The sequence below is a fragment of the Doryrhamphus excisus genome, linkage group LG7, assembly GCF_037039965.1.
Source record: "Doryrhamphus excisus strain RoL-2023G ecotype Guam linkage group LG7, RoL_Dexc_Guam_v1.1, whole genome shotgun sequence".
In the NCBI taxonomy this organism is placed as follows: Eukaryota; Metazoa; Chordata; class Actinopteri; order Syngnathiformes; family Syngnathidae; genus Doryrhamphus; species Doryrhamphus excisus.
Genome location: NC_136363.1, coordinates 9573378 through 9677260, shown reverse-complemented (window position 1 = coordinate 9677260; position 103883 = coordinate 9573378). Strand labels below are relative to the sequence as shown.

Here is a 103883-nt window from a genome sequence, read left to right as displayed (position 1 = left end):
AAAGCATGCAGCAAAATTTCATTGATACTTGATATTTTGATTTTTTTATAAATGTAGCTTTGTTTTTGTTCATTCATTCATTTTCTACCGTTTTTTCCTCACGAGGGTCGCGGGGGTGCTAGAGCCTATCCCAGCTGTCTTTGGGTGAGAGGCGGGGTACACCCTGGACTGGTGGCCAGCCAATCACAGGGCACATATAGACAAACAACCATTCACACTCATATTCATACCTATGGACAAGTTGGAGTCGCCAATTAACCTAGCATGTTTTTGGAATGTGGGAGGAAACCGGAGAAAACCCACACATGCACGGGGAGAACATGCAAACTCCACACAGAGATGGCCCAGGGTGGAATCGAACTCTGGTCCTCCTGGCTGTGAGGTCTATGCACTAACCACTTGACCGCCGTGCCGCTTTGTTTTTGTTTTCCAATGTAAAAACTAGTAGGGTTATATGACTACTGGCCTCAAGGTTTAAAAATCTTCCAAAATTAAAATAATGGCTGGGATAGTTTTTGTGAGAAAATGTGGGGGAAAGTGGATAAAACTAAGAATACAGTCTATAATATTTTAGGGACGCTGACCCAATGGCTCACTGACTCATCTCATGGTAAGAAAATACTCAAGAAATGTATTGTTTTTGTTAAACATGCCGGCATTTAAAGGGTTTGGAGTTCAAAAAAACAAGAAAATGTCATTCATATTGCAAATGTATATTTCAGGCTAAAGCAGTTTGAAAAGTCTGATTGTTTGCATCGATACAGAACTGCTGTGAGCTGTTGCTAATATTTTGCTCCTCTCACTGAGCCAAATGTCACTGAAATATTAGAAACAGCTCTCGGTATGAGGCAGTGCCACTGCAAACCACAATAATAAACATGTCGTTAACCCGGCTTGTGAATCGAAAACACAAGTTCCTCTTTCTCTTGCAGTTTTGTCCGTATCTGCTGACTGCTGCTTTCCTATCACTCAGCTTCATCTCCGCTCGTTTGGACCGTAGCATTCACGCCGACTAGAACGTCTGTGCTGTGAGTCTTTAGAACAGAAGGAAAGAAGTTGAGCACCGGACCAGATGTTGTCATTAAAGCTTGGTGGTGACTGAGAAAGGGGGGGTTGCCAGTTGAAAGGTTTTTGTTGTGTGTGAGCAAACACCATCTATCTTGACCCCCGGCCCTTACACTGAACCCATCTGACCAACAGATCCATAGCTCACGTCTCACCACGCCGTGAAATCCCTTTGAATGACACATGATGGTCACCTGACTGACACAAGGTGATCCTTCAGAAACTCGGTTGAAGTTAAAATATGAATTATTTTGCTTTATTTCCAAGAGAAACTTTGCATTATTCATAGAGTTTCTGCTTGTTTTTTATTTTTAGGTCACTTCCTGTTTGCTGTTGCATGAGTGGCACAACCTACAAAAGTGAGTACACCCCTCACGTCTTTATAGTAGTCAGTGTATAGTTAAAGCGTCAGAAATTGACACCATTTTTTTTGCCTCGGTTAGCGTGCATCTTGTTTGACTCACAAAAATGTTAACACAAAACAAGTTTTTATAGTTTTACATGCGGGGAATAAAAGGAATAAATGAACATCAAAGGTTACTTTTGCCTTCAGTGAAGACATGGCTGTTCCCAAAGACACAATGTCGGAGTGAGATCAACAGGCGTTTCTCACCTTTTTTATCACAGTGGACCAAACTGTCTCAAATTTGGTACGAGCAGCATTGTTACCGAGCACTGCCCTAATAAATTGACAATAAAAGCACAAATACTGCGGATTTCAGAAAACAACAGATGAAATGATACAGCACTCTACAAGAAGCAATGAAGTCTATAAAATTAAATAATTTTTTTTTAATCCAAAAATTGTTACAACTATAATGATGAAAATGGTAATATTAATGATGATTATAATCATGGTGATGATAACAATAATAATAGTAATAATGACAAGTATTATGACAATAATGATAATAACAATAATAATATTGGTCAAGTGGCGGTTGAGTGGTTAACGCGCAGACCTCGCAGCTAGGAGACGAGGGTTCAATTCCACCCTCGGCCATCTCTGTGTGGAGTATGCATGTTCTCCCCGTGCATGCGTGGGTTTTCTCCGGGTACTCCGGTTTCCTCCCACATTCCAAAAACATGCTAGGTTAATTGGCCACTCCAAATTGTCCATAGGTATGAATGTGAGTGTGAATGGTTGTTTGTCTATAGTATGTGCCACCAGTCCAGGGTGTACCCCGCCTCTCGCCCAAAGACAGCTGGGATAGGCTCCAGCACCCCCGCGACCCTCGTGAGGATAAGTGGTAGAAAATGAATGAATCAATAAATGCTATTGAGCATGGAACTCACCAGACTGCACAGGATTTTACTGGAATCTTCTCCCACACCTCCAGCTCCCTCCCTTCATTCCGCTTGGGAATGTCCCACAGGTCTATGCACTTTTCATCTTGGACGTTTGTTTGAGATCATGATTATTGCGGCCCAGATTCTGCTTCTGAATGCCACAGTGCATGTTGGAATTCATATTTCCCTCAATGAACCATGACACTACCACCACCACGTTTGGCTGGAGGCAAGACACAAATATCTGCCAGCTATTAGTGTTGAGCCTGTGGATTATACATCTATACTGTTATACATGCTGTGCATTGACTAGTGTCCAAATGGACTTAGGTCTTATGGTGTAGTGCTAACCTATGGCGGTGTCAGGGTTAGCTAGTCAAAGGGCATCCAAGGACACGGCATCCGTAGGCGAGGGAGATCAGCCCACTCTCCCTCCCCATGACCCTCACTGTGGCTAAATGTTAGCCTCCATGCATCAAACGTGCGGGGGCTGCTTCGCCCAACCTTAGCAACCGTGTATTTTTAGTGCAGGTACATGCAGCTTTATAACATTTGCTTCACCTGTCACATAAAGCATCACATTCACCTGCCTCCCTCCCTCATGCCTGTCCTCCTCCTCCTCCACCTCCTCCTCTTGTGTCTATTTCCGTCCTCCTATTTGGAGTCATTGACAGAAGTGAGCCAGCTCAATCTCTCCTCCATCCATTCGTTTATCCTCCTCCCATCCCGGTGGGTCGTCACTCGGTCTCCATGGTCTCACAACACCCCCGCGGAGCTCACGCACTTAGTACGCTCTGCCTGTGCTCTCGCCTTATAAGGGCAAAATGCATTGACAGAGGCAGAGAGAGGAGGGGTCGTACCAGCGTGGGCAGGCAGGCAGGTAGGGAGGACAGGAATGGTTCTCGAGGTAGAGGAGGCAGGATGAAGATGGCCAGAGATACAGTAGCCTGATGGCCTTCTAACTGTCGTATAAATATTAGCAACGGGGTATATTCTTATTTTAAATATTTTATATGTTCTCGAACTGCAGGCTGATAGAATTATTGTTTTTGGTAACCTATTGGACTTGAATGCATCACATTGCCAGCTGTTTGGAATATAGCGACATAAGAGGGGTAACTACAGCTACAATACTAAACATATTGTTCAATGTGTGGTGGGTAAATTCCCACAATGCTCAGTGAAGTTCTACTGAGCATGTGTACCTAATGAAGTGTCTATGAGTCATCCTAGATCAGGGGTCTCAAACACGCGGCCCGCGGGCCAACTGTGGCCCGCAGGACACTAGTTTGAGGCCCACGCCTTGATATGAAAGTTTAATGTTAGTGCGGCCCGCGCAAGTTTGATATGGATGCTGTATGGTATCATGTGCCCAGAAAAAAATATTACATTTGATTAATGTTCATGTTAAAGGTTAAATAATAGTGTAATAGTGTTAATAGTTATCCTCCCTATCCGTGTGGAAGTGGTAAGTTTTTGGCTATTTAAGTTTAAAGGAAATAACTTGAAGGCTACCGTTTAGGTCGCTAGCTCTCTAGTTTGCGAGTTAGCATGTGTCTCAAGACCCTGCAGTTGCGCAATATGTTGTAAATAAAAAGAGTATAAATGTGACTATAGTCGTGTTTTGTCATGTCTACAGGGCTCTAATAATGCTTTGTTCATTTTAATCTGAAAAAAAATAATTTGTCTACCCACCAACTATGTATATGTGGTTTCTTAAGTTTTTCATCTTATTTTGCGCAGAAAAATAAAAAATTAAGATATTTGAGAACAGTGGAATGTTTTATCAAAGCTTTTATTGTAGAAAATCGGAACCAAAGCACTGAAAAAGTTTGTATATTTTTCTGTTTTTAATAAATGCGTTGTTTTTTGGGGGGGGGACCAAGCCCAGCCTTGCCCAGACCCTAGCTCCAGTGGCCCCCAGGTAAATTGAGTTTGAGACCCCTGGCCTAGATGGAGAAAAGTATTTTGGAAACTTCTAGTAGCGCCTGTGATTGTGATTTCATGCACCAGTGCTTGAAATGGGACAAAATGGAGTATGTCCCCAATTTGTGTGTGCGCGCGGGTGTTTGTGTGCTGGTTGTGTTGGTTCAGCTGCAGCACTTGTCAGTATCGCACCTCCCTGTGCAGCAGGAGGCCTGGCCTGCCTGGGAGAACCGAGCAGGTGCTAATTGGGCTCCAATTGCACACGAAGACGCCTGGCGTTTACTCAGTGTGTGTGTTTGTAAATCACAGCAGCCTCTCTACCTCACTTTAAGTTAAACTGACTTCTCGTGGCGTTGCAAGATGGGAGCATGACGCCCCTTTGGGACTGATGCGGCAAGAGAGAGATGCAAATCCGTTTAGTCACAGGACCCGGAGAGGAGTGAAAGGCAGGCGAGAGGCGTATTAAACTAACATAACAGTTGGCTAAGTGTGTCATGAACAAAGAATGGAAAGAATGATGTTTATTTGCACGCTGTATCGGCTTCAAACATCTGCCTTTCAACCTGCAGGCAACACTTGATGCCCCCACCGGGGACCGGAAGCCCACACAATCTCTAATTAATGAATCAGATCTTCATTCAACCACACTTTTTGGCGATAAGCCTCATCTTTCAAGAACTTTTTCCTTTGAAGGAATTATCGGGATAATAAGCATGTCAAGATATGGGGCTCGAGTGTCGTACATTAAATGCCATTTGTGGCGCCCCCTATGGGTCGTGCACAAAATGCTTTGTAAGATGTGCTAGCATGCATGTAATACACATATCCTCAAAGTTGTATAATAATCAGACAAATGTTCACTGACTTATGGCCAGTTAGTTGTTAAGTAAGTACAACATTTTGTTTGATGGCGGCCATGTTTTTCTACAATCTTGCTCAAGTTTTACACACGTGTGCTTGTCAGTCCCCTGGAAGGGTGCGTGCCAGATATTGTGGCGATTCGGATAAACACCTTAAAGTTACAGTGGTTGTTTTGTGGAAGCTGTGTGAGAAATTTCAAGTCAGTTTGACCATGTCGGAAAACTAATAGCGCAAGCAACACAGTAGTCTACTCTGTAAATACTTGTTGCTAGGCAGAATTGTCACTATTATCTTCGGAAAGGACAGGGAGAGTCGGCAGCAACACAGAAAAACACTAAGTTAATGTAAAAAGATAGCATATTGTAATAGAATCATAAAGTTTTGCATTCCTTCTCATGGCCACTAGGGGCGCTCCAGTTTATTTTTAATTTTTGTATTATTAGTGTAGTTAAGACATTGTAAACATTTCTATGTTATGAATTATCGAAGAGAACATGGAGAGGGCATTTATATGTGTCTCTTTACGGTTGGGGGTGGTGGTGTCCCAGAATTTGGCAACTGTCCTGTCTCCCCTCCCCCACCGCGTCGGGTATAGTGTCAGACTATATAGCTAGAGGGATGCCAACATGTCTCCACCCTCTGGGCGCCCCGTGTGATCGTCACAGTTTGATGACACCCCCTTTGTAGTGATGTGATATCTGCGGAAAACAGATCGTGGATGATGACCGCTTTCGGGTTTGGCTTCTGTAGTCCACACGAGGACTCTCGTCCACACAGTTAATAGATAACACTTTGCCTCTTGCCTGCCCCCCTCCACCCATTAACAGGGAACAACAATGCATGTTAATATGAATTAGAAAAGGACCAACGGACAAAAGACACAATGACAGTACATGGACGGGCCCTGCAGGCACAGACGAATGTATGCCAAGCTTGTAGGTTCATGTAAGTGGAAAGGACAGGAGGGGCCCGCAGGGCGGGAAAATAGGGATGCATCTGTAGAGTTAATTTCCGGACATGTTTCAAACAAAAACCAATGTGGAGCGTGGTTTGCAAAAAAAAAACCACACTAACTCTGCTAATTCACCCTCATTTCATTGCTACATGTTTGTATATTCTGATTCATAAATATACAGTATATGTATAATTTTAAAGTAAATGAATTTTACAAGTGGTTAGCGTGTGTGTTTCTCCGGGTACTCCGGTTTCTTCCCATATTCCAAAAACATGCTAGGTTAATTGGCAACTCCAAATTGTCCATAGGTATGAATGTGAGTGTGAATGGTTGTTTGTTTATATGTGCCCTGTGATTGGCTGGTGACCAGTCCAGGGTGTACCCCGCCTCTCCCCCCAAGACAGCTGGGATAGGCTCCAGCACACCCTGCGACCCTCGTGAGGACAAGCGGTAGAAAATGAATGAATGAATATAACATATATAACATTCTTTATATAATTGTATCAATAATGTAACCAATTTGTTTGCACATCCTTACTTGCTTTACAGTACCAGTTAAAAGTATAGAGACACTACTTCCTGTTATTAAATTAAACTTTTGACTGATAGTTATGTCTCAACGCCTGTTTGGCAGCAATGACCGTATTTAACCACTATTTGGCACCATCTAGTGGATCTTCAAGGGAATTGCATGTAGTGCTTCAATGAATACCACCGTAATGCATGAAAGTTGTTTAAATGCAACATAAAATATGAAATAAAATATCAACATCGTTTGAAAATACATAATTAAAAATCTTAAAATGCGTGAATACGTAGTCTTGTTTAGTAAAAGTATGACAAATTCTCAAAAATGGACCTCAACACACAAGAAAACAAGATGGTCGTCCCTCATTCATTGCAGTTAATTGGCTCCATACCTGAGTGCGTCAAATGAATTTCCGTGATATGATTCATCGTAATTACAGCATAGAAAATCTGTTCAGGATTTTCTAAATACGTGTTTTAACATTAGAGCCCTGTAGACATGAAATAACACAGCTATAGTCACCTTTACACTTCTGTTATTGTTTCCACCTCATTGCAGGGACTACACGCGACCACAGGCTAGCAAGCTAACCAGTTAACCTCAAATGTATTTATTCTTAAGAAATTACCACTACCACACGTACTGGGAGAACTTTATTTCACTCTTTCATGTCAGACATGTCATGGCTGGTTTCATGACTTGGTGTAGTGTTAAGGTAATGTCTCAATTTTTGGTGTCATCACTGCCACCTAGTGACCAGAATACGACATATCATTACACAAACATTGATTAATTTATGTCTGAAAAACCATGCTATAGCGAAGGGGTGATAATGGAACCGATATTGGAGGGACGACTACATTTCTTTGTATGTATGTTTATTATGATACTTAAATGAGGTATTGTTTGTTCAGCACTGGGAAATGAGTCAAAGAGGAAGAAGTTGTCAAACTTTGAACTAAATTTAATTAAACAAAATACAACAGCGCAAACACTGACTCTTGTTAAAAGCAAATTAAAAGAAAAAAACTATAGTAACCCCTGTAACTTGTAGTCTATCACCATACAAAAAAAGTGTACAAATCAATATCTGTATTTTGTAGAGTAATCCTTCGGAGACACCACCAGACCTCGTCCTTTTCTTGCTCCTCGGTACACTGTCTCAACAATGTCTATCATCTCCTGCTTGTCCTCCATTGTCCAGTTGATCTTGTTGTTGTTACCGGTGCCTAAATCAATCATGATGTGCTTGTTCCTGGGGAGAAAAAAAACATCAGAGTGGCTGTGAGTGTGCACGGCATCAATAGCTTTATTTCAATAACTTGCCTCACCTGAAAAAGAACATGACAGTGCATGGGTCGTACAACTCGTACATCTTATTGAAGTCTGGCACTTCTGTGATGTCCACCAGATAGATGACTGCAAAGTTTTTCACCTGTGAATGAAATCAAGACACGCAAAATGTCCACAAGATCTCATAAGTGGTAATACTTAAAAGGTCCGCTAGTGGGTGCTGTTGAGCATTTTTTCCATATATACTGCACCGCGCTAGCTAGTGCTAAGAGTACAACTAAATAGTTGACGGTTTGATCAAAAGTACTAACCTTCTCAGCTATGCTGTACAAAACCTCGTCCATTTTCATACACGTTGGGTCCCAGTCGTGTCCGAAGCGAATGACGAGCACTCGGTCTTCTTCGGAAAGGATAGCTTGGTCGACCTGCCATCCATTATGGAGATGTGGTAGCATGTACGACATCTTGAGTGTTGGACGTCGACTACCACTCCTTAAAAACAAAACAAATTGTTGTAGTTTGATGGGCATTCATGATCGACAATATTGTAAAATTAATAATCATCCTAAAACGGGTAATTACTAGGGAAAGTGTGAGGCAAAAATTGCGTATTGTGGACGTTACCACCACCATGATTGCTAACAATCTGCCAAAACGTTTATCGAACGACTCTTCAAAAAAACATAAAAATTGCATACCTTCGTGAATAAGCTGTAAAGATCAGGTTATTTAGTGAAAATGATTAAAGGTAAAAAGAACGTTTTTCGTCGCAATTGTGGACGGTAGTTTTACGCCAATAGAACGTTGCTTTTTCCTGGCCAGTTACGTATGCTCTACGTCATCCGCATTCGCCGGAAGTGCACCGCAGTGACGTAAGTTGTTTTGGATGAACGCTTTGTCTAGAAATACAAAATAATTGTAAGTAAAAACAGGAGTTGGACATCAATGTAACATTTTAAATAGTCGTGTGAAGTGGCTTCATCAACGTTTTTACGTTTTTAAACTTACAAAGGTCTGCAAAGAAACAAATCAATTTAGAACAACTAGAGCTCAAATGGTGGCACTTTTATGGTTTATTTATACATCCATTTCTTAGAACAGGCCTTCTAAATGACTAAAAAATACTATATCCTATTAAATACTACATTCATTTGAGTAAAAAATCATTTGCATCAAGCAATGTCCAGTTGCCATCATAGCGTATAGTTAAATTAGTTTTTATGTTAAAACATGGTGTATGCTGTGCAGATTCACAATGACAGAAACATTTATTGTGCAATTCATTACAGTACAAATAGAAATGACACTGAACAAAGATCCAAAGGTTATAGAAACTTTCCAGTCTATGACATAGCAGCATATAATGGCGCTCCTTTGCGCACAAATCACCGTTAAGATATGTATGAGCCTAAGATATGTAAGAGCCTATCTTTTAATTCCACTTCTATGCTACACATTTGCATGGATGTGGATCAGAATAGTGGTGTGGCTATTTTGTGATAAGACTATTCGGTCTAGGACACATTTGTCTTTTTAATAGTGGAAAAAAAAACTGCCATCAACACTAATCATCCCTTAAAGCTGATATAGGCGTTTTGTATTCCGCGTGGCTGTTTTCACATTGTACAGCCGACAGTACAGGCAACAGCAACCAGAAATCTCTACTGAAAAGTCACATTACTGCCATCACGCCCGATACATACAAGTCCGTATAAATCATGCCCTGTTTGGCAAACAGTTCCAAAAGATCCCAGTTTGAGGAAAGGCTCGAGCCAGCAAAGAGGGCCCAAAGAACATTCACATGAACTGACTCCTCCAGTAGTTCTTCAGACAATCCATGACACAACAACCTCCATCCAATAAATCCATCGATGTCCCATGAGGCCACATAAATAATCCTCTAACAATCATGTTTCCCAATCCCTGATGAGCACTTAAAACATAATTACAACAACACTGGACCATACAGTGTTAAAATAAGCTCAGGTACAGTCGATTCATTGTTGTACCCTTTGCTAGTTGGAGGGATGTTCCGGACATGAGCGATTCACCTCAAACCACTCATCTATACATCTGGAAAAGAAAGGACAAGAGCATGAAAGCTTCCCAGTGACTCAAAAGAATTGTTTCCTGCAACATGTGCCACCACAATACTTTTATGGTAGTAAAGAATACTTGTTTGTTACCCTTTATGGTAGATACAGAGGCAGGGGAGCCTGGCGATGGTGTCTCCTTGCTCCAGCTCCTCTAAGCAGATGGCACATTCACCAGAATCTCTGGACAGGATGTCCTCTGAGGGGACAAAAAGCAGCAATGTGAGTATCAAATGTTCAGTTCTGTTACTGAATCCTACAGATTCATCTATTTAACCCATGATATCAGACGTCTAGCCTTCATGTGTGCATTCATAAACATCCTACAGAAATAGGCTGTTTTCTGGAAATATGTATATATAGGACAGAATGATATATACGTGAAGAATGACTGTATAAAAGGACAATATTCATAATGTATTATGTGCAGCATTCAGATGTACAAATAAGGGTATGTTTCTTACTGTTGTAGGTAAGGCGTGATTTGCTGAAACACATGAGCAGATGCTTCTCGATTTCATCAGACGCCATGAACTTGGAGCAGACAGGACAATGGAAACCTGGTGAGGAAGTAAGCCACAAAAGAGGTGAAGGATGAGGACCCAGAAGTGCTCGCATGTCCATGACAGGTACACAAGATCATGTTTTCAATTAACAAATTTCTTTGGCTTCATGTTTGCTGTCAAAAACTGTGGTATGAATCCCACTGGTGGTACACAGAAACACCAGGTTTTTGAGCATTTTTTTAATATAAAAGTTTCAGGAAATGACCCCAAATGCATCACATGTGCACCGTGTCCACGAGGACAGTGGGGTAAAAAAAAAGAGGAACAGCACAAGGACCCAACAGAAGACTATTAATAATTAGACTTCCTCACAGCACTGCATGAACCAATGAACAATAAGGAAATTGAGACATACACTAAACATTACTGTAAACACATATCTTTTTATTAAGGTCTGTTTTGTCTGCCTTTGGACACACCCCATAAGGAAGTGTGTGTGTGTATGTGTGCAAATGTGTAACCAGCAGGCAAGCTCTTATCTGCTGACCTACATTGCACTCACTCAGTGAAAGAAGGGGGAAAAAAACAGGCCGGTTTTGCAAGACCGTTGAAGGGGGAAGACTGTTAAAACAAAACGGCCACCTGTGGCTGCAATCAAAGTGAAGGCAAGAGCTATTAGACTGTTAAGTGCCCCATATGCCAGGGATTAAAGTAGTCAGTGGAAAAATACACATAAAAGTTGTGCGAGTAGGTGTTCAGGAACATATGGTAAGGTGAGGCCACATTAAATGTTGTCGGTAGAACAGCAGCGGACGTGCTAGAGATGGTGGACGTTTAGCAGGAAGTGACAGATGTTTGTGGCCAAGTCTATGAAGCTCATCTTACCTGTCAGCAGACGAGGGGACAGATGAGCAGGTAGGGACCCTATTAGCAACCTGTGGCCCTCAGGGGTCATCTGGCCCTCATCTTCACCATCTGTGCCATCCAGACTCTGATTGAGTGCGTGTGAACCGGACCTGCCCCCAGCTGGTATACTGAGACCGGAGCTGGTCGGTCCTCCACCCGTGTACCTGATCCTGGGGCCGTCTGGTCCATTGGTGTACCTGAATCCCGCAAACCTTTCCCCACCGTTGGAATTCCCGGACGGGAGGTCGGAGCTGGAATAAGCCCGGGTTCTGCCGTCATATGTGGGGCTGCTCTGTTTGGCCCCCATGGTGTTTTCAGGGCGACGCTGGAGTGGGCTTTTAGTGTCTTCAGCCGCAACACATGCTTACTGTCCTGACGACGTGACGCCAACAAAGGAAACGCAGGTCAAAGCGACAATGTCGCGTCGAGACAACATCTTAAAGTTGCATGGCGTGCGTAAAAGTGCGCACTCGCAAACAAATCAACTTTATATTTTTTTCCCGAATGGTCGTTTTTTTTGTTGATTTTTTTTTCTTCAGAGTCCTTCGCGTTCGTTTTCCTCAGTAAAACAAAAGGGAAAATAACATCGTATAATCGCTGCAGCGGAAAGGCTAAGGTAAGTCCTACTCGAGCGAGAGAATAAGATCGAGAGTTGACACGGCTCGTCTAGTTCAAGTTTGTTTTTGTTCTCGACCCTGGCTGTCTGCAAAGAAAAATAAAAGCAGGGATTGCCCTCCTCCCCTTGTAAAGCGCCTGTCAAGGAAGCCAGGACTGCGGAGGGAAGCATTGTTGCCTTCAAAGTAAAAGTAGTCAAGCAACTTCCGAGTCTCTTCCTTGCTTATAGTTTGGGGTTTTTTTTGTTTATTATTCCTGCAAAACCTTATGTAATTACTATCCAACATAGTTAGCATTCGTCTAGTTTGGTTTGCAACCCACGAACACAGACACCGAGTGCCTTTATTTCGAAGGCAACATCATAGTTTTCTGCATGGAGCAGGTTTCCGATTTGTGCTTTATACAACCTTGCACGTCAGGTGGCTTGTGACGTCAAACCCAGTTAGACCAGCGGCCTGTTGTTGGCCCAGCAGCAGCAGGTCACCAGTTTGCAAAGCCCTTAATGTTTATCTTTTTGTCTTCATTAAGAAAGGTGACAAAAAAATGGGTTCACACGCTTTATTGGAACAATTGCACACACGTCTGAGGACAAACAGAAGAAAAGGTACACTGCAATAAGGAACATTCAAAGAGGCCAAACATTTACAAGTAAACAGGCTAAAGATAAACCATCTGAAACAGTCTTGCATGTGTGAAGGCGGTGGGGGGGTTCGAAGCATTGCGGTGTGCAAGATGTGACTGGGACTAAAATAAAGATTTACGCAGGAGTACAGGCGGAGTCCATTTTCTGTGCAATGTAATGTACCCCTTAATGTTAGACTCCGAGCTCAATGGGTTTAACCTAAAATGTACATACTAGGGGTACTGGGGCTTGCATTTATTAAAATATGCTTGAGTAAGATAAGGTAAGGTATTGTGCTAGGAAAAGGCAAGGCAACAACTATAGGAAGACCACAGATAGACAAGATAATCAATAAGCGAGTCATGTGACACTCCGAACCAGGAAGAGCTTCACGCTGCAGCACTTTGTTGTGACAGTCACAAGATAGCAACATCGACGGAAAAAAACAGTCCTCTTAAGGTGACGTAACCCAAGAAAATTCTCAATGCCCTCCGCAGAGGCGCATCCAGTCATTTCCACGTGATAAGGAAACCGCTGCTCTAAACAGGAAGTTGAATCATTACAGTTGTGCTGTCCACCCCCCACACCCCCCCACACCCTAAACAAGAAAATCTCCACAGAGCGTCTCTCTAATCTAATCTGTGGGTCACAAAGCTGGCACTTTTCACCCATGCAGCCGTCCATCGCTCATGTGTCAACCAGGCTAGCATGGAAAGTAGGTTAACGGTCACATTTGTCTCCAAAGCCACAGGGGAAGTGTATTGCCGTAACATCTTACTGCATAAACCCATGTCATATTGCTGCTGCTGTGGAACTTTAACCAAATGGTGAATGATTATGATACTCTCATGGTGCGTGGTTACGGCTCACGTAGCCCTGTTTGTATCTCTATATACAAGATGTGTGTGTGTGCTGTGGTGGGGGTAGGAGGGGGCATTAACAAAGTGCAACACACACCTTAAAAAGCAAAGCCACTGAAAACATTCAATATTTTTTTTTTTTAGTAAATTGGCCCTGTGTTTGTGTTTGTGTCAGTAGTGAGTAAACTCATTGATAAATAACTCCTGGCGAACAGGCCTCCTCTCGGGGGAATCATCACTGCTGGCTGACCCCCATCTGCTGGTGGTCGGACCCTGGTTCCCCCTCCATGTCAGCGTGGTAATGCTCAAACGTTTCGTCCTCTATGTCAGGGAGTCCCAGCAGCTAGTATGAGATAGAATACAATGAGTGTGTGCTAGTGTAAGTGTATTAGTGCCCCAATAAGCCATTAAAAAAGACTAGTTACATAAGTACACTTGCAGAATAAGGTTATATCAGGGGAATCCAAACCTTTTCCACCCACTGAAAAATTGAAGCACAGGTGCCACTTTGATACATTTCATGCATAAAAGATGTTTTTTTTCATCCCAAAAAAAATGTTGGTAAATATCTACAGTAAAGATCCTTTCAAATGACCGTAACTGTATGTGACACTTTTACTATATGCGTTACATTAACGCCCAGTTTGGATTGTTAGGAAAAACAATCAGACTGCACTTCTGGAATAACAAACAAAAAACAGACTGTGTACATATATTTATACTGTTTATTTTGTATGTTTTGTATTTTCATGCTTTTTTAATAGATGTGTCTGCACCTACTATACCAAAACAAATTCCTAGTATGTGTTTGATCATACCTGGCAATAAACCCTTTTCTGATTCTGATTCTTGATTGAGGCAGAATTATAATGACACAAGCGTATGAGATCACTCAGTGTGTGTTCTTAAAAAAAAAAGTAACATCTTTTTTTTGTCTTACAGGCCTGAAGGACGTGAAGACCTTCTGCAGCACCTCCAGCAGAGTCTTCTTGCCGCAGGATGAGATGTAATCCTGAGCCAGCTGTAAGAAGGGTAGGCAGTCCTCGCTCTCGCTCCACACGTGCTGCACAGACAACATCAAAAACACATAGCATAAATGCAGCCGTCATATCCACCGTACTGAGATGTGACCAGTCTGTGTGACAGCGAGTGCAGCTGGGGTCAGGGTGCAGCAGAGGGAAGCTAGAACAAAAACGGTCTGACCAGATAAAGGGGCAAGAAACACGCTGCAGATGTAAAAGTATGTACTGTATAAGATGAACAACAATAACACTAATCAACCTGGTTGCTTTCTAGTGTGGGCTAACTACTGGTTTCCCGGCTCTTTGTTCTCAGGCATGTGCACATTTATGATGGCAAGTCATTAAATCCGCTTCCTCATTATAGGTGGCCGGCAAACATCAAAACACATACAGGAAAGATGAATTCTGTCTATGTACAGACAGGTCATTGAATGAACTCTTCCTGTACTTTTAGTATTGTTTAATTGCAGTCTAAAGGTAAGATATAGCCTACCCTACTGTGTGATCCAATACAAGAACTGTCAAACCTGCATGGCAATAGCTTTGTAAAGGCCTCATGTATTGTATCTAGCACAGTCAGTCACCCATGTGAATAGAGCAAATAGCTAGGAGGTGCAAAAACTAGACGATTTTAATATGGCGTCACATTGCTTATTATGTAGTGTTTGGTTAGCCTGCATGTCGACTTGTTATATAAACTCTCGTCTGAGTCCCACAAAAATGTAAACAGCGTTAATGACGAGGGTCTTCAATCATGGCGTGTTGATAAAGAATAGTTATCCAAGTCTAAAAGTCCAAATGTGCTTCAGGAAGTGCCCAAAAGCCCCATTATGTAAGTGGGCGTATCACTGCACTATATGACAAGTGAAACATCTACAAGGTTTCATGTTTAAGACCCTATTATGACTCCTCCCAATTGCCTGCAGGTTGAACTAGTTGAGTGTTTGATGAGTTGTGTTGCCAGAGTTGAACACACAGCATCCTCTAGTGGAGGTATGTGTTGGCTCGTGCTCCAGTGTTTAACCTCTTTCACTCAAGCGGTCCTGCAAAATTCCCGGGGTCATGATGGAGGAGACCACCCTGTGGATACCCCCACCACTTCCAGAGGACAGCTGTGTTTTTTTTTTTTTACAAAAAAGGCTTCGCTACAGGGCTGCACGGTGGTCAAGTGGTTAGCGCGCAGACCTCACAGCTAGGAGACCAGGGTTCAATTCCACCGTCGGTCATCTCTGCATGTTTCTCCGGGTACTCCGGTTTCCTCCCACATTCCAAAAACATGCTAGGTTAATTGGTGACTCCAAATTGTCCATAGGTATGAATGTGAGTGTGAATGGTTGTTTGTCTATATGTGCCCTGTGATTGGCCGGCGACCAGTCCAGGGTGTACCCCGCCTCTTGCCCGAAGACAGCTGGGATAGGCTCCAGCACCTCCGCAACCCTCGTGAGGAAAAGCGGTAGAAAATGAATGAATGAATGAAAAAAGGCTTCGCTACAGGGCTGCACGGTGATTGAGTGGTTAGCGCGCAGAGCTCACAGCAAGGAGACCAGTGTTCAATTCCACCCTCGGCCATCTCTGTGTGGAGTTTGCATGTTCTCCCCGTGCCTGCGTGGGTTTTCTCCGGGTACTCCGGTTTCCTCCCACATTCCAAAAACATGCTAGGTTAATTGGCGACTCCAAATTGTCATTCATAGGTATGAATGTGAGTGTGAATGGTTGTTTGTCTATATGTGCCCTGTGATTGGTTGGCCACCAGTCCAGGGTGTACCCCGCCTCTCCCCCAAAGACAGCTGGGATAGGCTCCAGCACCTCCCGCGACCCTCGGTAGAAAATGAATGAATGAATGAATGAATGAAAGGCTTCGCTACACATTTTATATTAAAGCCTAATCTAGTATGTTAAAATGGGAGTGTCATGTTAGCACTGCAGCTATGCTAGTGTCCTCCTGCCCCACTTGTGTGTGTGTGATATACGGCATCTATTACAATTGCAGTTCAAGTATACTGTATATGGAAAATGAGAATAAAGTGCACAGTGGGGCTTCTTGGAAAGGCAAAGGCGGATCAATGTCGCCTCTCCTGTTACCACGGCTCCGATGTGGCAATTTTGAGAGATCTCTGCGCTAACTTGCATTCATCCCGCCCCATTCCACGTGAATGCGGCTTTTTACAGAACAGTGAGTGACTGTTAGAAAAACAGTGGCTTTTAGATGCTGTTGGTTACCCTGAGTGAGAGTACTTGCTGCTAAAGAGTTCCGCAGAGAGACGGTTATTGTAGCTGACTTGATGGTGCACAACAAGCGTGTGTGTGTGTGTGTGTGTGTGTGAGTGTGTGTGTGTGTGTGTTGCGGGCCTGCAGCGATGGGCATGCATTAGATTTGAATGCGGCGACACACTGCTACTAAAACTAGAGCAGGAAATAAGAGAGCGGTGCAGACGGATCACAAAATGTGGATGTGATGTCACTTCGTGTATTGTACTTACCAGCCACTACATTAGGCATACTTGAAAGAGTGAGTCCCATCGTTTTGGGAGATGGCGGGAAATAGTGCATGATTGACTTGCAGCCACAGCTTTAGGTATGTACTGTATATCTGATTCTGTAGATGCTAATAGTTTAGCGCCATATTCGGGACAAAATATTATGACCGCTGTATGTCAGAAATGAGCATTGTATATATTCAGACACTGCTGTGTAAAGAGCCCCCCCTCCCCGTCCGTCCACAGGCAACCACTGTGTCATTACGTGTTATTGAGTGAAGAGGCCTGCTGGCTCCTGGGTCATCTCCATCTGCCCCTGTCACTAAATGGGGGCGGGAGGGGGTTGAGTGGGGAGAGCATGCAGGGCGGGTCTGGCCTCATGCTCGATCAGCATTGCACCACACTGATGATATGATGATATGTGGTCGGGGCTGCAAATATTCACAGCACCAAGGGAGAGGGGGGGGGCGGCTGTTTTTGGCTGGGTTTTCTGCTGCACATCTGCACAGCATCAACCTTGAGAATGTCGCAAAGGGATCTTCTTTCTCTTATCATGGTTGCGTAACTGCAGTGACTGTTTAGGTCATCCGAAACTGCTAATGTCTCATAATCCACCCAGGAGGCTTTTATTTTGACAGCGCAAGGGGAAAAATACCGTATGGGGTGGAGTGCAGTTGGGGATGGGGGCACCCAAACTGTAATGACATCATTCATTCCCTACCCCACAAGAACACACACATATGAGGCCCACTCACGAAAGTGTCGGTTCCGCCTGGACACAGCACGTAAAAGGAGACGCCGGGCTCCGCGTAGAAGTCCAACCGCCTCTCGTCGTCCTCCTCGGCGAAGATGAGGTCGAACGGGTTGCCGGAGCACCACTTCTCGGCCGCCTCCACCAGATGCTTGAACTCCATCCTCGGTTATCCCGTCAGGCGCGTCCCCCCCCTCCGTCCCGTCCTTCCGTCCTTCCCGGACCCCCGGTGGTCGATGTTCACGAAGAAGAAACAAAGAAGACGAGCAGCAGCATCAGCAGCGTCCTTTAGCGGCGCATCTCCTCCTCTTAAGGTTGCACAGACACAGCCCGGCTGAAGTCAGCGGACGAGCCCCATCCCTCTGCTGCTGTAGCCGCGTTATGAAACCAGCCTGTCGGGCGAGTGCATGAACACGCAAGGGGACGCTGGAAAAAACGCGATGACGAACGCTGAATCCAGGCAGGCGTCCATATTGGAGCGCTGAAGCCATCCAACTTTGTCACAGTGCTCACATTTCATCATATTTACGATATCACACACACTTCCACTGAAGCAGAGTATTGTTAAGAAATACACTAAATACACCTGCTTATTACTGCAAGAGCTGCTGTTTAACGCAACCAGGGGTGGGCTGGAAACTGGAAACTGGATTTGGCCCTGGACATTTTGATCCAAGCTGGCCCACTACAATCTAAACACTAGAATAAATGAACTTAGTGAAATCATTTAACGGAGGCTCACTGATGCTGGGGTGTCTGGTGAGATCACCACCAGAGAAGATCACTAATCTGGGCTGGAGTATTAATAGTTATTAGTCTGCACGTAATCACAACTTTGGCTTGTTAACTAAAGTGTGGAAAACAATATAACCATCTCAATTTTCTAACAAGCACCCTATGGTATAATGTGAAACTATTTAATAACTTGTGTGCCCTAGCTCTTATAACTTCAGATTCTATTCATCAATACAGCTACAATGTGCTAACATTTATTTGTTTGTTGTGTAGGAATAAGTGGTCAACATGTTTGCTGTAAATCATCGCCTTTGCCGTGTGTACTTATCACCACCAGGGGGCGTATGGAGTCACGTCTCCATCCAGTGATGATTGTTTAGGTCAAGGTACACGAGGACTAGCCAACAACACCGGAAGTTAGATGCGAACTTTTTTTTAAAAGGAAGCTTAGATCTCAAATTTGTATATATAAGTAGGCACAGTATTATCATAATTGTAATCATAGAAGGTTTCACATGCTAAATATTATATTTATGGATCTAATCAGTTATTACGCTATTATTCATAATTGCTAAACCACAGAAAACGTGTGCTCAACTAATAATGTTACGGTTTTTATTTTGAAGGCAAGCACCGGAAGTTGTGCTTTTGTGCATCACAAGCGGTATAACCATACTTTCTCTCATACTTCGGTTCTAGGGGTTGTGATCCTCGCCAGTCTTGAGGCTCCCCGCGGCCACACTGGCGTCCAGGACCCCCCCCCCCTTTTCCAGACCACCAGAGACCTTGAAAGCGTGCAGGAGGCTGAACGTGAAGCATGCTAAGTGGCTTTCATTTAGAGGTTAAAGAGGGTGCATCTTTGCTGGGCGCCCTCCCTCCCTCTGTCTAACCCGGAGTGTGAGCTGAGTTTTATTTGTATTTCTCCCCAAAAATCCTCCCTGGACAATGGACCCTTTACAAAATGGGGCAACTAATGAAGAAGACCCTCTGGGTGCTGAGGAAGAAGAAGAGGTGGATCCTAGAATCCAGGTGAGCTTCTTTGGAAAGGACACTGATATGAACATAAGAGTCCTGCATAAGTTGAGAGTGTTTTCATGCAGTACGGCCAGACTGAGGGCTCCACACTCATTGTGTGTGTGTGTGTATGTGTGTGTGTGCATGTTTACTGCAAACAGGGAGAACTGGAGAAGTTAAACCAGTCCACAGATGACATCAATCGCTGGGAGACTGAACTGGAGGTACAGCCAAAAATAAAAATACTTTCTGTCCGTCTCGGCAGTCAAGTCCTCAAAGTCCTAAAGTCATTTATAGAGGACCACAACAAGAGGGAGGGACATCATTTGTGTAGTTTTTTTAGGTGCCTAGCAACCAGATCTGTACCTTGAAGTAGTTCACAGTAAATGCTTTCTTCTGCAAAGATGGAACACTGGTAGACACATTTTGTTAAATGACCACTTCTGGCCAAAACAAAGCTTTTTTTTTTAAAAAAAAAGTACTGTATTGAAGTGTTGTATTTGGGACACTTGGAATCCCAAGTGCTCGCCTCGTTTCCCGTAAAAACCAACCAAAATATAATATAATACCAGGGAAGGATGGTTCCAAGATGGATGCCTGCCATTCTTTTTAGTTTGCAGCCCATTCTTGTTTTGAGGCTTGCTGGTAAAGCATTCCAGAGACTGTGGCTTTCCTCAATGTAGGCCTCGGTGCTTTTTTCCCAGCTGGTCCAAAAACGGCAACCATGGATTGGATTGAATGAAACCGCTAACAGTAGCATGAGGTTTAATTAAAGCGACGTTATTCCATGCTGTGTCACTGCAAGGAACAGGAAGAGTGGCTACACAATGATGTCAGAGGGAACCACGCTTCCTTTTTGTTTTTAGCTCTCATGCTAGACTTTAGGTCAGTTTTATGAACCGGATGCAGGTGCTGCCGTCAGTCCAATTAGGTTGGCAACTGAACACACACACACACACACAGCAGATGTCCTGTCACTGCATCCCTCCTATTGTAGATGAAGTGTTGTCATAGGCCTATTCTTCACACGATGCATCCATTGGATTCAAACACACACACACACACACACATTCATCCCAAACCCTCCACGTCTGCGTGTATTAGCGCACGTGCTAGACTTAAACGGTTTAGTGATGACTCGAATTAGACGATCTGCTTCGTCGGCTGAATTGTAAATGAAGTGGTGCTGAAATGCTGAACAGACAAGCTGTATACTCTGCATTCTTTTAATGGGGATTCCAAATACATTTTTAGGGCAAGTAAGTATTTGGACAAAGTGAAGAGAATGGAGATACGCAGCATGAAAACTGCTGTCATGAATGTAGAATGTCCAAATACTCCCAGACCATCGACCCCCTTCTCTTGTACTTCTACTCTTCTTCCAAGTGGCAACGGTTTAAGCCGCTGCTGCACCAAATTACATCTCAAATCTCTCCAACGGCCTCATGATAGTACTTAGATGGAATTAGGCCTCATCTTCTAAGAATTTGTGCCAATTTGATTTCTTTGAGATGCGAACAAAGTGATATGTGTGTGTGTGATTATTTGCAGGAATTTCGTCAGCGGTTCCGTGCGGTGCTCGTGGAAGCGACAGTCAAGCTGGACGAGCAGGTGACGAAAATTGGTCGTGCTGTGGATGACTCCAAACCGTACTGGGAAGCTCGCAAAATAGCCAGACAGGTACACACACACACACACACACAATGTGTTGAATGAATTAGACGCGGAAAGTGTGAGTGCAAGCTTACTGTGGATTAACAGGGAGACGCTTGACAGGGCTCAGCTTATATCTACTTAAAAGGAACGCGGGTCACGTGATGCCTATTTTTAAACCACCTCTGTATGCTAAACTGCTGTCGCACACTTCTGAAGACACACACACAGTAGTCAAAGTCAGCTGCAATCATAGCGATACCGGTAACGCTTGCAGTTACTGTGTTTTTTTAAATGCTCGCTACAGTGGTTCCTGTGAGCGTTCTTGTAACAGGACAACAAATCCCATGAACTGATGTGTTGTTTGTTAATATATCTGACATTTGTGTCATTGCCAAGCTGTCAAAAACATAAATAGACTGTATTTGTACACGCACGTGTGTGTGTCCTTGCTGTCTATTTTGGCTGCAATGTAACAAGGAGCTGTCATTTCTGTTGACAACACGTGAGAGGCAGATTGCTGGAGATTTGTGCCCTAAATGTGTGTGTGTGTGGACAGAGTTTAACTAGAGCAAAGCAGATTGAAGGCCTCGGGTTCAACTGGTTTGTTGTCTGCTCATGATTTATAAAACAACTTTTAATATTTAAAATATGACCCACTTTGGAAAAGGATTGAGATCAAACCCTCACCGGCCGACACCACTCATGAACAGGTTATTGTCCCCACCCCCCTACTGGGAAGCCAGCTGCACCCCACACCCCCTTCAGTCCCCTCCATGTTTTTTCCCCTTACATTCCAGAAAATGTAGCAAGGGGAGGGTCGTGATGTCGGAATTTGTCTAAACTGCCCTGTCTTTTGTCTGCCAAACAAACTGCCTGTCTGTTTGTGTGTTGCCCGGACCCCACCCTCTGTAAGCGTGTCACCTACTTCTGCAACAGATGAATATGAGTATATTACAGAGGTGTCTCACTGTCTGACAATATACGGTTTAATAAATAAGGCTGGCCTGTTTTAAAGGCATGCAGTGGCATATAGAACACAAGGAGCAGTCCCCACCCAGATCCGACCATCTCTGCTTTTTTATGGTCTTATTCAGTGTTTTGTATGTAATACTCAAGTGCTTCAATTGTAAAGTGAATGCAAATCATATGACTTGTACATACGTAGATGGCATACAGAAAATGGTTAGTAACTTATGTTATGTCATGTATGTAAATTCAAAGACACAAATGGACAAGCTAGACACATTTAACCTCCATTGCTAACCAAAACAGCAACACCGAGAGATGTCCATCTTTCACATGGTATGATGTGCGTGATAATTAAAGTTCCAGGAGTCTCCCACAATATTCTCTGCATTATATTTTATATCATTTCTAAATATATTTTCATATGAATTATTTGATAACTTTATAATAATATTAGTGGATTAGATTTGTGAAGCCACTTTACAATTTTAATTTTAATTTTATTTTTATTTTTATTTTTATTTTTATTTTTATTTTTATTTTTATTTTTATTTTTATTTTTATTTTTATTTTTATTTTTATTTTTATTTTTATTTTTATTTTTATTTTTATTTTTATTTTTATTTTTATTTTTATTTTTATTTTTATTTTTATTTTTATTTTTATTTTTATTTTTATTTTTATTTTTATTTTTATTTTTATTTTTATTTTTATTTTTATTTTTATTTTTATTTTTATTTTTATTTTTATTTTTATTTTTATTTTTATTTTTATTTTTATTTTTATTTTTATTTTTATTTTGTGTCCCATCCAGCCATTGGGGCAGATAGTATTGTTGATCTAAATGCCCTTACATGCTAAACAGATTTGCTCTGTCAGGAAAGGTGTAAGCTACAACTTCCCTGTACTATTAATTTTTATTTGGCATTATTTGATGTTTTTGTTATGAGAATTTGGAGCGGCCGGACCGGAGCAAGAAGAAACACAGAAAAGAAGAAGAGAAACTGGGGTTGTGGGGTGAGACGGTAGAGAGAGAGACAAAAACAGCAGCAACAACAATTCCCATGACAATAATAGTGACAAACAGTCACAATATTAATTCAGTCATCAGTCACACACACTGGTGGTGGTAAACTACCTCCGTAGGCACAGCTGCCCTGGGGTAGTCTGACGGAAACGTGGCTGCCATTTCTCGCCACAGCCTGAGCACCCCCAAACATTAATTCACATTCTTACACCAGTGTGGGCAGCACTGGAGGCAAGGTGGGTGAAGTGTCTCACCCAGGGACACGACGACAGGATCAGCCCGCCAACTTTCCAATAATTAGCAATTTTTCTGATCTGGTATCAACCAGACACAAAGCTCCTGACAGTAAAACCACGGTTGGCAACTCTGATGTACTTCACTGAGAGCCTTCTTATCCGGCCTCCAGAAATTCCCCTTTGGCAATAAACTCACCAAAATAAATGTACAATAGCACCTATAAAGCCACGTCCATAAATGACATTTCTACTGGCGGCTTATTGTTACGGTCACGTCAGCAGCAAACAATAATCCATTCAAGAAGGCAAAGATAAAGGTAGTGAACGGAAGCCTTATGTTTTTCTAATCAGTTAAATACACTTAGCTGCGTACACTGGTGACTTTATTTGGGCTACACAATGAAGCTATGTAACGGGATGGTGTCAAGCCCTTGTATTGGATCTCCATGATGCAGATGTTGGTCATATTGTGGTAGTGTATTTCAAGTGTAGGTCGTGTGGCATGATGGGAATAATAGTCCTATTGACTGGGACTGTGGGCAGGGGGAACACATTGACAATGTCTGAGTCACAAAGTTGCCATTTGTGTCTTTAACATGCGCAAATTCCCCCAAAGTGCGTTCATTAAAAATCCTCATCTGATCTTTGCAGGCCCAGGTTGAAGCCCAGCGAGCCACGCAGGAGTTCCAGCGTGCGGTGGAGATCCTGCGGGCTGCCAAGGAGACCATCGCCCTGGCAGAGGAGAGGCTGCTGGAGGAGGACAGCCGGCAGTTTGACTCGGCTTGGCAAGAAATGCTCAACCACGCCACACAGAGGGTGCGTGGCACATGATTCCCCCTTATTCCTCTCAAAGAATAGGCTGAAGTTTGACAGAAATGCTTTGAATTCTAATTTGATGTTGAGAAAAGATTTCCCAAACAGACAAAAATCCAATATTGGTAATGGTAATGGTAATGGTAATGGTAATGGTAATGGTAATGGTAATGGTAATGGTTTAATTTCATTTGAACATGCATCAGATTACAATTGAGTGCATCCCATAATCAGTTCACAGTTCCACATGTCCAAATGTCCTACCCCTCCATCTGGTACTTTTACAATCAGTTACATTTGTTCACTTCCTGCTTTCCATAATACAGTTTAAGGTTGTTTTTTAATTAATTAATAATTTTTAATAATATTTTAATAATATTTTTAATTAATAATGTTAATTAATGAATATTTTTTAATAATATTTAATATTTGGCGATAAATTGTTTTCATTTTGCCTGCAGGTCATGGAGGCCGAACAGACCAGAATGCACAGCGAGGCCGAACACAAGAAGACGGCGGCCAATTATAACTCCTGCATCAGCCACATGAAGCAACTAGAGAAGAAACTCAAACGCTCCATCAGCAAATCAAAGTTTGTGCCTCTCTTGATGCTTTAAAACTCCACAAGCTTAGCCTCGCCTTGACTGCATGAGCTGGTGTGCTAGTCAGAGAAAAAAAAAGGAGGGGGCTGATTAAGTCCAGATGTTTCTCCTCTTGCACTGGGGTGTAACTCCCCTTGTAAGACCCGAGGAATGTGACTCCCTCTCGGCGTGGAGTGTTTTTCCTCCGGTGACAAGTCATCCCACTCACTTTTGCTCTACTTTTCTCCCTCTGCAGGCCATATTTCGAACTGAAAGCAAAGTATTATCTCCAGCTTGAGGTACGTGCAGTAGTAGTACTTAAATGTTAAATATTCATCAGGCGTTACCTTAGAAAATGATTCTTTTGCTCTTGACCTGGTTCTATTTAATGTTTAACTTGCTCTTTTTTAGTACTACTGATGTTTTCCCTCAAATAGAAAAGGATAATCTGCTAGTTCTAGTAAGAACACATACATGAGCCCAAGTTTACACAGTAAATGATGTGTTGACAGAAGGAGCAACCATGATGCAGCCATCTGGTGCCAAGTTCTAGTAAGAACACGTACATTAGCTCAGGTTGCCAGATTGCCGCCCCATTTTGTACGCCTTGCTTAGTTATGTCTGCTGCCTATATGTTGTAAAATGAGCAAAGACTGCTGCAGTGTGTTGAGAGGAGTCACCATACCGTTATTTTGCATGCCCAGCCAAGTCTTAGGAGCTGCTGCTCTGCTGCCATCTGCTGCCTAGTTCCGGTAAATACATTAACTCAGGTTTCACAGTAAGTGTCTGAGTGAAATGCCTGGATAATAATTCAAATATATCAGTTAAACATTCATGATTCTTTCAAACATGCCTGGTAATGCGTTAACTTTTAATATAACTATAATAGCAGCAGTCATTCTGTATTTTTACGGTATTTTGCCTGCAGGCTTTTTACCATTTACTCATTGGTGCAAAGTATGTCAAAACAGACTTTTCACAGTGTTGTTTTAATATAAAACTCATTCATTTATTTTCGACCACTTAACCTCACGGGGGTCGCGGGAGTGCTGGAGCCTATCCCATCTGTCTTCGGGCGAAGATGACATTTTTTAGGTATTTATTGTATCTATAGGTGAAAAATCCCACAGAATGGAAGTTGGACTACCTAAAGTTCTCAGTTTTTGATACATCTGTTTGATATGATAGGTGTGCACATCCGTGCACCCAGCAGGCTTCGTTACACATCTTAAAATCCCGAAGCTATGCCAACTAGCCATTATTCAGCTATAGACATGGAAGCTGTAAGTTAGATCATTTTGTTTTCTAACTGGCTAACTAAGCATCACGCTGCTGATAAAATGTGAGTAGAATGTTAGCCCCATGGCTCACATATGCTATGCTAGAGGGTACACCCTGGACTGGTGGCCAGCCAATCACAGGGCACATATAGACAAACAACCATTCACACTCACATTCATACCTATGGACAATTTGATGGACAATTTGGAGTCGCTAATTAACCTAGCATGTTTTTGGAATGTGGGAGGAAACCGGAGTACCCGGAGAAAACCCACGCATGCATGGGGGGAACATGCAAACTCCACACAGAGATGGCCAAGGGTGGAATTGAACCCTGTTCTCCTAGCTGTGAGGTCTGCACACTAAACCTAATACAGTAAAGTCTTGTTATATCGATATTGTCGGCAGTCGGAAAAAATATCGATATAACCGGACTGTCGATATATTCGATCCTGCGCCGAACTGCATTAAAAGTGGGCAATAATGCACTCGACATTGTTCTATAGTATAGAACAGGGGTCAGCAACCTGCGGCTCCAGAGCCGCATGTGGCTCTTCAGCCTCTTTATTGTGGCTCCCTTTGCGATGCTTGAATATTTTTAACACCCGAGTGGGGAAAATGCACGTCTTTTGTAATGAGTTTTAAAAAATCCAACTTTGTCTGAGACCATGAATGCATCCTGAGTGAGTTCTGACTGCTATCCAGTTCAGTACATGAAGAAAAACAAGTAATACTTACCTACAAATCTAAAAAATAAATTCGAGATCATTTAAAAACAGCGGCATGGGAACTTGTTTTTACGTTTACAGTAGTTTACACATACATTTATGTAAGTTTATCTCCAAAACTAGCAAGAGTACTCCAACTCGTCTTTTCTTATCTGAACTACTTTGATACCCCCAAATTCCCTCCAATGTTGTTTTAAACATACTATATGTTTTGCGGCTCCAGGCTATTTTTCTTCAGTGGGCATTGGGTAAAATGGCTCTTTTCATAGTAAAGGTTGCCGACCCCTGGTATAGAACAATGTCGAGCAGCTTAAATCAATCTTTGCTTAAGGATTTCAATACCAAAAAAGAACACGAACGGCTGCCTCCAGTCAACTTTATTTTTCACACTTCCACCACCAGAGCACAGCACACACACCGATTCCCGCACTTCCTGGTTCACCGGTCATGCTCAACCCGCCCCACATAGCTGGCCAAACACATGCCTGCAACAGAAGAACCAACTGCGTTCGTGGTTTCTCTCGTGTGTATAGAATCTATACATACGAGAGAAACCACAAACACGAGCATGTACATATGAAAAACAGTGATTATTGCAAGCGATAAAAAGATATCTGAATACAACACAATTAAATACATGTACTTGTACGCTTGTGTCTTCGTTGGAATAGGTGTGTATGCTATGTCAGTTGGTTCTTCTGTTATATCATAAAAGACTAGAAATTTGCCGGGAAATGAAAATAGTACCGTAATAAGCAGTAATTCGTTATAACCGATATCGATATAACGAGACTTTACTGTATATATCTTTGGTTTTTTTTAGCAACTGAAGCGGCACGTGGACGAGCGTCAGGCCAAGCTGGTGGTGGCTAAGGCGGAGTACCGTGCGGCCCTACGCAACCTGGAGAGCATCTCCGAGGAGATCCACGCCCAGCGTCGCTCCATCACCATGGGCACCCGAGAGCGAGGCGTCGGCTCTGAGGGTGACGGCGAGGACATTGACAGCTTTAAGATGGACTCGGACGGCCTGTCAAGTAAGCCACCATAAGTCATCGTGCTGTTGTTGGTGTTTTGGTTTTTTTTTTATGTTCCTCATCCGCATGTTTCATGTGCATGCAGTGGTGTCAGTGTCTATGGACGACGAGGCCGCTCATAGTAGCGGCTCAGAGGAAGACGCCGCCTCCACGCCCCTCAACATGCCCTCCCCGTCGTACACCTCCTCCTTGCTCCACACCCCACCCTCCCTCTCGTCTTCCTCCTCTTCTTCATGCACCGGCGGCCTGGAGGAGTTAGCCAGCCCGTGCAGCTCTCATGGCCCAGACTCGGTGTGTGGTAGTGGGCATGGCTCGCCTCTTCTGGGCCCTCGGAGCCAGTGCAGTGGAGCATCCTCTCCAGACTGTGACCAGGAGAGAGGTGTGTGTGTGTGTGTTTGTGTGTGTCCATCACCTCACCATTGCTTTATGTTCAAAGCATCTTCTTTTAGTAGGTCAGACATTAAAGCAAGGGTGGGGAACCTACTGTATTGGCCATGCAATTCTAAAAATAAATCAGAGGAACTCACATTATTTAACATGTTCAGGCACATACATTCATTCATTTTCTACCGCTTTTTCCTCACGAGGGTCGCGGGGGTGCTGGAGCCTATCCCAGCTGTCTTCAGGCGAGAGGCGGGGTACACCCTGAACTGGTGGCCAGCCAATCACAGGGCACATATAGACAAACAACCATTCACACTCACATTTATACCTATGGACAATTTGGAGTCGCCAATTAACCTAGCATGTTTTTGGAATGTGGGAGGAAACCGGAGTACCCGGAGAAAACCCACGCATGCACGGGGAGAGCATGCAAACTCCACACAGAGATGGCTGAAGGTGGAATCAAACCCTCGGTCCTCCTAGCTGTGAGGTCTGCGTGATAACCACTCGACCGCCGTGCCGCCCAGGCACATACGTACATGTAAATCTAAAAATGCAAATCGAATTAGGTCAGGTCTTTGGATAGCAAGACTCAATATATAACTACTGCAAGATAATTATAAAAAATATGGCATCTTTACAAGCACGAGCAATTTACCATTGCCTGTCAGGTGTGTTGCAAAGTGGAGCACCGCACCTACTTCTATAATAATGTTCTCTATTCCTTTCCCTGCAGGCGACAGAGCAGAAGGAGCAGAGACGACGTTAGAAGACGGTCTGAGCAAGCTTAACTTGACTGTTGCACAAACCCAAGAAGATGCTGTGGATGAAACCAGCAATGAACTGTCCTCAGCCTGCTCCGCCCCCACCATTCTGCTGCTAAACAGTGTCTAGCCGGACAGAACTAAACCTTCAGGAAAGGAGCCATAAACTAAATCAGTGTTGCATTGTCAATCCATGTCGATGCATTGCGAAGACGTCAGTGTTAATATGCCAGGGTGGGTGACCTTTAAAGAACTTCATCTACTCTGCTTGTTTTTGTTTTGTACAGCAGTTAACAGTCTCCAAAGTGTCTCCAAGATACTCTCATAGTACTAAAATATTACAGTAACCAAAAAATCCATTGGGATTACATAACAAATGTTTGTAATGACAGTGAAGTGAGAGATTGAATGTTTTTTTAAATTGTGTGTCTTGGGTGTTTGTTTTTTTAATGCTAAAATATTATGCTATGTTTATGTACCTATTCTTACGTATGCACATTATTTTGTGTTCTTTAATGCAGAATAATCAATAAACATGTGCTTTATGTAATATTTTCACTCCACAGGTGTAAATAATTGCAATGATAATAATTTCATTCAAAAACTTTTCTCTGCAGTAGCATTTCATGCCGTAGCTATTGTTGTTGTGCACTTTCTCAAGCTGACTATTATATTTATACTGTATACATATTTTTACAAATTCTATAGTCTCAATAAAATGTCATGACTCCATGGTCCACAACAGGAACCGGAAAATCAAACTTTCTTTTTTTAAAGCAAACAATTACGTAAGGCATGTTAATGGCGTGGGCTACGGAAATACTGCAGGATGAATGAATTATTTCCTTCCAATGAAGAGTAAAAAAAAATAAAATGGGGAGGGGTGAGTAACTATATTACGCAACGACACCAATCTGTATTTTTACTTATAGCCGCAAGGGGGCAGTATGCTCATTGTGCATATTGCTTTGTTTACCTTCAAAAGTCAGGAAGCCGAGAGAAAAACAAAAGACCTGCTGTTAGTTGAATGCAACCAGCATTTTGACTGCTTTAACTGCCATTTACTACCACTCAGCAACCCTCCGACCATGGAAACCCTACACTGTTATCTTTTTGTGAATGGCATGCTCCCTGTAGTCCATATTAGTGGACTAGCCTTAATCTCGCAGAGCGTTAGCTCATCGACCAAACAGGTTCTACTTTAAACCCCACAAGAGCTTCTCGCCATTACGTAACAGGCTTGAACATTGTCCAGGTACTGAATGAAATTGGACATAGCCAATTCTCGCACCGCCGAAAGCACATAAAGCACAGATAAAGCCCTTTTGTACAACTTGATTCCATAATTACCGAGATTGTTTTTTAATTATACAGGCTTGTTAATTGCGTTGCACGTACTTAATCACTGGGAAGGAAATAAACAATTTTGTTGCATTATCACAAATCTCTGTGAATATTCTTCTCGTCTATTAACGTAATTGTGACGTCAGAGGCGAACGTCGCCGATGCGCATTGACAATGAAGTTGACTTTGGACAGACACATAACCGGAACACTGGTGAATTACACTTGAAAATAAAATAACTGGTAGCCAGAACGCGTTCATTTTGATGTTTGATTGTTTTTTTTCTATGGATTTTAAACTAACAGCCGAAATCAAGAGAATCATTTAGTTTAGAAAATCAAACGTAAGGGTTTTAAGTAGTCTAACGAGTTACAAGACCGTGCTTTTATTATTTTGAAGGCTACAACGCGAGGTAGCTTCCTGTCGAAGTGCTAACCACATCCGCTGCTTGACGAGACCGAAAGAAGGGACGAAGGCGAGAGAGAAACGTTGACAATTTCCACGGAGACTATTTGCTGTTCATCGCCGTCTGGTTCTACCTCAGTCGCTTCCAATTGTTACGCAAACGTTTATCAGGTCTCAACGTCGTCGAAACCCGCAGTTTGAGCGGCTCAAACCCGTGCGGCCTTGCAGTCTGGTTAAAGGGAAACCGAAGAAGACTAGCGGCCGCTTCCTTCTCTTCGTCTCTGGTTGGTAAGTCAGTGGTGCATGCAGGCAAGATTGCTTCCGTGGGGCTCTGTGGTCAGTTGTGGCAACTTAGCCTGAACCGGCTAGATTTAAAGCGTCGACGAGGTAATTTTGCGGCGCTTTTTTTTTATTCGGTTGTTGCTAAGCTATCGCTCAAAGGCTTGATCCATACTAGCTACCATTATCGCCGTGGACGGAGGCTGGAGATGGAGGCTGGGGGAGACCCATATGGCCACCGTTAGCAAGCAAATCCTAACAATGGTTTGTTTACGTCTTGCTATTATTGACGACGGAACTGTGTGGGAGCTATATACTTCATTTAAATGCACTATTTTAACTTAAAATAGTATAACATGAGCCAAGATAATATATTCCTGTCATAGTGATGTACTGTGTCTTTAAAGAAAAATATGTGTATTAGGGATGGTCAGTAAGCTAAAAGCATACATGTTTGTGTTTATTACAACCCAGGTAATAACACAATTGTTGGTAGTATTAGTTCTTCCTTGGTAGTTGAATAGAACCAGATCTGTAGCAATAATACTGATGACAGGTGTTCATATTGACAGTTGACAGCGCCTTGCAGCATGCTATGTCACAATAGAAATCATCTATTCATGTGACTTTTGGATTTGGCGCCGCCGCGCTTATTAACTGGAAGAGTCCATGGTGTCCTGGTACTTGAATATTCAGACGTGATTATGGGCAGTGGTGACAAGGTGCTGTGATTGAGAAAGTTAACATAATCATATCAATTCTACCTTAAACCCCCTCATTAAGTTTGATTATGTAACTGATTTATAGTACGGCATTATTGATTCGCTTATCTTGTGTGATGGGATATGATATAGTAGTTTCTGTCATTAATGCTGCTTCAAGTCCTTGACCTCGTGTGTGTGTGTGCGCGCGCTTGCCCACGCAGAACACACACCTTGAAAAATCAACATGCTCCTTAATGCCTTACACAACTTCACCTCCATGTGAGTTTTGTGCAAAAACATCAAACTGACAGCTGCTGTATTGATTTAAGTGGCCACTCACACACACACACACACACACACACACACACACACACACACACACACACACACCACCTCATTAGGTAATATGGACGTCAAGAGGAGATTTGGACGGGTTTACACCTATCGCATGCAACCTGCCGTGTGTCTTTATAGTAAATTACGCAAATAGGTACACACGCACAAAAGAAAGAGGGGTATTTATGCAGGAAATAATAGTCAGTTCCAATGTCAAACTGTTTCCTTTGTAACTATAAAGGCGCTTATTAGTAATGGATAACTTAAAGATATAAGTTTAAGTTTCTTTTTTGGTTAAGTTTATGTGTAGTTTGTGCACACTTGGAAGTAAGAACGACTCAAAAGATTTGACAAGCTGATTTGCTAACCAAGTATGGTGACATCACTACAATTAACAAGACAAAAATTAGCGGCAGCTCAGAGGAACAAACCTTGGCTCCAAGCGGTTTGCTAGCCAACCAAAGATGGTGTCTTCAACAATGATAAAAGGGCTAGTCGGCTAGCGTGATCATTTCCATGATGAAATCGCATATTGCTCATCTATGGTAAAATGTTTTTGCACTTTTCAAACGCCACGCTGATTGGAACAAGCCCCGGGCGTCGGAGCGATGCTGGTCATCACGGAATGTTTGCAGAGCATTCGGGCAAATGTCTTCCTCTGAAACAGACGTGCCACACGATCTACGCCATGTTTGTTTACAAGTACGACACAGAAAAGGAGCGACTCTCTTTATATGGCCAAGCTGCAGGTGGGCGTTTATCACGGCGATGTAGTTCAACAGAAAGGTGTGCTCCCTGGCAACGGTTATTTGGTGTCCTGTTGTACCTGTGACTTCAGGTGAGGGTGGGGGCACACCTAGGTGTGGATCAGCTTGCAGGAATGTTCCGGGCCTGTACCGTGCATGTCTGTCGTCTCCTATGTAGGCTTGGCATGCAGGTCGACTCGTGGAAGAGGAATGTCTCCTCCTCCTGCTGCCTCCAGGCGTTATTACGCTATCGAGGCCTATGAAGTTGGAAGTATGTTGTCAGACATGACGCCTTACCGGATGATTTAGCGCTGACATCCTTTTAGGGTAGTGTTTAAGTCATACTTTCAATGTAACGATTCTCATTCACTAAACACTACAGCAATGCGGATTCACAACTGCTTTATTGGTTAGAACATAACTTAGGTGATTTACTAATAATGACAACGTTAAGTCATGAAAAATGTGTTTTATTTGTATCATTTTGCCTCTAAGAAGTTATTGTTTGCATGCTATATGATTGTGCTCACATGCCTAATTCGATGTGCAGTACATTAGCATGTTAAATTGCCTTATTTTTGCATTTTGGCACATAGTCGTGAATGTTGACTGCAAAATCAGAGTGGCTTGAATGATCTGATCTGAAGGCCAATATAATATCGGGACATTAAAAGCTAGCATGCAAGCACCACAATGTTTAATTAAGGCCACACAAGAGGACACGGGATATCTATATAAAGCTTTATGCAATATCCAATAATATCGAGCAAGTCATTTGTAATAATTGTGCAGCAAAAGCTTTTTGCATGTTCCAAAAAAAACAGGAAATCTCTGTAAATGTGCCGAAAATGGATTGTGCCACCGCAGAACACGTCTGGATGTCAACTACAGCTCCCTAGACACCTACTAATCAGCTTTGATCGAGTGTTTTAGTGAAGGATTCTTACAGGAATGCTGTCCGCTGGTGATTAATGTATGGTTTTACCCTACAGAGCACGCCAAGATGGGACTAAAGTGAGGCTTTTTGCATCCACATCCTCTTGGAAGCAACCTCAGCCTCTCTCCGACACACCTCAGCTGACTTTGCGTACAAAGATGGACGTCTGACAGGGGGGGGGGAGACAAGAAGGTGACACAAGACAACTCCTCCACCCCCCGGCCAGCGCCCGCCAGCGGCCATGTCGGGCCTCAAACGTCACCATGACGGGAAGATCGCCGGGTTGTATGACCTGGACAAGACGCTGGGGCGTGGACACTTTGCCGTGGTCAAACTGGCCCGGCATGTCTTCACTGGAGAAAAGGTGAGCTATTTTTCTATTCATGGTTTGTTTTCTGTCTGCCGCCATTATCCTCTTGGATAACTGAAATAAACATTCCCCTCCATTGTTGTTGGTTGGTAGCATATCTTACCATAACGGATGCGTTCAATGTGGCCTGTTCCACCGCATGTTGCTCTATCCAGTAGCGTCCATTCCAATTACATACACGCATCATGGCCAGTACAGGAAACCCTCCATTGATACTGTATAAAGATGTACAGTTTGGGGCATCATTTTTTAGCATTGCTGTTGGCAGAAGTTGGAAGTGCCAAAAATACTGAGCCCTATCATACTTTATATTGCATTTGATAATATAGCTTAATTAGAAAAACAGTCACAATTTTACCAGAATAAACAAAAACTTTTTTTAAAGACGTAACATTATGAGAAATAAACAAAAGAAGAATTTTTAGGCAATTTTTAGGATTTTTTTTTAAAAGAAAGAGCTCTAGTTTGGGAATAAAGTCATAATTCATTCATTCATTTTCTACCGCTTTTTCCTCACGAGGGTTGCAGGGGATGCTGGAGCCTATCCCAGCTGTCTTTGGGCGAGAGGCGGGGTACACCCTGGACTGGTGGCCAGCCAATCACAGGGCACATATAGACAAACAACCATTCACACTCACATTCATACCTATGGACAATTTGGAGTCGCCAATTAACCTAGCATGTTTTTGGAATGTGAGAGGAAACCGGAGTACCCGGAGAAAACCCACGCATGCACGGGGAGAGCATGCAAACTCCACACAGAGATGGTCGAGGGTGGGATTGAACTCGGGTCTCCTAGCTGTGAGGTCTGCGCGCTAACCACTCAACCGCTGTGCCACCGTAAAGTCATAATTATGAGAAGAAATTTACAACAAAACAGTTTAGTTGGAAAATAAAATAAAATAAAATAAAAAAAGCAGAAATGGGGGCAAAAACAGCGGCCATTTTACAAAAATAAAGGCAAAATACTAAAATGAAAAAAGGCTGAATTGATTGAGGAAAAAGAGCAATGTATGAGAATAAATTGCTGGTGTATTATGGGAAAAAATAATGCAGTTTTGGTTGCATTTCATCTATATCACTACTAACTTCTTAACATCACACCGCTGCTCCACAGTATCGTACTCCAGAGTCCCCACTTTACTGAAGTAGTCCCTCAGAATCTTTTCCCTGTGGCCGTCAGCCCCATGCTGATGGGTAAAACGCAGGAGGTGCACACATCACTTCCTAATTTTTCCCGCCCCTCCCTCATCCCCAGGTGGCGGTGAAGGTGATCGATAAGACTAAGCTGGACCCGGTGGCGCGGGGCCACCTTTTCCAGGAGGTTCGTTGCATGAAGCTGGTGCAGCACCCCAACGTGGTGCGCCTTTACGAGGTCATCGACACGGCCACCAAGCTCTACCTCATCCTGGAACTGGGCGACGGCGGGGACATGTACGACTGCATCATGAAGCACGAAGGAGGCCTCAGTGAGGAGGTGAGTTGGACCGTGTGTTCACTCCTGAAGAATCCTGGATGCGTTCATATGGCAAGAGGGGGGGGGGCTTCGACATTGTTCATGTGACTATGACAACAAAGTTTGTTTGCCTGTGAGCAGTGTTGTGCAAAAATTGCATAACCGTTTACCACAAAATGATGTGGAGGGCTGGGCTACGGGCCAAGGAAGAACTCATTAGAGTTTGTAGTCCTGATGAAACACATCCTGCACCCTGAGTGGGTGTCTGATGGTTTTATCTCGCTATTTGATTGTTTTGTTGACTTAATTCGTTTCCATGTCTTGTGAGACGGTGGCACATGGACCAAGGAAATTGATTAATAAATCTCTTAAATCAATTAGTTTTATTTATTTTCTCGTTTTAGTATTAATCACTAAAGAAACATCTATGGTGTTCGGGTCAATTTTGACCCATATATATTAATGTCAAGAAAAAGTGATTGTTTTCAGCAACAGAACTTTAGTATAAACTGAAATCAAGAAGCAGAACAGGTCCAGATCTTGCTTCACTGTACGGAATGTCTGGACATTGTTTTTCTGCTGGTGTACTGGAAAAGTTGTCAAAATGAGAATCCCCTGAAGCTTACATGATGAGAAGAGGAGCTGGTTGTCATTGTGTTGGCTAATTGTACACTTTTGATTTCAGTTGTGGCTCAAAATATTGCTTTATAGTCATATTATTATTGGTCGGTGCCGACCCTAACACAAGAGGAGGGTTAAAAAAAAAATTGACCTGACTCTAAGACAACCCTTGTTTTTGGGAAAATATTTGAGAAAAGTTTTATTATCTAAAAAAAACTTTAATAATTGTAATTATGTGTGAAATAAGAAAAGAGAGAGTAGTTGCCATCGCACCTCTGCTGTTGGTAGCCAAGTCCTGCACTCCATTTGGCCCCAATGGCGTCCAGACACGATTAATCACCAACTTCCTGTGTCTCCTTCCAAGGTGTCCAAGTGTTACTTCGCCCAGATCGTGCACGCCATCTCCTACTGTCACCGCCTGCACGTGGTGCACAGGGACCTGAAGCCAGAGAATGTGGTGTTCTTTGAGAAGCAGGGCGTCGTCAAGCTCACCGACTTCGGCTTCAGCAACAGATTTCAGCCCGGGAAGAAACTCAACACATCTTGCGGCTCGCTGGCTTACTCCGCACCCGAGATCCTGCTCGGGGATGAATACGACGCGCCGGCTGTCGGTAAGATGGAATTAAATAAACCCTGTCAGCCTGTCAGTTAGGGCCCTGTGACATAAATAAACATTGTTTCTCACAATGACACCATTTCATTCACATTATCTCAATTTCGTTGGGCCGACAATAGGCATTTTATAGTGGCACACCCTGTACTGTGCCATATAGCAGCTGTATTACCTACACATTGATACCCCGCTCTGCTGATATGACCTCCTGATAGCTACACACACACACACACACACACACACACAATGTGGCCATCAAATAAGAGCTGCAGTGTGTCTGCAGGTCCCCACACTGGCACCTTTATCAGCGTGCTGATAAGGGGATGTGTTGCTCAAAGTTCATATTGCATGTCAGATGCCGGAGGACACCAGCACTATGTTTGTATATTTTCACTTAGTCATTTAACAATATGTCACACTCACTCAATTAAAGACGTGGACGTATGAAGGACCGTAATGCAATTGTTCCTCGACACTTATGCATGATAAACATCATATTTAATAAAATAAATCAATAAAAAGACACAGAAATAATCCACAAAGTCAGAACCCATGGCACACTCGCTCAATTCAAGATGTGGACGTATGAAGGACCGTAATGCAATTGTTCCTAGACACTTATGCATGATAAACATCATCTTGGAATGCGATTGCTCCTCGTCCTTTATACTTCTAGGCTGTTGCTATTGAAGAAAATGGACAAACAGAAAACCGTTATTTTGTGCAAATGGGCATCCCCCCTAAAAAATCTCCAGGGTGGAATAATGACATCCTGTTATTGGACCATGTCAGCTGGACATGAGGTCACATGACCCATTGTATCCGCTGTTATTTTGAGCACTCGCTTAGCGCTTCTTTTATTCTTGGGGGTGTTTTAACCCATGGGGGTCCTAAGTGTGGCCTGGGGGCCCGTTTTTTTTTATTTTTTATTATTGGCCCTCTTCACATCATAAAGATAGAATTGATACATTAGTAATGAGATACATTATTACATAATACAGCCATTTGCTTAGTTTAGTAAATATCGTACATCAAAGCGGCTCCCCGGCAACCTTCAGTTTTGGAAGAAGTTTGGACACCCCCGCTTTGAGGTAACCAGTCGCCAAGGTAGCCGTGGGGCGCCACATGGCCACACGCCTCTCTGTAACAAAGATAACAAGACTCTCCTGGCTTTTTGTTGGCCCTGTTTGGGGGTTTGATGCTCCTCTAAAGAGCCAAAAATACAACAAGGATTGAAAATTGAAGGACAATAAAACCGCATTATGGCTGCACGTCTTTAAGAATGTGAGGAGATGAGGATTAATGGGTAGCGTGAAAAGCGTCCGCCTCCTTCTGTTGATTTTATGCAGTATGTCAGCTTCCACCCCTTTTTTTTTTTTGCATCCTGCAAATGTGGAGTTAAATATAGACTTCTTTTTCCGCCCCGGCAAGCACAAGCGCACTGATACAAGAAGCATTAACATACCTAATCGACAGCATATTAACAGCACATGCATAATTCAGGAAATACGTGGGCCCGTATACCGACATTGGAGAGCCATATCATGTTACAATGCAATACCACAACTAACAATCTAAATAAGAGGGGCAACATTTTAGAAACATCTTTCAGCTACTGCTTGAACAATGCCTTCCGCCATCTGGTTTTGTAAATAAAGTTATTAAGGAAGGAAGTTGAACACACCGCTGACGCAAGCGGTGAGGGAGACGGTTGCTAGGAGACGTGGGCCGGAGGTAAGATGGCAATGGGGACTGCAGCTGCTTTGAGTGAGACGCTTGACAGGAAGCAACACAATGCATTTATCCCGTCTTCATGTTTGGATGACTATCACGGTGTGCTGACAGTACACTTTGCTCCTTTTAATCATGACCTTATCATGACCTTATCTGGAAAGTAGGAGCAGGATTACCACAACACTACTCAACTTACTGCTGGTACACTTTGTGGAGGCCTCCATTTGGGGCTTGTATTCCCCTTGAAGGGCTAATTCAGATTTTTTGGCTTTGAATATTTATTATTTATTTTATGTGGAAAAAATATGAGGTAGATATTCATTCATTCATTTTCTACCGCTTATCCTCACAAGGGTCGCGGGGGTGCTGGAGCCTATCCCAGCTGTCTTCAGGCGAGAGGCGGGGTACACCCTGGGCTGGTGACCAGCCAATCACAGGGCACATATAGACAAACAACCATTCACACTTATTTTGTATTAATTTTTTTTAATAAAAAAAATCTCTGACAAATTTCATTTAATAGGGCAAAAGCAGGCTAATAAGCATGATGACAGTAATAATAATATCATTTTAGGGGGCTGAATCCCCCTAAAATGTTCTTAAGTCTCCTAAATAATTTTATATTTATTTTGTATTCATTTTTTTTTACAAAAAAAAAATCTCAATAAGCAGGCTAGTACTAGCCTACTACTACTACTACTACTACTAGTAGTAGTAGTAGTAGTAATAATCAGAAGAAGAATGATGATGATAGTAATAATAATAGGCTAATTAATAATACATATAATAATGATTATTATATAATATATAACAACCATTCACACTCACATTCATACCTATGGACAATTTGGAGTGGCCAATTAACCTAGCATGTTTTTGGAATGTGGGAGGAAACCGGAGTACCCGGAGAAAACCCACGCATGCACGGGGAGAACATGCAAACTCCACACAGAGATGGCCGAGGGTGGAATTAAACTCGGGTCTCTTAGCTGTGAGGTCTGCGCACTAACCACTCAAACGCCGTTCAGCATATATATCGTATATTGATATTCAACCTAAAAATATTGGGATATGAGTTCTGGTCCATATCGCCCACCCCTTCTTATCACTGCGCGTCCATTGTTGTGTGCGCGTTCCCCAGCGGGTGAAGACGGCTGCAACTGTGATATAAAGTCATGTCTTATCGATGTTGTGTTGCCAGAATACCACATACAATTGGAATTTCAGTGTTCTGTGTATGCTCTTTTATTTACCTTGCATGCTTTTCCACTGTATGGTGATGAATTCAAGTCAGTCAGCAAAAAGGAGAGTGGATCCTAACACAAGCAAGTAGTTTTTCAGTATACTAGAACCTTAAGTGGACCTTAGAGGAGGAGGTGTGGACAGTATTTTAGATCTTTGTCTAAGTGCAGTGTAAATAAATCACACTGAAAAGCCCACAGTGGCAAAGATGCGTGAAGATACATAAAGAAGAGCCTGAAATAGCACATCTTCTAAAGCAGCGTTGATCAATATTTCATATTAACAAAAGTCATGGAGAATTGTTCCGCTTGCTCATCAGATTTCAGTTCCATCTATCCATAGCAATATGTAATACATGTCATTTTACTTCCACTAAACAGAAATATGAAGGACCCAGACCTGTATGGTGAGGTTATGGTTACATTGCACCTTTATCCAGATTCTCATCAAAATCGACTTGCTGTTTCTTTGTGGTACGTGTCACCCCTCTACAGAGTTTAATGATTTTGGCGTAATCACGGACGTCATTAGGTTCTGAGGACGGGGGGGGGGGGGGCTTAGCCCCCTGGAGATGCACAGGATATGAATGAATGTAGTAGACATTCAAAAAAAATCCAAAAAACAAATAAGGAACAAGAAGCGGGATATAACTTTCCTACTTTTGGACAGATTTAGTAAAGATACTCAATTGTTTTAGGCCATCATTAAATTTACACAAGTACACACATTCTAAAAACCGCTGCTCAAGCTCTGCAACCATTCTGTCCAGTGGACAGTGATCAATTATATAATAATCATTATTATATTATTAATTAGCCTATTAATATTACTATCATCATTATTCTTCTGATTATTACTACTAGTAGTAGTAGTAGTCGTAGTAGTAGTAGTAGTAGTAGTAGTAGTAGTAGGCTAGTACTAGCCTGCTTATTGGCTTGCTTATTAGCCTGCTTTTGCCCTATTATATGAAATTTCTCAGAGATTTTTTTTTGGTAAAAAAAAAATGAATACAAAATAAATATAAAATTATTTAGGGGGCTTAAAAACATTTTAGGGGGATTCAGCCCCCTAAAATGATATTATTATTACTATCATCATGCTTATTAGCCTGCTTTTGCTCTATTATATGAAATTTGTCAGAGATTTTTTTTTTGTAAAAAAAAAAAAATTAACACAAAATAAATTAAAAAATATAAAATTATTTACGGGGCTTAAGAACATTTTAGGGGGATTCAGACCCCTAAAAAAATATTAATTATTATGACTATCATCATGCTTATTAGCCTGCTTTTGCCCTATTATATGAAATTTGTCAGAGATTTTTTTTGTTAAAAAAATGAATACAAAATAAATTTTAAGAACATTTTAGTTGGATTCAGCCCCCTAAAATGATATTAGTTATTATTACTATCCTCATTATTCTTCTGATTATTAGTAGTAGGCTAGTATTAGAGAAAAACAACAACAACAAATTATTTAGGCTGATGCCCCCCCAAAATAGGCCTATTGACGCCACTGGACGTAATCCGTCTATGTAAAAAAAGCAATCCAACCTTTGAATGAGCCATCTTGGCCTTTCGTGTCCTGCATGTGTCAGGCAGCGTTAATCCAACCTGCAAGCGTCTTTTCCAATCACAGACACGTTGGGGGGGTAGAATGTGTGTCAGTGGACCGTCAGGCTGACAAAAGCCCTCACAGCAGAAGTTGCTCTTTTTTTTCTTAAGAGAAGCCTTGCATGAAATTAGCACTTGTATGACGCTCTGCTGAAATGCACTCGTTAACCCAGTTTCCAGTTATTGCACATATTGGGTAAGTGGGGGTTGCAGGGCCGGGAGCATCCTCAGTCAGCTTGCGTATTTTTATGACCTCCACTCTGGTAGAATATGGGTCATGCTACATTTGAACCGAAAAGGTTTGGTTTTTTGTATATCTAGGTCAGTAAGCAGAAACGGGGAATAAGACATGTTTGATGATGCGTATTTGATGGAAAAAATCACTTTCTCTGCTGGATATCATTGAAACTATTTTCCCCAGTGCATGTGAACTAGAACAGCCAATAAGTGAAAGGAGGTGCCTGTTTCCATACCTGTATTCCGACCCTCACCTGAATTTTGTAGATTTTTGCATTGCACCTGTGCCACTCCTGCACAAAATAGACTACAAATAATTTCAAAAGGAACAACTCTTGTTTGAGTCGGGCACTTGGCGGATAGAATAGTGGACAATGGAGTGCTTTGTGTCTATTACATATAGTCTCGGGCTGCACGGTGTATGAGTGGTTAGCACGCAGGCCTCACAGCTAGGAGACCCGAGTTCAATTCCACCCTCGGCTATCTCTGTGTGGAGTTTGCATGTTCTCCCCGTGCATGCGTGGGTTTTCTCCGGGTACTCCGGTTTCCTCCCACATTCCAAAACCATGCTAGGTTAATTGGCGACTCCAAATTGTCCATAGGTATGAATGTGAGTGTGAATGGTTGTTTGTCTATATGTACCCTGTGATTGGCTGGCCACCAGTCCAGGGTGTACCCCGATTCTCACCCCAAAGACAGCTGGGATAGGCTCTAGCACCCTCCGACCCTTGTGAGGATAAGCAGTAGAAAATGAATGAATATATAGTCTTGTTCTGTTTATGAGGTGACACACACAAAAATGTCACATTTCTAGCGCCACCCATTTTGGTCCCCAAGTGCTCTGTGTTATGCTTTCTGTTACGGGGAATTACACCTCCCTTGTCACCGCCTCTGCAGATATCTGGAGCCTGGGCGTCATCCTCTTCATGCTGGTGTGCGGTCAGCCGCCCTTCCAGGAGGCCAACGACAGTGAGACGCTCACTATGATCATGGACTGCAAATACACAGTGCCGCCACACATCTCCGGCGCATGCAGGGAGTAAGTGGCTGACACGCACACGCGCTCACGCAGATGGACGGGACGCTCGGCAGGTGCTGCATATTTCATGTTGGCGGATGTGTGAAGACGAGAGAGCTGCAAGGCTTCTTCTCTCTTCCCCCGCTCGCGTTCTCTCGGATGCACGGATGCGGTGTTAACTTCAACGTGGCGCCCTTTTTTTAACGTTATGAACAAGACTTTAAATATGTATTTAAATACTTTTGGCATTTTTCTAAACTGTAACAAAACTGTCACAAAAATTTTCTAAATAAGTAATTTAGCTGAACCACACTTCAATTTATAATACATAATTTTACTGCGTAGAATTAGTTTCCATTTGAAACCAAATGTTTAAAAATTGGATGACTAAATTGGATTTTCAATATATTTTTTAAAGAATTATGTTTATCATAATTATAATAAAAAAATACTAAATAATTGTTAAATAATGAATAACAAATATTTATAACAATTCTATATTTTTATGATTTAAAATAATTGTGATTATTCATTTTTTTCATTATTTTTGCACATAAGGAAAATAATTCTTACGACAAAATATGGCATCCATAATTGTCGTCAGCACTTTTGCTTAAATTGTGTTATAGTTAATTAATAAACATAATTATTAACATTAATAAACAAGTCTAAATTAATTATATTAGTGTTCTGCTTATGAATTTTGCTGCTCTACATTATAGATATTATACATACTTACAGTACATACATTATAGAACTTATAGAAGTCCATTTTAAGACCAAATATCATCCTGTCTTGTTTTCGTGTTGCCAATGAAGCTACTTCCTGTATATGTTAGGCATTCATCATCTCGTCACGCATCTTGTCGTGGCTAATCTTCCAATATAATAATTCCAACCCCCCCCCCCCCCATTAGTCTCATCGGCCACATGCTGCAGCGGGACCCCAAGAAGCGAGCGACTCTGGAGCAGATCGAGAGCCACGAGTGGCTTCAAGGCATCGACCCGTCCCCGGCCACCAAGCTGTCCACGCCGCTGGTCTCCCACCGCAGCTTGTTGGAAGAAGAGCACGGCTCTATCATCCAGCGTATGGTGCTGGGGGGCATCGCGGACAGGGATGCCATAACTGAGTATGTACCGTAAATCACATTTCCATCCCTTTCGCTTGGACAGGACTGATTAATGACTTTTTGGTATGTGTTGTCATCAGGGCTCTGGAGTCAAACCAGTACAACCACATCACGGCGACGTACTTCCTGCTGGCTGAGAGGATGCTGAGAGAGCGGCAGGAGAAGGAGCAACACAGCCAGACCCGATCGCCCAGCCCCAGCAAGGCTCAGTTCAGGTACTGGACCACTTGTGGCCCTGAAAGAACGCAATGTCAAAAACACTCCCCCCTTCAGTCTAGACGTTGTCTCCTCATCGCCAACAGATGAACTCGACAGCACAGGCACAGATGGCCACTTTTATTTTAAAAAAACAGCACAAAGTCTAAATTCGTCTACAAGATGGCGACATCTTGAATATAAAACACTAAAGTATAAAATGTAATAGTATGTCCTAGTTAGCGTCTACTAGCTGTTGCTAAACGGTTAGCTGAGGAATGCTTGTCTATTTTTGATTGTGTAGGAATCCACATTTTTATTTGTAGCTTGGCTTAACATGCCAACGCATGACCGCTGTTGCATTCCAACCTCTCACAGGCAGTCCTGGCCCACCAGAGTGGACGTCCACCAGGATGTCAGCGACGGCTTGGGCGGACCAGCTATCTCACACCCAGGGGGGCCTCAATCCCCCGCTCGCAGTGCTGAGAGCCTCCACAAAGGCCCCCGGCCCAAAACGGCCCTCCTGGATCTCAGTCAGAGGCAGGACAACCACACGGCAACGCCAAGCCAGCAGAACCAGGACAAGGGTCTCCGGCCTCTCTCCAAGCACCACTCCAACCCTCTCAGACTGGCCTCTCTGAACTCAGGTGGGACCCGCAGTCCCAGCCTTTTCAGCGTGGAGGAGGATGAGGAAGAAGAGGGGGAGGACAGATGTTTGTCCCCCTCTGGTCCTCCCGCGCAAGTGGTGCTTCGGTGCAAAGCCACCTCCTCGTCCCGTAACCGCTTAACTTCTCGGATGAGCGCTCCCGTTCTCAATCAGATCCATGAGGAGGAGAAAGGGGAGGATGATGAAGAGGAAGAAGAGGAGTTAAAAGGGCTTGGCCTGACCAAACCCAGCCTCAGCCTCAATCTGAACTCTCGAGTCCCATCGCCCTCGGCGCTCTCGCCTAAAACTGTCAACTCTGTGGCGCCCGTCGCCACCTTGACCCCGGGCTCGGAGACCAGTGACGACAACACGGAGAGTCAGCACTTATCGGACGCTGCGGTTCTACACGCGGACGGGGAGAGTAACGAGGATGGTGAGAAAAGGGGGGCAGGCCAGGATAGTCCCTCTAACTGCGCCAGTCCCGGCTCAGGTTCTGGCCAAGGGAAAGGCTCGGCGAAAAGTTCCACTGGTCTGGTGGAAAGTCTCAAGCTGATGAGTTTGTGCCTCAGCTCCCAGTTCCACAACCTGACAGGCAGTGCCGGGGGAGGGACGCCCGGAAACGGTGCGGGCGGCCTCGGCGGGGACCCTCAGGAACGCCCCGTGTGGAGGATGTGTGTGGGCGGCTCCACCGGCAGCCTGGATAAAGTCTCACTTCTGGGGGGGCCGTCGCCCCGGGGGAATCTCTACCAGCAGCCGCCCCCTTTAGGGGATGCGCTGGCGGACCCGCTGCTGGAGGGCTCCTGCTCGGGGACGCTGATGCTGGGGGAGCTGGATCTGGCCCGGGAGAACCACAGGAACATGAAGAACCGAGCCCTGCAGATGCCTCTGAGTGACAAGACTCTGTCGGTCAACATCCACCGCAGCCCAAAGGAGGGGCTGCTGTGTACCCCCACCCCTCACAGCTGCTGCCAGGTCATCTAAGGGGGCGCCGCTCACAACACTCCCCGTGCTCACCAGACATGAGGGCGCACAGGTTGACACTTTTTGTAAAGGTGGCGGACGGCAACCTTGCACATTTACAGATACTTGGGCCTGTTTAAGTGCTGTAACGGATACACACGTTCAAAATATATCTACACAACGTGCACATCGCTCACTGTAACAGCCCAACAGTTGTCATCTCTCGTTACATTTTGTTGCACTGTGCTGGTATTTAAGACTTTTAAATTATTTTTAACCGTTTTTCTATTATTTTTGACTGAATTACATTCATGACTTCATGCAACCCTTAAGAGATCCTGAAAAAAGATTGCATATTTGACCTGAATGACAAAAAAATGTCTGCTTCCCAAAAAAACTGCTCTAAAATCAGCTATTAATATTTGCTTACACTTGAAAAAATATGTCATTAAATATATAGTACAGGTCATATATGATATTATATTTTTGAAGTTTTTAAGAGTCTTATTCACATTACCACTTTTTTCAAGTGGTAATGTCCTCTCGCCCCCAAAAACTGATATATTAAAAGTTTTTTAGTCAATATTGTAAACAAAAAAAACGATTTCAGACCAAAAAATACATATATTTTGGGAGATTTGGAGGACAGGCATCTTTCTGCATGATTTGAATGGGGAAAGAATAGCACCATCTGGTGGATAAAAATGGAAAGGCAGAAATCTACATAACAGATTGCTTGTTGGGATTTTTCTTTCATTTGCATTTTCAATGAGACATTTTGTCGTGAGGATCAAATGTGTCACCTTTTGTGTTGCATTGAAATGTTTGAAAATGAATATCCTGTACCAAATTCCTCTTATATTTATTCAGCTCAAACAAAATGCCCCCCGGGATCTCTTAAGGGTGAAATGGGGAGGAATTGAAGAGAGGTGCACAGTATTTTGTAGTTCCATCTCTTTTATTTTTATATGTGTCCACCTTGGAAGGGGTAAAAAAAAAAAAAAAAAACTTAACGCACATGTTAACCAAACAAAGAAGTGTGCATACTTAATGTACATATGTGAATAAGACTCTTCATCTAGTGTTGACGTATCGCAGTAGAAAGCTGAAAAAAAACTAGATCCGTTCTTTTTCTGTTCATGCTGGATAAGGTTTTGTTGCACCCACAACTTGAAGTGACTCGACTGGAAGAAAAAAAAAACATGACACGTGTGCGCACGTGCACACACAGACATACACAAAATGGCAGCTCTTATGTTTAACATTGAAAAAGGGAAACTCCTGGGTGAACCTGCAGGTACGGGAATGACGGTAGCCGCTGTTGTAGCGTTATTCCATAAAGGAGGTCGTCTTCACCCCCCCCCCCATCGCCGCCTCCAGCCCGCGACTCCCGCCTTCCCCGTCAAGCATCGCTGTGTGTAAATTGGACGTGTGACTCACCCCTCGTGGAATATATACATATATATATAAATATATATCTCTAACAGTGCATGTGTTTTTTGCTGTAGCAACCTTATTCGCACCCACGGAGGTCAACCCACCCGCAGTCTACGATCTACTACCTGAGGAACAACCGGTCACTTTATACTGTAGCCACACAGCAATACCAGCGACTGCAAAATGTACTACAATAATGGATGTGCCATACGACCTGTCTTGAGCATATTGTACTGTATGTATATGATAGAGATATATTAGAATAAACTGATGTGAATGAAGCCTGAATTCATCGTTTAGATTTATTTTACATGATTTTCGCAGTGACTCTCAACTGGTGGGTCAATGCGTAGGGGGAAAAAATGACCCGATGTTCCGATTATAGCAGCATGCTAACAATAAGGAAGCTCAAATTGCTATTCAGTAATAATGCTAGTGCTAAAGCTAACAAAGAAATGCTAACAATAAGACAATGTAAAAATAATTATGCTTAGCCACAGTTACAAGGCTGTTACATAGTCAAAAACGGAATTAAAAAGCTTACTGCTTGGACATGATAGTGTTGTAAAGCAAAGCAGCAATATATAAATATATAAATAGTCACGCTAACTCGAGGGGGACTACGTTAGCATGATTTCGCCTGTAAAGCGCCTTCCTAGCAATGACTTGATAGTTGTGATGCTAGCTACGAATGGGTGCTAATGCGGCTACATGCTAACAAGAAGCTAGCAAGCTTTTATAACTAAAAAAAACATAATTTCAGTTAAAATGATCATTATGTCTAACATTATGAATGAACAAAGACTTATTTTGTTGCAGTGACTTTAATGTCTAAAATTATCTTAGCACGTGGGCCTCCTGGATAGTTTTTGCAATGAATACATTTCATTTAATTGCATTTTTGGGAATGTTAGACCCCCTTTTCCTCCCTTGTGTTGCATTGTTGAAAAAAGTGTGTTTGTGTTTTTCCTGAATGGTTTGGTTTGTAATCTGCCGCAACATCTGGCCTCGTGTTCCACATCATAGATGGGATCAGACCATGGGATCAGGAGCGCTCGAGGATGTGAACGTCATGATGCAACAACGCACAGACAAGCCGCATGTAATCCACACGGGCAAAAAAGAACAGGAGGTCACGGAGAGCCTTAAAATCGTGAATGAAGCACTAATCCACAGATGGGACGGCGTCACCTGCACACAAGGCGGAATTAGGTATCCCATCATGTCAAATGACTTTCAACTTGTATAGGCATGTTGGATGCTTTTGTGTTACATTTGGCGGCCAACACGTTGACAGCACGTGACAGATTATCTTCTAGTGGCGGGTCAGCCTGCACCAGCACTCTGCTACACTTAATCCTATTATGGAGAAGAAGTATTTTTAGATGTTCCATTTGGATACCATGTTGGTCGGCACATTTTACGAGGCCACTTGTCAACCTGACTACAAGTACACATTGGGAAATCATGACTAACCGTTGCTTTGTTCCTTCTTCTGTGTCCTTCAGGTCACATTCTGGGTCACTTGAGGTCACAAATGGGGATACAAAAAGGCAAGAAAAGCATGTAATGCTCCCGGCCAATCAGCAAAGAAAGGTAATGAGCATGACAAAAAGTTATAATGTCTGTAAATAAAAGTATATTGTACTGATATATCATTATTATATACAATAATATAAAATTATATAAATGAATATGTTAATTAAACTGGCTATTACTATATTTATTTTTAAATGTGATGCATTGAAGTGTGAAAGCTATTGTGTGGTATTGTATGAGTGGCAGTATTTGTGGTTCAGTCAGTCAACACCTGTCCCGCCTCATCCACCCCTAATCAGTCCCTCGGATGCCTCTTGCGTCTAACACCTGTGTCTCCCTTGCTCATTTGCTCCTCGGCCTTTGACCTGACAGCTGTCTTTTGTGGGGGAGGGTTGTTTTTTCTTAAAGGGGACCTATTATCCTTCTTGTTTGGCCCTTTGTATTGGGTTGTGGACTCAGAAAACTTTCTAGATCCTCTAGAAACTGCACCTATTCCAGCTGTATTTTCTTGGCTTTCCAAAACGGTCTGTTAGCTTGTACCCCGGAACATGCATATTAGGAGGTCCGGATCATTGTGACATCACAATGAGTCAGTTTTGGAAAAAGAGTCTCTGAACGCTTCCCAAGTTACTGTGTTATAGTATCTGTGTGTTGGTCTTCACTAGGCAAGCTTTTTTGAGTGGAAGATGCCACTCAAGAAGGTATTTAGGTTGTTTTAAGAGAATTACACAACTACAGAGAATTACACTGTCAAAACAACTTCCGTAATATTGCATGAAGATTGTTACTGTATTTGTGCATGGTGGTGTGATGCAACTCTCTAGCTTTGAAAGTGTTGCTTTTAAAGCGGTAGCGAATGCTGTTGATTGCTCAGCAAGAAGAAGCTGGTAAGGCCGTACCATCTGCGTGTATCTTAGACTGAGTTAATTGACGCTTTTATGAAAGCACAGGATGTGAGCCGCTGTCGGTTCATTCATTTGTGCTAATGAAATGATTGTGCTCCCGTGTGACTGAATAGTCATGCATGCATCGTCTATGTGTGCAAGCGTCCACGTGTACGAGAAAGACAAAACACACACACACACACAACAAGCCATAATTACTGTGTCCAAGTGCAGCGTTACTTCCTGGAGCTTGGCAATCCCAAAGACTTGGTCTCCGTGGCTACCCTGTTGCCAGGAGACGGTGCACACTTGATGTCTGTTGCAATGACAGGCATGGACACATGCACCAGAAGGGACTCATCAATGTATGGATTTTTATTTTTGGCTTCTTTTTTGGTCCATGCTACTTCCCTAGCATCCTAATGATGGTGGAGGGATAAACAATAGCAGAACAATCATGTTTGTTTACATATACACCGTCTATAATACATACACTATTATATAATACCGTATAAATACTATACATAGGGATTGATAATATAAAATAATTATGGTGGAGCCTATCCAAGCTGACTTTGGGTGAGAGGCGGGGTACACTTTGGACTGCTGTATTTATTTAACAAAAATTAGTCATGAAATATTTTACATTTAAGATTTAAAAAATGTAATAAAATAATTAGTTGTCAAACATATTTTCCTATTTTTAAAAATATTTTCTGGTGTTTTTAAAAATAAGAAAGTATGTTAGACAACTAAATTATTATTTTATTACACTTTTTTACATTGAAAAAATATATATTTTCTGGTGTTTTTTAAAAAGAATATATATTTGACAACTAAAGTTATTTTATTACATTTTTAAATCTTAAATGTAAAGTATTTAATGACTAGTTTTTGTTAAATAAATACAGCAATCCAGGGTGTACCCCGCCTCTCGCCCAAAGTCAGCTGGGATAGGCTCCAGCACCCCCGCGACCCTTTGTGAGGATAAGCTGTAGAAAATAAAAGAATGTTCTGGTGTTGGTTGAATTGAAACTTAGGTTGTAAAAAAGGTACTAAAATAAAAAAGTAACTTCCTGAAAAAATCCAATTACAATACAGTATTGCAAAATAGTACTTTAATATTGATGATGTGTTACTTTTTAATAATAAAAAAAAGTTTAGTTACTTCCTTGGTAAATGAGAGGAAAATTGCTGTCTACTCATAAAAAGGCACCAGGTTGTTAAAAGTATGCTGCACCTCCTTGGAACAGGAAGTTTATATTTAGTCACGTCTCTGACCCTATTCTGTCTCTTTCCGTGTGTGTGCGTCTGTAGAACCGAGACTAGCCAGGATCACTGGGGGTCGTCACTCAGCCCAAGGGAGAGGCTTGCTCTCTGGTCTAGATGCAAACTAGAGGCCACGGTGTGCTGTGCTGACCCCTGCCGGCAAAGGCTGGAATCTTCCTGGAACAAATCACATGAAGCTGTAAGTAGCCCTTTGTCCTATTTACTTTTTCCCTCCTATCAGCAAGAACATTCTGTATAGATCCAAACAAGACGCGAATTGTCTTTCCAGCTCCAGACTTGCCCAATTGCTTTTTTTTTTTTACTTCCTTAAAATTCCTGATCACATCACAGGCTGCATTTATTCACACTAACTATTTACACAGGTCTAGAAAGACTGACGAGCGTCCTTGGTTAGTAAAGTGCACGTTAGAGAAGCTTTAAACAGTTCCCTGTTGAGGATATGTTGTTGTGGGGTTTAGTTCATGTGTGTGTTGGCATTAAAAAAAACAAAAGTACAGTACGCGTGGTCACGGATTTGAGTGTGAGTCTGTGCTTTTCGTGTCTGTCCTGGCGAGGATGCGGAGGACGGTTTGGTTGAAGTCTTCTGGCTGGTCGGCGAAAACGTAATGGCCTGCTCCTCGAATTACCTTGTAAAAAAAAAAAAAATAGGGAAAAAATGAAAGTAATATTAAAGGTGTGCATACTACAATATAGCTATAGTTTCCTAACTTTAATAATGATTTGACGTGCATGAAAAAGTAGAAAACAAATTGCTCACTCAGCATTACCGTGGCTGATGCTTTCAATGCTTTCAACATTTTCAAGTGCATGCAGAGGTACATAAAGCTGAAATGGCCATCAGAAGGTTGCCTACAGCCACGGCTGTCAATGCTAACAATAGCTAATCACAGACTCCCTTTGTAGACACGCACGCACCCACTATAATAGACTAGCCAACTAATTGAATAGAGTTAACTGGAGCATGTTTACTGACGTATAGACAAAAGTATCTCCATGATTACACATACGGGAGGTCAATATGGCAAACGATCTTCCACACTAAACTCCTCCAAGCAGAAAATGAATGAAGAATGAAGGCTTTGGCTTCTTAATACTCTTAATGGTCCATTTAGTGGCCATCATAAACAACCTTTTTAACATACTGTATATCCATGCACGGCACCTACCGTGATTTCCACTTCCGGCCTGGTTCTCTTGAAGGCGTATCCAGACGCGCTGTCGAGGCTGGAACGGGAGCCGTAGATAAAAGAAATGGGGATGTCCGCCTGTACCTGGCCGATCCGTTCCAGCATGGGCCGCTTAGCCCAGCCGTAGGGAATGGTCATGTTCTTGAAAGCCGTTTCGCCGCTAAAAAAAAACAACAACACAGCTGAGGATGTATCATTTAAAAGGCTTTAATAACGGCTCACCTCGGAGTCTGGGCATTTAGATGGTAGATGTAGTTGGACACCGTGTTGTCGTCAAACACTGACAAGTACTTCTGCTTGAAGTCGGACCGGATAGTTTGGACCAGCGTCGGACCTGACACACAATAGTAATAATAAAATTCATCATATTAGCACGTTTATTTGTAACAAAATACACAAAACAGGTTATTGGAGAAAATATGACAGAAAAATAAATATGCAATAAAATAATACACACAAATGCATTTACTGTAAAAAAATCGATATAAAAAAGCTAAAAAGCAAAGGTGGGTGCGTGATCTACAAAAGCAAATAACCACAGGGGTCAGTAATAAGAGGCAGATAAAAAAAATTACCTAAACATCTGTGGCTGTAGGCAACATCCTCATGTAGTTTTCATTCACGCCACAGAATGGCAGTGGCTGCATTTTGAGTACTATTAGTGGTCAATATCCAGCAGCTTTATCTACCTCTGCATGCGCTTTAAAATGCTAAAAGTGTAATTACTGTACTGTGATTTACAATGAACTCGTCAGCTGTGTTAATGCTGCCGTGTTGTGCAATATATGTGACCATGTGGTCCAAGTGCTACTTTTTTCTTTCCACTTTCTCATGCACTCCAAATCATTATTAAAGTTAAAACGGTAACTTGTGCTTTGGTTTGCAGTTTAGGTGAATAAATTCCCCGCCGATAATTACAGCATTTATGCATGACTTTAAATGTGAATTTGGATATTTTACAGCTCAAGTTTGGATGATGATGTAAGAGTTATTTTGCTAAACTTTCACCACGTGTGCTCCTGAAACAGCTTGTGTTGTAATCGGGTCAATCTTTGGGAGGTGACTATCAAGGATGGTGTGTTTACGAACCTAAAGGCCCGGCCAGTCTGAGGCCAGCCAGCGGGTTGAAGGGACTCATGACGGCGCCCATGGCTCTGATCCACACCGGGATGGAGTTATGGTGGGGGTTCTCGGGGCGGGCAGGGAATCCCCACGGCTCGACCAGGAGCAGATGTTTTACCCTGCAGCAAAATAAAACCCAAGATACAGTCACGTCACACAAAGATCGTGCATCATGCGTCATCATTTGTGTGGTGCATACGGACAAATACAGTATATACAGGTAACACTTGTTGATTATTATATACATTTAATAGAGACTAAGTGGGGAAGACACACACCAAAGTACCTGTCAGGGTGTCTGAGTGTGTAGGCGGCAGATAAATATCCTCCAAGGTTGTGTCCCAGAAGCACCATTTCCTCAAGGCCCACTTTCTCCCTCCACTCTTCTAGTGCTCCCACAAACTGCTCCTCAGCCCCCTCGGGATCGGTGCTGAACATGGGGCGGCTGCTTTGACCAAAGCCCAGCAGGTCCAGAGCATAGACCGGACCGCTGCTGGAGAGACAGTCCAGATTTTGAGCCCAGAGGGCAACGCCGCCACCGAAGCCATGCAGCAAAACCAGAGGCGGGCTGGACCGGGCTTGGTGCTGTGGGATGGATTGATGCATATGTGTGGAAAATGAGATGGTCCACATGCAGTTCCCGTTGGAGATGTGGATGTGCTGTCTGGAAAAAGGCTGCTTTACACCTGCGGTATGAAGCAAAGAGACGCATGACACATTTCTGGCAAGACCTATGAGTGCTTTGCCATCTTCCTACTTTTGAGCATTTTCTCCTCTGCATCTTTAAGCTGAGAAGGGGAAGTAGGACACCAAGATGGAAGCCAACTTAGTAGCCAGGAGCTGCAAAGCACAGCACACAGAAACACATAAATAACATGCAATCGACATACATTGAACTTTGACCATGACATTTGTGTTATCAGTGCTGACAAGCAGTCTTCACTTCATCCCGTCAAAAAGAGCTTTCAAAAATAAACTTAAAACTTAATCTGTTTATTTGAAAGGGAACCCGTTTCGTGAGACTCAACATGTATTTCCCTCAACACTAACACATTCTATTCCGAGAAATGACAGGAAGGGGGCTTTAAAAGTAGCTTCTCACACAACAACGTCCACTGGAATGAGACTAACAAACTGACGAACGGGTCGTCAAAGTTGGACAACTTTGTACAAATCACACTTATAACATTTTGTTAGCTACATATTCGAAAGTAAACAAGTATTTTTTCATGGAAGTTCGGCGCATACGGGCGATGGGGGGGAGCTTTGCCAGTAGCTATCGGCTAAGCTGTCAACTAGCTCCGAGCGGTGTTGACACCGTGTTGTAAGCTAGAAATAACTGATAATAACGGCTAAATGTTTTTTTTAAAAACCACACACGAACCTCTGCTCCTTGGCAGGTGGAAGCCACTCCGCCGTTCTTCGCATGGTTTAACGGGGACAGTGCTCTCGCGTCCCACTAGCAAAACTGTCAGAAAAGTTTTGTGTTGCCTTCAAGCGCACTCTGTAAAAAATGGCTCAAACGGAGGTGGGGATTACGCCTACGCAACATTATCAGCACATTTATCAAGTCGAACCTTACCACGAGGCAAGTATATCTATATCTTAAAAATAGCATTTATTGCATGTCGTGGATTTTGTGATGATTTTGAAGATTCGTCAGGAACGATGGTCGTATTCTCCTAATGCAAGTAAACATATCGGTGTTTATGAAAACAAAGCTAATCTTGTAACAGGCTGTTTTTAGCTAGTTGTGGTCAGTGTGTTACTAATGTAAGATAAAAATGACATTTAAATGAAGGAAACCGCTTAAAGAAGTGCTCCCAGCTCACCCGTAACAGAGGTACGAGTCATTTGTAATAATTACAAAGAACCTATGACATCATTTCCACTTTCAACACAACGTAATAAGAGGTTCTTTTAGCGTTCAACTTAATGTTTACTCAAGTCACACCAAATATTTACAATAATTACAAGGTGAAACTGTCAATATAACATGTTGCACCTGTACACATACTAAAAAATAGAGACACATACTAAACAATAGGCACACAACACAGTAAAAAAAGGAAAAGTGTGTTAGAGGGTGAAACGCCTGCGTTTTAAGAACAGTGTCCACCTTGTGCAATGACACACTGAGAGAGATACTTGAAGACTGACAATGGACTGAAAACATAATTGCCCATCCAGAGATTAAACCTAAGCTTATCTGCATACACTTTTACAATTTAAGATAAAGTGGGCGAGATTAAATGAAAAGTTAATTTAATTCATTATCCTCCAGGACTTGAGTATACAGTATGATCCTAATGCTTTAGGAGGAGTGCTCTTTTGCTATCTTTTTTTATACGTTCCCTCTCGCTCCTGACTCTCATTAAATGTTAAAAAGGGGTTTTATCTTAAAGATTAAGAGAAGTGGTACCCTTGAAAACCTCTGAAGCATCCATCAGTCACTGTGACATTTAAGCAACGGAAATAATCCACATAATGTTGTATTAAAATACATAGACTGAGGATTATTTGTACTCTTCAACAGGAAAAGCCCAACTAGAAGAGACTCATGCCTCTCCTGCTCCACAAGGTGGCGTGCTTGTGTTCTATTTGTAAGTACACACACACACACATACATACACACACACACTGGCTACTTTGTCCTTTTTTTCCTCAAACCTCTCATACCACCTACTTGTGGTGGCACTTGGACTATGGGATGACTGAGTGGCTTGCAGAATGCACATCATTCCGATGTGTTAGTGTGTTTGTGCTGTGCATACCTCTCAAAATGACACTGGTGGAAGCTGTGGCTGAAACCCAAACTGTACATGAGCAAACGGTATAGAGAGATGCAAACAGACAGTATGTGTGGATGCACAACTCAGGCGGCCTACCAGAGGTTATGAAGAACCTGCCTGCATCCACTTGAATAGGTCAGTCAGTGTCATCAAATCACACAAGACGATACATGACACATGATGATAGCGGTATTTCTGCATAAGCACATGGCGGACAGTGGTGTCCAGAGTTTGACTGTATATGTTTAGCATATTAGATGTGCTTTATATGCACAAATGTCAATAATCAAGCATGTAATCATGTCAAGCATCCTTTAATTTGAATGAAGTTTGTACCCCCTTTGTTCCATTTATTAGCGCAAAACATGACAATCTCAGGTATCTTTAGGTATGAAATAGTATTGACAGTCATTGTTGCAAGTGTAGTGCAGCATCTACATACAGTATTCTTTGTTGTCAGCTCCTGTTAGCCGTAATCCGTGCTAGATGGATACAGGAGACGGGGGCAGCTATCGCCATAAGCACAACCCACGCTGTAAGTAGTTTTTGGGGCATGGCCCAGTGCAGTATGGGTAATAAGAGCAACCAGGCTGTTAGCAGCAGATAGACAGGGGGCGGAAGAGAGGCGGAGATTCTGTCTGGTTGCTAGGATACGTGGCTGGCGCCAAGAGTGGATATGATTTATAATGGCCGGGCCTCACTGTCGTCTTGCTTTCTCCATTAGTTCCCTCCCTCGTCTCCTCCCTCTCACTTTTCCATCCTGTTCCAGCGTCGCCATCTATCCATGTGGAAACTTACTTCGTGTCGGCAGTCAAATATTAACCCCGCTGACAGAGATTCTGAGCATCTATTTTGCAATCACCGTCAAAGAACATTTTATGTCCATCTACACATCCGCCCCCTCTCCAATCGAGTCGGTGGCGCTCGTTGAGATGCAATTATATCGATTCAGCAACTTTTTGTGCGTGCATGTGCTGAGAGAGTGCTCTTCTTCACATGACCATGCATGAGCTGCACCCACATGAATGGATGATATTGATTTGCAATGTGAGACTTGATCCATCTCTTCTTGTCCTCGGGGATATAATATAGTGTGAGGGAAAGGAGGAGGGCAGAAGGCAATGGGAGGCAAAGAGACAAAAGGCAACTGTGGAGAGTATGGATATTATCACAGGGAGGTGTCTGGTTAGAATGAGGCCTTTCAGGACCAATGCTAGAAGCTACTGTACAATAACAATGCAAGGAATATTACGGTGTCGTATACCCATGAAGGAAAATAGCCTTGGTTGCAAATTTGACTATTACACAGAGGCGCTTGATCACGTGACATTGCTTGGCCAATCAGTGCTTTAGTGCGCACGTGTGACTTCTTTCTTAATATTTTAATTAGGGATGTCCGATATTGGCTTTTTGGCAGAAATTTCCGATACCGATATGCGTAACATGACTTATCTCCTGTGGTGGACTGAACACATATGTGTTGTATACAGCATTTTGTTTATATCGGCTTTCAATATTATACCGATATCAATTGATATTGCCTTTTTATGCTGATATCAGGTGATAATTATCGGTACGATCATTTTATCTAATTTATTGGCATGATGTCATAATTTGATATTTATCAACTACAGTTCTGAAGCTTCTAAAGGTAAATATATGTATATATTTTTTTATATTGCGTGTTAAATATCCTATATCTGGTCCTTAGGCTTCAAGCTGTTGCTTCAGAAATTTCACTGAAACCTTCCTTGACACTGTTTCCATGATATCATGCATTATCAAACGGCATTAGCTTGCATTATTTGACTAAGGAAGACGTCTGCTTGTCTCTTAAGTTGCGCACCCACAAGTGATCCAGCTGGATGCTCACAAACACGAGTGCCCATATTTCTCTTCCCCCTCTCTCGGCCTGTCTTCCAGTAAATGGAGGATAATTTTAGAGCGATAAAGAGCCCAGAGGATATCGAGGGAACACACACACACATACACACGCGCGCACACACACAATAAGATGGTCCCTCATTCCCTATTGCACCTGCTGACCTCAGAGGATCCACTGAGATCGGCTACTGCTGAGTGTGCGGCTTCCACATCCACTCAGACACACACAAATGCATATACAGGAATGCGTACACTTTGACTAATAGGCCTAATGTTTCCTGAAGAGGGCCCAGCACTGCATTAGCTACGGATGTGGGATTGATTTAGAAACTGAAAGCCTTCCAGTATGTGTGTGTGTGTGTGTGTTAGTGTGCGTATGAATATGTTATGCATTTCCTGTTGTACGCCATTATCTGTTTACTCACAAATAATGCGCACGCTCACACATGCAAATGCATTTCCCATGTTTCTTTTTACCTCTCATCATCCACATACGATCACCACAGAAGATTGAAATTTTATTCTCATCAATATGTCTATGTATCTGAATGCTAAGCCACTAAAACCCTCATGCTGATTTCCTTTTAGCAGTCGGGCTAATTAAAGCAGTGTGACCCATCACTTCAATTAGTGGAACTACTTCCAAGTCATTCCAGTGGTCTGCAAATTCATTTAAGGTAGGTGAGAATTTGCTGAAATGATCCCCAAAATGACATTAACATTAGCCCGGAAAAAACGTCCCCAGTATTAAGTCCTTTTTTTAAATGAGATTAGATTAATGCAAATTAAATGTTAGGGCTTTTACACCTTTTAGACACCCTCAATATTACACAAATAATTACCACATAAAATGGTATTTTATCAATTGATTTTAGTTGCTATTGAAATTTTGGTGCTATTTCATATTTAATTTATTGTAGTAAAATAAAATCATTTAAAATGTATTTAAAATTGTTTAATTTATGTCAACCGCATTAGTTAAACCTGCACAATATTTTTGAGGGGTAATCTTTTATAGTAGAATAAAAATAATTATATTTAATATAATATACATTTTTTGAATATTTTACTCATGCCTCAAATATGCGTCTATATTGCTAATTTTTAATTGCCACTGTCGAAAGTGTATGATTCCATTTGTTTCTAATCTCTAGCATACAACGCATGTAGTGTTTATTACTGTGCTTTGCAGTATACACTTCCAATAGTCTTGGTTTCCTTATTTGACTGCATCGCACGGACTAAATATTATAAACTACTCTTTGACACCCCTTAGGTGAAGTCACAAATAAATAATAATGAACATGTTTTTGATACTTGTATTAGATGCCATTTGACATACGATGTGTACCTAATAAGCTATGTCCAAATGTATGTTGCATTTTTAAAATGGCTATATCTTAGTCTCATACATACAGAGTAATGTTATAGCGGCCTATAAAGATATGCCATAGTTGAATGTCATGTGATTACCGTGTCATGATATTCTCTTGGCCTTGTGATGATCTGAATGTGTAACTGCGTTTGTGATGTTTCCTTTGTCGACTTTGTGATGGAGTACGCCTGCTGACGTGCGTGGCAATAGAGCTAAGGCTCAGTAGCTTTCTTGTCTTTACTCCCACTAAATAATAGCTTTTTTCCCCATTGCAGGACTGAATCGCCCCTATAGAGGTGTCAATCTGGAGAATTCTGGGAACACTACGGAGTACTGTGATGAATATACGTGCTGGCTCTCCAATTTCGTGGGTAAGGTTCGTCTCCTCGCTGTCACCATCCAAACGAGATTGGCGTGAAAGCTGAAGTGAGAAACAAAGAGGTTAGAAGATAAGAGTGACCCGAGTGCTGGAGGATGCTGGTGGGGAAGATGCAGAAGAGGAACGGGTTAAAGAGTGTCGAGAGGCTGAGGTGGCCTGGGGGGGAGGAGAGGAGAAGCAGCCGTGGAGGAGGAGGTGGGGAATTGATGAAGCAGAAAGTGTGTGTGTGTGTGTGTGTGTGTATGAATGGCAGGCTTTGGCAGTAAATGAAACTGTTTATCAGATCAATATGGCCATCATCTCTCAGATGACTGTGGCCTCTGCGGAAGAACAATCATAAATCACAGCCAAATATGGAGGACGGCAATCCATAGGGCGGCTTGAGTGTCTCCTGTAGGTACAGGCTGTATATTTTGACAGAAAATACAGGAGTCTTTCTGGAAACATGAGCAAGTCCAGACCACAGCTGTGAGAAAATGATTGCAGCCATGTTGTAACGTATCCTCGTTCTTTCCTGTACTGAGCTTCGGCGGCCTCCTGTGCTCCCGCACTGAATAATATAGCCCACCGATATCAGCGAGAAGCGTCAGGAAACCAAAATAGCATCTTGAGCTCCGATAAATATAGAAGGTAATTAAATCGGCAGCGGGAGAGAGACGGAGGAACGCCAGGAAGGAGGGAAGGGTCTGTTTTCACGGGCGAGCGGCGCTGATACGGACGGGTGGATGTGGCGTCTGTTTTGTATAACGTTTCGGCGTTTAATTTTTTTTCTGCTCTTGTGTTCTGTTTTTTATATATCCGCATTGACTTCTATCGGTACGTTTTCACCTAAATACCAAAATTAGTGTTTAATTTAAACAATAACCATGTTGACCCTAATTATAGACGTCCGTGGCTATAAGAGGACCCCTGTTTTTCTCCGCATGTTTTTCAGTATCAGTGAAACAGCAATTGGTAGATTGAAATAAAAAAAGGAGCTGCTTGACTTTGTCGTCTTTAATTATGAACATAATGACACACAGGAAGTGACTCGGTTTCCTTCCACATTCCAAAAACATGCTAGGTTAATTGGCGACGCCAAATTTACCATAGGTATGAATGTGAGTGTGAATGGTTGTTTGTCTATATGTGCCCTGTGATTGGCTGGCCACCAGTCCAGGGTGTACACTACCTCTCGCCCAAAGACAGCTGGGATAGGCTCCAATACTCCCGCAGCCCTTGTGAGGATAAGCGGTAGAAAATGAATGAATGAATGAACACACAGGAAGTGGAAAAATGTAATTTGTTAATAAGCACATCCAAAACAAGCACTCCATACCATTTAAATTAGCACCATAACTCTATATCATAACTATATCATATCATACTATATATATACTATATCATAACTACGTTGGTTGCTAACATGCTATTAACCATTAAGACAATGGTGTGTGCGAGTGATGGGAAGAAAAGCTCTGGGTCACTTGGGTAGAAGTCGTTTGGCACCACATGTTGGTTTGCATGTTCTACTGCTTTACGATGGAATCTTGGTTATTTCCGGTTCCTGTAATTGGAAGCTAATAGGATGTTAACAAGGATGTTTTGGCATTAAAAATACATTAAGGACGCAGTTAGATACACAGTGTATTAACAACACGCTAATCAAAAAATGTACGCAAACTGAGGTAGTTAAAGAAAACACCCGCTGAGCAGGGTGGACGCTAACCGATGTTCCATTGTATTTGGATCAATACGAAATATCCCAATGACAATACAAGCGTATTCGCAGTAGACCTGTGGTATCGTTTTGTGCCATTGATTTGACATCGCTGTGTTTTCCTGACGTTGACTGTAAATGATAATAATCACATTGACTAAACGGCGTGTCTTTATACATACGCAAATGTACTCTCCAAGTGAGTGAGTGACCCGTGGATTATTTTGAGTACACTATTGTGAGTATGCCCTCGAGGCAAATGGTATCTGATTTGAAACTAAATTAGCTGTGTTTGCTGGGTCAGAACCTTACCTGACAAACCCAACTCTATTGGAAAATCCCATTTATTCCCTTATAATCTTTGCAGACGTGGTTTTAATTTGTTTTGTTGCCTCTGCCAAGTGTGGATGGAGGAAGGCGAGAGATTGTTCTCATCACCGTCTGTTGCTCAGTTGTCAGGGGATCGAAATGTTACACAAGATTTCTATGAAGGTTTGTGCAATTCCTTTGTTGGGCAAGGAATTGTTGTTACGTCAGGGGGGGCTCAGTAAGCCACTCGCTTGCTACCACCACCTACAGGACAGGAGTGGAACAACATAGCCTGGCACGTCATGCTTTGTCATGCTTGGAATTTAACCTTAGCAGAGGTCGACCTAGTTAGATTTTCTGCCATCGGATCTGGTTGGATGGCTACCAGTCCAGGGTGTATGCCGCCACTCACCTGAAGTCAGCTGGGATAGGCTCCAGCATAACCCCGCAATTCTAATGAGAATAAGCGGCATAGAAAATGGATGGATGGATCTGGTTGGTGCTTAACTTCCTGTTTACGCCTTGGTGGAGGTCTGTGCTCAGCAAATATCTTCTCCAGTCTTCTTAGGGCTGTATTGCAGTCACAGTGAGTCAGCATTATTTCATCAGTTCACTGTCATCCGCCCTCTGACGTGGTCCTTTTCTCACCCTTGTGTACCTACCCACCCGTTTAGTCTGCGGGGACCCCACGGATGGAGGAACCCGCGAGCAGCGGTGGGGTGGGTGAAAAGGTTGTCGCCGGAGAAGCCGATCACCATCTTGACATCGTCTCCTCGGGGAGCGTGTGTGTCCGTTCTATTTTGACATGTTGTGACAAAAAGTGACTGACTGCAGTCCAACACGAGCCGTTACACAAAGACTCAATGATGACAGTCGCACACATCGCCTTCCACATACATACACACTATGTCTTCCTATCTCTTGCATGCTTAGTCTCCTGTCTCCCTCGACTACCTCTTTCTCTCCCACACGCCCACACAGACAATGGCATCTTGTATATCCCTGAGACACAAAGGTGCCACAACACACATTTGCATGCACACACACTTCCTGCTCTACGTGCATTTGGCCGTACCAAGTGTGCATGACATGTCTTTCTCTAATGCACACAAAAGGCTCTCACAATTTTTTTCTCACTTGCATTGTCTGCCTTTCCCCCACGCACACACACACATACTACACACACATACACACAACGCAGCACTACTCTCTGTCTTGGAATTTTACATTTTGATGAAGGAGGAAGCGCGTCGTCCAATCAGAGCAGCGTGAGGAGGGAGAGACCATGTGAGCGCAGACAGCAGGATGGTTTAGAGGCGGCTGAACAAGCGCTGGTGTGCTCTGCCACCCCCCGCATCCCCTCTAGGCGGGTGGTACGACCCGACATGCTGAATAAGAACCCCTCCTCTCTGTCTTTCCCTCTCCTGTCAGCGCTAGGGTGTAGCTACTGATCCTATACACCACAGCAGAGGAAGGGAGAGGAGCCACGTCAGGTGTCAGCGCCGCCGCGACCCGACTTCACCCGACGCCGCTACCCTTCTAGGGCCAGGTGAGGCTCAACACACACTCCTACATTGCACTTTGACTGCTCAGCAAGTGTTAATAACCACATAGCATGACAATGATACACACGTATGTACATTATACAGGTATCCAAGTGTCAGTGGGTGGCCAAGATGTCACAGACACCAATAATGAGTGCGTGTTTGCGTGCGTGTGTGGTGTCAAAATAGTACATGTGCGCCATAGTGTGTACAGAATATGTGTGCGTACGCCATCCCTACCAGTGTGGTGGGAGACAAAGGGTCCCCTCAGTCTGATGGGTGGGAAAGTTCCCCTCCTGTCACCAACCGCCAGAACGGCGAGCAAGTCAAATTTATCGACATCACCATCCCTCCCCCCCCACCACCGCGCTCCACCTTAATTGCCTGACTCATGGTGATGGGAGGACACGGTCACAGGAGATGATGAACCCTTGGGTGTGTGTGTGTGTGGGGGGTGCACTCTGAGGACACGAGGGCAAAGACAGGACTACTGTCATGTTTGATAGACACGGACCACAGAGAGAAGGAGGTTATGGGTCCTAGCTGGAAGCGGGGGGGTTTGGAGTGAAGGGGTGGGGGGTGGTCATCTGCCATGCACATGACTGCGTGTGTGTGATGTGTATGTGTGCGAGTGCACGTGAGTGCGAGCAAGAAAGAATGGCAGCATGATGCGCTGACCCAGACAAAGGGCGGCGATCATATGTGCAGCCTCATGTCGTATGTCGGTGAGGGAGGTGTGTGTGTGTTTGTGTGTGTGTGTGATGGATAACCGCACAACATGTGATCATAATGTCTGAGGAAAATGTGCCATGTGCGCATTGCACCGCTAACTCCCCCCAACCCCCACCCCCCCTCTACTCACTCTGTCTTATCTCTTTACCCGACGCCCTTATTCAACCTGCGCCGTTCGACGCCACTTTACGGCGGACCCTCATGTCTTCGTCATGCGACACCTCATTGATCGTCCTCCCCTTACCTTACATTAGGTCATCCCTGTGTTATCCTTAAATGGCCTTCATGTGAGTGAGGATATTAGAGCATCTCTTCGAGTTGATAGGGGGTTGGTAGGGCTTTTTTCTCGGTCAATGTGGCTCAAATTGAAACAAAGACCTGTCAATCATATTTATCATACATGTACATAATTCCCTCTGTGCTGAACGTGTAGACTTTAGGGTCATTTGCGGTGTTAGTGCGCACGCACGCACAATGTAAAGTCTTTGTGTAAAAATGGTGGCCCTATGAGAACAAGCTGTACATTTCATTTCCTCTCTCCTCACACAACCTCCCTCCTCTTTCCTCCATATGTGAGTACTGTCAAGCTGTAGGGCGTGCCCCCTCCTCCTCCACCTCCCCTCCATGTTGCATATATACATATCTCGCCAAGTGGAGTTCATGCACGGTTGCACACCGGGTCGTACACGCGTGCACTCCTTTCAGAGCGGAGAAACGACTTTTTTTGTTTTTAACGTCATGTTTTTTCAAGTGGGGGGGGGGCACGAAATGTTACAGAAATTTTATTAAGTGAAACATTCCAGTGCCGTGCAAAATGGCTGCCAAGCCGGCACGCTGCCTGTGATGGCCGACGAGTAAGGTCTGAGGGTGGTGTGTGCATATGTGGCTGCAGTGTGTGTTTGTGTGTGTGTGTAAGCGTAATCCTGCTTTTTTGTGTGCGCCATTGGTAGTTGCCGCTAATCCATAATTATCAACCTCAACGCACAGACAGTAGGAGTCATTATGGCAGAACAATACATCTCCTACAAAGCACGAAAAGACATATTTAATAAAGAACATGTTACCCAGCGAGTTTTCCTTTTAGCTGACCTTGCCTTCTTTTTTACAGTTCTCCGCCTCGCCAACCCGGCCCATGCCGTTCGCCCCAACCAGGCCCTACTTGCCCGCCCTGCCCTGCCTTGCCGAGCAGCTGGCATGCGAGGAGTCATCAGGGTTAGTGCTCGGCTGGCACACCTTTTGCGTCCGAATCAGCAAGGTTGGAATGTGTAAATTTATCGACGTGCACCAAAACGCGAGGCCAAGCCATTCATCTTGCATAAGCCAAAGACGGGGTGCGGTGCATTAGCTTAAAAACACATCATTCACTGAAGGGGATGCTAAGCGATATGTTGGGTTTTTTTTTAATTTACAACCCACACACTCTCATTTTTATATACACACACACACACATTAGCCGGATTATTTCGAAGCTATTTGGCGACTAATTCAAATACGGCAACATTTTCCGCAGTTCATCCAGGGGGAATAAACATAGACAAAGCTCCAACTAAATGACTGTCGGTCTTATCAGGACCGTGTGGGTGTTTGTGCACGAGACGGAGAGCGAGAAAAGGCAAGGCGTGTGAGCGTACACGCACCACCAACAGGCTTGACAGGCGAGGCTCGCGCTTTTCCAAATCTCTGCCCTTGCCTGTAATGCATGTGTCAGTTAAAGCCAAAGTGTTGCAGCGGGGAGGGCGGGGACCAGCGCCGCTAAATGTGTGTTTTTACATTTAATGTATCTTTCCTTGAGCACAAATGGAAGAATGAAGAAGTGAAAGCTGTCGATAAGTTAACCTTATTTCCCGAGTCCTTTTAAAAGAAGACTCACCAAGTTAAAAATAACACCTGAAGGAGAAAGACATCTTGATTTTATTGATGTTCTCCCTTTTAGTCGAGGGAATTTGAGGACAACAATCGACAACGTGTGTGTCTGTGTTGATTTATGTGCGTCTTTGTGTACCTTTCTTTGAGCCCCCTGAGTTAATGAGGAAATGAATGCGTCCTTATCACAGCTGACTGCCACAGCTCTTAATAACGGACACAAAACACAGCAATTTATGCGCCCGCTGACACTTTACAGCCTCCCGGCATGTTACTGCGATTGAAGCAACAAAACAGGTCATAATCTGGATTTTTTGAAGCACTTCAATATGTTGCCGCACTTAAAAAAAAATCAAAAAGAAAATCTTTTTCCTGGTGATGTGCGGAGGTCTGCAGCATCCTCCCATCCCTGGCTCCCTCCATCCCAAGCACAGACAACATACGTCATTTTCCAACTCAATTTACAGATGCATTAGGAGATGCTGAGGCGCACCCATATCTCTCCAATGCAATCAGGCCTCCTTTGTGCTTTAAGAGGAAATTGAGGGTGCCGTCGTTATCGACTTTCTTCGCCACTTGGTTCTGGTGTAGGCCCTGCCTGTTGTCAGCCCACGCCTACCAGCTTTACCTCTACTTCTCTTTAATGACTGATCTGTTGTCTCCCTTTTAGGCCGCATTAAAGAGGCGAAGGACGTCAAGGCTCATCTTGCAACCATTTCTCTTATATATAGACCAAGGTAAGTTCTAGAAACAGTTGCACTGAAACCTAAAGGGGGCGGGATTTCTTGTTTTATAATGCTCCCCCAGGGCTATACCACGCCATTTATGACAAAACAGTCATGTGAGCTTGATATTTTCTATATCTTATAACCGATCCTCTGAGGCTTTATTTGTCCCTAGTATTGCATTGCGAGCTGGATAAAATGCTCTTGCTGGCCATATGCCGCAGGTTCCCAACCCCTGAGCTCAACAATATTGGCAATAATTAGCTTTTAAAGCCTAACCATTCATATTTGCTTCAAAGGAGGTAGAAGCACTTCTACAGTTTATTGCATAGTACATTTTATGCTATTCTGTAAATAGACTAGTATATGTAGTATATATTTTTTAAAACCTTGTGTAAATTACTGATTCAAAGCATGGTTTATGGAAGGTACCATGCAATAACAGGCTTTGTAAATAGATGCAAGATTTTAGCATCAAATTCATTTGTAACGCCATTAAAGACTAATAGCACAAAGTTTGCTTAACAGGTTCAATCACAGCAACGTGATTAAGTCCTGGTTGACCCTCTTGCTAAATGTACGATTAATTGAGCTTGGTAAGAGCGAGGATGAGACCAGAGGCAGGAAAACAGACAAAGGAATAGGATGGGGGCTGGGACTAGCAGAAATGAGAGAAAAAGGACGCGGAAGAAAGGAATTCTTCTTAAAGCGCTTTTTGAAATGACGGCACCTGTCTCTCCTGCGGGAGTCCTATCTCTATCTACCTTTTCTTTTGTCCTCTGGAAATTGTCACAGATCCCTGCTTTCATTTCTTCCTCCATCTGCAACACATTGATCTTTTCCCCTCAAGCGTCACATTTTCTTAAATATTCTCCACACATACATAAGTCAAATATTGACGCACATCCCTCACATGGTAAAGCGTCCACCGGGCTGCTCCTTTCCGTTTTCCCAATAGCATCCATAGCGTTCAGGTAGAGGAGCTGTCTCGCCGCATGTGGACGTTATCTGGAAACCAGGGGCTGGCTGCCATAGCAACCATATGATGAGGCAGGCAGGCAGGCAGGGAGGGATATTTAAGGGAATTCAGCTGCCGCTCGCCTTGCTGTCAGCTTCACACCAGCCCAGTGAAAGACAAAAGGAATGGAAACGCTGTTTTTACACTTTATGAATTCTCAAAGTTTCACTTGCTTCCGGGTGTAATTCTCCTATCAATAGGAATCATGATTATTTTCTTCTGTATTTCTACCCCCGTAGCGCCAATTAAATTAATCAGATTTATTTGCAGCATACTTAATCAACCCATCAGTGTTAGAGGGAGCTCACACATACACACACACACTGCTCCCATACGATGCATGCATATGTTTAAGTGTCTGAATGACAGTGAAGGCGCATACACACATTGTAGCAGCTCAAATTATTACCATATACTTCTTTTCAAGATGTCTTTTATCGCACGTTTTTTAAACTAGAGGTTCCCAATAGTAAGCTGTCGGTTAATATTGAGGTCTGCTTTGATTATAAACCCTTAATACAATAACAGCCACCGAGTGAAAAGACACTTTATGGGAATTTAAAGCTGATACAATAGGAGACATTAATGAACCCCTTTCAACCTATGCCAGATATGTGCCAGAACTATAATGTAAATGCTTACAACATCCACATTTCTGGACTACTATTTCAGCAAATTCCCTGCCTTTTATTCTTTTACTTGAACATTTAAATGAGATTGTAGGAACCACGGCCATGCAGGTCCAATGCCTGTGAGGATAAAAGTGCTTCACAGCATCAAAATGAACAGTGACCTCTCTGGTAACACTCTCCTGCTCTTCATCCCATTCTAATCCCTGCTCATTTCATATGCTAAGTAAAAGCTTATATCTCCACACTGTAACACACACACACCTCTCATTGCTGTGATTATAAAATTAGCATAGAGGATGTTTCCAAGTGCGTAGAGGTTTTTCAAGCGGCCTGTCAGGTGCAAAGAAGTTAGGCGCACTTTATGACAACTAAAAAAAAAAGTTCCTCTGTGTCCTCGGATTTTTAATTTGCATGTTTTTTTCTCACAGCTGTCACGCAAGACGAAGTGGAGACCAGAGGGGGAGTTAAGAGTAAGACTGTGGACCCCCAAGGAGAGGCAATGAGATGTAACCGCTCCTCTTCTCCCTAATGGAAAGAGCCTTTCCACCATTTGAGCACCATCTGCTGGCTCGGTGGGGCGGGACAGCTGGTGTTGTGAATCAGGCCGCCACATTCCAGGGACCCGGCTACTTCCCAACACCAGGGTCTCTTCCATCACCACTCACACTTCAACTCAAAAAGGATGACAGGCTTCTGCATTTGATTATCAAACGGTGGTGCGTGCACCGCTAATGGCACGCCCAAGCACCAGATTGTTTCATAAAATTAGAGACATGTACATATGAAATGACTGCAAATAGAGTTACAAGGTGATGGTAGAACAGAGGTAGCAACAGTGGTAGGAAATTTTATTTTTCAGGTGGAGAACCATTGGTCTGTATTGTGTTTGTGTTGCTGCAATTATTTAAAACACATGTCAACAGAGACAAACTGCAGGTTTTCTTTCCAACCAGTTTCTCCAGCAGGTGATTTAATTGATGAGCTCCTTCCCTCAAACCAAAGGAGGGTTAATCATTAAAATCACCTGCTTTAGTGACAGGCTGGAAAGAAACCCTATTGTGTCTGAGTGTTTTGAGTTGACACCCCTGAATTTTAAAACATCACGAATAAGGCTGATACATTGTATTAATTACATTAATACAAACATTTTTTGAGTAAAATGTTTGATTGTATTTTATTTTGAAATATGAGAATGTCTATTTGGTAATGTGGAATGTATATTTTTGATCTAATTATCGGAAATGTATTCTTTGTAATGAACAAAGTTTCGTAATGTGGGATAATGTAAATTTTAGATTTAATAATCGGAATTGCATTTTTTTGTAATGGCCAAAGCAAAACCACACGTTGCACCCAACTGTCCAATTGATGACGCTACAAACCATTGCGCATGCGCACTGCTGCCATCTAACCAACGCTCTTTCACGCAACCTATTGCGCATGCACACGGCTGCCACCACACCTTTGACCAGGCCAAAATGGCTGCTTGCCAAAACTAACATTTATTGCCTGTTAACATCTTTGTTTTGTCATCAAGTGGTAAGTCTATCAACCTGAGACTTGGCTCCGAGTTGAATTATGTTTACGCCCTCGAAGAGTGTCAAGCTCAACCGTACCAGGTTGAAAGACGTCGCATTAAAGTTTGTGCCAAGACGTAAATTGCCGAACCAAAATGTAGCAGAGGCCACAATTTTAGGGGAGATAGCGGATTCCACCGCTAACAGTAATGGTGACTTTCGCCAAGGAACTTCTGTGGACCCTCAACCGGGGTGGCGGCGTGTGAGAGGCAAGTATATACCAAGCACCAGCACATTGAGGCAAATGAGCAGGTTGGGCTCTTGGCTGCGCCATACTAAATGCAAGAGTACCATAGTAGAGTGAACGTTAACGGGGTTCACACTGCAATTAAGATGTAAAGTTTTGCATGTACAGTAAAGCTAATTACATGCAACAATCGATGCTAAGCTAACATGTTAAATGCATTCAATATTGTGACAAATACATCCAATCCAAACGACGTATTTCAGAAAGTACTAAGTACCTATGGTATCGCAGCAGAATTTTCTTCGGTGCTTGATGTCTAAAACAAGTCAATTTTCTGACACGGAAATGTTATGTTTAGACAAATGCGATGGAAGCTTGGACTTGATTGTTGACATGATCATGGCATTTTGTAAAATACGACGTAAAAATACAAAGGAGTGCCCACAGTACGGCCCACTGAGCCGTTTGTGGCTTACAGTATATTTTTTGTGGTCCATCCATCCACTTTCAATGCCAATAGGATTGTGGGGTATGATTATTTTTGGAATGTGGGAGAAAACCATGCAGGGAGAACATACAAACTCCCCTGGCCCTTGGTATGTTCTAAAAATAGAATAAGAAAACAGTAAAAATTGAAAGTGCTAATATGTATAGAAACTGTCATGCTTGTGAGAGCTGATTTGTGCCTAAGATGACTTATTTTTATTGACTATTGGGTAATACAAGTGTAAAGGAGACTATAGGGGTGCTATGTGTATATGGCTCTTATGTCATGTGTATATGGCTCTAATAATGGTGTAAACAATATTTAGAATGTCATAATGCATATATATTCAATTTATTAATATCAAATCCCACTTTGCTGAAATTCACTTATCACGGTCAGGTCTGGAACAGGTCTGCAATATAGGATGACAGTACTGCCATACAAGCTGTACATGGACTATTCTAATGTATATCCAAGTTTAATTTCTGTATTTAAGCGATAATGCAAAATGTGAGGCGTGTAGTCTTGTAAAAGAACATTTGCACCACCTTGACTAGTTTATATTTGCACTTGCAGGTGTTGCTAGAACTGTGAATCCCACGTCGACTTCCATTGTTTGTTCGGACGTCTCCTTAAAAAGACGTTCACAAGCATCCAGCTGCAAAATCTGTGGTGACTGTAAATACATTTCCCCTCAGAGGAGAACCACGGTCAGGCAAGTGGCAAAAAGCTTTGAACCCAGCCCAGAACAGACATCCAAGGAAACCTTTAGACTCGACCGCTACCCTAAAGTAACCCTTTGTGACGTAGTCCTAAACTCTAATGCAAGAAGGAACTGTTGTGGCTTTTTGCTACCAGATCTTCTGAAAACCGAGACTGTGCGTTGCTTCAAACAGGGCATGACAACTACTGGATTTCAGTTGAAGCCCTGTTGTGACGAGTGCGGAAATAAAAAAAGGAGAAATCTGGGAGAATGCACAAAGACAGAGACTTTCATCAATCAGGCTGCTTGTCATTTGTTCCCGACGGGAAACGCAACAGGGAATCACAACACAGGTGGGACCTTTGGAACGGAGCGACACAAGGGTAACATAAACTTGAACAGCCATATAAAAAAGGCACAAACATGCAGTCAGTCATGTCCAAAACCTACTGCAGGGACATGCAACCCTGAGGAACCTTGCCAAAAACGGACAGCACGAGAAAGACCGGTATTGTTCAGTGATGACCCGGCTTCATTCACCTGTCAGAGGGTGAGGGTCTATATTAGAAAACCACACTATTCGTGTGCACGCACAGACATGCCGTGGCCCTTATCTGACATTGGAGCCACCCTTTCAACACATGCCAAACTCTCAGAAGCAGCTACCAAGCGTTGGTTATCTACACTGCATCATGAATCTCTAGGATCATTAAGATGCCAAAGCAGTGACCTTCACCAAGAAGCCAGTCTTGCAGATGGTGCAGGACACAAGTCTTCATACGACATAGAAAACATATCTGATGTTAAGGAATCAACTGTAGGCGTTCCTTCAGTTTTCACTACCTTCTCCACAGCAACTCAGCAGTTGGATTCAGGTACTAACATACAGTCCGTGCCTCCATCCACATCTAGCAATTCGCTCACTCCTTCACCCGCTGAACTCTGCTTGAGTGACTGGCAAATGTCCACGCCCGTCTCTGCCCCGTCTCCCATCCCCAGCGGTGTTTGGAGTTGGGGTTCTTCACCGAGCATCCTTGCATGGACCCCCGATACCCAGAGTTCGCACCAGTCCTCCCTCCTCTTGTGTCAAGAGATAGGACCCAACGGCAGGAGCATGCCCTTAAACTGCGATACGTCTCCTGCAAGACACAAGTCGGATGAAGGATGCGAAGAAAGTATTTTAAGGGAGGATCTACTTCCACCTCTGCTCTCTCCGTTTGGTTCACCACAAACAAACTTCCCGAGACAAAGCCTTACACTTGACAAAGATGAGATGAATACACTCTTGCCACAAGTGGTCATGAATGGTTTGGTAAACCAGGATCTTGCACGGCTGGAAGTAGTCTCCTGTGACTTTGGATCTCTTCCTGATCATACGCCGAGAGAACCATCTCCCTGCCGTGTCAGAGATGTGGACAAGGGAAGTGATCCAGAAGCTAGTGAGTCACAAGGAACTCCTTCAGATCGGACACCAAACGAGGACCATTCCACGGAACCCAGCTCTTCTTCAAGCACACAGGGACAGCCGACTTCTGGGGATGCTTGGCCGTGCCTTTTGGATGAGCTCACAGCGTATCAACACGATATCCTGCTCGTTAATGTCAGCCAGGATGACACAGAGCTGTTTGAGAACCTACCAGAGGAGAGCCTGCTGAAACTGGGTCCCGCCAGGGTTCAAGTAAACCCAATGACGGCTTATGGTGTGCCGCAAACTGTGAAACAAAGGTACGAAATCATGGCTTACACATCTGCATAGTCACTACACCGTCTTGTCCGACGCCGACTTGATTCTTTGCTAGCTTTTTCTTTGGGTTGAGTGCGTGACTTGCAATTCTCCGCCAAAATGCTAGGGCTGTTGGCTTCCTTTGTCGCTAATGACTAATATCAATTAAAGAGAGATGAGGAGTGGGTGGAACTAAACAATATGTTAACTTATAACATTAAACAATATTAAACTAATATTAATATTAAACAATATGTTCACTTTCATTGGAAATGTTTATGTTCCCTGCCACCTTATTCACACTCCTTATGTGAAACACCCTTTTCTGTGTGAGATTAAAACAGTTAGAATGAGGCAGCTAACAATGCACATGATTGGACACACCTATTTTGACTATAAAAAAAAGTAAAAAAAAAAAATGCCAACAACTGACCTGCACATTAACCAACTCTCTGCGCAATATTGTCACGGATATATGAATTTAATTTTACCGACTTAGGGTGAATGGGATGGAAAAAGTGAGCTATTTTCAGAGGGAAACAAAAGTACAGTTTGGTACACAACAGTACTTGTTGTGACAAGGCAATATATTACTTGTGTTTCAGATCGACCCCTGTTAATATAAAGCTTCAATGTGGAAGTCCAGAAGTGAATGGTATGGCACTTGACACAATAAATTATAATGGTGTACCATAGGGCATTATCGTTTGTTTGTTTGGCCTCCTATTTTGACAAAATGAATACAGGACTGAAGAACGTTATTGAGCTATGTGTTATCCAGTGATAATCATGCAATTTCCAACTTGACAGAGGAACACATCAGCAGGCCCTGGAGACCTAGGAAGCGCAGTATTTCACCCAAAACCCACGACGACACATCTCTTCTCACACATAAACGAACCAAATCAATGGTAATGATGAAGGTTTATTACATAGAGATGAGTGCAGCGTTTCATGCTTTACTGCGTCCCTGAACAGGGCAAGTATGATGCCAGCAGAAATCGTACAAATGGAGGCCAAGAAAGGTGTGTTTGTACACATTTCAGCCCCTTCAAGTGTTGCAGGTTTTCACTATTCATTCTCTTAAAACAGACAACAGCCCATCGAAAACCGATCACACAATGTCATGCCTCCGGTTGGGACTTGGAGAAATGGTGAGTGACAAATGCAAACCACACACAATAATTAATAATATTTAATGGCTTTTCTGTCTCTAGCTCTTCATTCAGGCCCTTCGATGCCAAACCCTGCAAACAAGAGTCATCTTAGATGTCAGAAATTAGCTTCCGTAAGTATTCCACCACTAAGGAAAGGTCACCATCTTCCCTTCCTTTGGAAAAAATCTATTTAAATGTCAGTGGGCCTCTGTACAGATTGTATTTCTTTCCACTTACTTCAAATAACTGACCAAATTTAATAAAAGCCCTCCTATATTTTTGGACCATGTGGACGTTATCCTGCGAGAGGCTGGAGTTAATAAAAGCGAGCATGAAGTAAGGGTCAAGAAAACCCTTTCTAATTCATGTCGGGGCTAATGTAAATATACAGGCTGCTGCACTAAAGTGTACTTTGAGAGGTTAGTGCGCCACAGAAACATCAGGTAACTTTATAAATATTCATGCTGCGAACTTACTTTGTTTTGTTTCGCAATGTTTCCACTTTTAACGAGTCATTGGAGTAATGTGAGATCTCTTACCCCCATTAAACATTCAGTACTGCAGGCTGTTCTTCAGTGAATCACAGTCCTGTGGCTTCAAGATGTGCCGCTTCCTGCATGTGCCTCTGGAGGGTGACGAGAAGGTAAACTCTAGGGCCGTGCTATGAATCACCCTGTTGATAAACCAGAACTTCTGAATATACAGTGGAACCTCTGAGGTTAAAGGTCCCTGTTATGCCAGATTGACTTTTTAAGTTAGGTCATAGGAGTAATATGTGGCTCGAGAGCCTGTTTATGAGCGACAAACAGAAAAATCATCTTTTGTTTAGTGCGGTTAGTTGTTTCCAGACCTGACCGCAATATTTACACGAAGCAGGATTCAATAATCTGAATATTTTTGTAGTTTGAGCACAGACAACCATTTGAAGACTTTGTAAATATGGATTGTTACCATTATTAGAGCACTGTAGACACAAAGTAACACCCCTATAGTCACTTTTCCACTCTTGTTATTCTTCTTGTTATTCCACTCTTGTTAGACAACAGTGCACAACTCTTGTGCGCAAGCTACAAGATCACTGCAGAGACATAAGAGACTGCTGCTGCTTGAAGCATAGCATCTTACTGAAACAGTTTTTAGACAATACACTTTATTGGGACCTCTTGAGATCTCTAAAATGGTTGAAAAATAGTACAATATTAAGTCACAAATTGTACAAGTAGTTCAAGATGGTGACTGATAGGCGACATCACCCTCTGCTGCACGTTTGCTGTAAAGTGCCACTTCATCAGCGTTTCTTCTTCTTTTCAGTTCTGTGTCGACACTGTGGCACGGTTTACCAGAAATCCAAAGTGCCTCCATAAAGCAGGTACAAATGTATTTAAGTTCAAGTGTATCCTCACAACTCAGAAATAATCAATACAGACTCATTAGGTACACTTGCGCTGTTTAATTGTCTCATATTAATATGTACATCTTTCCATTCATTGCCGTATTGTTTTCAGGAGCTGTATTCACAGGCTACTACCAGAATAACCCCCCAGGCACGTTTTTCTCCAAGCCAGTGTTTCTGTCGCTCCTCTGGGGCCTGGTCAAAGCAGGCATGGTGTCTGATGTCTTGTCAGTTCTCAGCATCAGCTTGGCTCACAATATAGTGGTCAGTTGATTTCCACTCACTCTTGGGGTGCAATGCATGTTGCCGACCAGTAGGTGGCGGGATATGTCGCTTTTGTGAGAGCTGCTACATGGACCCTAAATACAAATACTGTAGTGTGTACCTATCTCTTTTTGTTAGCCCACCCACGAGTTCCTGCTTGCCCTTTTCAATTTGGTAAGAGTGAGCGGTCTCGCAAGCGTTTTGCCTCAACTTGTACAGCTCTCTTACAAGGTACCTGAACACCAAAGCGTCTCACTAAATCCTGATGTTTTTGTATGCATGTTAAAGTTTTTTGCTGGTCGACAGATGGCCAGTGAGAACTCAATGCTGAGTTTGGATTGCTTCGAATGTGTTAAAAACACTCCTGAGTTCCAGCAGATGACGACTCCAAATACACTTGAAAACCAAAGGTGTGTTGGTTTATACCACCATCAGTTTTTTTCTGTGCACACAATATTGCAATACTGTATTTTTCCCCTTGCTGTGTTGTCAAAGGTTATGTACTGTATCCAGTAGTGTGCCCATTTTGGAATACCTGAACCTGGCCGATGTCATCGAGATGGAGGTTAGGCTCATCCACTAGACTAAAGTGTGTTTTGAAAGCATGGCGTCACTTCGGCCAAATGTTGCCAACATTTTTGTGTATTTGTTTTGTACGGCAGCTTTGCGCCAAGCAAGAGGACTGGCACCAGATGGCAGAGGCTTTCCGCTCCTTTTGCACACCCTGCCGACATCCCAACCATCTGGAGCGCATCAGCGGTCACATCGCTGTCGCACTTCTGTCGGAGGGCAAAGACAAGATGTCTCTGCCCTTTGCCGCATTCTCTGAGACATGTAAGCACTTTTGTATTACTTTTGTGTCTTCTGGGACACTTTTTGGTCATTAATAAAAACATTATAGCATATAGGTGACTTTTGTTTGCAGTTTGTCAAAAAGAAGATCCAGGATCCCTTGTGATGAGTTTCTTTGGCAGAATTGGAGTCTCGCTCATGCTAAGATACTATAAAACACACCAGTGGGCCAAGGTAAATAACCTTAATAAACACACGCAAAAAAACTTTTGTAAATTTATAATTTACATTATATTATATTCTAATTTTTTGCATTACGTACCAACCAATTGACCAACCAATTGTAAACGTGCAGGGATCCACAATATTATATGATTTTACTTTAAATCAAATAAAAAACTGAATGGCACGATTATCAGCATGCTTGTTTAAAGTTTTACAATTTAACAAGCAGACCAGGGTTCAATTCCACCCTCGGCCATCTCTGTGTGGAGTTTGCATGTTCTCCCCGTGCACGTGTGGGTTTTCTCCGGGTACTCCGGTTTCCTCCCACATTCCAAAAACATGCTAGGTTAATTGGCCACTCCAAATTGTCCATAGGTATGAATGTGAGTGTGAATGGTTGTTTGTCTATCTGTGCCCTGTGATTGGCTGGCCACCAGTCCAGGGTGTACCCCGCCTCTCGCCCAAAGACAGCTGGGATAGGCTCCAGCACCCCCGTGACCCTTGTGAGGAAAAGCGGTAGAGAATGAATGAATGAATTTAACAAGCATGTTGCTAATCGGGATCACATGGTTTAATATGGCCTTTGTACCTCTGTTAGGGTCAAAGGGTTGTGGAGGTGCTGTCCCTTTCAAAAGTCAGCTACTCCATGCTGAAAGGTCTGTTTGGAAATGAGGATGGAGGATCACGCTGCGCCTTGGTCACCATGGCAGCAGAGCTCTTCCTTCTCAGCGGCAGCCTGGAAGGAGCTCTCAACACTCTCCGAGGTATCGAATGTGCAGTTTGAAGAGCTAGGATAATTCTACAATGTTGTGAGGATTTGTGTCTGTGAATGTAGAAAACAATTGGTTCGTGAGTTCAAGCGCGTGGCCGTGTCAGCCTGCTGATTTGGAGAGCAGAAGCCGCGTGCTCATCCATCTGTCTAAGAGCACCTCACACAGAGACACACTGGAGGTGCTTTGTCATCTCCCTGGAATCCAGGACCCCATCGGTGAGAGACTCATTCGAGCTGTCAGTCAGCCTGTTAGATGTTGTAATAAATAGAACATGCAAGATACTTAGTGTGCGTTTTTGTCCAGACCAGTTTGACGTCTTGAGATACACACCGCTCTTTAACTCTCACCTGCAAGTGTGCCTGGACAGACAGGTGCTTCCTGTAGCGTCCGACGCTGTGGACTTCATGCTGTCTAAAAAGCTCCTGGTAGAGCATGTGGTGTTGCAGAAGCTTTTACACAAACTGGGGAAGCAAAACCAATGGCTACGTGCACGTGAGGTCTTCAGACGTAAGTGGAACAATCAAAGTAGACTTTATTTCTTTAAAACCAAGCATTTGCTCACACCTGCTATCTGTGTGCTCATTAGACGCTCTCGCCGCTGGGTATTACCCTGCTGTATCTGCCCCCCCTGGCTTCATGTCACTGATTGTCCCGAGTCGATTGGTTGATGTGGAACTGGCACTCACACTGGAGATGTTAATCACCATCAACGCTCCAGCCATTGGCCGCCACTCATTGGCTGCACCCTCTACCCTCAGCATCACCCTGAAGAGGTTACATCTGTGCTGCATTGTCACATTTCAGCAGCCATTTCTCCTTAAAAGACAATACCACAGAAATTAACTTAGAGCTTACAGTCATCAACATACAGATTCTGTTGCAGTAAATTAATCCCTTGCCACTTTGCCATTCCAATTACATGGCTTCACACTATCACGGTTTTTCTCAAATATCCTGTCAGACTTGGTCGCCAGAACAACAGGCATTTATTGCAGGTTTGAATTGCAAGAGTCACATTAATCCCTAGAAAAACGGCCATTCTAGGAGTCGCCATGGCAATAATCAATTATATAAGCTGTACACTGACTACTCTCGGGTATAAATATTTTTACAGTATATAGTATATATAGTTTCATTTCTATATAGGCTGTGATAACTGGGTACTTGGGAGGGGTGTACTCACTTTTTTGAGATGTTTCATCTACCTTACGTGCCTGACGGTTTTTCTCCCTCCCCCACCAGGACTCAGGAGAGCGAGAGTGAGAGTGATTATCTTTTGGCTGGTAGCCGTCTGCTCTCTGCAGCGTGCATCCCTCAGCCCAAACTGATAATCCATTATGTGGCTGTGAACTCCTCACAGGAGCAACTCTTCACTCTGAGCATTGCCTCGGCCCAACGCTGGCTGCACCACAATCATTTGTGGGCAAACGAGGTGTGGATACATTAAATAATACTGTAGGTAATGGTTATGTACAGAAAGTTTAAAGCCAAAAAAAAAAGACGATGTAATTGTTATATTTTGATACCAGTGTAACTGACTGGATTATTGTATGAGGAACATGCAAATATTGTTGCTAGTTCAATAGCTGTGTGTGTATATTTTTGTTGATAGTGTTTTTATTCAGTGTTCTGCTTTAAAAGTTCCGGTACATAAAAACACAATGTTTCTCTCTGGTCTTATTTTCAACACATGTTTTTTTTAGAAAATTGAGTCAAAGGAACTAAAGAACTGATGATTGATGATGTTTTTCATCATTTGTTTTCAGGTAGAAAAAGAGCTCATTGTTGCATGCATGACACCCCTGTTTATACTTTTCGGGTGATCTATTGTTGCAAGAGGTTCACAGCTATACACACATATATATATATGAAACTATATGTGTCAATACTGTTCTATCATTGTTCGCGACCTTGGGCTCAGCGGTAAAAATGTGTTTCTCATGCATCATTTGGACCGATTCAGTTAGAGTATTTATAACCACAGCCTAAACAAAATACACAATTGTTTTTTTCTAATCTGTGAGAGTTGCCTGAGGGCAAGCCAACACAAACCTTCACATGGTCCGGATACTTGAGTGTGTCAAATATTTCATGTTAACATTGTCAAATGGCTGCTCAGTCAGATGATGCTCTGTAAATAATGACTACCGGGCAAACAGGCGCCACTTGTGTGTTTCATCCAAAGATGAAGATGCTTGCACAGAAGCGCTTGTGTGTGCGCTTTTTTTTTCTTGCCCCTCTTCACAGCAGTGCATTAAATCATGGCGGTCCTTTTTATGTCTCAAAGAAAAGGCATAGCCAATCAGATTGTACAGTGTTCAGTAGTCTGCAGAGGGTGTATAAAAGGTTTGTAAGAAACCCTCTGTGGCATATTCCATCAAGTGGTATGTTTTCTTACTTTGACATATGAGCATAACCTCTGGAGTGTACTGCAGTCACCCATGCCTTTACAAACTACTTTAATCATTAGGTGGGGTTACTGTAAATCTGTCATCCCTGCCTTTATTCACTGTTGTGAAGCTTCATTTAAACCTGAGATGTGACCAACATTTATGTGCAGTGTAGATCAAACCTGGGGATACTTTATGCTCGTTTTAGGTGGGAAAAAGTGTTAATATTTTTGACGATTGTGTCGTGAGTGAATCTGGAGAACTGAGATTATTCACGTTATTTTTTTACACGCTAAAACCTCTCCAACTCAAGACAGGCTGAGCTGTTGAATGTATTTAAAAATTATGTCTGTGTGATATCCTGTTCAAACATTTAATATTTCAACATGTTTCTATTTTGATGGTAGGTTATAATGGTCCTCCATAATGTTGAATTGTAAGTATATTCCCAGGGGGTCGATGAAAACAGGGCTGCGAGGGCTACAAATGGCCCCTGACACACTTTAGATACCTAAGGGGTCCTAATTCCCCGTATGTATGCTACAATGTGATTAACATCAATCATATTAGCTTGATGTGCTGTTGGGATATGACTACGTTAGGGGAGCTGTATATCAAATATAACACACCACCTTCGTTTATAATGTGTTGTTTTATTTTACATGATCAAATAATACATTTAACTGTGGCAAAAATGGACACAGCTTTTTGGTTTTCATTGAAAACAATTTAAGCTAGCGACTGTTGTACGCATGCGCTTAACTTCCCCTTCCCCTCCCAGCCTCTGCAGCGGAAGTGAGTCCATCTCCCCGTCCCCCCACTCAGTCGGACTGGAGCTGCTCTAGGAGCGGGAGTGAGGGCTACTCACGCCCGTGGGAGCTCTTATCGTCTTACCTGTGTTGACGGTTCTTTCCCGGAGAGGAAACAACCACGGGCACCACCGAGTAGGTGACGCAGGACGACACAGACCGAGTTGTTTCTCCGCGTCCCATGCCTTCGGAGGAGCAGCCTGCGTGAAATTCCTCCACGCCGAGAGCGACCCAGCCGAGTGGGGACGGAAGGGGCGCTGGGGGCGGCCTCTCGACAAGGTGGACCGACGGGGTGAATTGAACCACAAACGCTCATATATAAGAGATTGTATATTTGTTTTTCCACGCCATGCCCGCTCCTCGCTTGTGGCTTTTCATGAATTATTGACCACCGTTGGAGTCCGAGGTTCGCCCAGCTGAACCCTGGCACCGATGGTGAACCACTGGGGCGAAAACTAACCTGAAGGCATCGAGCAACATTCAGCTCTTTTCCTGCTCTGTGGTGATGGTGGGGGGAGGAGAAGAGACCGACCTCCCTCTACCTTGACGCCAGATTTGTATTTTTTATGAGCCATGATTGCCTCCTTTTTTGGTCCAATGGTGTCAGGGATTGATTGATTGATCGAGAACGCCTTACTGCCACCTGATAGTTACTACCTCATTGTTTTACATCCAATCAGGAGTTATGTAAGACGGACAAATATCTGTACTCTACCTCAAGTGTAGAGAGAGTCTACCTCAAGCAACAGCTTTCTCCCACTCTGCAAATCAGCTGGACGTGTCCTCAAATGTGTTACTCAACTGCAAACTGAGCCTTGTGACGCTGCAGATGGCCTCCTTCCCAGACTCGGACCTGCAGACGTGCCCCCTCTGCAAGGAGTTGTGCGGCTCCTCTGCTCCCATTTCCTCCAGCTCGTCCACCTCTTCATCCTCCTCGCACACCTCCTCCTCCTCCAGCCAGACCAGCAGGAGGCTTCACGTCCTGCCCTGCCTCCACACCTTCTGCAGGCAGTGCCTAGAGGGCCAGCGCTGCCCCGGGGACCCACTCAAGTTGCGGTGTCCCACTTGTGACCAGAAGGTGTCCATCTCGGAGGCCGGTGTGGACTCGCTGCCTTCCTCCAACTTCCTCTTCAGCAACCTGTTGGACGTGGTGGTGAGCACAGAGGAGCAGATCCAGAACAAGAATGGCCACCACAACCTCCACCGTGTCGGCTTGGGCTCCTCTGGCTTCCATCATACCCATGGAGGCCTCCTGCACCCACACCTCATGGGAGAGCCTCAGTGCAGCTCCTGCGATGAGGAGAACCTGGCTACCTCCCACTGCCTGGACTGCCAGGAGTACTTGTGTGACAACTGTGTACGTGCACATCAACGGGTGAGGCTGACCAAGGATCACTTCATCGAGAGGCTCGGGGAGAACCTGCACTTGAGTCGTGTCAACAGCAACCCCAGCCAGTCGGGCTTGCCGGTCTCCCTCGCTCAGTCCCTGCAGAACAACTTTGCACTGCTGTCCCTCTTCCAGGATCGCATGAGCTTCTGCCAACACCATGACAATGAGGTGAGCTAACACCCACACACGGTGTAGTAATATCATATAGCATACCCTGCACCATATGGCTGCAAGTTCAAAGGAAGCTGAGTGGTTCTTCACCTCGTTCCCCCGAGACAAAGTGGCTCTTAGCTGGACACACACACACACACACACATGCAGAGTTGGCCTAATCTGTAACACACCACCCATTCAGAGCAGAAGTTGGGCCCCTAGAAGTTACAGAACACATGCTTGCATGATTACTTGACTCATCCCAACCTCCAATTTCTCTGTTGGCAAGTTGAGAGTTGGGGGGGGGGGTTATTTGTTTGATCATGTGATCCATGCGTGGAGTTGGCTGCAATGGCAGGAAACCATCTTGGTTGAGCCATATGGTCTGAATGAATAACATTAGGCTGTGTGGTTCATATTGGGAGTCTCCAGTCTCCAAACACGGTGGACCACTGGTGGTACACAGGCGCCGTATAGTAGTACATAAAAATATAAATACAATTACAGTAGAATAGAAACATGCTCTTTTTTTTTTTTTACTGTAACATGAAATTTTTGGTGCTCCGTATGGGATGTGCTCAAAATACTTTGGGAGACATGCGAGCACTCGAGTAATATCCTCAAAGTTTTATAGTCATTAGACAAATAGTCAATGATTTATGGGCAGTTTGGGGGCCGTTTATGGCATGTTCGACCAAAAAAATTTTGACATATTGAAGACTAAGATATGTAATAGATTGCAAAGAATAAATTGCTCTTTGAGCAAAATTAGGTAGCGTAAAAACTATAATATATAACAAAGTCAAAAAAAAAAAGAAAGTCACGCCATTCAGGTAACCTGACAGCAATGGGGCGGTGACATTGTCGTTTTCAGAAAGCACAGCAACAACAAGATGCCGTTTTTAGATTGTCCCACTCTGGTTCCATGTGAATAAAATACTTAGCCATTTTGAACTGAAAATGTTTCCATGTGGACTGCCTCTTAGTATAAGAAAAGTCAAGTCAATCCGAACTGTGGGGTAAAATTTATGGACACAATGTTAGCTTTTTTTGCGCATGGGGGCACATTTTATTTTACATTTAATCATTGATTTTCTACCACTTAACCTCACGAGGGTCGAGGGGGTGCTGGGGCCTATTCCAGCTGACTGGTGGCCAGCCAATCACAGGGCACATATAGACAAACAACCATTCACACTCACATTCATACCTATGGACAATTTGGAGTCACCAATTAAACTAGCATGTTTTTGGAATGTGGGAGGAAACCGGAGTACCCGGAGAAAACCCACGCATGCACGGGGAGAACATGCAAACTCCACACAGAGATGGCCGAGCGTGGAATCGAACTCCAGTCTCCTAGCTGTGTGGCCTGCGCGCTAACCACTCAGCCTTTATTTTACATATGTGACATAATTGTACAAATATAAATGTATATAAATGCTCTGCTCACACCAGTGAGGACAAGCCACACATTTGAAGCCAAATGGGGATGGATGGTAAGCGGATGTAGCAAAAACAGTGGTACTCGCTAAGCTAAATATTTGCCAAGTGGTCTGAGGTGTAAAAAGCTTGTGAGCCATTATCCGAACTGTAAATTATTTAAATACACTTCAGCTAGGAGGCAGCCATTTTGCTTTTCTGACTGGCCAATAGCAACACATGGCGACATCGTTTCCATACTACAAATCCATTATTTGTTATTGATTCATCTGCAGTTTCCAATACACCGGTGAGACCAATTTAGCTTTGCAGCCACGCTCCCCTGCTTGCACCACCCTCCCCCCACCCTTAGTTGCAGATACTGGTAAATAGGTGGGCTTGGTTTTCCGGTAAGAGCTTCTTTTTCCCAGTCATGCCTCCCTCGCACACTGTGGTCCCTGGGGGAGGGAATGACACAAGAGAAGGTCAGTCTTTCTTCCTACCTGCGAGCAGCATTGTGTGTCCGTCACACAGCTCCACATCCATCATAGCATTCTGACGCTGTCTCTTTGCTATTTGGTGGTGACGGCAGTCATGCTGTGATATCACTGGTCTCCAGTTTGCGGGTGAAGTGCGAGTTTTGCAGCCATTCTTTCATTATCGTCTCTTGGCACGCTAGCCTCAATGCTCGCATTGTTTCACAAAGAGCTACAAACTACTATTTCCAACACTATTGTTCCGCCTGTCTTATGAATGCAAGGGCCTCTTTGGGGGGGTGGATGCCCCTCTTTGATGTGTGTACCAAAATGGGTCACTGCAAAATAGTTCTTTTTTTAACGGTTGCTTTGCACATTTTCCGGGCTATGAATGCCAAAATATATTTTTCCTATGTATTCGCTTATTCAAGGGACAATCAGTTATTTACATAGGGACCGGGCTTTGAAGTTGAGCTTTATTTGTGTGTTTGACCCCATCCCCCATACAAAAAACTATTAGCATTAAAGAAAAGAATCGAAGTAATGTTAACCATAGGCTTTAAAAGAATTTTCACAGAGTGCCACATATTTAATATATATGTACAGCATATTATATATATATAATTTCTATATATGTTTTTGTTGTTTATTTAAATTTCTAGACTGTGTTGTTGGCCAATAATAAAACAAGTGCATGGCCACAAAAGATCATAGTTTTTTTTAGTGTGTACAGAATGTAATAATAAAACATGTTTTTGTGGGTTACTTTTCTGATGATTATTAAAACCAATGTCAAAATAAGTCGTAAAAAGAGTGGCTGCACGGTTCAAATGTGCTGTTGCTCATTTGTGGTGACAGCAGGCCAAGCGAGTCCTTTGCTTACGTGTGTGTGTGTGTGTGTGTAAATTGAAATGGAAAATGGGATTACACCAAAGGAGTGCCCTGGGCTTGCTGCGATGTCGCCCTCCGACGCCCAAATCCACGCGGCGCTCCATCGGAGAAGCAGCTAATGATATGATAATCCCTCTGTCGCTCCTTTGCCATAGATTAAACGCTCGTCACCATGACAATGCGCCGGCTGTGCTTATTCATTACCTCCCACAAACACGCCAGATAGCCTCATTAGGCACAGGTGTGACAAGTATATCGAGTCTTAATTCTGTCAAACCAGAGTGGGTAAAGCCGTTGGCACTTTTGTGTAATTTTCCGTGCATATTCCGATCCAATGCAAGAGGAAGTTTTTGCCGCCTCTTTTGCTCTCTTTCATGTGGAGTATTTTGTCTGCTTTATTCCACCTTTTGTCTAGTTTAACCTTGTGTGCACAAATTCAACAATAATAATTAGAAATCGGGGATAATAGTGTGTTGTTCCTGAGCAGGAAGCGAGCGGGATGTAATTCTTCAGCTGTGTAATTGTTGCAGAGATGGCCGCAACGTAAGATATTAAGACGCTTTAGTTGAAAAATGTCTGCAGCTTGACTTGCCGCTTGTCATTGCCGCAGCCAAACCAGTTGAGAACCACTGGTATGATGAAAATTAAATTCAAAATTAAATTATCTGTTCCATGTTTTCCATGTGTTCCATGTGAAGGTGCCTCAAGTGACATGGATGCCCCATGGGGTGTGCAAATATTTTCACATGACTGCAAGAAAGTCTGAGAACTATTTAGCAAAAAGTGCACTTTTTTTTTGCTTCACACCAGCGATTTATTTTACTTTCAGGCTCTCAAAAACGCTGTTGTCCTGTAACTGAGCAGCCAAAACAAGACTGTTTTTTTATCCATTTTAACTTAAAAACAATCTTGTATAAACAGCCCCTTTGTCAGCTGCCGATATTTGGTTTCATCACGCCTGGATGTGCTGCTGTGAGTGTGTGGCGGCGGTGGCATTTTCTTTCCCAATAACCTCTGCCATCTGCAAGTAGTTACCCTGTGAATAGGACTTTTTTTTAATGTGTGAGTGCACAAAAAGCCCAGCAGAGTTGGAGATTATGAAGTTGTAACTTCCAGGGTTCTAATGCGGAACATGTGGTCAGTAATTAGGCGGCGTTGCCTTGTTTCCTGTGCGACCTGAGCGTGTTTCATGTAGCCGGGCGTGAGCGTGTGTGTCCTGGCTTTTGATGTGAGAGCTTTGGCCCTTATAAATTTAATAGACAGAATTTGAGGGTGTTTATCACGATTTCGGTGGACTCCCTCCAAATGCTGAACATCCAGCACTTAGCAGTTGGGGCATGAATGGGGTTTTTAATAAAGAGGCCATCGTTGGACTGAGACTGTGTTGTCAACACATTTGGCTTAAAAGTGTGGAACTGTCTTTGTGCCTGAAAATTAATGCACAGTGAATGAACGAGGAAAAAAGACGCACATGGTAATACATGGAGTTAATTCATTGTGTAATTAATTTATTACGTCTGAGATCTTTTTGAACTGTGAATTGGCAAGGGATGACTGTATAGCAATATCAGCATTGTAACAATATGAATACAATAAAACCAAAATTTATGGGAAATAAACTGAAAAATACTTCTTTACACTAGCATCCATCTGATACCGATACTAGTGCTTTAGTATTGACACTATCAATATTTGGATTGGCCTAACTGACAAAGTGTGAATGCACTTATGCACTCAAAATGTGCATATGTGTGGAAGTGCGCATACAGAGACACAGCCATGGTTACATACAGTGGATATTGAGGGCGAGAGCACTTCCTGTTGCGGTCACACACTTTACTATGACAAGCTAGCGGCGTGCACCTGCTGTGTGCATGTGTTTATGTTTATAACGTATCCACATCTGGATCCACAACCCCGTGCTCCTCCTCCATTGGCCTCCACAGTATACTCACACCGCATCCCCCCGCCCTCCTTTGCCCCACTGTATGTTGCACGCTGCAGTCAGTCGCGTGCTGGCAGGCTAAGGAGGCCAGCTGACGGAGGTTTGTTTTCCTTCTCCGCTCTGTGGCCCGTCCAATGGAAAGGCCGCCTTAGAGCCACCGCCCCCCTCCTCCAGCAACCTCGTATCTGGCAGGGTTTCAAAACATCGACAGGCATGTCTGAATGTGCCTTGTGTTGATGGCAACGGGCCAACAGGAGGTGGCCACGAGAGGGCGGCGGCCCCAGCTAGGGGGAGAGGGAAGCAGATAGGAATGAGGGCGAAGAAAGAGAAAGAGGGAATGGGACAACTGTGTGAGCATGTGATGGGGGGGGGGGTATGAGGCCGAATGAGTCCTGTCGCTTTTTGGCAGAATTAGGTACAGCTTATACAAGTACATGTAAAGTACCCCCAAAATGCAACAAAAGCCAAAGACTTGAGCCGCTTTCCTCTATTTTAGCAAAAAATTATTTTACAGTGAAGTCATAATCTGTATTCTTGTAAGCTTGTATTATTGTAATACTTAATTACTCCCCATTAATAGGGTAATAGAATAATAATAATGGTTGTATTGCTTCCCATTTATTACTAATGCTGAATATAAAATGCACATTTCATGATCGTAATGATTTCAGTATAACTATATAATTTTTTTTTTATTCAACCTGTGGACTAGTTAATTTTACCTCACCAGTTTCTGCCTGTGGGCAAATTTTTGGGGCGTTAAAACCAGACTGGGTGTCTACAGGTTTGCCTTCAGAACAGGAAGTTCTTAATTTTGTTTGTCTCCAGCTGCCAAAATACATTTGACATGAGCCTCTGGGAATGTTTCTTTTGTAATGTGTTGGTGTGCCTCTTTACCTCAACTCAATGTTCTAGTCTTCGTCTGTCTGTTTACACACGGAACAAAATGTTTAACAATTTAACCCAAAAAAGCCTAGGGCCCAGTTATGAGTATGGCAAAAGTACAACCGTTACACCCTCTAGTCAAAAGGACACGTTTTTATATTAAAATAATGTATTGAATCGTATAATAGAATTTCTGCTGATGGTTATTATGTTATGCATAAATGTAACAACATATATATTTGTTTTAGTTGCTACTATCTGATTGATTTTAGCTATGCAATATAATTAAACGGTTTTGAGAAAAGCTACCATGTATTGTTGTTTTGCAAGTTACAGTATAATTTACTACTTACTAAAAAAATATTTCCAATATTTTCCAATATTTCCTGCACCATTAATCAAAACAAAGTTAATAATTTTGCCGGCCTTCATAAATTACATTTTGCAGGTTAAAGATGGAATCTAACATAACATTAATGAAATGAAAATGGTCTCAATATTATGTTGATAATATTATCATTTATTGGCAATAATTTCTGGGACAATTATCGTCCAGCAAAATTTGTTATGGAAATAACAAATGGCCTAAGCATGTTATGGCCTAAGCATGACAAATACATTTTCCCGGCATACAACCCGGCAATGCACCAAAAGTAATTTTGGAAAACATTTGGAAAATAGCGTTTGCTCAAGATAAAACATCCCATCCCGCCGGGTAAAATAATGGTTTCGCTCTCTGAAAGTCCGGTTCTCCAAGCAGGCCCAGTTTTTCTGGCAGCGTGGTGTGACATTACTGCAGGGCCTGCACGCCCCTCCCCCTCGACTTGCCTGTGCTTGCTTGGAGAGATATTACTGGCTGGTTGGGTTCGTGCCCTCTTCCCCAGTTCCCAGTGCCTGCAGGGTGGGTGGGAGAGCGGAAAGCGAGGCAGCCAAGAGGCGTCGTTAAAGGCGCCGTGATTCACCATCGGGTCATACGTCATACGTTGGGTGGAAAATGTGTGTGTGTGTGTGTGTGTGTGTGTGTGTGTGTGTATATATATATATATATTTATTTATTTATTTTTGTTATGTGGTGCCACACACTTCCATGCTGATGACCATAATTAAGAATGTTTTAGTATGCATCATTTGTTGCCGCTAAAGATGCAAAATTTAGTTTTGAACCTAAAAATACTTCAGATTCGATTGATACAAATGTAAAATGTCAGAATGAGGAAAAAAAAATACGAATGTATTATTAAATTGTCCCCAACCCTTAGTGAGGTTTTAGTGTCCTTACATGTGGGTGTGTCTTAGTGTAAATTGGTAACGTGAGAGATTAATGGTCAGAGAGGGAACGAGAGCGTAACATCCGGCACACTAATGAAATCCAATAACTCACTAGCGACCCCAACCTCCCCCCATGTGGCTGAGGCCTTCTGCCGAGAGTGAAATAGCGTGTGGTGGTGGCGGCATGTTGGGGCCAGCCCCCCATCCTGTAGCAGAAAAACACCATGCAAATGTGATGTTATATGAGGCTGCTTTCCAGTCAGAGCCTACTGCTCCAAGTTATACCAGCATATGAATATTGTATGTTAAATTAAAGCAGGATAATTTGAGATAGCTAATGACTGTTTGGAGAGAGCAGCAGATAACGACAAAGACGCTCTTGAATACCTTGTGGGAATAGCCAGTGTATCCTGTGTGTGTCAATAGTATTGAGCAGAGTTCCAAGAGCCCTGCATATTATGTAATGTGGAAACTTGCGTGCATGATGGGGTTCTTTACCTGCAGGACCCTTGAACTGTTCACTTCTTGCAGAAGAAATCCGGTTTGTCTTTCATCTAATCAAATAATGTGAAATTGTAATGGTTTACTTCATTTCAAACATGCAGACTAAATGTTTATGGTTTGTTCATTCATTGTTTAACTTAACCATTTTCTATTAGGGGAAAAAATAATAAGGAATCCGTAATTGCACATTTACAGATTGAAAAGATCAAATAAAGTAAGTAAATGCAGAGTTCTAAGAATAAATCAATGCAAGAGTAAAACCTGTCAATAAATAAATGCTCAGTATATAATACATAAAACATCAGTCAAAGCTGATGTGTGTGAATATCTTGTTTTGCCTCAAACACAAAGATAATAGGTCTGCTTTCATGAAATCATATTTCAGAGGCTGAAATCAGAGAATATTTACATTGTCAAAGCAAAAAAACATTAATGGAATTCCAAAATAGTTTGAATTAATTTTAATAAATTTGATCATCCGTGTGTTCAACTCGCCACCATTGAGCTTGCTCCTGCGTCCGCTTTCCACACCCACCTCCTGCATTCCTTTCTTTTGTGTGTGGTGACCCTTTGGAATTTTGGAGATGTAGGGGAGGAGGGTGGGTTGGGAAAAGTAGAGACTTTTTGAGTGATGGAGCTGGGGCACAAACTGCAGCAGAAAGAAAAGCACAACAAAAAAGGTAGCAAGAAGGAGGAAGTAGATAAAAGTGTGTGTCTCATTAGATTATGCAGCTCCCGGGGGGCGGGGGGGGCTGTTATTGATGGATTGATTGCAGGCCCCTCCCCATCCACTCAGAGCTTCTGCTATTGGAGCACATTGATTTTGCGTCTCTTTGGGATATGATGGTCAACGCATGCTTAATTAGCCTTTCATTACAACCAATCAGCATTCAGACATGAGCTTCGAAGCATAACGTAGGATTTGGCAAGAAAAGGTTAAATGGCATTTTCTCAAGGGACATGACCACTTTTTTAATGAAATGTACTGCTTTGGCATTTTTAAGTCAAACAATATGGGCATATTCACCTGAGAAAAAGTATGACGTTTGCTATGATTATTGATTAAGTTTGGATTACCTTTCATCCATCTGCTGTTGAGTTTTTTTTTATGAGCCCCCCAGGTCAGTCCTGCATATGGATGACTTCAGATTTGTCATTCACGGCCCTTTCTCATTGATTAGGCGTATATTGAGGTGATGACTACTACGCTCAAGCTGATGCACATATAGATCTGTTGATATTGCGTGACATTTGTCATGCCACCAACAACATGGGTTGCTCAAGCGCTTTGGAAAAGATATGAAGGGTTATAGAAGGTTTATAATCGGGCCGCACAGTGGACAACACACACGCATGCACGTGGCAGTATATTATTCATTCATTCATTCATTGTGTCATTAATTAATTCATTATCCTCCCAGGCCTCGGACCCACAAGAAATCTTGTGTTTTAATCTGGCAAGATCTTGTCGCACACCCTTTTAATCGTGTGTGTGTGGAGAAGCTAGTCATTACCCTGTTTAGTAGCTAGCTGGTGTAGTGTGGCAAGGTGTCACACCAGTTAAGTAGTTCTTCAGCATAACAATGTCTTTTTAGCTGTTTTTATATCTTTAGGAAAGAGAAACACATGTGTTCATGTCTCACATAAGGATTGTAAATGAAGTGCAGTTTTCCTTTTTAAGAAATTGTGATTTAAAACTCCCCTTCACCCCACCTCACCAGGTTTTTCTGTTCTTCTGCGAGAGCTGCTCCGTGCCCATCTGCAGGGAGTGCAGCATGGGTCGTCACATGGGCCATACCTTCGTTTACCTCCAGGATGCCGTACAGGACTGCAGGTCCGTCACCATCCAGCTGCTGGCAGACGCACAGAAAGGACGACAGGCCGTGCAGGTGAGATGGACAAGCAGGAAAGTTGCATGTGGTGCGAATAGTGACGTGTCCAGGGAGTCATTTCATGGTGCATGATGTATGAAATAGCACTGGACAGGGCATGAAAAGTGAATCGTCTTGTAACAAACGGGTTTAACAAACTGATTTAAGTGCTGCAAAGCAATTAAACAATCCCACATGAAGGTCAAACCCCCTCCAATTCCTCAATCAGCCTCGCAAAGACACTGCTGTTAATACATCAACATGAATCTGTGCACAAGTGACCAGTCCCAGGCTTCTTTTTTTTTTTACTGCGTAAAAGTTGTGCAGCTGGTCTTAAAAGAGGGTGGGGTCGCACAGGGTGAGGTCCGGCGGGGGTAGGGATGAAGGTCAAAGGGGAGTGTGCGTGGAGAGGCGAATGGGGGAGGGTAGATGAGGTATTTAAAGGATTTCAAGAGAAGGAAGAAAAAAATCCCCTGCTCTTTTGAAAGAAGTGGAATACTTTGCCCACCCCTCGTTCACATGTACCCCCACCCCTTTTACTCACGCTCGCGCTTCACCGACACTTACTGCTTCTCTTCATTAGGTAATTGTAGCGTAGACAGGGGGCCGCATAATACAGAGAGAAACATACCGGCGTAAAGAAAGTACTTAAATGCTGCAAAAGAGCAGATTACTAAAATTTTATTGTCAGTCCAACCTTTTTTGAGCCACGGCACGTTTTTTATTATTATTTTTTATTATTTTATTATGTTATTATTTTTGGAAAAATTTTGTTGCACACCAATAACCAACATTATTTGCTTCTTTCAGCTTTTTCCTGATTACGGACTCGCCACAGCAAATCCTTTTGATCCGCATACTAATTTAACCAACAATGTTTCAAAATGTCACCACTACATCTCACGAGCATCGCTAAGTCTATTAGAGGAACGAGGCAATCAGCTACGTGTTGCCACACGGACGAATATTACATTGCTCTGCCAGTCTTTACACCAATGACACGCGACAATGACATAATATTTGCAGAAAATTATTAATACATGTTAATGAAAAAAGTGATATTGAATAATTCCTCACGGCACACCTGACGATTTCTCACGGCACACTTGTGTGCCGCGGCACAGTTGTTGAAAATCACAGATGTAGAGTGGAATTATAAAAACCTTTCAACATTTATGTCTGAAACAACCCACAGCACAGGAAGGATAAATAGCCTTTAGCCCAATGTGACTCAGAAATGTATCAATTTCGGCCATTTTGAAAAATCCTGCTATTAAGTGGTCCTACAGGACATGGCCTCCTTGGCGGAGGTTATAAAATCAAATGTGCGGCTGTTTTGATGGGCGGGCACTTAATTTGAAAGTAAGCAGTCATTGGCAACGTTTTCCATTCGGTGGCACTGTGATATTTAAAGCTAGCTTCCTTATCAGCTCAACCTGTTACTACACGCACTCGCACACTTCTGACCTTGCTAGGACATTGGTGTACAAACATGAAACACTATCTCAGGTCACATGACAGGCAAGCACGTACTATTTCCTGAGCAAATCTCATGCCTCACCTCTCCCTATCTAAGCGTGCCCTTCGTGTGACACCCTTCACTTGCATGTACCAGTAGGACTTCATTCCAAATTCTGAAACTGCATCGCCACCGGGGTCCCCTCTCCGTTCCATGTCAGAGCACTCGCCACGTGCAGCAAACTTTGAAACCGAAACCAGGTCCCGCAGAGACCAACCACGCTCGGCCAGCATGGAAGGGGGTGGGGGCAGTGGGGGGCATTGTGGAAAAGCCCCAAGGAGCCAAACTAGCAGCTGAGCTCTAAGAAAGCCAGCCGGCCATCTGGCAATATGTTGCTCCACTGCTGCTTAGTATTTGCTTGTCCATTTTGTCGGAGGTCACTGCAGGAGTAAATGCTGACGCCAGATATGTAAACACCCAACACACGCTCCTCTCCCCTGAGGTAGGAAATTTCCGCCGACTCCACCCCCATTATCTCTCCTGACCCCTCACCCTGGTCTTGTGAACTCCCCCCGGTTGGGCAGAGCGCTGACCCTCTGCAGCCTGATTGGTCAGTTTGACCCTCTTTGTGCAGCAATCTGTGCTCTGCTGGGAATAAGGACTGAAAGGCGGACTACATGAAGTCACATAAAAGTAGACAAAATAGTGTGTGCAATTGCGGGGCATATTCCAATTGGGAATTCAGTCCATACAACCAGCGGTGACCATCATTGGATACCCTTCCCTCAGGAAGCCTAATTTAGTTGTCCCTGTAGATGTCCACCTCAATAAAGAGAAAAATACCCCACTGCTGGGCTTTGTTCTGGCAGTGGGGAGGGGTGGCTGATATGCGTCCTAAGACAGAGGTTGCAGATCGCGACCTGTAAGGTTTAGCTGACCTTTGAGCCCTGCGGCCGATATCACAAAAGGAGCCTTATCCCACCTCCTCTTTTGTCCCTGTGAGGTCTGGCTCACCCCTCTGACCTCCCACCAAACACCAAAAGGAGCAGCCAGATAAATATTGGCCCAAATATCAGGTTTAGAAGTTGAAAGAAAGCAATAAATTCTTCAGTCGTCATCACCTTGCACCGCAACATTTAACAAAAAGATTGTTCAGGTGGCTTATATTTCTAATCATTCATAATCAGGGAAGTTGGCATTGGTGCTAACTTGATCCTTTTGTCTTCCAAATAGTTAAAAATAAAAACGATGAGAGGTATTTCAGCAGATGCCTGGGCGTTCACCACCTTTTTTTTAATGCTTCCTTGAATAATTCCCTGCATCCTGTTTGCGAGGGTCATCCTTACCCTGGTGAGCAGTAACAGAGGCCAGGCTGCTCTCCTGCTGTGGAGACAGAGCTTACAATGTGTCATTCTGTTCCAGCTCATCCCGACACAAATGAGAATTCAGGATTGGCTTCCTGTTTATTTTTTAAATACAAGTAAGGTCACATCAGTGTTTCTCCCTCCTCCAGCTGAGCATGGAGAAGGTCCAAGCCATGGCAGAGCAGGTGGAGATCAAGGCTAAGGTTGTGCAAACCGAGGTGAAGGCCCTCGTCCTCAGACACAAGAAAGCGCTAGAAGAGAGAGAGTGTGAACTACTGTGGAAGGTAAACCTCTTCACATTTCTTCTGATTTTAATTGCTTGTTTCTATCAGCAGCAGTGTTTTTCTCCTTGAGAAAGGCGGAGGTAAAGTTGTCTCATAAATGTGTTTGATGAAATGGCTTTGATGTGGGCATGGAAATTGGGGTGAAAAATCTATATTAATGTGGACATATTGAGTAATATTATACAAGTGACCTGTGTCTCACCTGCCCACAGCTGCGTTGTGTTTGTAGGTCAACACAAAAAGGTTTCCCCTTCCCCGCAGTCCCACTTCAATCTTTGCCACTCTGCTACACACATCTGAACACACATCTCACAGCCTGCCTGACAAAATCATTAGTCAACAATAGCACTTTCTCTTACTTTCCTTTGTTTTCCCGCTGTTAATGAATCAACTCTTTGACGGACTGTTACACATGTTGAAGTGAATTGTAGATTTTTTTTCTATCTCTCGTCACTTTTATATTTACGGTCAGCTGTCAGTAAGATTTGCAATGCTCTGCGCTTTCGTCTGTCTGCTTACTAAACTTTGAGGAATGTCAGTGAGAGCGTCAGGAATTCCAGTCGGGCCAATGAAAACTGCATGAAAGGTGTTTACATGGACAACAATAACACAACTCTATTCTAGATTACATCATGTCTCGATGGTGTTATTGACAAGCCCGGTCATAATCCAGTTGATTTGTGATAACGCCACACCACATTGTCATTTTTAATTCTCTCTCCATCCATCCGCACCCATTAAGGTCGTGGGCAACGGCGGGGATTAGGGTCCTCGCTTAGAGCACATGGATGTATTGATGGTTTTTGCTGTGGCTGTAAATGTCACTTTTAATTCAATTTTATCTTTTAGCCATGAAAAAGATGTCAGGCTGAGCTCTGCTGTCGTAAATCCTCAGATTTTCTCACAAGAAGTCTGGGCTAAGAGGAATGCCATGAACCATGTTGTGTGCGTACGTGTGTGTGTGTGTGTGTGTGTGAAACCTGAGAAGTCTGCAGGAGAACTGTGCTGATGTGTTCAAGATGAGAGCCTACTGCTTTCTATTATTGAATGTTAATTCTGGAAAAAAAACGAGCGTGTGATGTTTCTGTTTGGACTTCAGACTAGGAACAAGGGTCCTCCATAGACCAACAGAAGCCTCCTTGTTTAGATTTACAACCTTGTGAGGAAAAATGAGCACACCCACGGTCACTCCAAATGACGTGTGGCGCCCCCTATGTGTTGTGGTCAAAACATGGTTTTGAGAAAACATGGTAGCATACACAAATATCCTCAATGTACAGATTTGGCAATAGCCTATGGACAGTTAGCGGCTCCGTAAGGCGTTTTGCTTAATGGCGGCCATGTTTTGCAACCAATTTTGCTCAAATTTTACACACATGCATGTCAGGACCCTAATGGTGCGTACCTTGTGTGTAAGAAATATCACCTAATGGGGTTTAACAATAGCGCCACCGTGTGGTGTACATGTCAGTAAAAATAATAGCACATGCAACACAGTACGGGTGCATATTTTAACACATTTTTGCCTTTTTGAGTGCAGCGGTTCAGGAGAGTTGGTTTACACAGACACATACAACTATGTGAATTAATGATATGGGGCATCCGAATACTAAGAAATCAGTGATAGTGCTGCTTAAACATGCAGTAATCTAACGGATGCTGAACACTTCTTGGATTCATCAGCATGATTGGCTTCTTTCTGCTCCCCCACCATGGCAGCGCGATGGCTCAGAGACCGAGCATGAATCATTCGAGATGAGCGAGTCGGCTCAGCGGGGGCTTCCTGCCAGCCAGTGTGTTGATGAGCCGCGCTGTCAGGAAAAACAAACCCGGGATGACGCTACAGTCACTCGTCATTGTGTTTCCTCGCTGCAGAGCTGTTAGACTCGACTGAGTCACTGCTGTGACGGTGACGAATATCAATGTTTTCTTTTATCAGAGTGGATGCTCCTCATCAGGGTATCTGTCACAAACAACAGGCTTTGTCTTCACTTGATTATAAAATGTAACTCTACTCTTACATGTGCAAATTGTAGGCTAATGTATAACAAAGGCCCCCGCTTTTGGACTTTGAGTAGGGGGGGACTTAGTGGCGGTCAGCCTATTGTGTGCACCTCTTTTTCTTGGGTGACGGTAAGTAAGAAGCTCTCAGGTTCTCCAGTATCATTGAGTTTGTCACAGAGACGCTTGAATGAAAGTCGGCCTGATAGGATATACGATGTACAGTAAAGTCTCGTTATATCGATATCGGTTATAACGAATTACTACTTATTACGATACTATTTTCATTTCCCGGCAAATTTCTAGTCTTTTATGATATAATTAGTTCCGTTAGTACGATACCCGGTTATTATGATAATCCGGTTACTACGATGCCCTTTTCATCTCCCGCCAGCCAATTTGGTCTGCTTATATCGATACAAAAGCAGCTTAAATCAATCTTTGCTTAAGGATTTCAATACCAAAAAAAGAACACGGCGAACGGCTGCTTCCAGTCAACTTTATTTTTCACACTTCCACCACCAGAGCGCAGCACACACACCGACTCCCGCACTTCCCGGTTCACAGGTCATGCTCAACCCGCCCCACATAGCTGGCCAAACACATGCCTGCAACAGAAGAACTAACTGACATAGCATACACACCTATTCCAACGAAGACACTAGCGTACAAGTACATGTATTTAATTGTGTTGTATTCAGATATCTTTTTATCGTTCGTGGTTTCTCTCGTATGTATAGATTCTATACACACGAGAGAAACCACGAACGCAGTTGGTTCTTCTGTTGCAGGCATGTGTTTGGCCAGCTATGTGGGGCGGGTTGAGCATGACCTGTGAACCAGGAAGTGCGGGAATCGGTGTGTGTGCTGTGCTCTGGTGGTGGAAGTGTGAAAAATAAAGTTGACTGGAAGCAGCCGTTCGCCGTGTTCTTTTTTGGTATTGAAAACCTTAAGCAAAGATTGATTTAAGCTGCTCGACATTGTTCTATACTATAGAACAATGTCGAGTGCATTATTGCCCACTTTTAATGCAGTTCGGTGCAGGATCGGCTATATGGATAGCCCGGGTATATCGGTATTTTTTCCGACTCCCGAGAATATCGATATAACGAGACTTTACTGTACATTGCTGACATCCTGTGGGTGAACAATTAAAAAATAAAGTCCTTTTTTGGCACCTTGTTAGTGTCCACCCCGGTTAGGGTGTTTTTCAGTTAACATCGAAAATTTACAGCAAAATTTTGCCTCTAAATACAGTTTCCGGTTGGCAATAAGGCGCACTTGTTGTTATTAATACACTGCATGAGTCCAACTGTGTTTTTAATGTATTTTTGATCACAAAACACTCAAGCTTTAAGGTGTTCTCCCCCTACAGTTGGAGAAGATCCGTCAGGTGAAGGCCAAATCGCTGTACCTGCAGGTGGAGAAACTGCACCAAAGTCTGACCAAGTTGGACAGCACCATCGCCGCCGTCAGCCAGGTGCTGGACGAGGGACGCCACATCGACGTGCTGCTGGCGAGGGAGCGAATGCTCACCCAGATCCATGAGCTGAAAGCACTGAGGGGCCTGATGCAACCGCAGGAGGACGACCGCTTCATGTTCACTCCTCCAGACCAGGTAGGATCTCCCATGTTATATTAGTGTTGTGGCTGGTATGGATATGCTTATGTTTTCCCCAATCCCCCACAGGCTCTATACATAGCCATCCAATCCATGGGCTTAATCAGCAGTGGAGCCTTTGCTCCAGTCACCAAAGCCCATGGCGATGGTCTCAAAAGTGCGCTTCGTGGCAAGCACGCATCCTTTACTGTGATTGGATACGACCACGACGGGGAGCCACGTCTATCCGGCGGGGACATGGTCTCCACGATAGTTATGTCTGTCGCGGACAACACCCTATCCGCCGCTGAGGTGACCGACCACCAGAACGGCTCGTACACGGTCAGCTACATGGCCAAATGTGAGGGGGAGCACCTGGTGTCAGTGCTGGTGTGCAACCAGCACATCCAGGGCAGCCCCTTCAAGGTGTTTGTGAAATCGGGACGCAGCTACGGCTCCCTGGGCTCCCAAGTGTCCTCCTTCGGGTGCGAGGGCGAAGGCGACGGTCAGCTTTGTCGCCCTTGGGGAATCAGCGTGGACAAGGAGGGGTATGTGGTGGTGGCGGACCGCAGCAACAACCGCATACAGGTATGAACACAGCCTTGTTCTTGTTTTGGGGAGGGTGGTTGGGGGTCCTCCAAAAGACTCCTCAGTGTGTTTATATTCACTCACATTTGGTCAAAAAGTATTTAAGACTGGAGGCATGAAGTCACTTGATCCTCTGTGGCTGCAGAAGTATTTTAAAAGCTTACTTCTTGACATAAATGGTCCTCACAGGTCTTCTGAAGAGCCTGACAAATGAACACCAGAGGGGAAGAGAAATATTTATGTAGCAGTGAGTCTGTCTTGTAGACATTTTGTAACTACAGTCCGAAATCTCTGGACAGTCTCAAGATTATTGTGGTAAAACTAAACATTGATTTGCTGCAGAGCAAGTGTATAATCTGAGTACCAGTAAGGAAATATTCATGGTGGATAAATAAATGACTTGTTTTTCTTGTTTCTTCTCAGATATTCAAGCCCTGTGGCGCATTCCACCACAAGTTTGGTTCTCTGGGTTCTCGGCCCGGTCAGTTTGACCGGCCAGCCGGGGTTGCATGTGACAGTCAGAGACGAATCATTGTGGCCGATAAGGACAATCACCGTGTGCAGGTATGAGCGTGTGCTTTCAGGGCTTCTTCTAAACCACAGTGACAAATGTGCGAAGCAAAAGTGACTTCTAAAAATGTCCAAACATGTACGCACACAAAGCTCCTCATGCTTTTCACTCCCCTGCATATAAACAGCCATTTGCTTTCCCTGACAGGTGTTTACTTTTGAGGGCCAGTTCCTGCTGAAGTTTGGGGAAAAGGGGACCAAGAACGGGCAGTTCAACTATCCGTGGGATGTGGCTGTCAACTCTGAGGGTAAGATCTTGGTCTCCGACACCAGGAATCACCGCGTGCAGCTTTTTTCCCCCGACGGTTCTTTCCTCAACAAGTACGGCTTCGAGGGGGCTCTGTGGAAACACTTTGACTCCCCCAGAGGCGTGGCCTTCAACCACGAGGACCACCTGGTGGTGACCGACTTCAACAACCACCGGCTCTTGGTCATCCGGCCGGACTGCCAGTCTGCTCGCTTCCTGGGCTCCGAAGGAATCGGTAACGGTCAGTTTCTGAGGCCGCAGGGTGCCGCGGTGGACCAGGAGAACCGCATCATTGTGGCAGACTCCCGCAACCACCGCGTGCAAGTCTTTGAGCCCAATGGAAACTTCTTATGCAAATTTGGAACGCAGGGGAGTGGCTTTGGACAGATGGATCGCCCCTCCGGCGTGGCCGTGACGCCAGACGGAGTCATCGTGGTTGTTGACTTCGGGAACAATCGGATCCTCAAGTTCTAAGACAAAAAAAACAACAACGTTCTCTCCTTCTGTTTTGCAGTTTTATGAAGGAAATGGAGGCGAGAGAATGAATCAGAAAACTGACACAATAGGAGGAGAGCCGAAAGAGGATTGAGAGCAAGTTGATGAAGGGGAATTGGACGTTTGTTTCCACTCACACTGATCTTGTCATTCTGATGTATGTGTATTTCAAAGGGGACCTCTACAAATGGATAATCAATAGCAAAAAAAAGAGCCATTTTTCCCTTCCATTTGCATTCTCAGCTGCTCTTAATTCTTTCTGGAATCTCTCCTCGAGTATCCTTCTCAGGGAATTTCTCACTTTTCTTGAAACCTTGTACCTCTCTGCTCCACACCTACCTCATTTGGCTCTTTATGAATGTACTCATAGTCACTGAGCAGAGGTTTATTATTAGTCCGTGAAGTTTTACAAAGAAGAAAAGTCTACCTCTATACTTTATTTAAGAGAGACACAAAAATGATTTTTTTTGCACAGGATTAATGGAATTCTTGCTGTGCATTTTTCTTTTCTTTTTTTTTAATGTGAGTTTAGTGAACCTCCTGAATGTTGTTGCTGAGACAATACTCAGACCGCTGTAGAGGCTGCATGATTCATTCTCAGTAGAAGGCTTTGCTAGGGTACAGTACAGTTGTCTTTTCATATTTACAGCTTTTTTTTTTTTTTTGACCCCTTGAAGACTCTGCAGTGTTTGCATAGTCATGACGGCCCAGCTACAAAAATCGATAGCTCAGGTTATAGTTGGGCTGATAAGAAATGAGCGCCTTTCAGGCCCTCCTTTTTAGCTTTACTGACTCACTCCTCGGAGTGGGTGCTGATTAGTTGCATTTATTGATGATGAATCACATCAGAACATGTTTTATTGTCCTTGCCTCCCCGTTGCACCTCGTTTGACTGGATTTTTGTGGCCTAAAGATCCAGCTATTAAACCACGAGGACGCAAAGATTAGTATGCAAGGACCACTTGGTCTCCTCCAAAAGGGAGGGCCTGTGGGACGCGTTTACTAACATCAGGATCTATTAGTGATCTTAACATAGAGATTTAATCATAGAGTTGAATGACACCTTCCCCCCTGAGGCATGCTGTGTGACAAAAGCCTCAGAAGTAGACAGTCCAGAGGACAAAAAGAATAACACCTCACTTTACAATCCTTTGGATATATGTTGTGGTTGAAAAGCCACCCCTTTAGGGCGCATGGGCCACATCCAGTCCTGCGAAAGGATGTGAGCACAAAGCCTCGCCCACCCCCAATTTATTATTAACGCTCGGGTTTGTGGAGGCATCTCCACGCCCAGCGCTAGTAGACCAATCCTCTAAAGATGGAGGTCTATAGACCAACTACTAGAGTCAACCAAAGTTAGAATATCTGCACAGACTAACTATATATAAAAAATTTGGCGATTTAAAAAGTCACGTTCTTCAATAATCATTGCTGGCATAACTCGTGGAGTTGTGTTGATAGTGCTGCCCTGACTGTGCATGTTGAAAGAAAAAAAAAGATCCTTTTGTCTGTCCACCTAGAGAACCAAAGAGAACCCTCATTGCATTATACGCCCCTTAAACAAACCTCCAGCTCATGGCCCCCCTCTTACGTAGAACAATCCTTAGCACCCAGAAATACCCTTGTATCCCATAAACGTTGGATTCAATCTGTACCCCACTTAAACGCACTCGACAATTCATGTTCTGCTTACTGTTCTAGCAAAGAAAAACTGTGGAAAGAGTCACTGACGCTCTCTTCTCTGAGGAGGGGACCTGTCTGCACATGACCTGGACAGACGTTCTCAGTGTACAATGTTTCAGCAACCATTTTCTTACATCTTCTCGAGGGACAATACGAATCAAATGAAGATGTCAGTGTACAGCTTGTATAGCAGTCTAAAATAGCTGACAACACAAGTGCTTACGTTTAGTGGGAGCACCATCATTATCTCACCTTCTTGGGTATGAAATCATCTTCCACTCATCCATGATGACATCACTGGTGGAGTTGGCGGATGCTAGTCACCTTTCTTCCTTCCTTGGAGTTGTTTCTGGGCTCCTTATGTTGGAAAACTGCCTTGTGGTCTACTTTCCCAAGGGAGGGGATCATGCACTGCTTTAAAATGTTGCAGTACATTTTGGAATTCATGTTTCACATCACCTTGGAACTCACTTGTGTTGCTAGCTCTTTAGCTGTACACAGACTAGTCCAAAGTAGTGTTGTCCTTTTGAGGAAATATACCACAACAAAAATGGTTGCTGCAATGCGATACTATATATATATATGCTCAACCATCATCAGTGGTTGTTTACCTCAACATTGTTAACATTCATATACCTCAAACTACTTTCGAATACCTCATTTTTTGTTGTGTGTGTGTGTGTGTGTGTGTGTGTGTGTGTGTGTGTGTTTGTTTGTTTTCATGCGTTGGCATACCTCATCAGATGTTTTACATCACAAGTATACCTCATTCTTTTGACTAGTGTGTTGCAGTACAGTGCATGTCCTGTAGCTCTAGGACCAAAGATTGTGGCACTGTTTTGAAAATTTGTGTTGTGGTCCATCAGCAGCTTTTTGCTGTACAGTTAGTTGCCTTTTTTATTATTATTTTTTTTTTTTTAAGAAAAAAAAAAACTCCACAGAGAATCACCAAATATTTCCGAGGATAGCATAGTGCCAAAATGATCAGAGTTGTGTGCCAAGGACCACGCTGTTGTAGACGACAAAACGTGACCGGACCATGATATCCGAGATACAAATGTTGAATCGGAGCAACTGAGGATAAATCCTGCAGCTCTGACGGGATGCACTTACAAGGGCTGGGCCCCCATGTTATCTTGAACTGGTAGATTGCGCTCGCAGGAGGAGGGGGGTGGTTGGAGGCGGGCGAGGGGCGAAGACGCACAAGAATGACCTCAACTTTTTCAGCACAAGTTCCCAATATTTCTGCACAGATCAACTCTGGTGCAAGCAGACACGTTGACAAAGAGGATGTATGAGAGATGTTGGCACAGCAACACCAGTAGGGTTGTTTTTCAGTATTAACCATTGCAAATGTTCATCCACGACTGCATCCTTTTTTTTTTTTTTTTTTTGGAAACAAAGATTGCAGAATTCTATCTTTAAGATCCTTAGGTCTTCACTCTTTAAGAGGAAAAAAATTATTTTAAAGCTTTTATTTGTTTTTGTTGCATGCTTTAAGAAGTCCTTATTATACTGGCGTAATTTTCGGGTGGGTGATGAAAGAAAGAAGAAATGGGTGGTGGGTAGCTGACTTTTTTTGGGATGTTTGTATCAGGATATTTACCCAAAGACGAGTATGCGTGCACGAGATGGAATTAACCTTTTCACCTTTTGCGTTTGTGGTTCTTGTTTTCTGGAGAGGCTCAGCAGAGCACAACCCGTTCAGTCGGCCGTGCTTCTCAATTCCTTACAAACAACGCAGGCCGCTTTTCAAAAACCAGCGTAAAAGGCCAGGAAGAGCTCAGGGAAGCTCCTAAAGCAGGGGGTGTCCAAAGTGCAGCCAGAGGGCCATTTTCGGCTCGCAGCTGATTTCTTTTATTGGTCCGTATCCAACAATTCATTCATTATGAAAGATGCAGTAGAACACTCGCAAATATAACATTACAGTCAAAGTGCCTGCTTAAGTTGACGTCAACATACAAGGTCCACCGTTTTTCTCAAAATAAAATTTTGGACCCATGAAACTACATCCCTGTATGTCGACATTTGCTAAGCCATAACATAACTACAGTTACTCAGCATTAAAACATGCACACAGTGATTTCTTGTTTAGTGCAAAATAAGATTCCAATGTATAGCATGGCAGTATTCACCTGTGTGTTACAGCAATGCGTCCTCCACATCTAATGTAGCCACCTTGGCTAGTTTTGGCTACTCACACTTGGTTGGCCTCCAACTCACAGGCAAACAGCACTGCCCCCTGGAGCCCAACCCCTGAATCACAGCTCAGAGTGCTTAGAATACCTTATGAAAAAGTAATCCCTGTAAAATTATGCA

The 103883-nt window shown here is 43.2% G+C and overlaps 9 protein-coding genes and 3 long non-coding RNA genes across 15 annotated transcripts in view; 8 read left to right on the top strand and 4 right to left on the bottom strand.

Annotated features, from left to right (window-relative positions):
* Positions 1 to 7266: 7266 nt before the first annotated feature.
* Positions 7267 to 8773, bottom strand: txnl4a (thioredoxin-like 4A). The gene is made up of 4 exons (XM_058047646.2): positions 8618 to 8773; positions 8231 to 8411; positions 7958 to 8061; positions 7267 to 7881 (listed from the first exon to the last, which is right to left on the bottom strand). The coding sequence occupies exons 2-4, from the start codon at positions 8381 to 8383 to the stop codon at positions 7710 to 7712; spliced, it is 429 nt and encodes a 142-aa protein (XP_057903629.1). The 5' UTR covers positions 8384 to 8411; positions 8618 to 8773; the 3' UTR covers positions 7267 to 7709.
* A 196-nt stretch (positions 8774 to 8969) lies between these two features.
* LOC131102144 (E3 ubiquitin-protein ligase ZNRF2-like) lies at positions 8970 to 12162 on the bottom strand. Its single transcript, XM_058047645.2, has 4 exons — positions 11404 to 12162; positions 10477 to 10572; positions 10106 to 10211; positions 8970 to 9992 (listed from the first exon to the last, which is right to left on the bottom strand). Exons 1-4 carry the CDS (start codon positions 11729 to 11731, stop codon positions 9935 to 9937), a joined length of 588 nt encoding a protein of 195 aa, XP_057903628.1. The 5' UTR covers positions 11732 to 12162; the 3' UTR covers positions 8970 to 9934.
* Positions 12163 to 12582: 420 nt separating this feature from the next.
* mturn (maturin, neural progenitor differentiation regulator homolog (Xenopus)) lies at positions 12583 to 18209 on the bottom strand. The gene is made up of 3 exons (XM_058047516.2): positions 17776 to 18209; positions 14462 to 14584; positions 12583 to 13864 (listed from the first exon to the last, which is right to left on the bottom strand). Exons 1-3 carry the CDS (start codon positions 17932 to 17934, stop codon positions 13757 to 13759), a joined length of 390 nt encoding a protein of 129 aa, XP_057903499.1. The 5' UTR covers positions 17935 to 18209; the 3' UTR covers positions 12583 to 13756.
* Positions 18210 to 19154: 945 nt separating this feature from the next.
* LOC131102040 (SH3 domain-binding protein 5) lies at positions 19155 to 29739 on the top strand. The gene is made up of 9 exons (XM_058047514.2): positions 19155 to 19535; positions 19682 to 19744; positions 21072 to 21200; positions 24057 to 24221; positions 24680 to 24810; positions 25056 to 25098; positions 27632 to 27842; positions 27928 to 28221; positions 28963 to 29739. The coding sequence occupies exons 1-9, from the start codon at positions 19452 to 19454 to the stop codon at positions 29118 to 29120; spliced, it is 1278 nt and encodes a 425-aa protein (XP_057903497.2). The 5' UTR covers positions 19155 to 19451; the 3' UTR covers positions 29121 to 29739.
* Positions 29740 to 30774: 1035 nt separating this feature from the next.
* snrka (SNF related kinase a) lies at positions 30775 to 47294 on the top strand. The gene is made up of 8 exons (XM_058047373.2): positions 30775 to 31027; positions 33797 to 34105; positions 35370 to 35588; positions 36553 to 36799; positions 42525 to 42666; positions 43563 to 43775; positions 43856 to 43990; positions 44349 to 47294. Exons 2-8 carry the CDS (start codon positions 33983 to 33985, stop codon positions 45595 to 45597), a joined length of 2328 nt encoding a protein of 775 aa, XP_057903356.2. The 5' UTR covers positions 30775 to 31027; positions 33797 to 33982; the 3' UTR covers positions 45598 to 47294.
* Positions 47295 to 47981: 687 nt separating this feature from the next.
* Positions 47982 to 60430, top strand: LOC144899526 (uncharacterized). 2 transcript variants are annotated; one of them, XR_013627703.1, is made up of 6 exons: positions 47982 to 48225; positions 48522 to 48609; positions 50754 to 50904; positions 55572 to 55638; positions 58300 to 58388; positions 59362 to 60430. It is a non-coding gene; the product is annotated as an uncharacterized LOC144899526 (long non-coding RNA). The 2 variants fall into 2 exon arrangements; XR_013627702.1 differs by lacking the exon at positions 59362 to 60430 and having other exon boundaries at positions 58300 to 58535.
* LOC131102135 (1-acylglycerol-3-phosphate O-acyltransferase ABHD5-like) lies at positions 50983 to 54779 on the bottom strand. Its single transcript, XM_058047635.2, has 7 exons — positions 54420 to 54779; positions 53793 to 53875; positions 53322 to 53721; positions 53003 to 53154; positions 52136 to 52247; positions 51893 to 52073; positions 50983 to 51352 (listed from the first exon to the last, which is right to left on the bottom strand). Exons 1-7 carry the CDS (start codon positions 54461 to 54463, stop codon positions 51233 to 51235), a joined length of 1092 nt encoding a protein of 363 aa, XP_057903618.2. The 5' UTR covers positions 54464 to 54779; the 3' UTR covers positions 50983 to 51232.
* Positions 60431 to 61852: 1422 nt separating the features above from the next.
* On the top strand, positions 61853 to 71722 carry LOC131102087 (uncharacterized). Of its 3 annotated transcripts, none has more exons than XR_013627699.1 (5): positions 61853 to 63022; positions 64858 to 65004; positions 66283 to 66349; positions 68416 to 69773; positions 70815 to 71722. It is a non-coding gene; the product is annotated as an uncharacterized LOC131102087 (long non-coding RNA). The 3 variants fall into 3 exon arrangements; XR_013627701.1 differs by having other exon boundaries at positions 61999 to 63022; positions 64858 to 64961; XR_013627700.1 differs by lacking the exon at positions 61853 to 63022 and having other exon boundaries at positions 64514 to 65004.
* A 12-nt stretch (positions 71723 to 71734) lies between these two features.
* On the top strand, positions 71735 to 73689 carry LOC144899525 (uncharacterized). The gene is made up of 4 exons (XR_013627698.1): positions 71735 to 72666; positions 73270 to 73319; positions 73475 to 73575; positions 73643 to 73689. It is a non-coding gene; the product is annotated as an uncharacterized LOC144899525 (long non-coding RNA).
* On the top strand, positions 73682 to 76673 carry LOC144894428 (protein TOPAZ1-like). The gene is made up of 11 exons (XM_078792558.1): positions 73682 to 73818; positions 73882 to 73952; positions 74378 to 74464; positions 75133 to 75190; positions 75327 to 75478; positions 75617 to 75709; positions 75785 to 75888; positions 75974 to 76043; positions 76141 to 76312; positions 76404 to 76504; positions 76626 to 76673. Exons 1-11 carry the CDS (start codon positions 73791 to 73793, stop codon positions 76671 to 76673), a joined length of 984 nt encoding a protein of 327 aa, XP_078648684.1. The 5' UTR covers positions 73682 to 73790.
* A 424-nt stretch (positions 76674 to 77097) lies between these two features.
* On the top strand, positions 77098 to 78936 carry LOC131102086 (protein TOPAZ1). The gene is made up of 5 exons (XM_078791752.1): positions 77098 to 77259; positions 77331 to 77483; positions 77572 to 77775; positions 77855 to 78041; positions 78511 to 78936. Exons 1-5 carry the CDS (start codon positions 77142 to 77144, stop codon positions 78713 to 78715), a joined length of 867 nt encoding a protein of 288 aa, XP_078647878.1. The 5' UTR covers positions 77098 to 77141; the 3' UTR covers positions 78716 to 78936.
* A 1544-nt stretch (positions 78937 to 80480) lies between these two features.
* Positions 80481 to 103883, top strand: part of trim71 (tripartite motif containing 71, E3 ubiquitin protein ligase) — a 24814-nt gene continuing 1411 nt past the window's right edge. Inside the window, exons 1-7 of the mRNA XM_058047213.2 lie at positions 80481 to 82025; positions 91124 to 91291; positions 94246 to 94380; positions 97757 to 97999; positions 98072 to 98569; positions 98993 to 99133; positions 99288 to 103883. The exon at positions 99288 to 103883 is cut by the window's right edge and continues 1411 nt beyond it. Coding sequence (XP_057903196.2) covers positions 81297 to 82025; positions 91124 to 91291; positions 94246 to 94380; positions 97757 to 97999; positions 98072 to 98569; positions 98993 to 99133; positions 99288 to 99860 — 2487 coding nt within the window. The 5' untranslated portion in view covers positions 80481 to 81296 and the 3' untranslated portion in view covers positions 99861 to 103883. The remainder of the gene's footprint in view (positions 82026 to 91123; positions 91292 to 94245; positions 94381 to 97756; positions 98000 to 98071; positions 98570 to 98992; positions 99134 to 99287) is intronic.

Bases quoted from the DNA above. Each gene is read 5' to 3' on its own strand.
- LOC131102135 (XM_058047635.2), bottom strand. From the start codon at position 54,463: ATGCGAAGAACGGCGGAGTGGCTTCCACCTGCCAAGGAGCAGAG. The intron at 53,876-54,419 runs GTTCGTGTGTGG...TGTGCTTTGCAG, and splicing joins CCACCTGCCAAGGAGCAGAG to CTCCTGGCTACTAAGTTGGC. The intron at 53,722-53,792 runs GTAGGAAGATGG...TTCATACCGCAG, and splicing joins AGAGGAGAAAATGCTCAAAA to GTGTAAAGCAGCCTTTTTCC.
- LOC131102040 (XM_058047514.2), top strand. From the start codon at position 19,452: ATGGACCCTTTACAAAATGGGGCAACTAATGAAGAAGACCCTCTGGGT. The intron at 24,222-24,679 runs GTGCGTGGCACA...TTTTGCCTGCAG, and splicing joins TCAACCACGCCACACAGAGG to GTCATGGAGGCCGAACAGAC. The intron at 25,099-27,631 runs GTACGTGCAGTA...GGTTTTTTTTAG, and splicing joins AGTATTATCTCCAGCTTGAG to CAACTGAAGCGGCACGTGGA.
- LOC144894428 (XM_078792558.1), top strand. From the start codon at position 73,791: ATGCCTCCGGTTGGGACTTGGAGAAATG. The intron at 74,465-75,132 runs GTAAACTCTAGG...TCTTCTTTTCAG, and splicing joins CTCTGGAGGGTGACGAGAAG to TTCTGTGTCGACACTGTGGC. The intron at 75,479-75,616 runs GTCAGTTGATTT...TCTTTTTGTTAG, and splicing joins GCTTGGCTCACAATATAGTG to CCCACCCACGAGTTCCTGCT.
- LOC131102144 (XM_058047645.2), bottom strand. From the start codon at position 11,731: ATGGGGGCCAAACAGAGCAGCCCCACATATGACGGCAGAACCCGGGCT. The intron at 10,573-11,403 runs GTAAGATGAGCT...CTTCCTCACCAG, and splicing joins GTCCCCTCGTCTGCTGACAG to GTTTCCATTGTCCTGTCTGC. The intron at 10,212-10,476 runs GTAAGAAACATA...TTGTCCCCTCAG, and splicing joins ATCACGCCTTACCTACAACA to AGGACATCCTGTCCAGAGAT.
- snrka (XM_058047373.2), top strand. From the start codon at position 33,983: ATGTCGGGCCTCAAACGTCACCATGACGGGAAGATCGCCGGGTTGTAT. The intron at 34,106-35,369 runs GTGAGCTATTTT...CCTCATCCCCAG, and splicing joins ATGTCTTCACTGGAGAAAAG to GTGGCGGTGAAGGTGATCGA. The intron at 43,776-43,855 runs GTATGTACCGTA...TGTTGTCATCAG, and splicing joins GACAGGGATGCCATAACTGA to GGCTCTGGAGTCAAACCAGT.
- mturn (XM_058047516.2), bottom strand. From the start codon at position 17,934: ATGGAGTTCAAGCATCTGGTGGAGGCGGCCGAGAAGTGGTGCTCCGGC. The intron at 14,585-17,775 runs GTGAGTGGGCCT...TTGTCTGTGCAG, and splicing joins CAGGCGGAACCGACACTTTC to CACGTGTGGAGCGAGAGCGA. The intron at 13,865-14,461 runs GTAAGACAAAAA...ATCTCATACTAG, and splicing joins TCTTCACGTCCTTCAGGCCT to CTGCTGGGACTCCCTGACAT.
- LOC131102086 (XM_078791752.1), top strand. From the start codon at position 77,142: ATGCTGAAAGGTCTGTTTGGAAATGAGGATGGAGGATCACGCTGCGCC. The intron at 77,260-77,330 runs GTATCGAATGTG...CTGTGAATGTAG, and splicing joins AGCTCTCAACACTCTCCGAG to AAAACAATTGGTTCGTGAGT. The intron at 77,776-77,854 runs GTAAGTGGAACA...TGTGCTCATTAG, and splicing joins TGCACGTGAGGTCTTCAGAC to ACGCTCTCGCCGCTGGGTAT.
- txnl4a (XM_058047646.2), bottom strand. From the start codon at position 8,383: ATGTCGTACATGCTACCACATCTCCATAATGGATGGCAGGTCGACCAA. The intron at 8,062-8,230 runs GTTAGTACTTTT...TTTCATTCACAG, and splicing joins TGTACAGCATAGCTGAGAAG to GTGAAAAACTTTGCAGTCAT. The intron at 7,882-7,957 runs GTGAGGCAAGTT...TTTTCTCCCCAG, and splicing joins ACTGTCATGTTCTTTTTCAG to GAACAAGCACATCATGATTG.